Source organism: Schistocerca gregaria, chromosome 1 (assembly GCF_023897955.1).
Source record: "Schistocerca gregaria isolate iqSchGreg1 chromosome 1, iqSchGreg1.2, whole genome shotgun sequence".
Taxonomy (NCBI): Eukaryota; Metazoa; Arthropoda; class Insecta; order Orthoptera; family Acrididae; genus Schistocerca; species Schistocerca gregaria.
Window position 1 is genome coordinate 821671478 of NC_064920.1, and position 144179 is coordinate 821815656.

The 144179-nt window shown below is 39.9% G+C and overlaps 1 protein-coding gene across 2 annotated transcripts; it reads right to left on the reverse strand.

The window, feature by feature from the left end:
- Positions 1 to 10934: 10934 nt before the first annotated feature.
- Positions 10935 to 94757, reverse strand: LOC126271222 (argininosuccinate lyase). 2 transcript variants are annotated; one of them, XM_049974134.1, is made up of 13 exons: positions 94665 to 94757; positions 93220 to 93333; positions 79297 to 79383; positions 69891 to 69974; positions 57436 to 57567; positions 51790 to 51890; positions 36889 to 37082; positions 26740 to 26939; positions 24635 to 24778; positions 12472 to 12552; positions 12254 to 12360; positions 11605 to 11821; positions 10935 to 11274 (listed from the first exon to the last, which is right to left on the reverse strand). In XM_049974134.1, exons 1-12 carry the CDS (start codon positions 94674 to 94676, stop codon positions 11641 to 11643), a joined length of 1437 nt encoding a protein of 478 aa, XP_049830091.1. In that variant the 5' UTR covers positions 94677 to 94757; the 3' UTR covers positions 10935 to 11274; positions 11605 to 11640. The 2 variants fall into 2 exon arrangements, with proteins under 2 accessions (XP_049830091.1, XP_049830090.1); XM_049974133.1 differs by lacking the exon at positions 10935 to 11274 and having other exon boundaries at positions 11431 to 11821.
- Positions 94758 to 144179: the final 49422 nt, after the last annotated feature.

Sequence of the window (144179 nt, forward strand, 5' to 3'; positions counted from 1 at the left end):
ATTTGAACCAACTGTGTAGCCCTGCTACTGATCCCCCTTCACGTCACTTCAGGCATATGGATTTCATCAGCCAATATCCAACGGACATACGTTTTATCAGAGGCACAGATAACATCATAATAGACTACATGTCACTCATTAATACTATTACGAGCCTGTTTGATCCCACGTAGCTCGTGCGACTACAAACTACTAATCTGGAGGTACACTTGCTAGCAACTAGCAACTCCACCTCTCTCTACATTCAACCATGCCCTTTCCCTGGGATCACACAACCACAACCACTCGTACCCCATCCCCTTTGACAGGCCATTTTCTCTTTGCTGTGTGTAGACTTATCATACCATAATTACCTTGTATCATATCACCCAGTTATTATGACTGGGAAAGTGTCATGGGGCAGGAAATATTTTTGTAGCACTACATTGGGTTTCTTATTACAGGCTCCCACATCATAACTGTTGGACTGCCAATCTGGTTTTGCATCAAGCTGTTCACCTTGTTCTCTCAGTGATAAATCGACTGTTCCCCAGGTTTGTGATCATGGCTGCCCTATGGCGGGTTGTACTTCAGCTCCAACAGTACATCAGGGACATTGAAGGGTCTTGCGTACCAAGTTATTGGCCTTTCAGCATGTGTTCTAGCTCAGCATCAATGGTGACATTGTGCATCTTGTTGCAGCCTTCTCTCTGTGTTACTCAATAGGCAGCACCACAGGTGACAACCTCTCTTTGGCCCACATCATAGAGCCCATGGGAATGTGTTCATGTTGGTTTCATGGGACTCACCCAAAATTTTTACTGGTTGTTGGTTGTTGACCATATGTTACCCACTGTCCTTTGACATCAACCATACCTACGATTCAGTCCCTCTCCAAAATTTATACTGTTGAAGTATTGCCTTATGTGCTAGTGACATCTAACGGTACAAAGTTTGAGTCTCAGACCTTCCACGATTTCTGTGCCCATTTAGTCATTCACCACATGTCTGCTTATTCTTTTCTCCCCCAATCTAATGGCAAGACAGAACATCTCGTCTGCATGTTCAAGTTTAATGAAGAAGTATGTAGTGGATCCTCCATAGTTGATGCCTTGTCAGGCTTCTTGAGTTCCTACAGGTTTATATCAGTGAAGGATCTAAGTCTGGACAAGATGCTCCATGGTCACTAGCCAAGCACCCTCTTGCATGTGTTCAAACTGCCTCACCAAAGACAGTCGGCACATCTGTCATCACAGTTCACTTATGGCTCCACGGTCTGCGCTCAGGGGCTCATCTGCTGATCAAAGCAGATTATGGCCACAGTCTGCAGCTGCCAAGGCTGCTGCCTCTGTATGGTGTGCACCAGAGATAGGCAGTGGTGGCAACTATGACCAGCTGTGCTCTCACACTATGGTGATGGCAGCAGGTCTGCTGCAACTGTTGTGCCTATTCCCTCAGCACTTGTTCCAGCCTTGCAATGCACCTCTGCTGCTTGGGCAGACCTGCTCCACCTCCTGCATCTACTCTGGGCTCAAGCCCCCAGGCATCTGCTACCAGGCCTTCCTACGATGCTTCCCTGCCACTGGCTATGCCGCTGCCATCTGGGGTGGTGCCTTTAGGTCCTTCAACACCAGTGTCCCCGGCACCCCTGACTGAGCAGCCATCACCCTCATCATTGGCACGGTTCCACCACATTGAGAAACCAGACACTGATATGCAACCAATACCCGTGCCACTGGTCCTCTTATGGTTCTTTGAGGGGGAGAGAATGCTGTGTGTGTCCACAATCACATGATTTCTGCCCCCCACTCGCCGATCCTGGCCTGGAATCTTCTTCTGTTGCCATTTTATTGGCCATGGATGTTTCAGCATTTACCCCAATGCCAACATCAGCAGAGCACCTTTCCCTAGGGGGGATGGGTTTTGTAACATTGTACGTAATACTTGGATATGTGCTAGAGCACCAGGCCGCCAGTGTGCTATACTCTGAATATTCCGCCAATGCCATCTGTGTGGGCTAGCCTATAGAGGCCACCTTCAGTGGGCCACATGACTTGAGCAGAATGCTCAGCATCTGCTGCTTCCTCTAACAGAGCCCCCCTCTTTATAAGCACAGTACAGCAAGCACTTGCTCTCATATACTGTTCATGCTTATTGTTAGCAACTGCCTTTATCAGTACCTTTGTTGTTTCTATGTTTGTGTCTATGTTCTCAATTGTTGTTAACTTGTGTGTGGAAGAACAATAAACTTCAGTTCATTGTGGCCATGCTGTGGTTTGTGTCCTACAGTATGGTAACAACTACAATGAAAAAACTTGAAGCATAGTCTCTCTAGAACTGAAAATCTTGAAGGGCCTTAGCTACAGGTCTTGGTGAGCAGAGAGGGTGGGTCAACTCCAGTTTTATAAAGCTTTCATTTGATCCTGTCCCATCAAAAGCATCTGGTAATGGATTGCCAAGAGATTTGCTCACCACCACTTGCCAGCCACTATGATGAAGACTAGCCCAGATTTGAAGTAGCATGGAATGATGTACCTATATTAGTCAATCATCCACAGTTCAGATCAGTGCCCAGTCATTGTTGCTACCAGGAGTGGCAGCTCTGTGTACTAAATGTTATGCCCTTTATATCATCAAATCAACTACAAATTTAATCACTTATTCTTCTTTTGTACATGCACAATAAATAAAATTTCATTATTTGCTATCCTTCTTGATGTTGCAGATTTAATGGCCAGAGGTGTAAGTTACTATATGTGATGCAGTACTACATGGAATTTTAAGTCCACAGGACTGGAGGAGACATATTTGTTCAGAGTATTCTCCATCTGCTCTAACATTGTGAGTGCACTTAAATCTAAACAATGTGTGAAACCATGAGACAAATATGTTCAGAACATCCCAAACTACCTTCTCTGCTTGCAAAGGTTGGTGGATGTGTCATTTTGCTGGGAACTAGGTCATATGAGAATTCATGCACAATAAATTAGCTGATGTTGCAGCCAAACAAGCATCTACTTAAATGCCCATGGGTCAATATGTCATCTGCCTACATGCTATATCCTCAATGTTGAGCTACAACCCCATGCATTGGTAAAAATGTGAGAAGCTGGATGTGACAAAAAACAAATAGCACCTGACAAAAATAGTGACTTACCAGTGGCACTCCTCCATTTAGTCACTACTGAAAGATGAAGTCATTCTCCACTCATCTATGTATAAAGCACTTTTCCTATGATTGATGGCTTGCTGCTCTGGTTAGGACTCTGCTATTGAACATATTTTGTATTCACACAAGAAGGCAGGTCCTAGTTTACCAAATAATCTGTCCACCATTTTCCTAGTGATATGGTGGTGATATGAAATGTCTGACTTGCTACCTAAATTATTGAGATTGGTTTTAATGTGTAATCAGAGTGGTTTTTTTTTTTTTTTTTTTTTTTTTTTTTTTTTTTTTTTTTTTTTTGTGAGTGATCGGCCATCCTCATTTCCCTGAGTTATTATTTTAGCCATTATTCTATAGTCTCATTAGGGTTTTAACAGCATTTTCGAAATATGCTCCTCTTAGAGTGTAGTTCAATGAAAGAAGGAAGGACAAAGATATTAAGGGCAAGATGAGAGTACACTAACATAAATCACTTAAGAATGAGATAGCTATGAATGCAGGAAAACAAATGCAAATTTCTGCAGGAAAAATGTGAAGAAATCAATGTTCCATGCTGAATGGCATGACTGTTGTCCCCAACATTAGTGATCTTGTTCTTGGGTGTGTGGCACTGGCCCCAACAGAGGACTGCTGCAGTGTGACATGTGACCACAGTCAGTGCTGCCAGTAGAGAGTTTGGAGAGTGACAATGAGTGACACAAGTTGCTGGAAAGACACCAAGAAATGTAGTTCTGTGGGAAGCCAAGTCTAAGACCCTCACTGAGGCAGCTTGCCCACCAACAATGGATGGACATAGACAGCACAGATGGCACTACCATGTGGACAAGAACCTGTTGGAGGAGGTGCCGTATTCCCTGGTTGGAGACACAGCATTGCAGGATGGTGAAGGAAGATTTCAGAGCATGTTGTAAGGAGCACATCCACAGTGTTTCTGAGTTAATGTTGGAATGCTGGTGCTCTTGTGTTCAAGCTGGGTCACAGTGCTACGTGCAGGGCATTAAATGAAGTCAACTGTAGGTCACTCCAGTCAGAAGTTTTATGCACTGAGTGATGGCTTGTGGTTGTTGCACATGAGACTATGCAAGGTAAATATTGTGTATTGCATGTGGGGTGTGATATGGTGAATATTGCGTTCTAAAGGAAGCTGGTTCCTCTCAGTATGCAGTGTGCACATGATTGTCCAAAGGTTAAACATACAAAGGAAAGTTGCTACTTACCATATAGTGGAGATGCTGAGTTGCACATAGGCACCATAAATAGAGTTTCACAAATAAAGCTTCTGGCCAGTAAGGCCTTTGTCAACAATAGAGGACAGACACACACACACACACTAATGCAAATGCAACTCACACACACAACTGCAGTCTGAGGCAACTGAGACCACACTGCAAACTGTGGCACCAGTGCATGATGAGAGTGGCTACTGGGTGGGAGTATGGAGGAGGCTGGGGTGGGGAGGGGGAAGGATATAATGGTAGGGGTGGTGAACAGTGAAGTGCTGCAGGTTAGATGGCGGGCAGGGGAGAGGTGGGGAGAGGATGGGGGGAAATACCAGAAAAGGAGAGAACTAAAAAGACTGGGTACGATGGTGGAAACAAGTGGACCATCCTGTTGCTGAGCATGCTGCAAAACATGACATCCTTCATTTCAATAGTTGCATCACAGCCTGTGCCATATGGATCCTTCCTACAAATACCAGGTTTCTGAATTCTCAGGTGGGAACTTTCCCTGCAATAGATCCTGCGTTCCTGTATCCCTCCTGGCCTCAGTTTCATTAGTCACTTTCCTCAGCCATCCAGCCCCCTCCCTGTTCCCATTCCAGCAATACGCAGCCGTCTTTCCAACATCACATCCAGTCTTTTTACTTCTCTCCTTTTCCGCTATTTACCCCCCATGCCCTCCCCTCCTTTCCCCTGCCCTCCATCTAACCTGTAGGACTTCACTGTCCGACACCCCTACCATACTATCCCAACCTCAGCCTCCTCCTTACCCCCAGCCAGTCGCCACTCCCATCATGCACTGGTGCTCCTTCTTGCAGTGTGGTTTCAGTTGCCTGGGACTACAGTTGTGTGTGTGTGTGTGTGTGTGTGTGTGTGTGTGTGTGTGTGTGTGTGTGTGTGTGTTTGTGTGTGTGTGTGTGTTTGTGTGTGTCCTCTATTGTTGATGAAGGCCTTAGTGGCCAAAAGCTTTATTTGTGACAGTCTTTTTGTTGTGCCTATCTGTGACTCAGCACCTCCACTATATCACTATATGGTGAGTAGCTACTTACTTCCTTTTTCACAATACTGTCACATTCCATCCTGGATTTTCCATTGCTTGATTCAAAGGTTAAATGTAATTTATAAGCCTCTTACAAATGAGGATCTGTTCTGTACTTTGTGATTTTTTTGTAGATTCAGTACAGGTATTATTGAATCTATGATTCATGTTGTCTAGTGTGAATTGCTCTATTCTCATATATGAATGAATTTATATATATGTTACTGGTGTACTGATTAGGAAGATGCAATTGTGGGTATCTGAGCAGTATATCAGTAGTTATTCTCTTGGTGGTTGGGGATGGCTAGTAGTAACCAAGTAAGAAGTAAGGTATTTGTTGATGTAATAAGTTACTTTTGTCATGACTATTGAATGCTGAAGTCTGTATATTTTAAAATGTTATGTTGTTATTTGGGTTGTCTGTGTGGGGCCAGACTAAATGTCCGGCATTGATTATCATGATTATTTCAGTATGATATCTTGTGTTGTTCAAGCACTTTCAAAGTTTATTCATGCCTCAAGAAATCTCTATACAACACTCTTTTCTGTCTTGTTAAATTGGTATTTGCATTATAAATAAAGTTATAATAACAATATTGAGACCCACTCCACCTAAATCTCACACTACAACAAGAAATGATCATCAGAAGTACTGATTCACAGATATTAAAATCAAGGTCTTCAACATTAAGAATACAAAGAGAATTGGAAATTCCACTTTCAAATTCAGATATGGTATGGTTCAAATGGTTCGAATGGCTCTGAGCACTATGGGACTTAACTTCTGAGGTCATCACTCCCCTAGAACTTAGAACTACTTAAACCTAACTAACCTAAGAACATCACACATATCCATGCCCGAGGCAGGATTCGAACCTGCGACTGTAGTGGTCGCGCGGTTCCAGACTGTAGTGCCTAGAACCGCTCGGCCACTCCGACGGCATGGCAGAGGTGGTATGAATAGGTGTGAAGAGTACATTGAAGACCTATATGAAAGGGACGACTTGTTTGATGATATGTTGGAAGAATAAATTGAAGTTGATATGGAAGATATAGGGGATCCAATGTTACAGTTAGAGATCAGTAGAGCTTTTGAAAACTTGTCACCATGTAAGGTAGAAGGGATAGATAACACTCCTTTGGGATTTCTGAAATCATTGCTGGAAGTGGCTTCCAAATGGCTATCAGGATTAATGTGCAGAATCTATGAAACTAGCAACATACCATCATGTGTTTGGAAAAATATCATCTACACAGTCATGTAGATAGCAAGAGCGAGTAAATGCAAGTACCCAACAGTCAGCTTAACAACTTCTGCATGAAATTGCTGACTGGTGTAATATACAGAAGAATGGAGAAGAAAATTTAGGTGCTATTAGATCACAATCAGCCTGCCTTTCAAAAAGGTAAATGCACCAGGGATGCTGTGCTTAATAATGGATGGTGTAGGGTAAGACAGATGATGCAACAGAACCAAGAAGGAACACTGAGAATGGAAAACCAGAGTGAAGTGCTCAAATGAAAAACTTGTAAGGCAGAGATGTAGTCTTTGGCCTCACTGTTCAGTCTATACTTTTAAGCAGCAATTATGGAAAGAAGAGAGAGGCTCAAGAGTGGAATTAATATTATGGGTGAAAGGGTATCAATGGTAAGATTCATTGATGACATTGCTGTCTCAACTGAAAGTGAAGATGCATTGATGAATGTGTTGAATGGTGTGAACATGCTAATGAGTACAGAATATAGATTGAGAATGAACTAAAAAAAGGGAGTCAAAGGAAAGAGGAGCAGTAGAAACGAAATTAGTCATAAATTTAACATTGAAACTGGTGTCCATGAAGAAAATTAAATTAAGGAATTCTGCTACTTTGGACGCAAAATAACAAATGATGGGCAAAATAAGGGTACATAAAAGCAGACTAGTACAGGCAAAGAAGGCTTTCCTGGCCAAAAGAAGTATATTAGTATCAAACATAGGCCTTCATCTGTAGAAGAAATTCCTGAGGAGTGCCAAAATCAGCCATCTGGAGTATGGAAACTGAGTAAATAAATATCCAGGATGGTACACATGGTTAATAATATTGTAAATCACAAGAAACTCCTGATAAATTATCCTTGTGAAACTTGTTCTGCAAAAATTATAACCTGAAAAGCAAGAGAATAACAAGAGAAAATGTAGCATAGTAACACTTGCACAATTACTACATGTGTGTGTGTGTGTGTGTGTGTGTGTGTGTGTGTGTGTGTGTGTGAGTGTGTGTGAATGTGTCTAAAAACCAAAAACCACTTGCAATTACGACATAATGGCTAGAAACAACTACCACAGCTCCTGTTTGATAGACCATTAAAGACACTTCATAAATAAAAGAAGAGAAACATGTATGTCAAAAAATAGAGTGCCTTTCATTTAGTTGCAAAGATGGAACATACCTCCATGGATGTAGACTATGGTCATAATGTTTTCTTTTTACAATGTACATGGCTACAAAGAACAATCAAAGACATTTTAATATCACACTAAGCATTTGAATACTTTTCAGTAGTTTTTCCTAGTGCTGGTAAAGTTTAATGAAAGTCATACTCAATAAGGTCCCATACTACATTCTTTTATGATGTCACAACTGAATGCTTTATGCACTGACTTTCTCATGCTCAAGTGAGTTTCAATTAAATTTTTATGTACTGCATGGTATGTGTTGTTTTTGTAGTATCTTTCTGATACTGGTTGCACACTGCTAAGAATATGTGACGTCAAAAATTATAAATTAAAAGTACCGTATTGTAGACTATTCTACAATATTAATTAATTTTGTTTTCTGGTTTTCAGCTTGCAAGGCCATCATTAGTTAGTGAAATGAATTAGCACTATAAAACAGCCACAATATTGTGCTTCTCATTTATAATTATGAATTTTTTCTATCAAGAAGCGATTAAAGAGTCAGATAACATTTTCATAGTCTTCAACTGTAGCTATATATTTTCTTGTAAAGCCTGATGCCATGGTTCTTCCACACAATCCTTGCTTTAATTAAATGATTTCAGCTCCTGTTTCAGGAATGGGGTGAACTTACTGGTTTGACTAAACTTGTAGATGTTTACCTCTTTTTTTTAATCCCTCATTATTTGATTATCATTGTTTCCACAACCATATCATCATAACTTATTATAGTGTCCATTTATACACCCTCTGAGTTGTCAGTTATGTTTTCCTTAAACAATACCATAATGATCTATTTCTGAAGTATTTGTTCTGGAGAGACATTACAGAAAGCATAAGTTTCACTGATACTTACAACATTTGAATTTCTTCAGTACACTGCAGGGTTACAAAAATATCATGCCCACAGTCATGCCATTATTGGAGAGAGCTAATCCTAGTCAGATGAGGGTTTCCTTGGGGTTAATACTTACTTTTGTGGATGGGATGGTGACTGTCCAAAGGCTCCAATCATAGCTTTTAGTGTATCCTTGATAGCTAACACTGAATAAAACATTTCTCATACAAATTAAGTTTCTACTACAATGGAACTAAGTTCATAGTCTGATGATTCCTGCATGAATTGAGAGATGAGTAGCATAGATATTAATGGCAGTAGTGTTCAGAAACAGCTAAATTTAGTGAATCTGAACAATGTCCATAACCCAGTACAGTCTCTGCCAGTTTCTACATGGAATGTGTGACTGATTTGTCTGCCATAAGAACCATAATATACCATAACTCCTAAAACTGAAAATTGTGTTCAGTAGCTGAACGAAAGCACAGGTGACATCAGTCTCAATGAAGTAGCAGAAGTGATCTACAAAACTGCAGTCCTCTAACATTTACTTCCATCTGCTATAGAATATTAGAACATGTTCTCAGCTCAAAAGCGATGTGGTATTTTGACCAGAATGGTCTCCATTAAGACAACTAACATTAATTTTGAAAACATGGATCACGCAAATCACAACTCACACTTTTCTCACACATCTTAAAAAGCAATGGATGTGGAAATTAGGAAGATATAATATTTCTTGGCATAAAAAAATGAGTCATTACCAATGCCTGTAACTGTGTAATCATATGGGGTCTCAAAACATAAATACTAATTGACAAAGTACTGTATTTTCAGGAGTCCCGTGGGTAAATGTCTTGGTACTATTTCTGCAGCCTATATGTTGTAAATTAGTAATTAATGATGCAGCAACCTGTATCAACCCTCAGACTTCTGCAGATGATGCAATAATCTGTACCATAATAAAGTCATATCTCAAAAATGCCACAAAAATGATCAGTTACTTATTGATAAAATTTAAAAGGAGTTGCAAGACTAGCAAGTTGCTTTAAATGTTCAGAAATGTAAAATTGGGTACTTCACGTGATGCTGAAATGTAGTATCCTGTAACTAAAATCACATTGAGCTACAACTGGATGCAGTCAATGCACGCAAATACTTTGGTGCTACAATACGTGGAATATGAAATGGAATGATCATGTAGGCTCAGTCTTGGGCAAGGTAGTATCAGACTTTGATGCATTGGTAGTATACTGAGAAAATGCAGTCAATAAACAAAGGAGATTGACTACAAAACTCTTGTGTGTCACATTGTAGAATACTGCTGAATTGCTGAAGTGTGTACAACTAACAGGGGATAATGAAGATACACAATGAAGAGAATCGCAAATGGTAAGAGGTTTGTTTGATCTATGTAAATGCTGAAAAATCAGAACTGATGACATCTGCAGATAGACACCAACAACCACACTAAAATCTACTTAAAATGCTCCAACCGCAGTTATGAAAGGAATCTAGGATTTTACTAAATATCTTTACATATAATTCACATGGGCACAAATTGATTACAGTGTACACAGAGGCATTTAAGCTGTCATTAATCCCAGAATTCGTACACAAATGGAATAGAGTGAGATCCTAGTATATGGTGCAACACTAAGTTACCTCTGCAATGTACTTAACAGTGGTCTGCAGAAAAAGGAAGCAGACCCAGATATTGTAATGCTATCTTTTGTTTGTACTGTTTCTTCAGGTCTTAAACAGGCAGTCTGGAGTCATCTGTGGTTGTGTCCATCCTGTCTGCAGATTAGTATGGCCTCTCTCTGAAATGATCTCTTGCTTGTAACTGAGTGTGAAGGTTTTAAATATTTTTTGTTGCATATTTTAATTTACTCTCTGCTGCGCCAGACAGAGTGAAATTAAATAATGAGTAGTGGAGATCATTTTTATCTGTTATACTAATGCTGTTTCAAATTTATGAATGAATGTGAATAGTGAATAGTTAATGACGACCCTCGTAAGTGAATAAATGTAATGTGAAGCTTTTCTATCATATATTAGTTTTGCAAAAGTTGATGCTCTTTGTCATTCAGTTTTGGTCAAGATTGGTCATTAAGTTACTGTGATGGGTTTTGTAGGAGTCTTTATATTGAGATGGATTCATTTAATGCCTAATAACACTGGTGTACTAAATTACATGAAGAAAGATGGGCAAGAAAGGTGTCAGTTGCTGTATCAGTTTTATGCACTTGCAGTTTAATATGAATATGGACTCTTTCTTTATGTTTAGATGGGACTGGAACACTAAACAACAATTTTTTCTGAATGTAGAACATTCATAGAATGTTATTCAATAGGACTTAACTCCACAATCTCCATAGAATAAAAATCTCTTACAACAGTCTTAATAATGACTCAGAACAACATAAAATTTTCAGAGAAGCAAATCACACCACATACCTCCTTGAATGTGTTAATGTTGTCTAATACATAATGAATATCTCTATCTAGTACAAAGATGAGAAACAAAGCCCCATTTGATATGTTCTTATGTTCTTTTCCTCTGTGAATGTCATATCAGGATGTGACTTGTAACTGGAAAGAAATTATATTGATCTATATTAGCATTTTGTTTTCATCAGAACTTTCAGTACTTTCACTACATCTGCATTCACATACAAATTTTGTCACTTCAGAAGGTACTGACAAATGCTGTTGAATGCAACATAGTGAAGACAGGTTTCTGTTATATGTGAATTGATTGTATTTTTATTCTCATTTATTCACTTACTAAATTTCTCATTTATTCACTTATTAAATACATAATATATCATTCAGATTAGCGCAAAAGAAAAGTGTACATGGGACCTTAAAAATAGTAATACAATATCCTTTTTAATGATGTATTTTATAATTATGGCTCACCAATTTATGTCAGTGATGGTTTATAGTGGCAATGCCTTAGTTTGAAGAAACAGGCATCTCCATTTTAGAAAACTGCAGTTTTTCCTTCTCTACCCATTCTTTCAATGTTCTAATTTGAAGCAGAATGCTGTCACTGCAGGTTCCACCAGTGCTTCTGTATTGTTCAACACTGTTAGTGTAATCCCATATCTTCTCAATATCATCACTAAATTTAGAGCTGTAACATGGTATTCAGATGTAAATAATAGGCTTTAGATTACTGAAATATATGACACATTTTGAAGAATGAGCACCCATTAATTTTACAGAAATAAAGTGAAACAGAATTTTAGAATAAGTAAATATCATAAGTAATAAATACATAATGAAAGTGATTTTCTAATGCACATTTACTACATTTAGATTGAACTTCTGCTTCGAAACTGCAGTATGAAAAATGGAGCTGAAATACAATGCTAACTACTGAGGCTAAAGCTGAGGAGAGATGATTATGGAATATTTCAAAGATGCATTGATAAGAAGAAGAGAAGGTGATGGGAAGAAAGTCGAGGAAATCAGAAGGAAGTTTTAGAGGATCCTAATACGTATCAGAGTGAGAGACCAACTGATCACTCATCTGTTAGTATGTGAACTTGCACATTTTACTTACCTTATCAGCTGAAGTTCATTTACGGTGAGATCCGTTATCTGTTTCTTCTGTTTTTCAGCTGTGGCAACAACTTCACCAACGATATGATGTGCTTCACGGAAAGGAACCTATAAGTCACATCAACTCAGTGAGCCATGTAAGACAAAATTATAACTTGAAGATTGAGGATAAGTATTTAATTCCAAGGGTACTTTCTTAGCAGCTACTTGTAGTCTTACCCCTTTCCGCACTAGGTAATATGCAACGTCAGTGGCTAGAAGGTTTGGTGTTAGAGCTGACAGGCAGACTTCTTTATTTACCTGTAATTTATAAGATTTATATATAGCTTTCCATTTTCTACTCTTTTATCAGTGATGATGTAATTCTGTTTCATTTTTATCAATGACTAGTGACAAGGGGTTCAAAGGGCAACAAAACTGTGAAGGCCTATAAAAAAATTGATAAATTGTCTTAACAAAATACCTGCTGTTGGTAAGTAAATATTACACAAATGTAAAAAAAGTTAAGCAATTGTTGCAACAATATACCCAGTTTTTTCTGTCAATAACAATAATGCAAATCAAACAGTTTATTTATTTTTATGGAGGAATAGGAGCATGCATGGCTCATTGCAGTTTCCTGCTATGTTATTTCATGCAGTTTTTAAATAAACTATTGGGACTTCATTTGTTTGTTTTCTAATGATACCATCTAAAGCTGTAATTTGCATAAAAACTGTTGTTAATGTACCACACATTACAGCATTTTCGTATCATTAACAACAAGTGAAACAATACAGTTGCACATCTTGATGATTCTTTATATTATATGGAAACAATGTATGTATATCAGATACTTAAAAAAGTAATTTTTGTGTAATAACAATTGTAAGGAAGTTCTGGCAGAATGTGAACACTTTAGGAGTACAGGTGACCACTCACCAAAAAGTGGTGGGGTTTTGTTGGATGGGTGTGGGAGAGGAGGAGAGTGGTTGGAGGCAGGAAGAGGGATTGGGGTTGGGTAGCTAGAGCCTCAGAGGAAAATACCTGTTTTTCTGGCAAGGAATGGATGCATGGGTGTGGAAGGAAGTGGCGAGCTATGCACTGTGAAAGTGATGTGGAGATGTGAATTGGGAGGCAGTGATTGGACAGAGGAACAGAATACTATTGGGTGGAGGATAGTGGAACAGTGGGCTTATAGAAATTGAGGCCATGAGGGCTGTGAGAGCGAAGGATATATTGCAAGTCCCATCTGCTGGTGGTGTAGGGAAGGATCCACATGGTCGAGGTTCCCATTGGATAATGGAAAACCACTTCAGGATGGTTGGGACGAGTATAGGATAGAATGTTCATCGTTTCAGGGCATGATGATAATCAAAGCCATTACAAAGGATATGGTTCATGTTTTTCACTATACCAGCCTTTTTATGGGCTGTATAGAGGAAACCTTCCTAGCCTCTCAAAACACCAAAGTTTTTGTCTGGATCAGGTTCATTGATGATATCTTCATGATCTAGACTCAGGACCAAGATGCCCTATCCTCATTCCTTCACAACATGAACACATTTTCTTCCATCCACTTCACCTGCTCCTCCTCATCCCAAATGCCACCTTCCTGCACATTGACCCCATACAGTCAGAGAGAGTCCCTTTAGTCAGCCAAAGTGCCAGTAGTGCTAGTGTTGTTTTCAATACAGTCCAGAGACAAGTGTGCTGTTTTCTACAAGAAGTGGCTAGCAACCACAGTTTAGTAAACTATCAGTCACCTTTAGTGAATTAGCAGTCTAGTTAAAAGTTGATTAACACTCTACAGTAAACTGATTTCTTAGAATGGATAGGATGTGTGACTGCTGTGTACGGACACAGGAGGAGCTGGCCACTGTTTGCGAACAGCTGAACGTATTGATGGCCGCGGTCAGCCGTCTTCAGGCTGCTGACACGGAGTGTAGTGGCAGTGGGGAGTCTGGTGCGTCGCATGGTACACCATAGGTGTTACATGCTTCACCCGCTGTCCCTGCTGTCTAGACATCTTCGCAAGTACCGGGCACGGTTGGGCCACCCTCTCCCCAAGGGGAGTGGCGGGTTCAGCGGAGTTCACGGCACACGAGGCGGAGGGTCAATGTGGAGGCTGGCCGGGTGGCATCGCTCACTCTGCCTGTGAGTGGACATGTGGCCACTCCTTCAGCAAGGTCTGAGCAGGCACACGAGGGGAGGGGTTTATTAGTTATTGGGATCTCCAACGTTAGGCGAGTGATGAAGCCCCTTAAGGAAATAGCGGAAAGGTTGGTGAAGAAGGCCAGTGTTCACTCTGTCTGCTTGCTGGGGGGTCTCATCCGAGATGTGGGGGAGGCCCTGCTGGCAGCGATAGAGAACACTGAGTGCACCCGATTGCAAATTGTTGCTCATGTTGGCACCAGTGACTCCTGCCATCTGCATTCAGAGGTCATCCTCAGTTCATACAGGTGGAAAGCCTCGCTTGTGGGGTGGAATCAGAGCTAACTATTTGTAGTATCGTTCCCAGAACCGATCGCAGTCCTCTGGTTTGGAACCGGAACCGAGTGGATGGCTTAAACCAGAGGCTCAGACAATTCTGTGGAGATCTGGAGTGCTAATTTCTCAACCTCCACTATCGGAGTACGTGTGGAGTGCACATGTGTGTTTTTTTAGGTTAGAGAATACCCTCCCTAGGCCCGACAAGATGACTCCTGAGACTCGGCAAAGTAGGAGTAAGCAAAATGTAACAGGGAATAGCAATATTAATGTGCTAATAGTGCCTGAGTCGAAACAAGGCCCCCGGAGTAGACAACATTCCATTAATACTACTGACGGCCTTGGGACAACCAGTCCTGACAAAACTCTACCAGCTGGTGAGCAAGATGTATGAGACAGGCGAAATACCCTCAGACTTCAAGAAGAATATAATAATTCCAATCCCAAAGAAAGCAGGTGCTGACAGATGTGAAAATTACCGAACTATCAGTTTAATAAGCCACGGATGCAAAATACTAACGCGAATTCTTTACAGACGAATGGAAAAACTGGTAGATGCAGACCTCGGGGAGGATCAGTTTGGATTCCGTCGAAATGTTGGAACACGTGAGGCAATACTGACCTTATGACTTATCTTAGAGGAAAGATTGAGAAAGGGCAAACCTACGTTTCTAGCATTTGTAGACTTAGAGAAAGCTTTTGACAATGTTGACTGGAATACTCTCTTTCAAATTCTGAAGGTAGCAGGGGTAAAATACAGGGAGCGAAAGGCTATTTACAATTTGTACAGAAACCAGATGGCAGTTATAAGGGTCGAGGGACCAGAAAGGGAAGCAGTGGTTGGGAAGGGAGTGAGACAGGGCTGTAGCCTCTCCCCGATGTTATTCAATCTGTATATTGAGCAAGCAGTAAAGGAAACAAAAGAAAAATTTGGAGTAGGTATTAAAATTCATGGAGACGAAGTAAAAACTTTGAGGTTCGCCGATGACATTGTAATTCTGTCAGAGACAGCAAAGGACTTGGAAGAGCAGTTGAACGGAATGGACAGTGTCTTGAAAGGAGGATATAAGATGAACATTAACAAAAGCAAAACGAGGATAATGGAATGTAGTCAAATTAAATCGGGTGATGCTGAGGGAATTAGATTAGGAAATGAGACACTTAAAGTAGTAAAGGAGTTTTGCTATTTAGGAAGTAAAATAACTGATGATGGTCGAAGTAGAGAGGATATAAAATGTAGACTGGCAATGGCAAGGAAAGCGTTTCTGAAGAAGAGAAATTTGTTAACATCGAACATAGATTTATGTATCAGGAAGTCGTTTCTGAAAGTATTTGTTTGGAGTGTAGCCATGTATGGAAGTGAAACATGGACGATAACTAGTTTGGACAAGAAGAGAATAGAAGCTTTCGAAATGTGGTGCTACAGAAGAATACTGAAGATAAGGTGGATAGATCACGTAACTAATGAGGAGGTATTGAATAGGATTGGGGAGAAGAGAAGTTTGTGGCATAACTTGACTAGAAGAAGGGATCGGTTGGTAGGACATGTTTTGAGGCATCAAGGGATCACAAATTTAGCATTGGAGGGCAGCGTGGAGGGTAAAAATCGTAGAGGGAGACCGAGAGATGAGTACACTAAGCAGATTCAGAAGGATGTAGGTTGCAGTAGGTACTGGGAGATGAAGCAGCTTGCACAGGATAGAGTAGCATGGAGAGCTGCATCAAACCAGTCTCAGGACTGAAGACAACAACAATAGTAAACTGCAGGAGCATCTATAGAAAGGTCCCAGATCTGCTCTCATTAATAAATGGTCACAACGCCCATATAGTACTAGGGACAGAAAGTTGGCTGAAACCAGACATAAACAGTAATGAAATCCTAAACTCAGATTGGAATGTATACCACAGAGACAGGCTGGACAGTGAAGGGGGAGGAGTGTTTATAGCGATAAGAAGTGCAATAGTATCGCAGGAAATTGACGGAGATTGTAAATGCGAAATAATTTGGGTGAAGGTCACAGTTAAAGCAGGCTCAGACATGGTAGTTGGATGTTGCTATAGGGCCCCTGGCTCAGCAGCTGTTGTGGCTGAGCACCTGTAGGATAATTTGGATAATATTTCGAATAGATTTCCCCACCATGTTATTGTTCTGGGTGGAGATTTTAATTTGCCGGATATAGACTGGGAGACTCAAACATTCATAACAGATGGCAGGGATAAAGAATGCAATTGAAATTTTTTAAAGTGCTTTAGCTGAAAACTAGCTTGAGCAGTTAAACAGAGAAGCCACTCTTGGTGATAACGTAGTGGACCTCCTGATGACAAACATACCCGAACTATTTGAAACAATTAACGCTGATCAGGGAATCAGCGATCATAAAGCGGTTATAGCATCAGTGATTTCAGCCATAAATAGAAATATTAAAAAAGGTAGGAAGATTCTTCTGTTTAGCAAAACTGACAAAAAGCAGATTACACAGTACATGACGGCTCAACACAAAAGTTTTGTTTCAAGTACAGATAGTGTTGAGCATCAGTGGACAAAGTTCAAAACCATCGAACAATATGTGTTAGATGAGTATGTGCCAAGCAAGATCGTAAGAGATGGAAAAAAGCCACCGTGGTACAAAAACCGAGTTAGGAAAGTGCTGTGGAAGCAAATGGAACTTCACAGCAAATATAAACATAGCCAAAGCTTTGCAGACAAACAAAAATTTCATGAAGCGAAATGTAGTGTGAGGAGGGCTATGCGTGAGGTGTTCAATGAATTCGAAAGTAAAGTTCTATGTACTGACTTGGCAGAAAATCCTAAGAAATTTTGGTGTTATGTCAAAGCGGTAGGTGGCTCAAAACAAAATGTCCAGACACTCTGTGACCAAAAGGGTACTGAAACAGAGAATGACAGACTAAAGGCCGAAATACTAAATGTCTTTTTCCAAAGCTGTTTCACAGAGGAAGACTGCGCTGTAGTTCCTTCTCTAGATTGTCGCACAGATGACAAAATGGTAGATATTGAAATAGACGACAGAGGGATAGAGAAACAATTAAAATCGTTCAAAAGAGGAAAGGCCGCTGGACCCGATGGGATACCAGTTCTATTTTACACAGAGTACGTGAAGGAATTTGCCCCTCTTCTTGCAGCGGTGTACTGTACGTCTCTAGAAGAGCATAGCATTCCAAAGGATTGGAGAAAAGGGCACAGGTCATCCCCGTTTTCAAGAAGGGATGTCGAACAGATGTGCAGAACTATACACCTATATCTCTAACGTCGATCAGTTGTAGAATTTTGGAACACATATTATGTTCGAGTATAATGACTTTTCTGGAGACTAGAAATCTACTCTGCAGGAATCAGCATGGGCTTTGAAAAAGACGGTCGTGTGAAACCCAGCTCGTGCTATTCATCCACGAGACTCAGAGAGCCATAGACAGTGGTTCACAGGTGGATGCCGTGTTTCTTGACTTCCGCAAGGCATTCGATACAGTTCCCCACAGTCGTTTAGTGAACAAAGTAAGAGCATATGGACTATCAGGCCAATTGTGTGAGTTCCTAGATAACAGAACGCAGCATGTCATTCTCAATGGAGAGAAGTCTTCTGAAGCAAGAGTGATTTCAAGTGTGCCACAGGGGAGTGTCATAGGACCGTTGCTAATCACAATATACATAAATGACCTTGTGAATGAGATAAGAAGTTTACTGAGGCTTTTTGCAGATGATGCTGTGGTGTATAGAGAGGTTGTAAGAATGGAAAATTGTACTGAAATGCAAGAGGACCTGCAGCGAATAGGCGCATGGTGCAGGGAATGACAATTGAATCTCAATGTAGACAAGTGTAATGTGCTGCGAATACATAGAAAGATACTTCCCTTATCATTTAGCTACAAAATAGCAGGTCAGCAACTGGAAGCAGTTAATTCCATAAATTATCTGGGAGTACACATTAGGAGTGATTTAAAATGGAATGATCATATAAAGTTGATCGTCGATAAAGCAGATGCCAGACTGAGATTCATTGGAAGAATCCTAAGCAAATGCAATCTGAAAACAAAGGAAGTAGGTTACAGTACGCTTGTTCGCCCACTGCTTGAATACTGCTCAACAGTGTGGGATCCGTATCAGATAGGGTTGATAGAAGAGATAGAGAAGATCCAACGGAGAGCAGCGTGCTTCGTTACAGGATCATTTAGTAATCACGAAAGCGTTACGGAGATGATAGATAAACTCCATTGGAAGACTCTGCAAGAGAGATGCTAAGTAGCTCAGTACAGTCATTTGTTAATGTTTTGAGAACATACCTTCACCAAGGAGTCAAGCAGTATATTGCTCCTTCCTACTTATATCTTGTGAAGAGACCATGAGGATAAAATCAAAGAGATTAGAGCCCACACAGAAGCATACCGACAATCCTTCTTTCCACGAACAATTCGAGACTGGAATAGAAGGGAGAACCGATAGAGGTACTGAAGGTACCCTCCGCCACACACTGTCAGGTGGCTTCTGGAGAATGGATGTAGATGTAGACGTAGATGTAGATATGTACATATTAAATGCACTAGCCACCAAGAGTACCTCTGTTTTGACAGCTGTCATCCCTTCCCAACTAAAAAATCCCTTCCTTACAGCCTATCCCTATATGGTCAGTGTATCTGCAGTGTTGAGAACACGCTTGCCCAATATGATTAAGGTCTCACAAGGGCCTTCACAGACAGGCACTACCCCAAAATCTAGTCTGGAAACAGATTTTCTGTACCCTATCCTCACACACTCTAATCCTGCTGACCCTCAATAATCAGCCCCAAACGATCACTCCCCTCATGACTCAGTATCACCCTGGACTGAAAAAACTGTACCATATGCTTTGTGAGGGCTTTGACTATCATACCTTAAAATCTAAATCTGCATCTACATCTACATCCACACTTTGCAAGCCACCTGACGGTGTGTGGCGGAGGGTACCTTGAGTACCTCTATCGGTTCTCCCTTCTATTTCAGTCTCATATTGTTTGTGGAAAGAAAGATTGATGGTATGCTTCTGTGTGGGCTCTAATCTTTCGTATTTTATCCTCATGGCCTCTTTGCGAGATATACATAGGAGGGAGCAATATACTGCTTGACTCCTCAGTGAAGGTATGTCCTCAAAACTTCAACAAATGACTGTACTGAGCTACTGAGCATCTCTCTTGCAGAGTCTTCCAATGGAGTTTATCTATCATCTCCATAACGTTTTTACGATTACTAAATGATCCTGTAACTAAGCGCGCTGCTCTCCGTTGGATCTTCTCTATCTCTTCTATCAACACTATCTGGTATGGATCCCACACCAGTGAGCAGTATTCAAGCAGTGGGCACACAATTGTATTGTAACCTACTTTCTTTGTTTTCAGACTGCATTTCCTTAGTCTGGCATCTGCTTTTCCGATGATTAATTTTATATGGTCATTCCATTTTAAATCACTCCTTATGCCTACTCCCAGATAATTTATGGAATTAACTGCTTCCATTTGCTGACCTGCTATATTGTAGCTAAATGATAAAGGATCTTTCATTCTACGTATTCGCAGCACATTACACTTGTCTACATTGAGATTCAATTGCTATTCCCTGCACCATGCGTCAATTCGCTGCAGATCCTCGTGCATTTCAGTACAATTTTCCATTTTTGCAACCTCTCGATATACCACAGCATCATCCGCAAAAGGCCTCAGTGAACTTCCGATGTCATCCACAAGGTCATTTATGTATTGTGAATAGCAACGGTCCTACGACACTCCCCTGCGGCACACCTCTAATCACTGTTACTTCAGAAGACTTCTCTCCATTGAGAATGACATGCTGCATTCTGTTATATAGGCTCTCTTCAATCCAATTACACAATTGGTCTGAAAGTCCATATGCTCTTACTTTGTTCATTAAACAACTGTGTGGAACTGTATCAAACACCTTGCAGAAGTCAAGAAACACGGCATCTACCTGAGAACCTGTGTCTATGGCCCTCTGAATCTCGTGGATGAATAGTGCAAGCTGGGTTTCACATGATTGTCTTTTTTGAAACCCATGCTGATTCCTACAGAGTAGATTTCTAGTTTCCAGCAAAGTCATTATACTCAAACATAATACGTGTTCAAAATTCTACAACTGATCAACGTTAGAGATATAGGTCTATAGTTCTGCAGTCACATCTGTTCGACGTCCCTTCTTGAAAATGGGGATGACCTGAGCCCTTTTCCAATCTGTTGGAATGTTATGCTCTTCTAGAGACCTACAGTAGACTGCTGTGTAAAATCTAACTGGTATCCCATCAGGTCCATGTGCCTTTCCTCTTTTGAGTGATTTTAATTGTTTTTCTATCTCTCTGTCTTCTATTTTGATAGCTACCATTTCGCCATCTGTGTGACAATATAGAGAAGGAACTACAGTGCAGTCTTCCTCTGTGAAACAGCTTTGGAAAAAGACATTTAGTATTTCGGCATTTAGTCTGTCATCCTCTGTTTCAGTTCCATTTTGGTCACGGAGAGTCTGGACATTTTGTTTTGATCCACCTAGCACTTTGACATAAGGCCAAAACTTCTTAGGATTTTCTACCAAGTCAGTACATAGAACTTTACTTTCGAATTCTTTGAACACCTCTCGCATAGCCCTCCTCACACTACATTTCGCTTCAAGAAATTTTTGTTTGTCTGTAAGGCTTTGGATATGTTTATGTTTTCTGTGAAGTTCCATTTGCTTCTTTAGCAGTTCTCCTAACTCAGTTGTTGCATCACAGTGGCTCTTTTCCATCTCTTACAATCTTGCTTGGCACACACTCATGTAATGCATATTGTATGATGGTTCTGAACTTTGTCCACTGATCCTCAACACTATCTGTACTTGAGATAAAACTCTTGTGTTGAGCCATCATGTACTCTGAAATCTGCTTTTTGTCACTTTTGCTAAACAGAAAAATCTTCCTACCTTTTTTAATATTTCTATTTATGCATGAAATCACTGATGCTATAACCACTTTATGATCGCCGATTCCCTGATCGGCGTTAACTGTTTCAAATAGTTCAGGTCTGTTTGTCACCAGGAGGTCTACTATGTTATCACCAAGAGTTGCTTCTCTGTTTAACTGCTCAAGGTAGTTTTCAGATAAAGCACTTTAAAAAATTTCACTGGGTTCTTTGTCCCTGCCACCCATTATAATGTTTCAGTCTCCCAGTCTATATCTGGTAAATTAAAATCTCCACCCAAAACTATAACATGGTCAGGAAATCTACTCAAAATATTTTCCAAATTTTCCTCCAGGTGCTCTGCCACAACAGCTGCTGAGCTGGGGGTCTATAGAGACATCCAATTACCATGCTTGAGGCTGCTTTAACTGTGACCTTCAACCAAATTATTTCACGTTTCAGATCTCCTTCAATTTCCTTCAATACTATTCCACTTTTTATCACTTTAAACACGCCTCCCCCTTCACTGTCCAGCCTTCCTCTGCAGTATACATTCCAATCTGAGTTTAGACTTTCATTACTGTTTACATCTGGTTTCAGACAATTTTCCGTCGCTAGTACTATGAAGGCGTTGTGACCATTTATTAATGACAGCAGTTCTGGAACTTTTCTATAGATGCTCCTGCAGTTTACTATTACCACATTAATATTGTCAATCCCTGTTGCATTTTGCCTACTGCTATCTTGTAGCGTCTCTGGAGGCATCTTGTAGAACCTAGGTAGGAAATTCTCTAACCTAAAAAACCCACATGTGTGCTCCACGAGTACTCTGCTAGCCTTGGAACCACTTCCTGTGCATGGTGCATGCCTGACCTATTCAGGGAGGCCCTACATTTCTCCACCCAATAGCAGAGGGCGAGAAATTTGCGGCCCAGATCTCCGCAGAATCGTCTGAGCCTTCCACTTGGCTCCAAACCAGAGGACCGCGATCTGTTCTGGAAACAACACTTCAAATAGTTAGCTCAGATTCCACCCTGCGAGCAAGGATTTCCGCCTTCACCAACTCCACCAACCCCCCATATGAACTGAGGATGACCTCTGAACCCAGATGGTAGGAGCCATTGGTACCAACACGAGCAACAATTTGCAGTCAGGTGCACCCAGTACTCTCTATCAGTGCCAGCAAGGCCTCCTCCACATCTCGGATCAGACCCCCTGACAAGCAGACAGAGTGAACACTGGCCTTCTTCCCCGACCTTTCTGCTATTTCCCTAGGGGGCTCCATCAGCTGCCTAACATTGGAGCTCCCCATGTGCCTGCTTGGACCTTGCTGAAGGAGTGGCCACATGTCCACTCACAGGCAGAGCGGGCAATGCCACACGGCCAGCCTCCGTACTGACCCTCCTCCTTGTGCGACGCGAACGCCATTGAACCCGCCACTCCTCTTGGGGAGACGGTGGCCCAACTGTGCCTGGTACCTGCGAAGATGTCTCGAAAGCAGGGACCGTGGGTGAAGTGAGGAACACCTGGGGTGTACCATGTGACGCACTAGACTCCCCACTGCCACTACGAGGCAGCAGCCTGAAGTCGGCTGACCGTGGCCATCAGCATGTTCAGCTGTTCGCGAACAGAGGCCAGCTCCTCCTGCATCTGTACACAGCAGTCACACATCCTATCCATCCTAAGAAATCAGTTTACTGTAGAGAGTTAATAAACTTTTAACTAGACTGATAATTCACTAAAGGCGGCTGATTGTTGACTAAACTGTGGTTACTAGACACTTCTTGTTAAAAACAATCAAAATAAGCACTAACTGTCTCTGGACTGTATTTAAAACAAACACGAAATATATGGAACCTTATTGCTAGTACTCGAAAATTAAAGCTTCCGAAAAGCAAAAACGTACGGAAAAAGATGTGCCAGGTAAGAAAAACACAGTTAATACTTAAATTTATGTAGCTTGCTGCACAGGAGATGTGAAGTGGATGGCAGTTATGACGACACTCAGCTGAGGGATGTCCTCTCCAAGATCCTTCCCCTCTTGCCTAATGCGGTGTTCTGTCACCCCCCTCCCTACAAAACATCCTAGTCAATCTCATGCAACTCCCATTCCCAATCCCTCACCAGAGGGGTCATATATGCCTACCTGTAGAAGACTCAGGTGCAAGACCTGCCCAATCCACACACCCAGTACTTCCCACACCAGTCCTGCCATAGGCTTATCCTACTCTATCAGAATAAATGACCACAGCTGACCTGTGACCAAGGACAAAGTTGACCACCTTATGGTACAAAATGCAACTGAGCTCAAAATGATCAATTTCAGTAGATCCTTACAAATTGGGCCATTTGGATCCATCCCTCTACCACCACCTTTGTTGGTGCAAATATCTCCTTCATTCCCATAATCATCTGGCCTCCATCTCTGTTAACCCACTGTCTCCACGCCCTCCACCCAACAGTCTTCCCTTCCTTTGTCCTGTCACCCCCTACCCCCTGCCTAGAAATTCTGTTTCATAACTTTCTAAATTAATTTCCTTTTTGTCCCTGTCATCTCTGTCCTTTATTTAATCATACTTATTCAGTTTTAGGTCAGTGTTGCATTTTTAACTCAACAGATATTCTACTCCTGATGTCTGTGGTTATGGTAGGTGTGCTTTTGGCAGTTCCTGAATAAAGCAAAGCATTATGAGTCATTAATATTACTTATTGTAGTTTCAGTTGCTACCATATTACATTAATTTTGATCAATATAATTACGTTAAACGCGGGTTAGTAGATCTTGTAGCAGCCATGTGAGGAAGGAGTTAAAAATTGATTTCAAACTACGGTATAGAGAGTGGCATTTTTTTACTTGTAGTATAAATTTTTCTCTATTTTAAAAGTAGGGAAGTTAAAGTTTGTTAATAATTTGTTCTTATATACATACTGTAAGCATAAGACTAATAGAAAAAAATAGTCAAATGTTATAATAGCTACATACCTCCATTGTTTCCACAATCCCCATAGTTATCTTTAAAATCATTTCCATATTGTTATATGTTTCGAACATAGCTCTTTTGTCTTCCTGAAGGTCTTTATTATAGGTTGAAGGCAGACCTTTGAGGACCATCATAAAACCAGAAAACTGAAACAGTATCAGACCAGTAACAAATATGCATTTATAAAGTATAAGATGTGTCAGCAATGTGTATATACATGTTGTGTTGTTTTTTTTTTTTTTTTCACAAGTATATTTCTTATGTAATGCTATGCAAGTCGCGTAACTGTATTAATCATAGCCTTCTTTGTTAATTTCAGAGTTACATATTTGTCTGAAATGGTCTTTCTACAACTGATACCAGTTACCATAATTTGCAACACAGGTTTCGATATGTGTAGACTCTAGCATAAACTTATTCTGTACTTCTTGGCTGTGTGTTAATTCAAGAGGGACTGCAAATTTTTGGGTTGGGAGCAGTATTTGTAACCTGGCATAGAGATATTTTAGAAACTACATATTTGTTTGTAAAACTATTATAAAACTATTAGGTTGAAAATTACTAGGTCTCTATGTGCAAGCAATAATTTGGTTTACATAATAAGTCATTAATAAATTGGAAAAGGTTACAGAACTACTTTGCATCTTTACACTGGGTATTAACTATTTATGAGTGCAACTGCCATATATGAAATTATATTGCATCACACAAATTCTTAATGAGTGACTTAATTTCTTAATGAAGTGTGTCATTGAATTGAGGCAACAAAAGTATGGGAATTAAGTTGGTGTAACAGTGCAGAAGGCAGCAACTATTTTGCATACTTCATTTTGGTACTTCAGTACTGATTACTTGCTAACTTGATCAGTTTCAGGAAAATTAAAACATGTTTCTTTAAAGTCGGAAGTCTTAGTTCTCTAATGGTAGGTGTCAATATGTCCAAAATTACTGTATAGCTCAGTCAGAATCTATCATTACACACCGTTATGAGAGGTTCAATTATTAATTTCTTTTACTTAATAATGTTTTGATAAAACTAAACATATTACTGTAATCAGCATTGTGAAAATTATCCTCTGAATAATAAATTAGCATGGAACTTGCTCAGAAAAATATTTTGATAGATTAAGAGCAGATGCAAATATTCAAGCTTCCTCTGTTTTAAAGTGGTGTTCAGTTTTATTGACGGATTATTTAGGGTACATAATTAATACAATTGCGATGAACAAGATATGTTTATTTCTGCTTTTGTAAAGTGGGATATCTGGGTTCAAGTCCTGGTCTTGTGCAAATTTTCACCTTTTGCTATTGATATATTTCAGTGCTCAAATGCTGCTAATGTTATTAAAATATTTCAATGAGAAGTTAGTACTGTTTCTATGTTTCATGGTAACAACACTTAGGAAAAGTTTTTTGATAGTAAATCAGAGACAAAAAGACCATTACACTTGGTCTGTATCTGTCTGAAAGCAGATCACATGCAGATGTTTTATCACATTTATCTTTACAATACATACTGTGAGAAATCCATAAAAAATAAGCTATTTCATGTTTCACAAGCTCTTTTCTGCTGACACATATATTTATCATGCCATATGAATAAGGAATATGTCAGTTTCATCTCAAAGATTATACCATAGAGTGAGAAGTAAAGCCATTTGTTGAAGGAAATAGAACTGTCATATAGGGAGGATAAGTCAAAAGAAAGTGCAATAAATAGAATCAAAGGATGAACCTAAGTAGGAAGGAAAAAGAAATAAATATTGAACAGACATTAAGAAACCATAGCGTAATAGCGCATAATACTCGTATTTTAATAAACTTAACAGTGTTGCCATAAATTTTCACATTTTATGATAATACATAATTTGCATTTATGTTACAAACTGATAAGTAGCACTAGGGGCTCCGCAATATTAAAAATTGATTAAAAATGTAATTACACCAAAGTTAAAAGTGGTTTTTATTAATTGTAAACTCTCAGTAACAAGACTGTCAATATGCATTTATCCACTAAAAGGCACAATTTCTTCACTGCAAGCATTTACTTTCAACAAATGGCAGGGACTCTATACAACAAATTTTAATACCACATTACTTTACTCACATGTCCAAAAATGCATCCAGATTTCCCTCTAATGAGTTCAAGGCTATCTGGATTCTTCTTCTGTGGCATTAGACTGCTCCCTGTTGCATAAGCATCACTTAATTTTACAAATGCAAATTCTTCACTGCTGTATATTATGAGATCTTCAGCTAGACGACTTAGATGAATGGCTGTTAATGTTGACCAGAATAAGAATTCAGCTGTTTGAAATGAAAAATAAGAGAAATATGTTAATCCCAGATCACTATTGTTTCTTCATATACTCTTTTATTAAATGAGAAACTTTCTTGGTTCAAAGACCTGTCATTTGCATCCTTTTTTGTATTTGTATTTGTTGCAACTTTTATGCAAAATTTTTTGTCCACATTTCAAATATGTTATTACATACAACTGATTACTCACTATCATTAGTGCTCATCTCTGTAGTCACCAGATGGAACATATACAGTGAGCTGAATGAGAACTGTGACCTACCAGACAGCTCATATTTTTAAAACAAATAAAATTTAATTTTACATTGAGGAATCTCCATTTACCCACAACAAAAAGACACTTAAATAGTTTCTACCTTAAAATCTTAAAGCAAAGCCAAATAAAATGTTAAAGGGCTGAAATTCAGAGGAAGAGGGAACCATGCAAGCCACAAAATTTTATGAAAATAATTATATCTGCTATGTTATTAAGAAAAGTGAGATTATTGTGTAACAGGAGGAAGATGAATAGCTGCAGTGCAAGTTACCATTTTTATGAACAGTACTACAACAGCTGTGTTATTGGGAAAAATGAGATTCTTGTGCTAGAGGAGCAAGATAAGTTGAAGTAGGTTCATTGAACAGAATGCTGATGGAATTGACAAAAATATGTCACTGTTACCATTATGGAGTTATGCAGTGTTTACTCATAAAAAACGTATTCATATTCTGTGTGGTACCTATTGATAATAATATTATTCATGGTTGTATATGTATCTGTCCCTGGTGCAACATTTCAGGTCTTTCATCAGGAAACAACTGTTGAAAGTGAACAGGTATTTGTTAATAAATAATTTAGATGAAATGGTTATGACAAGAATAGATTGCTACTCCCTGTAAAGATGACAGCTGTGGGTTCACTTTAGACAGCCAGAGACAGTTGTCATGTGTGACTGAATTGTGCCTGCTTGTGTCAGTATGTATGTGTTTTTCTTTCTTTTCTGAAGAAGCCTTTGGCCAAAAGATAAGTGTGTAACCATCTTTTTGTTATGCCTATTTGCAACCCAATGTGTCATGTTTATGGTGAGTTGATATTACAGCCTGAACTTTCCATAGTTTAATCTAAACTAAAAGTTTTCTGACCATCCCAGATATATTTCACAACAACTGCAACCATGCGGGTTGTCTGTTGTAACCTCATTAGCTGTTCTAGCCATTTTCCTTGTTAAAATTTGGGTCTAAGATGTCTGTTGTCTATTATGGTTAAATGACCAACAACTCATCCTGTACTGTTCTGATAACAAAGTTTATAAATTGTGTAAGATTTGCAAGCATTAACTAATTTTCCCCACAACTGATTTTTACCCAGTCATATTTGAAAAATTGACATTTGACATGACCACATACTTCATATGCATAACCTTTCACATACTTAACTTTAAACAGTAGCCAACAACTTAGGTCTATAGTTTTGGATTTGGGGCCATGTATTAAAAAAAAAGTAAAAAAAAACGCTTCTTTTAATATTTATTCTGCAAACATATGTAATCAATTTTTATAATGTTGCAATTGTATTTAGCCATGATGTGTTGATCATTATGTTATGTTTTGTATTTATGTATTTGTATATTCCTGTCTCCTGCCATGGGCCTAAATAGCCTATTAATATGCAATAAATGATGGGTGGTGGTAGTGGTGATGATAATGATGATAAATAGAAATGAACTGAGTGATAATTCACTGGAAACTCTTGGTCCTGTGTGTAAATGGTGTTAGTTAGCTTCACATTCTGTGGATCATTTGCATGATAAATTCTAATGTGTGGAACAAATCGCCTAGTATTCACATCACATATTATTTTGTAAATATTCCTACATGCTGATCACTTACAAAGTGTGTGTATGTGGGAGGGAGGTTATGTGTGTGGGTGGAGGAGGATGGGTGGGTGTGGGTTTGGATCTAGGTGTCGATTTAATCAAAAAGGAGGCATAAAGATGTGTGTTGTTAATTCCTACCTACTACATGTTACAATAATAGAAATTCTTGAGTGAAACAAAAGTTGTCAAGGAGAAACTCTTTCAGTTTATTTCAAATTTTGTCTTCCTCTCTGTCACACAGTTTATATCACTGGGTAAGTGATCAAAAATTTTGCTTGCAGCATTGTGTACCCTTTTTTGTGCTAAAGGCATCCTTAGTATGGCATAATAAATGTAATTTTTTCTACTGGTGTTGTAGTTAAGTCCATCATAGTACATTTTGAACTGCAGTGGATTATTTGCAACAAACCTCGTGATGAAATAAGTATACTGTGAATCAGTAATTAAAATGCCTAGTTCTTTAAACAGATGTCTACAAGATAACATGTGTGAGCACCAAGTTTTATTTTTACAGCACACTCATGAGCAGTTAAGACTTTCTGTCTTAAAGATGAATTACCCTGAAAATATGCAAAATGTGCCAACTCACTGATTTGTCTCTCTTAAACATTGCAATGATTCGACGTGCAAATATGGCTGAAGTAAATTGTTTTAGGAGTTCCAAAATATTCTTTTTCCTGTTTAAATTTTCATCAATATGGACATTTAAGAATTTTGAAGTTTTCACGCTATTTAGTGTTTCTCACTGTACATTACACTTACTATTGGTGTATTATTTCTAGATGTGGGAAACTGAATATGTGAGACCATTCACAGAAAACTATACAGTGACACTGTTAAGAAGATTGTTTTCCATTTCTTGCATTGCTGTATGTGTGCTTGGATTGTTACAGCACTAATGTCATCTACAAAAAGAGCTAATTCTGCTCATTGTATATTAATGAAACATCATGTACATATATAAAGAAAACTTGTGGATCCAAGATAAAACCTCAAGGAACCCCACACATCATTTATTCACAATCAGGATAAAGTCTCCAGATTACATTGGTTGAATTAGTAAGTGCAACTGACTAGACTGTTTTGGTTAGATATGAATTTATTCATTGGTTGGCTATACAATCAGTCCCATAAAACCTCAGTTTATCTAGGAGAATATTATGTTTCACACAGTCAAAGGCCTTATATAAGTCACAGAAAATAACAACCATTCCTATTTTCTTATTTAATTCATGGGAAATTTGGTTAGTGAACATGTAAATGGTATTCTCAGTAGAGAAATTCTTCTGAAATTCAAATTGTGATTTACTGAAGATATTATTGTTGCTCACGTGAGATACTGCTGTACAATACATCACATTCTCAATTTTTTTGGAAAATATTATCAGCAGTGAAACAGGTCAGTAGTTATTGATGTCTTTCCTACCACCTTTCTTACATAGGGGTTTAACAATAAAAAATTTCAGACTCTTTGAAAAAAATGCCTTGAGCTAGTGATTCATAACACATTTCAGACAAGACAGTGTTTATTACATAAGAACAAATCTTTAGTGCTCTATGAAAAATACCATCAAATACTGGTGGGCTTTTGTTTTTTTTAAGAATATATAATTGCCCTAATTTCACAAGAAGATGTTGGTGATGAATGATTCACATGATGAATTTTATGATAGTTAAGTTTTCAACATGCTTCTGTGATTTTTCTGTTGAACTAGGTCCCTATATTTTCTATTATATTTAAGAAATGATTAGTAAATATATTTACTGCTTGTGACTCATCACTTAAAACCCTTCCATTCAATTGAATAGATTTCTGACATAGTGTGAATTATCCTCGATTTTTTAATAACTTTTGTTAGTGATTTTTAGTAGTAAATGAAACCAAAAACACCAACCAGTAGTAACAAAAGGTGGTTTTCTTCCATTTTTGACCATGGTTTTGATAGATGTAAGCCCATCTTCTTTAGAAATACATGTAATTAAAATTTGGAGTAGTGTTTGTAGTATGTAACTACTGCAGGATCTCTACTTGCTCTTGCCACCAGATACATTTCCTTTTTCCTTTCACAAGGTACTTTAGATCCTGTAGTGATCCACGAGTTTTTACATAGCTGTTTAATGTACTTTCTGATTACTTATGCAAAGAGCTATTTTCAAATATTGTTATGAATTTATCATGGAATAGATTAAATTTTATGTCTGCATTTAGTTTATCATAAATTTAATTCCATGACATCTGTTGTAAACAGCTCTTGAAAATATTTGTTCTGGAGTCATTAGTTATTCTAAGTGGCTTCCATTGAGGATTATCAACACTGTTAGGCAGTCAGGCAATAGTAGATGATGAGACAGATGCAGCAAAAGGAAAATAACCACTTTTGTGACATTTACGAGTTCCTAACCAGGAGCAAATTTTATTATATCATCTGTGTGCTTTAATAGTTTAGTTTCTTAAATTTCAGCGTGTAAATTTAATATCTAATAGCCAAAGTTCTCGCATTTTTGTTTGCGTCAGAAAGTAAACCAATTTTGTGACATATTACAAGTTCCTAATCAGGGGCAAATTATTTAGTTTCACCTGAGTGCTTCGGTAGTTAGGTTTTTGACTATCAGCATATTAATAGACACAGTTAATGTATTTTCATCAAGGTCTACAGCAGAGTTGAGCAACATGTGCTGATAGTCCGTTTATCTGCATAGTTTAATTTTCCACAGTCTTTAGTATGGACAGGGACTGCGATTGTTTTGTGCAGCTGCAAGCTGAGTTGGTGACACTTCACTCTCAACTTTAGGCTCTGATGGTTTCTGTTACACAGCATGAGGCTGGAGTGGATGGGAACCACTGTTTTGGGCCAGCCGCAGGAATCCAACGGACGTCCAGCACATCCGAGTCCTCCAATCGGTCCTCACCAGTGGCCAACCCAGTTACTGCTCGCACTGAAGCTGACCCCTCACCTGTGGTCGAGTGGGAGGTCACCCCAGGGCAAAGCAGGTGGTGAAAGACTTTCCAGGTGGCCAAACATAAGGGCTCCCCAGTTTGTCTGACAACCAGGTTCCAGGTGCTGTCTGTGGCTGACACCATCGCTGAGCCAGATGCTGTAACTTGTCCTGTTTCAGAGGAAACCATTCAGCCTGCAAGATCCACACAGTCACAGAGGGTGGGATTATTGGTAGTTCGGAGCTCCAATGTTAGGCACCTTATGGTGCCCCTTAGGGTCTTGACTGAAAATTAGGCTAAGAAAACCAATGCGCACTTTGTGTGCATACTGGGTGGAGTCATTCCAGATGTGCAAAGGATCCTCCCGGATGCCATGGAGAGTACATGGTGCAGTCAACTCAGGTGGCTGCTCACGTCAGTACCAATTATGTGTGTCACATTGGATCAGAAGAGATTCTCTCTGGTTTCAAGCAGCTAACAGAAGTGGTAAATGCTGCCACTCTTGCTTGCAAGATGAAAGCAGAGCTGACCATTTGCAGCATAGCCCTCAGGACGGATTGTGGACCTCTGGTACAGAGCCAAGTCCAGGGTCTGAATCAGAGGCTTAAACAGTTCTGCAACCATGTGGGCTGCAGATTCCTTGACTTGCGCCAGATGGTGGGTGGGGTTTGGGTTCCGCTGAATATGTCAGGTGTCCACTATACGCAGGAGGAGCTACATGGGTAGCAGGGGCTGTGTGGCATGGAGTGGGCGGTTTTTTAGGTTAGAGAGTCTCTGGAAAACACAAGAAGGGCTTCAGTCACAAAGGGTGCAAACTCAACACAGAAAGAACGTAGATACAGGAAACATTGGTATAACAGTTGTAAACTGTCGTAGCTGTGTTGGGAAAGTACCAGAGCTCCAAGAGCTAATAGAAAGCACTGATGCTGAAATCGTTATAGGCACTGAAAGCTGGCTAAAGCTGGATATAAGCTCAGCTGAAATTTTTACAAAGGACCTTAGAGTGTTCCGAAAGGATAGGCTAAACTCTGTTGACAGTGGGGTGTTTGTTGCTATTAGAAGTAGTTTAACTTGTTGCAAAATTGAAGTAGATACTTCCTGCGAGTTATTATGGGCAGAGGTCATTGTTGGCAACTGGAATAAAAAAAATAATTGGATCTTTTTACCGACCTCCCAATTCAAATGATACAGTTGCTGAAAGGTTCAAAGAAAACTTGAGTTTGATTTCAAACACGTACCCAACTCATACGATATAGTTGGTGGTGACTTTAATTTACCCTCAATATGTTGGTGAAAACACATGTTTAATTCTGGAGGTAGGCCTATGCATAAAATATCATCAAAAATTGTGTAAACGCATTCTCTGAAAATTATTTCAAGCAGTTAGTTCATGAGCCTACGCGAATAGTAAATGGTTCTCAAAACACACTTGACCTCTTAGCAATAAATCATCCTAAGTTAATAATGAACATCAAAACCGATCCAGGTATTAGTGAAGACAGGGTTGTTGTAGCAAGACTGAACGTTGTAGGCCTAATCCCCAATTCCTCGAAAAATAAGCAAAAAATATACCTATTAAAAAGTGAGATAGAAATTCACTTGACACCTTGCTGAGAGACAATCTCCACTCATTCCAAATTAATAACGTAAGTATAGATCAGATGTGGCTTAAATTCAAAGAAATAGTATCGTCTGCAATTGAGATATTTATACAAAATAAATTAACAGATGACAGAGCTGATCCTTCTCGATACACTGTTGCAGAAACAACGAAACAAACATGCCAAATTTAAGTAGATACAAAATCTGAAGATTGGAAATCTTTAACAGAAGCTCAGAATTTAGCGTGGACTTCAGTGCAAGATGCTTATAGCATTTTCCAGAACAAAACTTTGTCTCGAAACCTGGCAGAAAGTCCAAAGAGATTCTGGTCATATGTGAAGTATGTTAGCGGCAAGAAACAATCAATGCCTTCTCTGCATGATAGCAATGGAGATACTATTGAAGACAGCACTTCCAAACCAGAGTTACAAAACACAGCCTTCTGAAATGCCTTCACAAAAGAAGACTAAGTAAATATTCCAGAATTCGAATTGAGAACAGTTGCCAACATGAGTGATGTAGAACTAAATATCCTTGGAGTAGTGAAGCAACTTAAATCACTAAATAAAAGCAAGTCTTCTGGTCCAGACTGTATACCAATTAGGTTCCTTTCAGACTATGCTGATTTATTTGCTTCATACTTAACAATCATATACAACTGTTCGCTCGACAAAAGAACTGTATCAAAAGACTGGAAAGTAGCACAGGTCACACCAATATTCAAGAAAGGTAGTAGGAATAATGTCGATATGCAGAAGGATTTTGGAACATATATTGTGTTCAAACATTATGAATTACCTCGAAGAAAACGGTCTATTGACACACAGTCAACGTGGGCTTAGAACACATCATTTTTGTGAAACACAACTAGCTCTTTATTCACATGAAGTGTTGAGAGCTATTGACAAGTGATTTCAGATCAATTCCATATTTCTGGATTTCTGGAAAGCTTTTGACATTGCAGCACACAAGCGGCTCATATTGAAACTCCATGCTTATGGAATATCATCTCAGTTATGTAACTGGACTTGTGAATTTCCTGTTAGAGAGGTCACAGATCGTAGTAATTGACAGAAAGTCATCAAGTAAAACAGAAGTGATTCCTGGCATTCCCCATGGTAGTGTTATAGGCCCTTTGCTGTTCCTTATCTATATAAAAGATTTGGGACACAATTTGAGCAGCTGTCTTCAGTTGTTTGCCAATGACGCTGTCATTTATTGACTAATAAAGTCATCAGAAGATCAAAACAAACTGCAGAACAATTTAGAAAAATATCTGAATGGTGCAAAAAGTGGCAGTTAACCCTAAATATTGAAAAGTGTGAGCTCATCCACATGAGTGCTAAAAGGAACTCATTAAACTTCAGTTCCACAATAAATCAGTCTAATCTAAAAGCCGTGAATTCAACTAAGTACCTAGATATTTTAATTATGAACAACTTAAATTAGAAGGAACACATAGAAAATATTGTGGGGTTAGGCTAACCAAAGACTGTATTTTATTGGAAGAACACTTAGAAAATGTAACGGACCTACTAAGGAGACTGCATACACTACACTTGTCCATCCTCTTTTAGAATACTGCTGTGCAGTGTGGGATTCTTACCAGATAGGACTGATGGAGTACATCGAAAAAGTTCAAAGAAAGGCAGCACATTTTGTATTATTGCGAAATATGGGAGTGTTGCAGAAATGAAGGTGGTTCGATGAACCCTCTGCCAAGAGCTTAAATGTGATTTGCAGAGTATCGATGTAGTCTGGCATATTACAGCAAAGTATTCTTTTACTTTATTTTTGAATATCTGGAGATTTGGAGTTTCTTTTGGGATTAGCTTCTGAAACTAAAGTAAGTACTGTGTTTATTCAACAAAATTAAGATAAGACTGTTAGGTAAAGTAATCTTACTGCTTGATAAAATAAATAAATAAATAAAGATAATCACACATAGCCTATTCAGTTCTGTGAAATGTAGTCCTATGGGTATTTGTTGATGATAAAAAAAGTTTTTTCACTTTAATTGTGATTTGCAGAACCACAATACAGAATACAAAAATAATGTCAAAAAGATAGTGTGTTCTTGACTAAGTTGCAGAATTGGGATTCTGTATTGTATTTCATTGTATTTCAAATCTCTTAAACAGGTTCCCATCAGATACAAAAAGGAAAACAGGAGACCATTAATATCATGAGGAAATTTGAAAAACTAGGTTATCAGGCATGCGTTTTACAGATTACCTAATTGTAGTGATTGAAGCACTGAAGGTTTCTTGTAATTGTCTGACAAGTAAAATCATTCATTATAAACAAGCGTGTAGCTAAGTCACCATTTTGTAAATATGAAAATGCCTGTATGAATACTAAGTAAGTATCGTTAAAAGAAAAGCTAAAGGCCTTTATTCTATAAAATTATGCAAGTGCAGCCCTATTTAAAAAATCTCTTTTGATTGTTTTTTTTTTATAATAACTAAATCATGCATCAGACAGATTTAGTAGAAATGTTGATGAAAGGTACTAAAATGACAAACCAGGTGGGTAGAAGGTCTGCACCACAAGTCTAATGACTCAGAAGATGGCTGGATGATTGTCAGACAAAATTTTGAATATCATTGCAGTTCCATATTTTTATAAAAGCCACAGCATGACATGGAAACACAAAGATACTGCTATTTAGCACAATTGATAAAACGGCAGATGTCAAAGAATCAATCGTCATGTTAATTTGGTTATGTTAAATTTAGCCTGTACATGAACTAGTAATATATAGCAATATAGTTATTTTTATTATCAGTACAGTTTATATACTTAATTCATAATAGCTGCTCTTCTTTGTTAATGTAGGTTTTAACTCTGCCCATATCCTTAATGGTTTTTGCTCGGTGTTACAGTTTACAGAGTAGAATGATTGACTCACTGGCATCTTATTCTGGCAGATTATTGAAAAGCAATTAGTTGTGAAATTTTTGTGTGCTCATTTTATCACTTATATCCCCAGGACATGGAAAAATAATTAGTAAACACTTGAAGTAACTCTACAAGCTGTATAGTTGAATAGAACAAAGCTAATAATTTAGTAGTCTAGATAGAAAGTAGCACCAAAAGTGAAATTCATGAAGAACTTTATTTTAAGAACTTTATTTTTATTTTAAGAACTTCATTAAAAAAACGATGCAACTGATCATTAGTTAAACATAAGTTCTTGGAATACAGAAACCAAAATGTAAGATTGCCACCTATCTGCTTTTAAATGTGTGTAGAAGAAAGCCTAAAAAGAAAGTTGTTGCTCACATAATTTAAAACTGTGAAAGAGAATCCAGACATTCAGACTGTGAGATGTAAACACAATGAAAGGTCAGGAACAGGGATTTTCAGAATATTGTGAATGTTACAAAGAAAAAAAAGACATGATATGTTTGGACACTGATGCATTAGGTAGTGCTTATTCAACCTTTTTTCCAGGTCATTCTCACTCCCCTGTTAAGATCTAAAGCACAGTGTTTATAACATGCTTTATTGACAACTTGAAAGAAAAACAATTACTTACCAACAAAATCACGATCTGAAACAGCATGCATGCTGTTCTGTGATATTTTCATAAATCCCAAATTCTTCGCTAATTTTCCGCGATCTATGTCAAAAGGATTTCCTGCTAAAGCACCACTACCCAAGGGCATTACACTTGTGCTTTCAAATAACTGACATAATCTATCATAATCTGATACCAGACTCCAGGTGTGGCTATTATAAGAAAGGAAAAACGTTACTGTAAATGAGAAGCAGCTCATTTTAGGAACAAATATTACTTACTATTGTCTGCAACTCAAATTGCCACTTATTAATTTTATTTAACATTCAAGAAGAGCATACATTCTTATGTTAATTGCTAATGTTATGTGGAATTTTATGATTCATTTCGAGTTTACCCTATTTTCAAATAGTCAGGAAATGCTTGCAAGACATTAGTTTGAAAGCACGAGAACTGTTTATTCTTCTTTGAATGAAGTAATGAAACTAATAACATCTCTAGATGTCATCAACAATAGCATTACAGAGATCATACTTTTTTTACAGTATTTTCATACAATCATTATACATCTAAAACAGAAAAGTTAAAATCCTACAGTCTTGCATAATCTTGTTCATAAGGCAAGTAGTGACCAATATTGCACTAAAGAGCTGTTCAACTTGCTACTTAAAATTCCTTGAATACATGCAAATGCTTTGATTTAAAATTCAGGATTTTAGAAAGTTTGAAAACTTATACAATCTTAAACATTTAATGTAAGAGTATCGATTTGTTTTTTAAACTAATTATTTTTCAGAAGTAATAATTTTTGATCCACTGAACTTTTTGGTTCCTACTGTTAATGTGCAAAATTTTAATTAATTCACTCCATACACTACTAAGTACTTATTCTGCACAAGAGCTTCGCTGTAAGATTCCCTACTGATAAACCATAAGACTCATTGCCTTCTCCACAGCAGTTATATTGACCTTAGATATGTCTGCTGCCCAAATCCATAGCATAATGTCATAGTTCAGAGCTATAAAAATTGTCCACCATTAAACAGAGCTGATGCTTGACTTACAATAATGTTGAACGTCTATCTAGCAAGTAATTCTAATACATAGTACTGAGGTAATAGTGCTCCTCACTGAAGACTACAGGCAGGTACTATGGTTTTGTTAGGTGTGAGCGTAAAATCAACAGGTAAAGCATGGGAACTGTGGTGTCATCGCCAGACACCACACTTGCTAGGTGGTAGCCTTTCAATCGGCCGCAGTCCGTTAGTATACGTTGGACCCACGTGTCGCCACTATCAGTGATTGCAGACTGAGCGCCGCCACACGGTCTAGAGAGACTTCCTAGCAGTCGCCCTAGTTGTACAACCAACTTTGCTAGCGATGGTTCACTGACAATATACGCTCTCATTTGCCGAGACGATAGTTTAGCATAGCCTTCAGCTACGTCATTTGCTACGACCTAGCAAGATGCCATATTCAGTTACCATTGATACTGTGAATCATGTACTGTCAAGACCGATGTTCATCATTAATGGATTAATGTTAAGTATTCCACTAGCTACGTCCATTTTTCTAAATTCTAATTTCCTTGTCCTGTTCCAGACCTCACGCCAGCCTGGGTGAGCTAAAGTACGTGCCTTTCGGCCTCCTCTAGTAACACGGTGTTGGCTCTCCTGCCAACCACAACAGGAACAATGTAACAAATGACTTGTAAACGCTAAATATTTCCTTTATTGGAATGTTAACAGACAGAGTTAATTGCAAAATGCATTTACAGAAGTAAGTTGCCATGAACATGTCTATGAACAAAAACTCTAAACCTAGTCAATCCAGTAAACCCAATCACTCATGAAGGAGTTGGGAGTACACACAAGGGGTGCCTGCCATCCATATATGGGGAATTAGTTTACACAGTCTGTAAGGACAACATGAGTAATGTTGTTAATGTTCTTGAGACATGGCAAATGGTGCTAATCCAACACAGTGATCAAGGAAAAATACAAATAAAACTAAATGATCTATAAGTGTATCTAATCCAACACAGTGATCAAAGCAGAATAGAACTGCACATAAATGAACTTGAGGTACTGTACATGAAGCTAATCTAACACGGTTGGAGATTTCTGTCATTAATGCCTGCACATGTGGTGCTGCAATGGTTTTCAAACCTTGACACACTTTCTATAATGTAATGGATGCTGCAAAGCAGATACTCCATGTTCAGAACATGAGACTGCAAGATAGGTGCAGTTTATTTTTTCCCTGAAGTATGGTACCAATTTTGCCTACTAGATCTCCATAGGTGTCATGGGAGCTTGCAATGCTTTTTGCTTTATAGACACACAAAACCAACTCCACATTGATGTCTTCATGTGTCATGCAACTATCTGGTAGTTTTACAGTAAGCCATTAAGCTCTGGCGATGAAATAACTTGAACACAAACTTAGCACCAAAGGAACATTAAATCACTGCACTCATCATGTGGACAGCTCAGCATCAGTGTGGTATGTGCTGTGAATTGGGGATGCTTCCTGTAACATTCTTTAGTGAAACACCATCCATAGTGGTCAAAGAAGTGTGTGGCAGAGAAAACTCTTGTCCTTGGATGCATACAGTTCATGCTGAAGTTTTTTGCCAGGCAAAGTGTCATCTGCTACAGCACAAGATCATCTGCTAGAGTAGACAGGTGAAAGGCATGAATGCATAGTCATGCATCATCACAAGGTGAGAAGGTGAGCTCAAGTTGCAGGATGCAGGGCTGCTTCTGGTGTTGATTGATGGACTGCTGGGGCAGCAGTGTAGTGCTGGTGGGGCCAGGGCCATTGCTGATGGTAGAGGCAGTGGTGTGTTATGCAGCGGTCTCTGGGGCATCACAGTGTGAGCTCATCATGTGGGTAACGCCCCAACACTCCAGTGTGCGGGTGGGGCGTGCTAAAGGGTGTGGTGGAGTGCTGGAGGTTGGACAGGTCGCACACAGCAGGCAGTGTACCATGTGGCTCAAAGAGGTGCATAAAGCACAGTGTTCTGTGCCAGCACTATAGACACCTGTTGTTGCTGCTTCTTGCTTGTTGACCAGGTAACATGTTGGACCAGGTAACATGTCGTGGTGGCAGCATGTGCCAACTTCGTGGTGGTGGTGGAAACAGATGCCTTAGAGTTAAACAGTGTTGACACCTTGTGATTCAGGCAAGGCACCAGATGATGAGCTCAGCATCCAGGGTGAGGCAGTTATGTCATGGGTTGCTCCGCTGGGGAAGGCAGTGGTGTGAATGAAAGGGCAGCCTTTGTTCTTGAGACCTGGGTCATCAGCATCAGTAGTGCACAAGGACTGGAGAAGCTGAGTGTATGCATCAGTTTCAATTGATTGATGGATACTGTGGTGGCATCACCGTGGAGACATAGAGAAAAATGCCTGGCTGGCACCCCCCCCCCCCCCCCCCCCTGTGAGCATGCAAGTATGATGGAGGTCCTAAGCACAAAGGATTTCTGCTTGACATGGCAGTGTGGGAATACTGGTGCAGACATGCCATGCAGTCATGCAGCTGCTGTATGGAGGCCGGGATTTAGGTAATGGCTGGCAGGGGCTGCCTGAGATGATGAGTTGCTGTCCATACATGACTTTGGTGATGCATGCACCAAAATTGGTTTTGTGGGCCACCTGTAAGCCTAGGAGATCTAACAGCAGGACAGAAGAACAAATTACTAATTGACAGTTAAGTGCAGCTTTTAGGGTCCTGTGGAATCTCTCAATCATGCTGTTAGTGGCAGGGTGGTAACTGATCGTGAAATGGATGAGTGTACCAGAAGCTTTGATTAGTGTTTTAAACAGGAAAGATGTGATTTGTCAGGCAGTGGTCCACATTCACATGGCAAGGGCACCCTAAAATGCAAGGCTCAGGTGTCCAGGGAAGCCTTGGCCACTGTATCTGGAACTATGTCAGCCAGCAGCACAGCTTCCGGCTACCTAGTGAATCTATTGATGATTGTGAGATGTACTGGTTTGATGATGGAAGGGGTCCTACAATTTGAACACGGACATGGGAAAAATGATAGGCCACTGTAGGTGGGAGAATCAACTGGGGCATGCACATGACACCTAACTTGGAGCACTGGCATGGAGTCATGTGCAGGCCCAGTTGGTGCAGTCCAATTGGATACCAGGACAGACTAAATGATCCGGCACAAGGACAGTGGTGGCACAGATGCTGGAGTGGGACAGACCATGGAGGTGTTCAAATGCCACCTTGCAGAATTCAGGTAGGAGGTGAGGGTCAGTGTGCTCTGCGGAGTTGCCCGGGGAGTCAGAATTTGCATGAAAGTTGCACCATGTGTATAAGTCAGTACAGGGAACTGTGTTTGATATGAGGGTGAGGCTTTTGTTTAACTCATCATGCAGTCTTAACAGCTTGGTATCAGGTGTCTGGGTAGAGGCCAGGACAGTCTAGTTGAGGGCAGTGAGGAGGGGACAGGACTGTCTGAGGCAGTCAGTGACAATATTCTCAATGCCTGCCATGTGCCATTTGTCAGTTGTGAACTGGGCTATGTGTTACTATTGATGGAACTGCCTGTGGCAAATCTGTGTGCCTTCCTCTTAATAAAAGACTGTTATAAGGAGGTGGCAGTCAGTGAAGAGCTTGAAGGGGCATCCTTTGACCTAGGGGTTAAAGGGCTTTACTGCCTCATACATGGCAAGGAGCTCACAGTCATACACTGCCCACCTCTGCTGAAGCATAAAGTGCTTTATGGAAAAGAATGTGTGCAGCTGCCAGGAACATTCAATGCATTGTTGAGGACAGCACGTAGGGCAGACTGGCTGGCATCAATAATGATTGCGAATGGGGCTGTTGGAAGGAAGTGGGTAAGGAGGGGAACATGCAGGAGGTCACATTTCATTTATTCAAAACTCTGTCATTTGCATCCTCCATGGAATAGACCTACTACCTTTCTGTGCCCCCCTGGAGTGTAGCAGTAGGTGTTGCTTGCACACTTGCAGCATTTCAGGTGTTGCTGGAAAATTTTTTCCATCCCATGGAACTTGTGGGGTTCTTTGACCTTCTCATCCATCAGATGGGAGTCCATGGATGATATCCTAAGTCCAAGAACATCAATCTCCAGAACACTAATGACATACTTCTCCCAGTTGATGATAACTCCTGCCTCTTGGAGGCAGAAAACCACATCCTGGAGATGTCGGCAGTCCTCTACAAGATCACAAGAGTAAATGAGTATAGCATCCAGTTAGGCAGGCGAAACAACCTGAGACACCGTGTAGGACATTGTGAAGAAGCATTGTCAGGTCTGAATGGTGTTGCACAGTCTGAAGAGCATAAATGCACTTTTGGAAAGACTAAAGTTGATGATTATTGTCATACATTTTCAATAAATTGCCAGCAACCACCAAAAACTTGGTTTTAGATAAAGTACATTTTAAACAAAGTTTGAAAGACTTTTTGATAGGTAACACCTGCTCTTAACAGGGAATGTTAGACAAGCTTAAGTAAAAATGTCTGTTAGTTCCCAGTTTTGGCAGCACTTGGTCACAACAGTGAAGATTAAATATTTTTGCCACACACAGTCTGAGCTGTCATGTCACAGTTCACGCGGCTACCCCCGTCGGAGGTTTGAGTCCTCCCTCGAGCATGGGTGTGTGTGTTGCCCGTAGCATAAGTTTAAGTTAAATTAAGTAGTGTGTAAGCTTAGGGACCTATGATCTCAGCAATTTGGTCCCATAAGACCATACCACAAGTTTCCAATTAGGTATTTTGTGTATGTAAAATTTATTAAAAGTGCATAATGATGTTTCATTCTGACAGTGTATTAATTCTGTAAATATGAGCAGTTCATGTTTATTGTAATGTATTCACATATCTTGACAATCTCCTGACAAATAGTCACGGAAGTGAGTGTTATATTCTGATGTTCTATGTTTTTTATGTTATACTTTCTGACTTCTTCCACACCCATGAGAATCATCTTGCTTTGACTCTGTGGAATGAATCTAAACACTAATCTAATCTATTCTTCTACACATCCTTCAGGGAGACTGGAATCTATGTAAAAGCTATTGCAGAGTCTATCTTGCTGAAGATGGTTGCATCTGACAGGTTGCTGCTTATGTGGCAGAAGCTGGTACAGCAGCAGAAATCTGTGGTGCCCATTATCATTGCAATGTAGTACAATAGTGTATCTCCCATTGGGCACTGGAGTGGTGGGTAAGTAGAGAAAATTCAGCAAGAAGGTCATCAAAGTGGCCGAAATATGATAACTGCTTATGGTGAAATGGGTAGCGGTGCAGGATCCACAAGGAATGGAACAGTGGGGCATGCTATCAATGATACAGCAATTTGCCAGGTTGAAGAGGCCATAGTGGGTGACAAAGTCGGCATGAAGGATAGGATCCACAACATTGATAACAGTAAAGGTCTGCCAAGGCTGAGGTTGATAGACAAGGTATGGGAACAGTAGGGTGCAATTATGCAGTCATTCGCCATGGACGAGGGGGAAAGGGGCCAGAGGAGGCTAACAATTTGGGGTCACAGATGATGATATTGGATCCAGTGTGAAGTAGGTAGGCTGTCGGAGAGGAGGAGTTCCAATGATCATGCACAAATAGGTGTTGACAAATAGCAAGCAGCTGTGTGCACCTACTGCCAGCTGCTGCTGGTGTTTAGAGAGCATCACATGGTGCCCAGCAGTTTGCAGCATCACTGCCAAAACACTTGTGACATCAGAAAAAATCACCAGCATCCGAAAGTCCCAGATGCCACTTGGTGGTTGGGGAGGCATTTGCCCACATAGACGTGTGCACATTGGTGGTCATAGGTGTTATGGGACAGGAACGAACATGGTGCAGAGGTGAAAGGAGAGGTGTGCACACTTTAGGATGGAGGTGAGTTGGTGTGGAGAGTTCTTGGGTGCTGATATGGGCTGTAGGTGCAGGAGACTGTGAGAAAGTACACTGTGACACTGTATGATGGTGGTTATGATTTGGAGGTTGAGGGACTCAAAGACCCTGTTGACCATGGTGGCTAATGCCATGTGGACTGCAGTGGACAGATGTGTGAGCCAATTTGCAAGAATCAGCATTTCAGGAATAATATTAAGCTCAGAAATTGCACCTACAAGGGCCACATGTCTGACCAGTCTCCTGATGAAAATAGGGAGCTTATGCACTGAATGTCTGATGTAACTATCCAAGCTACCAGCCTATATTTCAGGGCACTGAATCTACTGGACTGTAGTGGGCTTTCAGTGATGTTGTGCACCTCTGTGGTGACCAAAGGCTCAAGTTGGGGAAATGTTATGGCGAAATGTGTGGAGTCACTGGTAATTGAGGAACCTGTGAATATTGCCTCCATGGAAGCAAGCAACAGGCAGTGAAAGGTGGCAAATGGATGGTGGTGCAACAAGTTGACAGTGTGGGAGGGAGGGTATGTATTACTGGCTGGAGCCAAACTTAAAGGTAGCTGTAAGCCAGTATTGGATTCACCCTGTGACATGATGCTTCAGTTGCTGTGTTAGTATTGGAACAATGGAATAGTGTGCTGTGCTACATATGCAGTGCAGGTGTGATGAGTACTAGCTAGGTTCTGAAGGAAAATGACATTAGCAGTCACTCGTTGCAGCTGACTGAGGTCTTGAGCTGAAGTTCACTGGGGTCACCAGTGTGGGAATAGTGTTCCTCACTCACTACAACAGGAAATCTTTGGATTTGCTAAATGTGAAGGGTAAAACAGATAGGCAAAGCATGGGAACAATGTAACAAAAGACATCCAAATACTAAACACTTCCCTTATTCGAACATTTAAAATGGTAAGTTGCCATAAAGATGTTTGTGAACAAAACCTTCATAGAGTCAGTCTGGTAGTCCCCACATTTTGGCAATAAGTTTCCAAATTTTTTTAATAAAGAACATGGGAAACATCATTAACATTCTTGAGGTATGGCAAATGTAACTAATCTAACATGAAGATCAAGCAAATACGCAAATACAAATAAATGAACTTGGAGGTACCATAAAGAGTTTCTAATTTAACACAATGATGAGAGCAAAATACAATTGCAAGCAAATGAATTTGACGTATCATAGATGAAGTTAATCTAACACACTTGGGGATTTAAGTCTTTAAGGGCAACAAGCATGGCACAGCAGTGGTTTGTGGATAGTTTAGAAACAGATGTGGATCTTGTGGCATTAACTATGATGGGTGCCATAAAAGTGGCTACTCCAGGACATGAGACTGTGAGGCAAGTGCTGAATGGTGTTTCCCTGAAGTATGGTATCAGTTTCACCTGCTGTTTCTCCATAGGTATCACAGGAGCCTGCAATACTGTTTGCCTTATAGATACACATCAAGGACATCTTCATGTATCATGCACCTAACTGACAACAGATGGCAGGTCATTAAGATGTGATAATGAAATAAATTGCATGAACATAAACTTAAGATTAAAGCAACATTAAATCACTCCACTCATTTTGTGGACAGCTCAGCATTAGCATGGGAAGTTCCATGAGTTGGAGACACTTCCTATAGCATCCTTTAAGGAAAAATCCCACATTCTGTGGCAGAGATGCACAGGGCAGAGACAGTTCTTGTGTTTGAATGCATACAGTTTGTGATCAGGTTTTCTGCCAGGAGACATGTTGTCTGCTGCAGTGAGAGATCATCTGCTAGAGCAGATGGATGGCAGGCATGAACACATAGCAGTGCTTCACCACAGTAGTTTATACATAATGTGGAAGTATTAGTCCTTGGTTCTGTAATCATTTAACTATCATTGTAGTGACAAATAAAAATTCATTTCTGTACATTCTAAAGCTACAGGCAATGATTTATGTGCGTAAACTAAGAGGTCATATAACTTGTGACCCCACCTAAGAACTTTTGTGCCTTCCCATGAATGTCATTGTTGGCAAATGGTAGAAATATTCACAAAGACAATGAACAATGACAGCACGCTATTCCATGCTGTCGCCAACCAAATTACCAAACTTTGTGACAGTGTAAACGTCCTGGAGCTTGCTGTGCTGTCAAATATGAACATGGTGCTCATACAATACAACAACAATGTTGTGATGCCCACATATCACAGCACAGAGTACATTTTTGCAAAGACAGGAAAAGATTTTAAGCCAACTTAAAGACTTTATCTGCTCACAGAAATACTCCAGTGTTAAAATCATGTGTAACAACTAGTGAACAACAGAGTCTTGATCACAGCTCAAAGCAATCAGATATCCATCTGTCAGTTCCAGCATCTGTCAACACCACACCTGCACACTCGCAATTATGTTCACCACCATTTATGTCCACCTGGCCACAAACGTGGTTCACAGTAATAGAGAATATATTCCTGCAGGAACTAGTCGTTAACAACCACAAAAATCCACCATTTGGACCAACAAACCACATTATTTGTGTTGGACATTATAGTGCAACTGCTGCCAGATGGAGGTCAAAACAAACTGAAGGACAAGCTGATATCCCCCTGTGCGAAATCTGCCAATCTTAGAGCCAGACAAGTACTATAACCAGAGAAATGTGATGACAAGACCTCATCAGAGTTCTGGTAACATCTATGTAACTTCGTGAATAGCTCTACTGCCTTCAACAATTTTTACTACACATTTGACTGCAAAAACGTTCGAGCAAGTAGGGATGGTATTGGTGATATATGATAATAAGTCACCCAAAACATTACTGCAGGGCTCTGGTAGGCTCTATGAAATGCTCAAGTCATTTGCAACAATTGCCATGACATCAGCAGATTGCTGCTAGCCGAGCTCACCTGGAGCAACAAGTCTACACTACACAGCCATCACATCACAAGATCTGTTGAGTTTTCAACAGAATCGAAAGCTTAAGAATCACAGTGGATGCACTGACAACACCAATGCATATACAGCAGCAATGACAAGGTGATAAAAGTTGAATTGTGGACCAATAGAAGAGCTCCCATGGCTTATGCTGGTACCATAAATATTTTGACCAACATGGTGTCAAATTGTGCCTCACTGTGCAGTTATTAAATAGCCATTGCATCCACAGTAGTAGTGGATAGTCTAAACTCTGTCATCAAAAGCCACCTCAATACACCCATTCAACTTTAACAAAAAGACTTCTATGTGTCAGACAAGCGTACAAGTAAAACATTACTCATAGACACTAACTTTGACATCAGCATGCCAGTCAGCCACACACAAAACAATAAACAAGATGTTCAGGTATGGTTAAAGGTAATCAACAACTCTCTGATCAACACTTACGGACACCAGGTATTTGCCTTGGATGTTGGTTTCTTCAGCCCTTCACACAGTCATGTGTAGCCATTGATGTCTCTGAACCTATTTTAGGCACCAATTTTCTTGCTGATTTTGCTAACAGGTAATGTGCAGGGGACTCAGTTACTAAATTCAGTTGGCAACAGTGGAGTTTCAGGACTAAGGCCATCCTGTTTAAATCATGTTACAGAGAATCGACAACACATTCACCTCTGATACACACAGCACAACTACAACACAGAAGCCATCTGAGGACCATTCAATGAAACGATCTACAGACTTGTGAGTATAGATTCACCAAAATGGCATCAAGGAAAATACATTTCACATCTGTTTTACACCTGGACAACCCATCTCATTACCTGCATACAGAACTGCACATGAAAGATAGACAGAGTTGAAAGCAACGTTTGAGAGTCCTAGATGGTTATCTGATGTCCAACATACAGGACTTTATAAGCTAGCTGGCAAAAGGGTTTTTAGTGTCACCAACTGTAAAAAAGTGTATAGCCGGATACCAGTAGTGATTAGTGACATTTTGAAGATTGTGGTATTTATCCCATTTTGCTTATTTGAAGTAATATTCATGCCTTTTGGCCTCAAAAACATTGTTCAGACATTGCAACATTTTGTGGATGAGGTACCCAAATGACTTACATTTTGTTTTGCTCACCTGGATGAGGCTTTTGTGTTCTCCTCTGGTGCATGAACAATACCTGTACAAAGTATACCAGCAGCCTGTTTACCACAAAACAGTACTAAATGAAACAAATACATCACTGAGAAGACTCAAGTCACCTTCCTGGTCCATGCTGTTTGAGCCAACAGTGTGCACTCATTGACTGAGAAGTTTCCAATGCTACAATCTCCGCTAAGGCCAGTGGATTACCAGCAGCTGAGACATTTCCTGGAGATTGTAAATTTTTAACAATGTCACCTATTGGGAACAGAACCTGTACAAGCACTGCTTATGGATCGCTGGATGCAGGCATGTTAAGATGGCACCCAGAATGGCATTTCATGACCTCCAGGTGTTCCTAAGGCAGGCAGTATTACTTGGTCACCCTGTATCTTATGCATACTTGGGTATAGTCATCAATGCTAGTCAGTTGGCATTCAGTGCAGCACTCAACCAACACTGGGACCCACTCAAGTTTTTCTTTAAGAAGTTGGAGCCAGCACAACAGAAGTGCATGCAAATGAGATACAGCTGTTAGCAATCTATAAGGCTGTCAGATACTTCCAACCTCAAATACATGCTCAGCCGGTGACTATTGCTACACATCACAAACTCATTACTTAATCAATCAAGAACATTAGTGGCAAGTCACTACATGAAAGGGGCTGAAAATTTTATGGCCAACTACCTTTCTCATATCTGTGGTGTGAATGGAGAATATCGACTACAGAGAACTCACTGTAGAGCAGACCATGGATCTGCAGTTACAGCAGTTGTTGAATGAGATGTCTAAAAGCCTACATCTTGACCACATTGGCTGGCCGGGGTAGCTGAGTGGTTTTAGGTGCTACAGGTTTCCCCCCCCCCCCCCCCCCCCCCCCCCCCACATTCCTGTGCCCAACTTTCAGTTGACACTATATTGTGACATCTCTTGTAGTAAACCATGCCTATACATTTAGTATAAGTTCCACAAGACAACTTTCACCAGCATCCACTAACTACCATATCTCATGGCCTATACTATGATCAAATTGCTTACAGACCACTTTTTGTGGCCTTCCATGCAGAAAAATGAAAATGCAGTCCTGTGTCCTGAGCCAAAAGAGAATGTGGGTCACCTCATATACAAGATGAGTCACTAACTATTGCCACCTAGAATAACTCCTAAAGTACGATAGGAGCTGCAAAATTCGCAGGACAGATGTTGCATGAGACAATGGGGACCATAATATAATGTTGGTTTTTTGTTGCTAGGTTGGGTCATGTCTGAGATATGAAGGTCAACTAGGTTTTTTTTTTAAATGGGATGCTATAGTTTTGTACTTACTTTCTGATAGTGTCCATCGAGACAAATCCAATTATGTTTAACAGTAAGGTCTTTGAAAGTCAATGAATGTCAAAAAGGTGGCACAAACATCCATTTGCAGAAGGTGCTTGAAGTGATAGCCATTGGTATCGATGCGGTGTTGCAGTCTTCTTATCATGATCTGAGTGGTATTTCTTATTACTTTGGCACTTATCGAAGCACATGCTCTGATAATGCTCTTTTGTATATTATGCAAATAGCAAATATTAGCCGAGTATGGTGTATCCATATAATGTACCATTGGCATGTAAACACCATTCAATGGTTTCACAATACAACCCTAATAGGAACAGTAAGACTAGTATCATCAAATCAAGTGAATATGAATGATGTATTCCTTCAAAGAACTAGTCAATATGCTTCTCATTTATGGAGAAGGCCAACGACATTCAGTGAGTGCTAGTGACTTAGACACTGAAAGATATCCTCAACATACTCACACTAAAAGTCATACATTTAAATTTTAAATATGTGTATGATAAATTGGGAACAACTGAATCTTTAGCACATCAGAAACATATCCAGCAAAGGAAAGTTACTGACAAGGAAACAGAAACAGGTACTTTTGCCACTATGGTTCGAGATCCTTGTGTTAGTTTGCATCAAATTGCAAGGGAATCTGGCATGAGCCAGAGCAGTGTTGTTCATGTTCTGCCTCACTATAAATACCATCCTTATCATATCAGTCTCCACCAAGAATTGACTGGTATGGATTGTATGCATTGCATTGAATTCTGCTGATGGGCTCAACATCAGATTCAGAGGGATGACACATTTATTAATTTGATTTTATTTACTGATGAGGCTACCTTCATGAACCAGGGAAATGTTAATTTGCATAACATGCATTACTGGGCAACTGAAAATCCATGTTGGCTCTGGCAAGTTGCACATACCAAAAGCCGTGGCCGGTGAATGTATGGTGTGGGATGCTGGAGAACATAAATTAGAGTCTGCTATTTCATCAAAGGAAATCTTAATGGTAGCAAGTACACCACATTCCTGCAAGAAACATTAGGTCTGTTATTGGAAGAAATACCTTTAGGAACAAGGAACAGAATGTGGAGTCAACACATGACAATGAAAATATGGTAACCATTAAATAATTTTGCATTATACCTCCATAGAACTGAACATACTTTCTAGTTTCAGAATGTAAAATGTGGACTGCAGACTTTAGGGAGACTGTAAGAAGTTTACTAGCATATTCAAAAGTTATGAGAGAGAACACTACTCTCATTCTTTTTGCTGTTTTCATGGCTGATTTCCCTTTAAATCTTATTTTATATGTAGTCCAATATTTATAATATAAGTTGATACAATTTACACTGAAGTGTCAAAGAAGCTAATATAAGAATGTATATACAAATAAAGAGATATGTAAACAGCACAGTGGTGTGGTCAGCAAACCTATGTAAGATGACAAGTGTCTGGCACAGTTCGTAGATCGATTACTGCTGCTACAATGGCAGGTTATCAAGATTTAAGTGAGTTTGAATGTGCTGCTATAGTCAGCGCATGAGTGATGTCACCTATCATCTCCAAGGTAGTGATCAAGTGGTGATTTTCCCAAACAACCATTTCACATGTGTAACATGAATATCAGGAATCCAGTGAAACATAAAATCTTCAACATCACTGCAGCTTCAAAAAGATCCTGTAGGAATTGGACCAACAATGACTGAAGAGAATCATTCAACATGACAGAAGTGCTGCCCTTCCACAAATTGCTGCAGCTTTCAGTGTTGGGCCATCAACAAATGTCAGTGTGTGAACCATTCAATGAAACATCATCGATATGGGCCTTTGGAGAGAAAAGCCAAGTCATGTACCCATAATGACTGTACGGCACAAAGCTTTACACCTTGCGTGGGCCCGTAAACACTGACATTGGACTGATGTTGACTGGAAACATGTTGCCTGGTCAGATGAGTCTCATTTCAAATTGTATCAAGCAGATAGATGTGCATGGGTATGGAGACAACCTTATGAATTCATGCACCCTACATGTCAGCAGGGCACTGTTCAAGCTGATGGAGGCTCTGTAATGCTGTGGAGTGTGTGCCGTTGGAGTGGTATGGGACCCCTGATAGGTCTAGATATGATTCTGACAGGTGAAATGTATGTAAGTATCCTGTGTGATCACCTGCATCCATTCATGTCCATTGTGTATTCTGACGGACTTGAGCAATTCCAGCAGGACAATGCAACACTCCTCACATACAGAATTGCTACAGAGTGGTTCCAGGAACAGTCTTCTGAGTTAAAACACTTCCACTGGCCACAAAACTCTTCAGACATGAACATTATTGAGCATATCAGGGGCGCCTTGCAACATGCTGTTCAGAAGAGATCTCCACATCCTCAGACTCATATGGATTTGTGGACAGCCCTGCAGGATTCACAGTGTCAGTTCCCTCCAGCACTACTTCAGACATTAGTGGAGTCCATGACACATCATGTTGTGACACTTATGTGTGCTCGCAGGGGCCCTAATGATATTAGGCGTGTGTAGCAGTTTCTTTGGCTCCTCAGTGTATTTTCTATTGCTAATGCTGTAAATGGAAGCTGCAGATAAATGACCTTACCTTAGTAACCAGTGACTCCAACGAATTGCTTGAGCTCTTTGGAGATGAGTATATCCTGGCATAATAACATTAATATCGTCTTGTGCTTTCTTAATAAAAGTCTGAAACATAATTACACAATCATTTCCAATAAAAATACTTGTTGACTTACTAATGGTGATTTCCAATATTTTGAAGGCTAAACTTTGAGTAAGTTACTGTAAGCCACCTAAGTGCACCAATACTTTAAGGTCTGTTTGATAGGCAAGTTGTTGTGTTGTTGCTGTGGTCTTCAGTCCTGAGACTGGTTTGATGCATCTCTCCATGCTACTCCATCCTGTGCAAGCTTCTTCATCTCCCAGTACCTACTGCAAACTACATCCTTTTGAATCTACTTAGTGTAATCATCTCTTGGTCTCCCTCTACGATTTTTACCCTCCACACTGCCTTCCAATACTGAATTGGTGATCCCTTGATGCCTCACAACATATCCTACCAACCGATCCTATCTTCTAGTCAAATTGTGCCACAAATTTCTCTTCTCCCATAGCAAAACACTTTTACTACTTTAAGTGTCTCATTTCCTAATCTAATTCCCTCAGCATCACCCAACATAATTCGACTACATTCCGTTATCCTTGTTTTGCTTTTGTTGATGTTCATCTTGTACCCTCCTATCAAGACACTCTCCCTTCCGTTCAACTGTTCTCCCAAGTCCTTTGCTGTCTCTAACAGAATTACAATGTCATCGGCGAACCTCAAAGTTTTTATTTCTGCTCCATGGATTTTAATGCCCACTCTGAATTTTTCTTTTGTTTCCTTTACTGCTTGTTCAATATACAGATTGAATAACATCAGGGATAGGCTACAACCCTTTCTCACTCCCTTCCCTACCACTGCTTCCCTTTCATGTCTCTCAACTCTTATAACTGCCATCTGGTTTCTGTACAAATTGTAAATAGCCTTTCACTCCTTGTATTTTACCTCTGCCACCTTCAGAATTTGAAAGAGAGTATTCCAGTCAACATTGTCAAAAGCTTTCTCTAAGTCTACAAATGCTAGAAATGTAGGTTTGCCTTTCCATAATCTATCTTCTAAGATAAGTTGTAAGATCAGTATTGCCTCATGTGTTCCAACATTTCTGTGGAATCCAAACTGATCTTCCCTGAGGTCGGCTTCTACCAGTTTTTCCATTCATCTGTAAATAATTCTCGTTGGTATTTTGCAACTGTGACTTATTAAACTGATAATTTGGTAATTTTCACACCTGCTTTCTTTGGGAATGGAATTATTATATTCTTCTTGAAGTCTGAGGGTATTTCGCCTGTCTCATACATCTTGCTCACCAGATGGTAGCGTTTTGTCAGGACTGGCTCTCCCAAGGCCGTCAGTAGTTCTAATGGAATGTTGTCTACTCCCGGGGCCTTCTTTCGACTCAGCTCTTTCAGTGCTCTGTTGACCTCTTCACGCAGTATCATATCTCCCCTTTCATCTTCATCTACATCCTCTTCCATTTCCATAATATTGTCCTAGAGTACATCGCCCTTGTATAGACCCTCTATATACTCCTTCCACCTTTCTGCTTTACCTTCTTTGCTTAGAACTGGGTTTCCATCTGAGGTCTTGATATTCATACAAGTGGCTCTCTTTTCTCCAAAGGACTCTTTTATTTTCCTGCAGGCAGTACCTATCTTACCCCTAGTATATATGCCTCTACATCCTTAGATTTGTCCTCTAGCCATCCCTGCTTAGCCATTTTCCACTTTTCGTCGATCTCATTTTTGAGACGTCTGTATTCGTTTTTGCCTGCTTCATTTACTACATTTTTATATTTTCTCCTTTCATCAATTAAATTCAATATTTCTTCTGTTACCCAAGGATTTCCACTAGCCCTTGTCTTTTTACCAACTTGATCCTCTGTCTCCTTGACTACTTCATCCCTCAAAGATACCCATTCTTCTTGAACTGTATTTCTTTTCCCCATTCCTGTCAATTGTTCCCTTATGCTCTCCCTGAAACTCTGTGCAACCTCTGGTTTAGTCAGTTTACCCAGGTCCCATCTCCTTAAATTCCCACCTTTTTGCAGTTTCTTAAGTTTTACTCTACAGTTCATAACCAATAGATTGTGGTCAGAGTCCACATCTGCCCCTGGAAATGTTCTACAATTTAAAACCTTGTTTCTAAATCGGGGTCTTACTATTATATAATCTATCTGTAACCTTCCAGAATCTCAGGCCTCTTCCATGTATACAACCTTCTTTCATAATTCTTGAACCAAGTGTTAGTTATGATTAAGTTATGCTCTGTGCAGGCGGCTTCCTCTGTCATTTCTTACCCCCATTCCATATTCACCTACTACATTTCCTTCTCTTCCTTTTTCTACTACTGAATTCCAGTACCCCATGACTATTAAGTTTTCATCTCCCTTTATTATCTGAATAATCTCAATCTCTTCGTGATCTGCAGAGCTAGTTGGCATATAAACTTGTACTACTGTGTGTTTTCACTATGCTGTACGTAGTAGCTTACCCACACTCCTATTTTTTTATTTATTATTTAACCTACTCCAGCATTAACCCTATTTGATTTTGAATTTATAACCCTGTATTCACCTGACCAAAAGTCTTGTTCCTCCTGCCACTGAACTTCACTAATCCCGACAATATCTAACTTTAACCTATCCATTTCCCATTTTTAAATTTTCTAACCTACCTGCCCAATTAAGGGATCTGACATTCCACGCTCTGATCTGTAGAACGCTACTTTTCTTTCTCCTTATAATGACGTCCTCCTGAGTAGTCCCTGCCTGGAGATCCAAATGGGGGACCATTTTACTGCTGGAATATTTTACCCAAAAGGATGCCATCATCATTTAACCATACAGTAAAGCTGCATGCCCATGAGAAAAATTACAGTTGTAATTTCCCCTTGTTTTTAGCAGTTCACAGTACCAGCAGAGCCAGGCCATTTTGGTTAGTGTTACAAGGCCAGATCAGTCAATCATCCAGACTGTTGCCCCTGCAACTATTGAAAAGGCTGCTGCCCCTATTCAGGAACCACACGTTTGTCTGGCCTCGCAACAGATACCCCTCCATTGTGGTTGCACCAATGGTATGGTTATCTGCATTGCTGAGGCATGAAGCCTCCCCATCAACAGCAAGGTCCATGGTTCATGGGGGAGTGGAGAGTGGGGGGGGGGGGGGGGGGGGGGGGGGGGGGGAAGGGCTAAGCAAGTAGCCATTTGAAATGAATCTGAGTGAATAACATGTAGGCCCTGCTTACAGATAAGTTTCACTTTCATCAACATCTCTCATTAAGAATTATGGGTTGTCTGAATAAATTTTCTCCCTACAGTGGAACATGCATTGAACTGAAACCTACTGGTAGATTAAAACTATGTGCTGGACCAGGACTCAAAAATGGGACCTTTGCCTTTCATAGTGGAGTGCTTTGCAAACTGAGCTATCCAACCACAACTCTGAATCTGGTCTCACAGCTTCACTTCTGCTCGTATCTCATCTGGTGAAGTTTTGCAGGTAGGAGATGAGTCAATAGGAGATGTAAAGTTGTAAAGGCAGTTCATGGGTTGTGCTTGCTCACAAAAGCCAAAGGCCCACAGTTCAAGTCCAGAACCAGCACATAATTGTAATTTGCCAGAAAGTTTCAAATCAGTGTACACTCAGCAGCAGAGTGAAAATTCTTTCAGGAAGCAATACCCCAGACCATGGTTAAGCCACATCTCAGCAATATATTTTCTTCCAGCAGTGCTAATCCCACAGGGTATGCAGGAGAACTCCTGTGAAGTTTGGAAGCTATAAGTTATACTGGTGGAAGTAAAGCTGTGAGCGCAGTTCATGAGTCATGCTTGGAAAGCTCAGTCAGTAGAATACTTGTCTATGAAAGGCAAAGGCCCCAGTTCAAGTCCTAGACCAATGCACAATTTTAATCTGTCAGCAAGTTCAGTTATGGATTATCTCTCAAAGTTCTAAAATGATGTTAAAAAATTAGTCAAAGTATTTCAGCTTTTTAGAAACACACAACTCTGTGTTATTATAGTGTGTGTGTGTGTGTGTGTGTGTGTATTTTGAAGAGAGAGAGAGAGAGAGAGAGAGTAAATAAATGATGCTGTTGATCATAGTGTTTCACATTACCCACTGAAAGCTTTTACATCAGATCATACATATTTGTGACTAAGATTACACTTCTAGTGATAAAGGATTTGATATTAATATTCTGACAGTTATCGAAATATATTGTAACTGAAACTGTACTTTAGAGTGATCCATCTGCAGAGTACTTGGAATTGTCTTTAATAGATGTCAGTATATAAATATGTTTAAATAATGTTTATATTTGGTACCCAGAATCTGAAGTAATCTACCCTAATACCTTCAAACTCAGTATCTAGAAGCCAGATTTAACACTAATAGGATATTGGGAAACTAAATTTTGCTTACAAAAAATTTATAAGTATAATATTAGTGTCTGAGTATACAAATTCATATCAGATAAAAATAAAAGGGCACACCAACTATATGTAAATGAAGACAGCACAAATGTCAGTGATAAAGACTTGTTTTTCTGGCAGAAGAGTGCAACAGGGAAATGCTAAAAGTGTTACTTGGCATGCATTCAAAGAAACATGCTCACAGAAACCTGCTTAAGGGATTCTAAGATCTGGCTGTCAAGGTGGAAGTTAAAAATATACTTCATCCTCCTAAACATCAATCCCATAGTGGTTGTAGAGATAAAATTAGAGTAATTACAGCTTGCACAACTGCATTATACATTCTCCCACACTCCGTACATTAATGTAATTGGATGCATTATTAACATACTGTACAATGAGAAGTACCTTCAGCCACACATGTTCTATGGCGATTCATAGATTAAAGATATAGATGTAGATGTATAAGTAGATAAAGGTGAAAGAACATTGAATAGATGAATAAAAATTTGAGTAGCCTATGGGTTGTTACTTTGCAGAATCTAAAAACCTACATATATGAACCATCACTAATGAAGGCTGTTCATTTCCATTTCCATGTTCATTTAAAATATGGTTTCATAGTCTGTTGGAATTGTCCAACAGCTTTCGAGGCTTTCAGAAGTTAAAGGAAAGCTATTGTGGCAGAAATGATAGATGATAGTCATCTAAGCTACTATTCAAAATACTGAAAGTGCTACCACTGTCATGGATTTCTAGTATGGAGGTTTTAATGTACATTAAAAATAATGTATAAATTGAAAAAAGAAATTATATGGTAAAGACATGTGGCATATTCAGTCAAAATATTAGACTATGGCCGAACTTGCTTTAGAGACCATCTATTACAAAATTACACCAGTAAAGTAAATTTCACATGTGAATCAAATTGTACAAAAAATTCTTAGAAAATAATACATACAATGTAATTTAATAAATACAAAGGCCATTGTAGATTAGTCACAGTATATGTTCAACACACTACAACTATCCTGCTAGTGATTAAACTCTATATTTCAGTCAACAGTCCAGTATTATGCAATAAAATGTACTACATATAATTCAATAAGCAAAACAAATAAATAAAATGATAAACTTTTTGTCATTATGAACTGCAATAAGATTAATGGAAGGTACTTATGAAGAACAATCATAACAAAGAAAGGCACATCCAAACTTACCTGTACAAGTTCATGAAATATTTGACGGAGGTTTTGAATATGAGACAGAAGCCAGAGTTTCATGTCCGTGGCTACTTGATCATTTCGGCTTCTTCCAGTGTGGAGTTTGGATGCAGGTTCACCAATAAGTTCCTGAATGTTTAACAGCATTTGTTACAATGGCATCAATAATTTAAAAAAAGAACACTGGCACAAAAATTGCTGAACCAAGTGAAAGTAGTTGTGATGTGAAAGTATGACCAATGACTTATTACAGCAAAATGACAAACTCTTCTATCAGACCCACCATAACATTCCAGAAAGGGTGACCTGCAATGCAACAGAGAAAACAGTAATGAATGACATTCAAAAAGATATGGCCTTAGATGCAGAAGAAGAAGACAGGAAGGAAATTGTAGGTGTCAGTTATCCTCACAACTTTGTGTGGTTTGTCCAGAGTTTGGAAAAGACAGGACAGAATCGAAGATTTTCTGAGTGAAACTAACATACTATAAAAGCAGAATGTTTTACATCAGTCAGCAGGACTAATGCAACACCAAAATTCACAACACACTAGTTCTTGACAACTATTCATAGATGACAATGCTAAAACACGCAAAACTGTGCTCAGAGATACAAACTTGCAGGGAACTGGAAAACTACATTTGGTGTGTTTCTCTTTCTAAGCTAATGCATTTATTGCAGTTCTGTATGTCTGTAATTTTTTTGTGCCTAAGGAGTCATGATAGCTTGTGGTCAGAAAATTTGGGCCTGTGGTTCTTTCACAATACAATGTCAAGGAGATAAATTTAGGTAACTATGAGATTTATTCAATATCAGGGCATAGCCAAGATTTTAGTAACAATTAGGAATTTTTTCATGGAAAGAACAATTAATGAACTGCTCTTTCACATTAAGGCTAAATGCAGCTGAAAACAGTAGGGGATTACATGGCTAGTAACTAAGTAACTCCAAAATCAGGCCCAGAGGACCACACAGTGCCAACTACCCAGTGTCGTCCTCTAACATTTGATATCATTTGGATTTGATTTGGATGGGCATGGAGTCAGAACACAATTCTCATAGCCTTTGTCATCTTTCTGGACACTTGAGTCACAGTTTCTCATTCTATTATCTTCTCCTCAATACACCTTGCTAGCCTGAGTGCACCTTGTTCCCGACCTCCCACCAGAGAAAAATCCTTAACAATTCTGGATTTAAACTTGGGTCCTATTCATTGCAGTTCGACATACTGATCACTCATGTTCAGAGACAGATTTATAGCTAATAAGTCAAAAATGTGTGGCACCAGGTCTTATTTAGCACTGGATGTACACAACAGATTTCCATAAATGGGAAAGAATGAACATCAATCACAGACTCAAACACCTTTTGAACATGCAGTCATGAAGCCTATGACACTATTCATCACAGGCAAAAGGAATGTGACACCAGATAATTTTCTCACATTCTTGTCCCTGCCCAAAATATTGAAGAGTAAAGATATAAACCTAGAGGATACAGTAAACCATTTGAGAAGAGATATACCAATGTCACTAATAATGTCAAAGGCACCACCATTTGGTTGACTGTTAGTGGGTATAAATGTTTTCTGCCATTGTGAGGTAGTAATAATTGAATTTGGTAGCCAATGATGAAAGCTTCATTATTTCTGTCAGAGCTATTAGGTTAGTGAATAAGTTTGTAGTCATTTTGTTTTTGCATGTCAATATTATGGCTGTTACGGGTTTGTTTATCAATCATCATTTTTTATTTTTAGTTCACTGTTGCTATTTGTGAGTTTACATATTGTCTTTTTGTCATTTGAAGATGTGTGTGGAACTGAGTTCAATAGAGGGGTGAAAGCAGCAGAAGTGGACAGTAAAATTTGTGCTGTGTATGAGGATTATGCCAAAGGACAGAAGTTGGCATGAAAATAGTTTTCTCATTTTAAGGGGATAATTTTGACATTAGTGACTCTCCACATTTGGGAAGACTTTTGGAGTTTGATGAACATTATTTACAAGCATTAATCCACAATGATCCATATCATTATACATGAGAACTGGCAAATGTAATGAACTGTGATCATTCCACTATTGTGTGACATTTGAATGCAAAGGGCTAGGCTCAAAAACTGGGTGTATGGGTATTACACACTCTAAGCCAAAATCAGCAGATGGCCATATGTGAATCTCTGCTCATCAACTGACTCATGAACAACAGTGCTCATTCCTATCTTGTATCATTATTGGTAATGAGAAATGGTGTCTTTAAGCTATCATAAGGAAAAGAAAGGAATGATTGAACCCAGACAAAGCAGCAAGCCCTTTCCACACAAAGACTAGTACATGCCCACAAGAGATAATGTTATTGAACATATAACATGTCAGCCTCAGTTGCAAATAGAAACCAATCTTTACCTAGGTTACAGCAAAAATAATTTGGCCTTCTTACGAAGCTTTTGACACTAAACTATTGCGTGCCAAGGTTTGGCCATGTCAAGTATAAAACTATAGCAGAATAGTACCCAGTCATATATCAAAATTACTTAGCTGAAGAGAAACAGCAGGCCCCACTGCACTGACGAGGTCAGTATCCTGCGAGAGCTTTGCCAGAATTAATTGCAGTGAACAACTATGTACCGAGCCTCCACAGATGGTCATGTGCATGCACATGTGGAAATATAGATGCATAAACAGTAGCTACCTTTATGTTAGGAATTGGATTAATAAAATCATATAAACTGTTAATGGAATAATCTGTAACCGAACTTGCTTCTGAGGAGAACGAGCGCCCTATAAATGGATTTGGAGCCTGTAAGAAAGACTAGCTATACTTCAGCAAAATTATTCCTCAGCTGTGGATACATTACTATTTGACTAAAGAAAGTGGAGTCAGGCATCGACAACTACAAAGGCACCGTAACATCAGGGCTGGTGAAACTGTAATAACTTCAAGTTGAACAAATATATTTCAAGGAAGACGCAATACATGAAAGTCACAGATCAAGTAAACAGAGTAAGACGTGTATACACTTTAACAGTCAAATCATAACTGAGTCCAGCTGGCTGGCCGCTTAGGTGGCACTGCAGCTGCATGGTTGGCAGACAGTGCTGCATGTAGAGGATGCACGTAACTGTGCGGCGGCACTTTGAAAGATCGGTGAGTCACAACACTTTTCCCCCCTTGGAATTTTTTGCACAGGTCTTGATGGAGGTGGATTGCTAATGTCCGTAGGTGTTGTTTGACTGGCCATAAAGTCTCAAGGAAGAGGCTTCCCATACGGACAGAAGTGTCCCCGATGATAACGGGTCTAGATTACAGGAGATGTGGGATCGAATCTGCTGGGGCCCCGTGCACCAATCTACCATTGTGACAAGTACGGTTGTTATAACAGGAGACATGGGCGATGTGTCCGCATCCATAGGAGAAGGAGGGGAGTAGAGTTACTCCGACAGATGATGGTCATCTGGTCCCTGCATGGGCACGTCTCCTGGTGGCGTCAGTTCTTGTGCTGGCTCCGATATGAGGGTGAGAGAACTGTGTTGTGAGTAATGAGAGATTCCTGTAGCCCAAGCATCAGGTAGAGCCGAAGGTGGTGTAGCGGCATTCGGAACAGGCGTTGCTGGTACATGAGGCCGAAGTTGGTCCGAATGACGCACTGCAACACCCGTGTCCATCTGGATTTCATACAGGCGTCGGCCATGGTGTCGTAAGATGCAGCCAGGACTTCACTATGGCCACCTGCCATATCCCCATACCCATACAAGGTCATCAGCGGTGAACTGGCCAAGTGAAGGCACTCACGGCCTTGAGGTGGAAGGCCTCAGAAGATGAAGTAGTGTGCGGGGCTGTTGGCCATGTAAGAGCTCAGCTGGGCTGTGGTCGCCCATGAGAGTGAAACAGTAAGAAGCCAGAAATAGCAGAAGCACATCAGCAGCAGCAGAAGAGGTCAGGAGTTTCCTCATCTGATCCTTAAATGTGCAGACCAGTTATTCAGCCTCACCGTTTGACTGTGGATGGAACGGAGGGGCCGTGACATGCATGACGCCATGACAGGCACAAAAATCCACAAACTCGGTAGAGGCAAATTGCGGACCATTATCAGTAAAAAGAGTGGAGGAAAGGCCTTCCAAAGAGAAAATGTGAGCTGGAGCATTGGTGGTTGCCGCAGTGGTAGGTGACGTGCAACGGACAATGAAAGGAAAGTTAGAGTAGGGGCCCATAACGAGAAGCCAATAAGTACCTGAAAAAGGTCCCGCAAACTCAGCATGAATATGCTCCCAAGGCTTCTCAGGTGAAGGCCACAGTGACAAAGATGACTTCAGGGTGGTGGCCTATGACGCACAAGGGCTGCAGGCAGCGTCCATGTGTGCGATTTCTGAGTCGATTCCGGGCCAGTACACATGACGGTGCGCCAGAGATTTTGTGCGAGAGACACCCCAGTGCCCTTGGTGAAGGAGGCACAAGACCGAAGCATGCAATGACACAGGTACCACAACACACAGCAAAGCATTTTCAGTGGAAAGGAGGATAACACCATCCTTAGCCGTGTGGCGGTAATGCAAAGTGTAGTAGTTCCGCAACGGATCAGAAGTCTTAGCGGACGGATGATATGGCCAACCCTTCTGAATGCAGTGTAAAACCCTGCAGAGGGTAGGGTCAGAACCCGTAGCAGCTGCCAGCTGGTCCCTGGTGACGGGGAACCCATCCACAACCCACTGCTAACAACATCCAGGTGGAAACACAAAAGTTTGTCCCTATTGAATGCCAGATCAGAACCCAAGGGAAGGTGAGACAGTGCATCAGCATTCACATGCTGAGCTGTCGGCCAGAAATGAATCTCATAATTGAAGACAAGTAAAGAGCTCAATGCTGGAGGCGGTGTGCAGCCTTGTCGGGAAGTGATGTTGATGGATGAAGCAAGGAAACAAATGGTTTGTGATCCATAACAAGATGAAAATTGGATCCATAGAGAAAAACACCAAACTTATGAAGAGCATAAATAATGGCCAAACCTTCTTTTTCAATTTGAGAATACTTATGCTGGGCATCTGTGAGCGTTTTGGAGGCATAAGCAATGGGTTGTTCAGAACCGTCAGAAGAACGGTGCACAAGGACTGCACCGACCCCGTATTGAGAGGCGTCCGTGGCAAGAACAAGATGTTGGCAGGTCGATAAGTAGCCAGGCATGGGGCCTGTTTCAGCATAGTCTTCAATTTCTGGAAAGCCGCATTGCATGACATGGACCAGTGAAAAGGCATGTTTTTATGCAACAGCCAATGCAACGGCTGAGCCACCAAAGCAGCAGACAGTAAAAACTTGTGAGAGTATGCTATTTTCCCCCAAGAAGGCCTGCAGTTCCTTAACAGATAAAGGGCAAGGAAGGGCATTGATTGCAACAACAGTTTACTGAAGTGGACGAATACCATCCCAAGAGAGTAGAAACCCCAAATAGGTTTACACTTAAGACCGGCAGTCTGTAAGACATGAAAAAGTGTGCAGAGATTTTGAAGATGTTCATCAGTGGTGGAGCCAGTGACAACAATGTTGTCCTGGTAATTGATACACCCAGGGACAGTGAGCAATATGCCTGAGCTGGCGAGGCGTGCGCATCGCTGCCGTTGCGCGCTACGCTAACTCGGCCGTTGAGAGCTCGTGAAGAGGTTTCTGTGCTGTGGGAGCCGCGCAGAGCAAATTGTCGTGCGTTGTTTTGACAACGCGTGCAGATTGTCGTGTTTCGCGCCTCACAGCATGGGAAAGAAGGGTGCGCAGAGGAAACCTGCCGCTACGAAGGGTCCTTCGGTTGCGCAACTCACTAAGTCTGCCGACCATGCAAGGAACTCCAGAGAAGACGAGTCGCGGCCTGTCCCCCCTTTATACATCAAGTGTAAAGGTGGGTGGACAGCGCTGTTCGACACCATGACGAACTGCGCACGGAACGAAGTGGTCTACGAGTCTGTCGATACAGACTCGCTGATCTGCGTTCGAGCCGCAAACGTGGCCGACCACAGGGCGATCAAGGTCGCAGTGGCCGACCACATCGTCGACGCGCCGCCGGCGCGTGAGAAGGCACCTTCCGCAGGAAGGATGAAGACGACCAAGGCACTCCTCAGGGGGCTACCTTGGTGCTGTGACGAGGCAGCGGTCCGGGAAGGGCTGCTGCGAGCCGGGTTTGGTGGTGTAACCGCAAGGCTGCACAACCGGACCAACAAGAAGAGGGCGCCGCTCTATGCCGTGACCGTGCATACGGTCGACGGCGGGAGCGACATCTTCGACTTGCGGAAGCTGCTGGGCTTCCCGGTGACGTCAGAGGCTCTCCCGACCGCCATGGACCCCCAGCCCCAGTGCTTCAGGTGCCAGGGCGAGGGCCATGTTGCGAAGTATTGCCGCAACGCGGTGCGGTGCGTCAAGTGCTCAGGGGAGCACGACAGCCGCGCCTGCGACCGCGGCAGCAACGTTCTGCCGACCTGTGTCCGGTGTGGCGGCCCGCACGTCGCCAGCTGGCGCGGCTGTGCTGCTTTTACAAGCCGCAGCCGTGTCGGGGGCGGCGAGGCGGCCGCGGCCGCACCGACGCAGCGGAAGAAGCGAAGACGACGTCAGAAACGGCGTAGGGCGCAGAACAGCCCGGCGCAGCAGAGGGACGGCGCAGCAGCAGCAGCTCCACCTGCCAGGGGCAGGGAAGACCGCTTGGAAACGGGCGGCCAGGACGCCGCCCGCGCTCCCGAGAAGATACGTGACCTCGAACTCGGCACCGCCGTGAAGGAGGCCACTGCAGCCCTCAGAGCCGTCATTGCGACAGAGAGGGCTGCCTTCGCAGCCGCCGTGGCTGCAGAGAAAGAAGAGGCCTTAAGGCAGCTGCGTGCAGTCTTCGCCCGAGGCCCCGGCGCAGTAGTACCAGCGAACACTCCTGCGACCTCGCAGAAGGACGTCCGCGTGCCTGAGCCAGCGGTTGCCCCAGCAGCACCGCAGGTGAAAGGTGCTAAGAAGAAAACCGCAGCCCCAGCTGAACTGGTGGCAACGCCGACCGCTCTGGGAGCGGGCCCCGCAAGGGATCGAGAAGCCGAAAGGGCAGCCTTCATCGCCAAGATGCGACCGAACGGCAACACTTCCTCGGACGCTGAACTGTCGCAGCTCTTCGATCAAACGGAGCTCCTTGCAGCTGCATTGGAAAAGGGCTGCGGTGTGCAGTAGAGGAGGACGCTGAATGGTAGCCGATCACTGTCGTTCTGCACCAGCCTGATGAAGCTGCACCAAGTCACCGACGACAAGGCGCAGCAGAGGGCCTAACAGCAACGCATGCGTTGCCGCGCCGAACTCTTATGTTACAGGGAGGAAGCCACTGCAGCCGGCCCAGGGGACTACAAGCGAACCCAGCCGCAGCACTCGGACTGACCCAGCTAACGGACATGCAGCACATAGGTAACGATGCATGATACCTCACGCTAACCGACCTCACCTTGCATGCTCTATCGCAGCAAGCAAGCCGCTACTGCCCTTACTACCCGTCCTACTGTCGCAGAGGTTTTTTTTTCCCTTGGCTCTGGCCTTGGCACTTTTTTTCCCTCTGCCCTTACAACCGCTACCCTTCAATCGCTTTCGACCACTTCTATCTCCTGATGGACCATGTAAATGAGTAATCTTACCCAGACACATGGACAACATCACAGCCTGCATCCTGTGACGCCTGATTCAAAACTAACATGCTTACGGAGGTGACAGTAGAACTTTTGGTTTGGTCACCACGTTGATGCGGGCGTGGAGGGGCCCCATCCTATATTAAAGTGAGCAATAATTTTTACAAGAATCGCTGAAAGAGAGCAGGGGCGCTGGCAACCCCGAATGGCAATCGTTGGTATTGATAGATGCTGAAAGGTGTGTTAAGGACCAGAAACTGCCAGGAAGCAGTGTCGAGAGGAAGTTGATGATAAGCTCCTGACAGGTCAAGTGTAGAAAAATACTGGCCCCCAGCAAGTTTAGTGAACAATTCTTCAGGTTGAGGTATAGGGTAAGTGTCGATAACGCATTGAGCATTTACAGTGACTTTGAAATCACCACAGAGATGAATAACACCATATGGCTTAGCAATGACAATGACAGGAGAGGACCACTCACTGGAAGTGACAGGAAGCAAGACCCCTGAAGCAGTGAGACAATCCAGCTCCTGTTTGACCTGATCACGAAGGGCCACAGGAATGGGCCGAGCCCAAAAAAACTTAGGCCGAGCAGTGGGTTTGAGCGCAATATGAGCTTCAAAGTCATTTGCATGGCCTAACCCAGGAGAAAAAAGGGATGAAAATGTCATCGACAAGGAATCCAATTGAGCATAAGGAATTCCATCAGAGATGATACTGACAGAGTCATTTATGGAGAACCCAAAAACATGAAAGGCATCGAAACCAAAAAGATTCTCTGCATTACTATGGTCGACCACAAATATGGGAACAGTGCAAATGGCAGATTTGTAAGATACCTCAGCATCAAATTGTCCCAAGAGAGAAATCTTCTGTTTATTGTAAGTCTGTAATTGCCTAGTGACAGGTGACAGGATTGGAGAACCCAACTGAAGATACGTCTGATAATTGATGATAGTGGCAGCACAATGGCAGCAAAAAAAAAGTATCCACCTGCATGCGAACATCTCAGCCAAGTATTTGGACAGTGAGGAGTAACTTCCCTGAAAGGGAAGAAGTACAGTTGACAGACAAAACAGAATCAGAATTAGCGTCATGGTCATGAACATCACGTATGCAGTCGGATTTGCAAACGGATGACACATTACCTTTTTTTTTTTTTTTGCATTTGTGACACACGGCCCAATGTTGTGGACAATCTTCTCGTGAATGTTTCATAAAACACGGTGGACATGAAGGAAGTTGCTGTGATTTTTGCTGCAGTTTCTTAGAGGTTTGTTTACGGTGAGGCCAAGGCTGAGCTTGGGAGCATACTGCAGCCACATCGGCTGGCAGGGACACGCCACACACTTCGTCAACATCACACAGAGGTTGTATTTTCCCATGCCTCTATTTGCACTCCAGCGGTGTGAGAAATTAAAAAAAAAAAAAAAAAAAAAAAAGAGCGAGTTGGATTTGCCAACTGAGGGGCACGTTGCGTAACTTCTTTGTCGGGCACCGATAGGGTAATAGCATCCTGTACCATGGAATTGGCATAGGAGTCTTTGTGAACTTCAGTAACAAATCGACACTTTCTACTAAGGCCATAATGTTCAGCAGCCCAAGCATGATAGGACTGATTCGGTTGTTTTTGACAACGATAAAAGGCAACACGAGAGGCTACCACATGTGTTTGCTTTTGAAAATACACGGACAGAAGTGAGCACATTTCAGCAAAGGACAAAGATGCAGGATCTTTCAAAGGAGCCAATTGTGACAACAACTGATACATTTGAGGTGAAATCCGTGAAACGAACAGAGACTTACATGTTTGTTCATCTGCGACATGAAATGTCAAGAAGTGCTGTCGAAGACGTTTTTCATAATCAGACCAGTCTTCTGCCATCTTGTCGTAAGGAGGGAAAGTAGGTAGAGACAATGACGAGAGATGCCCTGCATTTGATGCCACAACGAAATCATGAATCGCATTTGTGAGAAGCATTTGCTGTTCTATGAGACCTTGCAATAGTTGCTCTAAAGTAGCCGTGGAAACACATGGGTCAACAATGGAAAAGAAAAATCCCATCCTCCTCTCCAATTGTAATAACTTCAAGTTCAACAAATATATTTCAAGGAAGATGCAATACATGAAAGTCACAGATCAAGTTAACAGAGTAAGACGTGTATACACTTTAACAGTTAAATCATAACTGAGTCCAAGTCCTGTGGCTGCTGGCTGGCTGGCTGCATAGGTGGTGCTGCTGCTGCATGGCTGGCAGACAGCGCCGCATGTAGATGACGTCCGTAACTGCACGGCATCACTTTGAAAGATTGGCGAGTCACAACAGAAACAAAGGTTGAAAACCTTCAAAAAAGTTCTTATTTCTCAATTGTAACTGGTCATTAAGTAGGTTTTCTTTATCAAGCAACAAGTGTTTAAAGATTTGCAACTCCTCAAGGATCTCAAGCCTAGTGCATTTAACCTCACAATTTAATAGCTCTGTGTTTGGTGGATTTGGAGCATGGCCCAACTGAAAAAGGTGCTCAGCAAAAGTTGAGCCATGCATGCCATCACCACTTTTTGTGGGTATATGTTCTTTATATCTAGCTGAGAGGGCTCTCCCTGTCTGGCAGATGTAATAACCTGGGCAATCACTACAGGTAATGTAATCAAAATTGAGGAATAATTTTGCTGAAGAATAGCTAGTCTTTCTTACGGGCTCTAAATCCATTTATAGGGTTCTCGTTCTCCTCAGAAGTAAGTTCGGTTACAGATTATTCCATTAACAGTTTATATGATTTTATTAATCCAATTCCTAACATAAAGGTAGCTACTGTTTATGCATCTATATTTCCACATGTGCATGCGCATGACCATCTGCGGTGCTCGGTACATAGTTGTTCACTGCAATTAGTTCTGGCGAAGCTCTCGCAGGATACTGTCATCGTCAGTGCAGTGGGGCCTGCTGTTTCTCTTCAGCTAAGTAATTTTGATATATGACTGGGTACTATTCTGCTATAGTTTTATACTTGACATGGCCAAACCTTGGCATGCAATAGTTTAGTGCCAATAGCTTCTGAAGAAGGCCAAATTATTTTTGCTGAAACTTATATAAAGTCTGGTTTCTATTTGCAACTAAGGCCGACATGTTATATGTTTAATTATCACAACCGTTAAAAGATGTTCGAACAGTTATGGTGTGGTGTACTACAAATTACTTCCCCGAGGTGTAAGCATCACTTCTGACACTTACTGTCAAAAAATGAGACATCTTGCAGATGCAATGCAAGAACAACAACCAGGAAGACTGTGTGAAGTGATGCTACTCCACAATAATGCCCACCTGCATCCTGCTAGGCTGACACAAAACTAACATGTAAAAGTTGGGTTGGGAAGTCATTCCACATCTACTTTACTTACCTGATCTTTCACCCTCATATTTTCACCTTATCCTCTGTCTATCAAACAGTCTTCAAGGAACTTCCTTTCAGGATGAAAATGCACTCCAAATATGGCTTGATGAGTTCTTCAACTCAAAAGTGATTTATACAGTTGTGGAATCAAACAGTTACTTACCCCACCATTGTAAATGGTGAAGGTGAATATATTTTATTGATGACTTAAGTCTCTGTTATGTCTACCTATTGTGTTTATTAATATGTAAAAATGCTATGAACTATGCACCAACCCAATGTTTTCTAGGAGCTCCATTTCATTTTGGCCGATGCTGTTGTTTGTTCTTTGCTTAATGTCCTTCAAAATTATTTTTGCCTATTCTGAGAATAGTTTTTATGTTTATGATTGTATGTTCCATTTTTAGTAACAGCTTGGAGGATTTTGCAATACTGATGGTAAGAGATTACAGTTTGTGGTCTGGATTAAGTAGAGCACATTATTTCTAGCACATACTTTAATCCCAGGAGCCACTCATCATTTGCCCTTGCTTCTTTTCAATACTACCCTCTTACGTTATAGGGGGGAAATGTCAAAGTGCCTTAGAGATACATTTAAGAACAAGTTAAAATTTTACTCAAAACTGTCTGCCTTATAAAAATACACAGTTTGCCATATTGTACTGTTAACATTTTACTATCATTGTCAGTTAAATCGTTTACTTTTCATTTCACAGATAAATAACTGTAGGTTCTTGGATCTAAAAAGTAATTGTGACTGACTCTTACACTGTGTCCTTAATCCCTGTTAGGAAATTTCATCATGGGGAGTAATCCAAAACTGAACATCAACAACTTGAAGTGCTCTCTATCAGTATTATCTTGCAGAAAAGCAACATTAAAGTCTTCACAAACAACCATTCTCTGTTTCAGTCTCAATATTCTTATTAAAACAATCTCTAGCATCTTTATAAAGCTTCAGATACTTCGAGCTGGTGTGCTGTAAATTGTCAGTACTTGAGCTTGTGTGTTTTCCATTCCATTATTGCAGCTCAGCTTTCAAAGAACTGTTCAACACAATATTCATTTACCTGAAGAGCTTGGCACGTAACTACATATTCTGCATATAACTTTTTTTGTATATAGTAACTCTAGCTTTATTCTTACTAGATATACAACAATATGATATCCATAAAGATATGTATCCACCAAGATAAATTTGTTCAGTTTCAATTGTTCTGGCGCATAGTTCTGATATGCACACAAAGTTTCCTGACGTTAGATCTGTCATTCTCTTTTCCTTTATGGATATGAGACATTTATCCTGTTTTGGTGGAAGACTGAAAATGTTAATTTGTCTGTCCTAGAGTTTAAACTTTTCACTTTTTACCATTTTTCTACTTAGTTGAGAGTATTCTGCACTTAGTTTTACATGAATATAAAGTACTTTAAACCTGATAATCTTACCTTCAGCCTCCTTTCAATAGCTGTATGAATGTCTTCATCTGAGCTCTTTATTGTAAACCTATTTTCTTGCCATTCTTTACATATCTGTAAGGAAAAGTATAAATAGAAACATAATTTGAATGGAGTACTGGAAGTAAAAACCTGTCCATGAAATGAAACTGGAGATATCACTCAGTAATTAGTATAAGATTCATATTGTTTTATATTTTATGTTTTTTCATACACAAAATCAATTACATCAATCAAAATATTGTACTGCCTTGAAATTCTCTTATGCACCAGAGTAGTAAGTACTTTCCAGTGGAGAATACTGTACAGAATGTCTTCCATTAAGAACAACATTTACATTTTGTCTTCTCCAACTGCATTTTGATCTCAGAGTATTGACAATGAGGCCCTGCTCCATATCAAGTAATAAGTTAAGAGGACCCAACTCAAAGTGTTATACACAACCACTGCTTACCCCATGATTATCATCATGTTAGAGTCATCCATTGTTCCTATATATCAGGAAATAATATCAGTAAATATGATTCTAGTAATCCAAAATAATGTGTTAAACTAAACTGATATCTTATGTTACAGTCACACTATTTCCATAAACTGTTCATTTCTCTGTTTATGTGCAGCTATCTGTCCGGTCTTCCTCACTGTTGCTGTTGTTGTTGTGGTCGTCAGTCCTGAGACTGGTCTTATGCAGCTCTCCATGCTACTCTATCCTGTGCAAGCTTCTTCATCTCCCAGTACTTATTGCAGCCTACATCCTTCTGAATCTGCTTAGTGTATTGATCTCTTGGTCTCCCTCTACGATTTTTACCCTCCACACTGCCCTCCAATGCTAAATTTGTGATCCCTTGATGCCTCAGGACATGTCCTACCAACTGATCCCTTCTTCTAGTCAAGTTGTGCCACAAACTTCTCTTCCCTCCAATCCTATTTAATACCTCCTCATTAGTTACGTGATCTACCCACCTAATCTTCAACATTCTTCTGTAGCACCATATTTCCAAAGCTTCTATTCTCTTCCTGTCCAGACTATTTATTGTTCATGTTTCACTTCCATACATGGCTACACTCCATACAAACACTTTCAGGAACGACTTCCTGACAAATCTATACTCGATGTTAACAAATTTCTCTTCTTCAGAAACGCTTTCCTTGCCATTGCCAGTCTACATTTTATATCCTCTCTACTTTGACCATCATCCGTTATTTTGCTCCCCAAATAGCAAAGCTCCTTTACTACTTTAAGTGTCTCATTTGCTAATCTAATTCCCTCAGCATCGCCTGACTTAATTTGACTACATTCCATTATCCTCGTTTTGCTTTTGTTGATGTTCATCTTATATCCTCCGTTCAAGACACTGTCCATTCCGTTCAACTGCTCTTCCAAGTCCTTTGCTGTCTCTGACAGAATTACAATGTCATCGGCAAACCACAAAGTTTTTATTTCTTCTCCCTGGATTCTAATCCTACTCCAAATTTTTCTTTTGTTTCCTTTACTGCTTGTTCATTATACAGATTGAATAACATCGAGGAGAGGCTACAACCCTGTCTCATTCCCTTCCCAACCACTGCTTCCCTTTCATGCCCCTTGACTCTTATAACTGCCATCTGATTTCTGTACAAATTGTAAATAGTCTTTCGCTCCCTGTATTTTACCCCTGCCACCTTTAGAATTTGAAAGAGAGTATTCCAGTCAACATCGTCAAAAGCTTTCTCTAATTCCACAAATGCTAGAAATGTAGGTTTGCCTTTCCTTAATCTAGCTTCTAAGATAAGTCGTAATGTCAGTATTGCCTCACGTGTTCCAACATTTCTACGGAATCCCAACTGATCTTCCCCGAGGTCGGCTTCTACCAGTTTTTCCATTCGTCTGTAAATAATTCACGTTCGTATTTTGCAGCTGTGACTTATTAAAATGATAATTTGGTAATTTTCACATCTGTCAACACTTGCTTTGTTTGGGAATGGAATTATTATATTCTTCTTGAAGTCTGAGGGTGTTTCGCCTGTGTCATACATCTTGCTCACCCGATGGTAGCGTTTTGTCAGGACTGGCTCTCCCAAGGCCGTCAGTAGTTCTAATGGAATGTTGTCTACTCCCGGGGGCTTGTTTCGACTAAGCTCATTCAGTGCTCTGTCAAACTCTTCACGCAGTATCATATCTCCCATTTCATCTTCATCTACAACCTCTTCCATTTCCTTAATATTGCCCTAGAGTACATCACCCTTGTATAGACCCTGTATATATTCCTTCCACCTTTCTGCTTTCCCCTCTTTGCTCATAACTGGGTTTCCATCTGAGCTCTTGATATTCATACAAGTGGCTCTCTTTTCTCCAAAGGTCTCCTTAATTTTCCTGTAGGCTGTATCTGCCTTACCCTTAGTGAGATAAGCCTCTACATCCTTAGATTTGTCCTCTAGCCATGCCTGCTTAGCCATTTTGCACTTCGTGTCGATCCTGCTTCATTTACTGCATTTTTATATTTTCTCCTATCATCAATTAAATTCAGTATTTCTTCTGTTACCCAAGGATTTCTACTAGTCCTTGTCTTTTTACCTACTTGATCCTCTGCTGCCTTCACTACTTCATCCCTCAGAGCTACCCATTCGTCTTCTACTGTATTTCTTTCCCCCATTCCTGTCAATTGTTCCCTTATGCTTTCCCTGAAACTCTGTACAACCTCTGGTTTAGTCAGTTTATCCAGGTCCCATCCCCTTAAATTCCCACCTTTTTGCTATTTCTTCAGTTTTAATTTACAGTTCATAAGCAATAGATTGTGGTCATAGTCCACATCTGCCCCTGGAAATGTCCCACAATTTAAAACCTGGGCCCTAAATCTCTGTCTTACCATTATATAATCTATCTGATACCTTTTGGTATCTCCAGGATTTCTTACATACAGTATTATGCTGTGCCACATTCTCTGCAAACATTCATCTAATTGTATGTAAATGTCTGTTGTGCAACATTGTGTTTCTTGCTAGAACAGTCCACAGGTGTACTGGCGGTCCATAGTGTCCACCAAGCACAATATTTCAGCGATCAGACATGTTGCCATAGGTGCACTCACAAACTAAGCTCCTGAGGGCGAGTGGCCGTATTAAATCCCCTACCTTGCGAGGCGTTATCTCCGTGGTCTGCATCTGCGCGTCAGTGGTCTCTGAGATGCTGGCGTCAGCGTCTGTAGTGGCGCCAGTGTAATTGCATCATCTTTTTAAAAAAAAAATGCTCAGCAAAGGAAACAAACAGGTGACTAAGGCGGACGAGTCAGTTACACCAATGCCACCACGCATGCCAATGCCAGCGCCTCAGCGACCACTGACGCGCAGGCACGGACTGCAGAGAGAATGCCTCGTGAGGGGAGAGGATTTAATATGGCTGCCCACCCTCAGGAGCTCAGTTCCTCAGTGCACCTGTCGATGGTGACATGTCTGATAGCCAAAATATTGTGCCCGCTGGACACTATCAACTGGCAGTACACCCTTGGACTGTTCGAGCAAGAAATACGCTGGCAGAAACTGAGGAATCACATTGCCTTTCTTAATTGTTGTCCATGCTGTCCACTGACTCACACACACTTACTCACACATCTGTTCACAGTTACAACAACAAAGCAAATCTTCAGACATTTGAAAAAGATCAGGAAATGTATTAACAAAGAGAATCTGAAACAACTTTTCTGGTCTGTGATAACCACCAACGTCTTTTTCTTGTTCTGTCTTAGTAATTTATTGTTAATGTAATGCTATCTACAACTATGACATGTAGAAATGTGGGAGACATGTTTAGCAGAAATTATTTTTTCTGATGTATATGAGCCTCTTACAGTCACATATGTCATATTGTTTGCTCACATGAAAACATTCTCACCACACCAATGACAGTTTAACAATTAAAAAAATAAAGTGATATAACATGCCCTCTTTGAATCATGTGCAGAAAACTGAATGTTCTGAATCTGTCCATTTATGTATTTATGCTCTGTGTATGGAGTAATACTGCAACTTGTCAAGGAAAATGTTTCTCCATAAATGCAAAGTTAAGAATCCATAAGAAAGTTTTGGTATTGTAAGACACTAGGCAGCACAAAGTGAATACTTTCCAAATCAGTAGTAAATTACCAATATCAATGAAGTACTATCTGAAAGACTCTGCATAAATATTCAGTCATATCTTAATAAAATTTAAAAGTGGTACAAAGATTGGCAACATGCTTTACATGTTCAGAAATGTAAAATTGTGCCCTTCATAAAATGAGAAAACATAGTACCCTATGACTATAACATCAGTGAATCACAGTTGTAATTGGCCAACTCTTACAAATATCTGGAAGTAATACTTTGCAGGGGTATGAAATGGAAAGATCACATAGGCTCAGTTGTGGGTAAAGCCGGTGGCAGACTTGGATTTACTGGTATAATACTGTCGAAGTGCAATCAGTCTACAAAGGAGATTGCTTACAAACTACTTGTGCAATGGTTCTTGAATATTGCTCAAATGTGTTGGACCCGTACCAAATAGGATTAACAGGGGATATTGAATGTATATGGAAAAGCACAGCACATGTTCACAGGTTTGTTTGATTCATGGGGGAGTGTCATAGAGATATTGAAGGAACTGAATTGGAAGACTATTGAAGATAGACATAAACTATCCTAAGGAATTCTGTTAACAAAATTTTGGTATCCAGCTTTAAATGATGCTTCTAGGAATATACTACAACCCTTATGTATGACTCACATAGGGATCGTGAGGAAAAGATTAGAATAATTACTGCATGCATAAGAGCATTCAAGCTGGACTCCACATGTAAATGGAATGGGAAGAAACCCTAATAATTGGTAGAATGGGATGTACTCTCTGCCATCCACCTCATGGTGGTTTGCAGAGTATAGATGTAGATATATATACAGGGCTTTCCACATAAAACCAATATGCCTCATGTACCAGTTAATCATCTTTAATCAAATCTCTTGCCAAGTGGCCTGGATGGCCATGAACAATAATCCCAGCATCTCTTATAAACAGGTAATTACATTTTTTTTTACGTTACTATCATCTATTCTTTTTTGATTAGTTCATATCAGGTGTGAGATACACGGTTTTATATGGAATGTCCACATACAACTGGTGTGTGTGTGTGTGTGTGTGTGTGTGTGTGTGTGTGTGTGTGTGTGCGCTCACATGCATGCGCGCATGAGTACCTGTTGCAATTGATGTGTGGTTTTTATACAATATGCAATGCTGGTCATTGCAGCACCATTAAGATGGCTTGTAACAAATGTCAAATTGGCACAAAGTGTACTATGATCATGGATATGTAAATGATTAGTATTTCATTGCAACAACATAAAGAATGTAGGAGTAATGCCATCAACATTCTGTGTAGGAGAAAAGATAGTTCAAACAGGGGAAAATCGTGGATTCAATAATGACAGAATTACGTAAAGGCCAGATTGGTACTTGGCATATAGACGGGATGCTGACTCACAGACGGGCACAACAAAAAGACTGCTAAACATGTGAGCATTTGGCCAAATGGCCTTCTTCTAACATAGAAAACACATAAAGTATTCGTGCAAGCACAGCTCACACACACGACTGTTGTTTCTGACCACCAATGCTGAACTACAAACTCGTAGTCTTTTTGTTGTGCCTGTCTGTGAGTCAGCAACAAAAAGACTGCTAAACATGTGAGCATTTGGCCAAATGGCCTTCTTCTAACATAGAAAACACATAAAGTATTCGTGCAAGCACAGCTCACACACACGACTGTTGTTTCTGACCACCAATGCTGAACTACAAACTCGTAGTCTTTTTGTTGTGCCTGTCTGTGAGTCAGCAACAAAAAGACTGCTAAACATGTGAGCATTTGGCCAAATGGCCTTCTTCTAACATAGAAAACACATAAAGTATTCGTGCAAGCACAGCTCACACACACGACTGTTGTTTCTGACCTCCAATGCTGAACTACAAACTCGTAGTCTTTTTGTTGTGCCTGTCTGTGAGTCAGCATCTCCTCTGTATGCCAAATAGCAATCTGGCATTTTCATAATATTGTTATTTGTGAGAATATTGTGTCATACCTCATGTACGAAGGAGAAGTTTCTGTCATCATTTATCAGAATTTGGCAGCATCAGGACTGTTGTTTACAGCAACTGCTGTTTGTCATCAAATTACAACAAATCACAGTACAATCATCTTTGGTTCACATAGCTGGTAATTTCTATAGCAGACATTACATTTATGACATGATAAGACCAAGGGTTACCCAATCTTCAAGACTGTCATGATACTATCTTTCAACAAGATAATACAAGACTGCATATTTCCAATGTTATCACGACTTTCCGCAGCACAGCAATTGTTCAACCATTGCCCTTGCATGCACATTACCCAGATGGTTTACACACTGAAAATGTCCAGTCATGGGTTGCCAAGCGACTGGCATGCCATCTCTTACCAGCCACTATGATTGATGATCCCTAGCATAGATTTGAAGCAGCATGGAATGATGTAACCAAATCCATCATTCCAGGTCAGTTTACCTCAGTTCCCAGTTTTGTTAGAGCCACTGCTGCAGAGGTGGCAGCATGGTGTACCAAATTTTACACCTACAAATTTAATCAAGTATTCTTCCTACTACACTGTGTATTCATGTTAAGTAAAATTTAGTTATTTTCTATACTGTCTTGTGTAGCAATTTTGATGGCCAGCAGTATATACTCAAAGATCTTAGCAGTTAATCATTTCTTTAAATTTTTGCATTGAAGTTAGATTGTGTATGTCATAGAATAAGTGAAATGTTTAACTCTTAGGGAAAAATTAAATATTTCACTAAGTCAGTAATCCCTTGAACATGATGATGTAACAAATTTCTGAAAGCTCAAGTTTCTACTCTAACCTGACTAATTCCAAATATGGGAAATGCCAATTTCAATTTTTTATGGTTCTGCATTCTGCATCTTGTATGCACTGCCACCTCTGGCAGCAGTGGCTCTCTGTATCTCTGATAACTGTATTTTGTTGTAAATGATCAGATAAAGATTCTTAATATTTGACAAGCACAGAAGTAAATGAATATTTCTTGATGTAAAGTTATGTCCTACATATTGTTATTAGAAAGGGTTGTATAGCTAACAGCATTATTCAAAGATTCCAAGACTTAGCAAGCGGGAAAGTGCCGGCAGACAGGCACATGAACAAAACACACAAACACAGTGTGTTTTGTTCATGTGTGTTTTGTTCATGTGCCTGTCTGCCGGCACTTTCCCGCTTGGTAAGTCTTGGAATCTTTGTTTTTAATACATTTTTCCCATGTGGAAGTTTCTTTCTATTTTATTTATAACAGCATTATTCTGTAGAGAGACTAAAAAGATTTTCTTCTTCATATTTTGTTCCTGTTTGTCCTTTGTGTTTCTTGCTAGTACTTTCTTTCTTTCTTTTCAGCACTCTCTCTGTCTCTTTTCTCTGGTCACACACCTACATGTCATAAATACAATCTATCTCAAAAGAATCTAACTTGCTCACATTGTCCGCTTTCGTAGTATAGCGGTAATGTTATCGCCTACAATGTAGGGTGCCCAGGTTTGATTCCTAGCAGAGGACTGGGTGTTGCGTGTCCTTTATCACCATTTTCATCAGCATTGACTTGCAAGTCATCAATGTGGTGTCAACTAAAGAGGACTTGCAATACAGTGGCCATAATCCCATGAATGGGGTCTCCTGGCCAACAATGCCATATGATCACTTTTCTTTTTTTCTTTCCCCTCACAGTTTCAAGAAACTATTTGTTTGCCATATTAGTGTGCAAGTGTCTCTTTATCTTGAATTGGTTCCTTGGCATCTGAATGGTTTCATCTAAGCTGTCAACTCAGATGCAGTGGATGAGCAATTTACTATAGATCTGTTCTTGCACCCCACCAGAAGGCAAAATGAGCTCAGGTCCTATACAGCCCCACAGACAGTAACAAACAGAAGTTTCCTGAGGGGTGGAAAGAATAAAACCAAAAATGTGTAGTCTCAAACATGTCCAACTTTGAAAGAAACCACTATTAATATAGCATACTTGGTAAATACACAAATTTGTAGGACCAATCTTGTTTCAGTTGTGTCAAATCTCCTACAAACATTTTTATGGCAGAGCACAAGAATACATCTGTAGGAAACTGCAGATTCACTGTCCATGAGTTGATGGAATTTGGTGAATCTGGTCACAATGCAAGGGCCCAGTCTAAGATCAGAAAAGAGGCATGCACTAATAGGCCACACAAATACTTCCTTAAGGTGCATTTACACCTGTGCACCTTGCAAACTAGTTGCCTTGCAGCTGCAACTTTCCCCACATAGAAGTTTAGGCATCCAGCATGAAGACAGGTATGAGTGGAATCATTCACACCCACATCTGATGGAAAAGTCCTCCAACTAACACGTGTGCCTCTACTTGTGTAAGGGCAAGAACAGTGACATTGTGACCAGGCGCTAGATGCACAGGTGTAAACACAGCTTTAGCAATGGAATCAGTCTCATTAATTTTGTGTGAAGGTAGTAGATATCCATACAGAACTTTGCTCAGGGCTATTAATACGTAATACCAATGAGCACAAAATCTCCGCGTTATCCACTAAATACCTCCATACATCCCATTAAAAATTCTGAATCTGTGAACCACTGTATCGTTACGAAAGAAATCACCACATTTTTCCAAACTTCTCTTAAATCACAGGGAACTTAAATATTTTGATAAAACAGTTTGAGTGTAAAAGATAGTTTTCAAATGGCACCTCAGTACTAAATCACATTTTCATAAACACATAGTAAGTGTCTCAAAGGAAGGGGTACACGTCTACACAATTTTTTAATCTGATACCTACGGTCAGTAGAAGTTTTAGCTCTGTAATGATGATGATGATGATGATAATGAACAACAACAACAACAATAATAATAATAATAATAATAATAACAATAATGAAACAAAAGTTAATTTCTACATACTTACCAACTAAAAAACATTAGGTGCCTAATATAAAAATAAATAAACAAAACAATAATCTCTCAGAAACAATCTCCACAACAATATACTGGTTTATATTTTAATCACTTGAAACAATATTACAATTTAAAATGGTACTGGTAAGTCCTTAACACTATGTTAAACAGAGCACTAGGAGAAAAATACGAAAATTTTAGTAGCTAACATACATTCTGTACAGGGTGATGTGACAAAGGAAACAAATATATTTATGGCTGAAATTAATTCAGGGGTAATGTACAAATATAAGCACCTACTCACTAAAATCTCTAAACTGAGATGAAAAGAATAAAACCAGAATAAGGTAAGATTAAATGATAATTATTTTATGCCTGAGTAAATGGTCATAGTAAATTCATTGGTTACCTCTTGCAGTCCTTTTTTAATCTGGGCTTCTTCATCAGCAGATATTAACCCTGCATGTCTTAATGCTTCTGCATATGCCATGCTTCCCTGTAATAAATTGTATTTTATTGATATTCTTCATTTTAAAAATTGTAATAATTTTCCATTACATTTTAAATACTTGATTTACTTTTTCACAATTAAGTGAGCTAAATCACATAAAAGTCTATGAATTACATACTCACATTCCTTTGACAAAAATACAGATGATTGCAGATGAAAGAGGAACAGTGGAAGGAGATGTGAATGAGATATAACACCAAATCCAAACATTTCCTTGTATCACAAATGGTGGGATAGGATATGAAAGTACAAATACTGTATTTTGTAATGAACCATGATATAGCAGATGAATATAAATCATTTGCAAATATTATAGTAAGCTGTTTTAACCATTTTATGCAGCAAATAAAGGGAATGTACAGTGTTGGAAACCATGTTAAAAATTGATGACAGAGTGCATGAACTGTTCAATAAGTTGTTACCTTTACACATGCCATTATTTATACTCTACCAAAGACTTTCCTTACAAAGCTTATATCACCATATGGCTTTCTTCCATCCTATTCCTTGTGTCATCTGTTCTTTGTTGCTGACTAATGTTTCAGATATGATTTTATCATTCTTATTGCATATTTAAATTTTTCCTTGTGTTTTCCATTTCACTTTTATCCTTACAACACAATCTTCAAACCTATTATCCTCCTGGCCAGGCTCTGCTAGCCTCTGCCCCACATCCACCCTGCCTCATGACCCTAAATTCACTCATTCTACACTCACACCCTTGTCTCCACAGTATCATCCTTCCTCTTTAATTGCCAAACCTCCCTTTTGAGTCCTCCGCATCACTGTGTACTGTATACAACTATCCCTGCATGTGGACAGCATAAGTTAACCAATGTAACATTCCTGTGCCTTGCATCTGTTATATGTTCCTCTCAGCTGTCAGTCAACCTTTCTAACCGCTTACTCCTACTCACTGTCTCCTTACACACATAATCCACTCCACGTGACAAAACCTCTCACCTCATTCGAGCTGCAGTGCTGGTGAAATGTAGTCACTTATTACAAATGGCTGAGCAAGTATGTATGTTTACATTGCTGCGTGCCTGTGTACTTCACAGCACAAGATGGATTTGCTTGAAAGTTGTTGAATTGGACACTGTTTTCTTAACTGAAGTTATTCATTTTCCTTTGAGTAACATTACAGAGTATCTTACCATTGGTTTCAAAAATTGAAAAAATATGTACCTTTTTCTATGCATTTACAGCTTTAATTGTAGCTTTTACAGGTTTGTAACATTTGTGTAGTTTTGGTTATCTACATCACTTTTATGAGGCTTATTCAGAATAATGAGCAGCTTTATAAATTTGTTTCAGTGTGGAGAACATCATTTGTTAAAGAGAGACACTTTATGCGTATTATTACTGCACCCTCTTTTGATGACATTCAGGAATGTTTCTCTGCCATGTGCAATAGCCATATCAACTAGGAAAATACATCAATATTCAGCAATTGTTTTATCATCATCCAGTGTATGAAACCAAACCTTTACTTTAAATCAGTCCTCCTTTTTTGTGTTAGTCACAACTAGTATTCTGTTTATATCTAATCTAAACTGAGATTTCTTTTACAAGCAATAGTTTTGGTTGGTCAACTTCAGGAGTTGCTCAACAGCATAAGATGATCACATAGGGATGTGACTGATGCACCATGTCTCACGTTGTTGGACAACATGTTGGATGACCTACATCTAAATGTCTTGCACAAGTAATTTCTATAAACAATCGATGTGACAAGTGCACTGTCCATTAAATCTCTGCAATATCACTTTGTCTATGTATAACAGAATATAATTTCAAAGTAACATAAATAGGTGGATTTAGATGTAGACAATTATTGTAGGCACAATATAGTTTCGATAATATAAACAAAGTTCCAGGCCATATAGGTCAAAGAGTACTACACTGAAAATCTCTCTAAGTGCTGTACTTCAATAATAGACTTGCCAACATACAAGGCAGTACTTATAACAGTATAAATGCGCCCAATGGTGGATGCTTTAACAGTCATTGTAAGCAGTTAAAAATTGACTAATAACAGTTAAAATAATGGAAAGTCTAGGGTGAAATAATAACAGTATGGAAAGGATTAATTGCTACTCATCACATACAGTAGATGTTGGTTCAACACCTCCTCTATGTGGTGAGTAGCAATCTGTCTTTTACATATTGTTGTATTGATACGAAATAGTAGAAATAACTGTGAAGTCACTGCATGTGGAGAGTTCAATATTGATTTCATCGTGACATAGTACTGGTCAAGATCACCTAAAGTTCCTGATGTCTAGCTTTGGTTTGCTCCCCACAGTAATATTCTCTGCAAGAATAAGAGGACACAGGACAGCAGCAAGTGATCATCTGTTTCTAAATCCAACAGTCTTTCATTAAATAAATATGAACCCTGTAATAAAAGGTTTATCAGCCCAGATTGGTGAAATGGTAACAATAGATGTTTGGTTTAAATGTTCATTTATTAGGCTTTCAGCATGTTTACCATGCAATTGGCTTTGTCCATTGAAGTTATACATGCACATGTACTGTTAAATGAAATACCTGCAGATTTTAAGGCATTCACAAATTGATGTTTTTTACTTTATATGAAAAACATATAAATCCTAATACATCCATTTTCTTTTATTTTTACTTTTTTGCTTCAAGAGAATCATTGTATCCCGTGGGCTGGTATCTGTCATAAAAACGTTCAGAGTATAAAAAATCCAAGCACCACCAGCGACGTACGAAGTAACATATGTCACACTCATCTTCTTTATTGTGAATATCATTAGGAAAAGTAACTTCGTTGTCTCGTAAATACATCACGATCTGCCGATAATTTCAGGGGAAGCAAGCAAATGAAAGCATTTTGTCGAGAGCTGGAGCTTGCAATTGCTTATGGATCGAGGCGTATATTTTACTAATTTCATTGTTTCTAGATGTAATTTCCGCTTGCTATACGGTGCAAATGGGACAATTTTGTAATGGCCAAATTTAACTTTTCATCTGTCATTAAAGGCTGCCCTTGGTCTAGGGGATGTCGTCACGATAGCTCAGCTTGTTCGGTCAGAGGGTTAGCTGCCCTTTGTAATAAAGAAACTCAGTGAATGAAAACTTATATTTTGCATAACTCATTACATATCTGTCATGTTTTCATATATCTAATTACATAACTACCCATAAATGATATAAATATAATAGAGGGAAACATTCCACATGTGAGAAATATATATATATATAAACAAAGATGCTGTGACTTACCGAACGAGAAAGCGCTGATAGATAGACACAATAAAAAACACGCAAACACACAAACAAATTTCAAGCTTTCGCAACCCAAGGTTGCTTCATCAGAAAAGAGGGAAGAAGAGGGAAAGACGAAAGGATGTGGGTTTTAAGGGAGAGGGTAAGGAGTCATTCCAATCCTGGGAGTGGAAAGACTTACCTTAGGGGGAAAAAAGGACAGGTATACACTTGCACACACACACATATCCATCTGCACATATACAGACACAGGCATGGAATTGAGCATAAATGACTTCTCTGTTTTCCTCACTGGAACATATGAAATAGCAACGAACAATACAAAGGAACTCATGATTTCTCTTAAGAAAAGATTGCTTGAGTTCAGAAACACAAATGTGATCTTTTTTCAGTGACACATCGCCATGACCTACCAAACTGGTCCTGTGTAAATAAAGAGGTACAAAAAGCAAACAAAGACGTTCAAAATATCTGCAGACAGTTTAGAAATGCAACATTCATGGATATAAGTGAACTTGGAAGAAGATTCCCCAATCTCAACAGAGTGGGAAATAAAGTCATTATTTGCAAGATTTTAGAAATACGGTAGTAGGTCAAAAACTACACCTGAAGCAGGATATCTCGGTAGCCATACCTCTCAATGACAAATGTGTTGTGTCTAATTCTACAAATAAGAAGTGTGTGGTAACAGAAGTGACATCTCTCAAGGCTGGAATTGAACCATTTATCTCTGTACCAGATGAGACCGAAAATCATCAAATAGAAACAGACAATGAGACTGAGCAAGCTTAGAAAATCTGCGAAAATGATGGGGTGCAAGAAACCAACAGAAGCACCACTAAAGAGGCAGCCATATGGCTGAACATCCCAGAAGCAGAAATTTTTAGGCGTGTGGTTTCAACATTATTTTAAATGGCAGACACATACCGGTATAACAAAAACGAATATAACTACAGCCTACGCTTACTTGCTCACAAAGCAAGCTTCCACACTGTTAGAATTGTATACTTTGCCCAGTTCCACAGTATTCTACAGTATGGAATTATATTCTGCAGTGCCACAGCTACTAGCTCAGTAATCTTCCACACCCAAAAAAGAGCTGTACGAGCAATGCACCATACAAACCAAACTGACTCATGTAGGCAGCTCTTTCAAAAACCTTCCATCCTCTTTTCTCCATATTTTTATTCTATAAAATAGTAAATATGTGAGGAAAAACATCAAAGAGATAAATAAAGACTGTAATGTACATGAACATAATACCAGGCAAAAAGACAAACTCCATGTTCAGTCGTTACAGACAACAACCTATAAAACCTCCAGTACAAATAGCTCAATACAAGTATACAATAGTCTGCCACATAATATTAAAGTTATTTCTTCATTTTCTCTGTTTCACAAATCCCCAAGGGCATTCTTATTAGATCACTGCTTCTATTCGGTGGTAGAATTCGTAAACCGTGTGAAGTACAACAGACATGAAGCAAGAAGTGTGTGTGTGTGGGCGCGCACACACACACATGTGTCATGCAAATGACATTCGACAATCTGTACAGATTTACTGGATGAATAAATAAATTGACAAAAAAAAAAAAAATTCTTCTTTTGTCAAGAATGTTTGTAAACTCTTTACATTTTGTAAACTCTTTGAAATATTGTTAGTACTGCAGAATGTAGAGAGTGGTGGACATGTCTCAGATCAAATAGAAAGTATTTTTATGTTTGGCAATAGCAATGTGAATTTGTATTTTAAAGTGGAGACTGTAAAGACAGTGTGACATAGAAAAGTGGGATGGAATAAAAAAAAGTCGTATAAACAGAAATTACTTCATTAGTTATCATGTCAACTGGAACCCACAAAGCTAAGAAACTTCATCCTGAAGAATCTACTCCTAGACACAACAAACTGCAGCCAACAATGAGAAAATGAGGATAAGTAACAAAATTATTTGTACATCTTACTCCTCACAATGCGTTTGAAACAAAGCAATTAATCTTTTTCAAGAGACTGAAATACTACTGGTGATGTGTAGGAGGGTAAGATTACACAATGCTGTGTTGTTCTACTTGCATAGACCAGTGTGTTCATTCCTTCCAGATGCTCAGTCCAAGTTTCAGCTTTTTACTGCCATCGTGTGATTCTTGAGAGTGCCATCAGTTAAATTGTGTTTTTGTTGTGAGTTACAAAAATGGAACAGCAGAATTCCAACTATGTTATGCAGTCAAGTATTGTGCTAAACTAGGAGAATCCGTGAGTGTGACCTTTGAATACTTGAAACATGCCTATGGGGAATATTCCTTATCAAGAGCACAAGTTTTTTGCTGGTTCAAATCATTTCTGGAAGGCCGAGAACACATTGAAGTGCTGGGTGGGTGAATTGGGTAAGTTTTGCACCTGGTTCTTCCAAAAGGATATGACCCTTGTGGCAAGGGGTTGGGATTGGGAGTGGCAAGGGCTGGACTAGGATGTTGTGGAGGTTGGGTGGGTGACAGAACACCAATTGAGGAGACGTGGGAAGTATCTCAGGTAGGCCATCCCTCATTTCATCCCTCATCATGCCCTCCAATGAGGGACATCCTACCAAGTTACTTCCCACCCCTCCTAAATTGGTGTTCTATTGCCCACCAACCTTCACAATATCCTAGGCCATCCATACCCCACTCACAGTCCCAGCCCCTTGCCAACCCAGCACTTCCTATTCCAGTCCAGTCACAGGTTTATGCTGCCCCATCAGGGACTGGGAAAGCTGCCATGTCATTTACCAGCTCTGCTGCAATCATTGTGCAACTTTTTATATTGGTATAACTACCAACCAGTTGTCCACCTAGATGAATGGGCACTGCCAGACTGTGGCCAGGAGCAAAGTGGACCATCCTGTGGAACAGAATGCAGCTGAATATATCACACTTGATTTCAATGGCTGTTCACTATCTGAGGCAGCTGAATCCTTTCCTCCACCACCAAATTTTCTGAATTGCACAGATGGGAGTTATCCTTACAACATATTATGCATTCCCATAATTATCCCAGCCTCAACCTACAGTAACATACCCTCCCCACACTCTCCACACAATAGTTTTCACCCTCTTTATACTATCATCTCCTTCCTACTCTCATCTACCACCCCTCTGCCAATGCATCCCTCCTGTCCTTCTCCATTCCTCTCCTTTCTTTGGTCTTTTTCTCCCCACCTCCCTACCTCACAACCTGCTGACGCTGCATCTGTTGGCAGCCTAGTCCCTGCACACTACACAGCATTTCTCTCTTTCCTGACCCATACTACTTTCCCTTCCCCTTACCTTTCCCCTTCCCCACCCCTTCCAGATTGCTGCTTGCATCCCACATGATCTAACATTCCGGCCCAAGGGCTGGAGTTGGCAGTTGTGTGTGTGTGTGTGTGTGTGTGTGTGTGTGTGTGTGTGTGTGTGTGTGTGAGAGAGAGAGAGAGAGAGAGAGAGAGAGGTGTGCTTGTGCTTGCTTATTATGTGTGTGTGTGTGTGTGTGTGTGTGTGTGTGTGTGTGTGTGTGTGTGTGTGTGTCTTTTACTGATGAAGGCTGTAGCCTAAAGCTATATACGAGTGTCTTTTAATTGTACCTGTCTCCAACTTCCCATGTCATCTTTATGGTAAGCAACAATCTGTGTTTTCCTAAATTGTTGATATTTCTGCCAGAAGCTTCCATCATTTGAAGGGAAGTGAACAGTTTTACAGGATGAAAACTGGGAAGAAGTTTACCAAGGGCACACAATATACGAGAAATTTAATTCTTACCAAAAATAGTTTTATCATATTATGAATCCAGTTATTCTTTACTGAAGATCAGGGACAATTGAAGTAGATGCTGAGAGGAAGAGAGTATTTCAGAATGTCGTTTTTTGTTGTCGTCTTGTCCTCAGATCCAAGTTTTCATTTTTTCCTGCATTTCTGTTATTGAATCACAATTCATGTCTGGAGATGCATGTAGTAGCTTAGCAGAGCAATCCTGGCATGAGACAAGCAGCCACATACATTAAACAAAATAGAGGGTGGAGGGCATGGCTGGGCCTCGTGAAATTTGCATCTCTAACAATTTTCATTTTCGTGCCTCTGATGTTCCCCTCTCAAAATGTGAGACAGAGATGAAGTAGTTGTGCACCAATGTTTACTATCTTCTGCTGTTTTGCATCAGTGGAGTGTTTTGATACTTTAGGTGCTTCTTGAATTTGCCTTTCTGAGAAGCTTCACAGGGCTTTCTACTGTACTCACTTCAATTTGTCAATGAAGTCTGTTGTTTCTCATACCCATCCATCTGAATTTGTAACCAATACTGATGGGACCTATACTGTACATCTTTGCCTTCTCAAAAATCTTGGTGTTTGATATGAAGTCATCCCATTTCATGTTCATAATTTATCTAAGCTTCTGTTGATTGAATCACTCTAGTTTCTTAAGATTACAGTGATAACAAAGTCCTGTGTTTGCAGTCATAGAGCAAGGTAAAAACATCAACTGTTTGACACTCTATCACTTTGGTGCAAAGTGTCAGTTCTTTATTCAGGAGGACTCAATGTAGGAGACATCCAAAAGCAACATGTTTGGCAGGCACCGTGTTCTTCACATTCTTTACTGATGAGTGGTTAGTCAATAATATACTTCCTAGACAGAAGAAGTGATCTGCTTGTTCCAGAGGTACACTGTACATAGAGATATTGAAATCTGCCAAGGCAGTTCTATGAGCTGTGCTAGTACTTTTGGTTTTTGGATGTTGATGGTCAGACCAAACTGTTTATATGCAAAATAGAAACAATTTACTGACAGTTGCAGCTCTGTGGGTGTGTGAATTGGAGAAGCAGCATCAGCATCAACAGTGTATTGTAGTTCAGTTACCTGAGTGAGACTTGTGAACCTTTTAGAATGCAGTCTGGGCTGATTAAATAGCCCACCATCAAACCAGTATTTAGGTTCCACTATTGCATTGTTTACAGATGATGTCTCACAAAGCATGAAGACATGAAACAAACATGATAAGGCAAATTTCATTCAGCTGTATGATGACAGCAGCAGTGGGGTAATGTCAAATTCAAATCAGTAGCCACTATGTTCTTCCCACCAGTTTCTGAAACCACAGGGAGAAAAAAAGTCAACTGGAAGCAGACCTGTTGGAATTACTTAGACATTTGTTACATACTCAACCTGGAGAAATAAATTTTTACAAATCAAATGTCAAAGTTATATCAAATTCACAAGGTCCCTGAAAACAAGCAATTCTCCTGGTTATGATTTAATCAGCAAAGATACTAACTCAGTTCATTATCCATTAAATACCTAGGAACTTCGCAGCTAGAACCTCACTGGAACCTCATTGTGTGTGTCCAACTGAGTGTACTTTATTTTTCAAAATCTCTCTCTCCTTGTGATCACTTTCACTCAGTACTGTCCTATGCATAATCTTCTGGAGAAATGCATCTAGGGTCGAAAAACATGTATCCCACAGAATTATGCTGTAGAAATATTATATGATGTTGATAACCAAACATCTGCCAGAAGCCTCTTCAGGTATCTTGGGACTCTTAGACTTACATGCCAATATATGTGCTCCCTAATAATGTTAGTGATTAATATCAAAAGTGGTCTTGAGGTGAACTGAGAAATTCATAACAGTAACACCAGAAATAAAAATAATTTCCATGTTAACTAGGCTTGCCTATTTACACTTCAGACAGCAGTTTTATATTCTGTTGCAGAGTGATGGAGGTGTATTTCTTCATTAACAGTTTGTTTGTGTTTAACCAGTTGGCAGCTTGGAGTTTGTACCAGTGATTATGTTATGGATTTCATTAGCACATTGATTTGAACCCATTAGGATATACTGGTGTTACAGCAAAAATTACTGGTAGACCTTCCTGAATGTTTTGGGGCAGATCACTGATAAATATAACAAACAGAAGTGGACCTAGTGTTGAACCTTATGGAAACCTTGGTTTTATGACTTGCTCCTATGACTGTATACTCCAAACACTTCTTGAAGTGATTTCAATTATTTGCACTATTTCAGAGAGATTTGATCTGTTGATTACAACTCTTTGTACTATGTCTGAGAGATATTATCCAAACCATTTCATTTTTACCTAACTCTATACTCCATTAATTTCTCCATAAGTAATTCATGGTTGTTGAGACTGCAGGCCTTTGTGAGGTCAAAGACTACTCCTATTATATGGTTTCTGTCACTGAGAGCAAAATGAATATAGGGCACCATTTATTGATCTCCCTTTTACAAAGGCAAATTGGTCAGGGCTCAATAGATTGTTGCTTTCCAGGAACATAATAATATGGTCATATACTGCTTTCTCAAGAACCTTAGAATGATTGATTGGATTGAAATGAGTCTGCAGTTATCACATCACTCCTTTCACATTTTTTAACTTTAGGAACCACTTTTGTGATCTTGAAAATTTTTAAGGACTGGCTCAACAGCAAGGAGCAGTTTATTATGTCTGTTAGGAGGTAAGACACATAATGGCAATATTTGTATGGGAAGGTAATTGGATATATCATCACAGCTGCTTGAGTATAAGTTTGATTTCTCCATTATAGTACTGCAAATTTTGCCTAGTGTGACTGGTCCAAGAAACAGTTTTTTAATACATAACTTTAGGTATGACCAGAGAGAGGCCACAGGACCACCAGTTACAGAAGAAATTTTGTTATTCATGTTTATAATGTGGTTATTAAATATTTCACATATTTATTTTGGGTCAGAGCTAACACAGTCTCCATTCTTAATGTAACTTGGTGAATGACACTTGCTTTTCTTCCCATCTGTCTCATTAGTAACTTCCCAAATGGCTTTATATTTATTCCTTGAAATTGTTATAAATTGCTTGTTGTGTACTTTCTTAGCTTCACAAATAACCTTACAGAGAATTTCTTTATTTAGTCTGAAACAGGCATAAAATAACATATCTGTTCTGCAAACAGTTGTTTTGTTTTATTATTTTTGTGAAGATTTATATTCCTAAAGTTGAACATTTGTTACTATATTTTTTTTCATTGGTGCTGCATAGGTGTAAACCTGATTGGAAAAGCTACATCCTAACACTATCACAGAGAACCATCAATGTATCTGCCTTGCTGTCAACACCACAGGCACTCCAGTCAGCATTTTGTACCAAATCTGTGAAAGTTGCTACATTATTTTTGTTGCCCACTGATGTTTGTTTGCATACATTTTGTAATGTTTCTGCTTGTTTGACACAGCCATATTCAATATGAAACAATTATTGTTAGGTAAAAATATTGTTTAATGTGCACAATGATGATATGTTGGTTTAACACACACACACAAAAAAAAATCATTCAGTAGCAGATGAATTTGTAGTTATTATTCTTGTAAGTGTATGGTTCATGTTTTCTGTGCAATAGTATTTTAACACATTCACTAGTTTCTGGCAAGCTGGTGACTCTTTTAAATGTCTGTTTTAATGCCTCTAAATAGCAAAATACAAGGTTATTTTGAGCTGTAGAGTTTTCCTTATATCTTTGTTAATGTCACCTACAATTTTAATTTTTAATTTATTTAGACAACTGCAATACCAATGCATTAAGTTCAATGATAACTATTATTTCAGAATGGTTTTGAATGTTATCAACTCAAATAATAGCAATTATGGTTTGTGAAGCCGTCTTTTTGAGGAACATTCTGTTGATGACCAGGAGTGGATAATAAAAATGTAGGTTAGTTTTGAATGTAAATTGATATTGCACTGAATGTGATGTTTTGTTCTGCAGTATCTATCATCTAAAAAGTAGTCATAATGAACACAAAGTCACTTCCGAGCCTTTCACTCAAAATGCTGCAAATTTCGGTTTACTTGACATGGAAATTCAGAAAAAGATACATTTTACAGGTACAAATTCTACACTCGGTCCATAAGGTGCAGAAACGTATTGGTGTAAGCAAACCCTTTGCACTACTTTTAAATTACTCACTTCTAAAATGCCCACCCACAGACTAATTTAGTTTACCAGTCAAGAATACACTGTCATCTGTGTTAGTATATATTAATTAATGTTCTGCTACTGCTGCAATATCAATACATGTAATGTCGACAGCAGCACTTACTGCTTTGGTTACTATCCTTCTGCTTTTGTACACCTCAAAGTGCTGAACTAGCATTATTTGTAATGTTGTTGTACTAGAAAATAGAGTTCCAACCAAAAATGTAATTTGTAAGAGCATGTATAAATGTTAAACATTATAAATATTGAATTAAAAGTCAATTAGTAAATGACAAGCAGAAAATCTTCATTAAAACAAAAGCTGTCTCAAGTCTGAAGATTGCTTTGAACAATATAGTACTTCTCTAGACAAGATTTGATTGATCATATGCCCTTTTCTTTATCTATATTTACACTTACACTTTGTGCACCAACATGAAATTAAGGTATCTTCTGGTTCCAATCACATATAGGTCATGGGAAGAAAGACTGCTTAAATGGTCTTGCACATGCTGAAATTAGTCTAATTTTGTCTTTGTGATCCCTGCAGGAATGATACATAGGACGATATGGTATACTCCTAGGTTACTACTTAAAACTGGTTCTTGAAGCTTTGCAAGTAGGCTTTCACAGAATAGTTGGCATCTGTCTAAAAGTGTCTGCCAGTTCAGTTTTTCAGCATCTCCATGATGTTCTGCCATGAGTCAAACAAATCTGCAACAGTCATACTGCCATTCCTTGTAACTGTTTAATAAACTGTGCTAGTGATTCCTCTTACAGGTGCCACATATTTTAGGATGGATTGTGCGAATGTTTCATAAGATATCTCACTTAAGGGCCAATTGTATTTCCCTAGTATCCCATCAATGAACCAAGTCTATCACCAACTTAAATTATAATTGAGTTTACATGATTGTTCTATTTCATTTTCCCACAAATTGTTACACCAAGGTATTTGTATGAGCTGTTCAATTAAATTGTGGCTCATTTATATTTTAGTTATAGGATATAACTTTTTCCATTATGTGAAGTGCACAATTTTACATGTTTGGATATTTAAAGGAAGCTGGAAATCTTCGCCTCACTTTAAAATCTTGTCATAATCTGTCCCAATACTGTGCAGCTTCTCTCAGAACTTAGTTCATTATAGATAACTGCAGTACCTTGTCTTCATGTCATATGACAGTCAGCACAATCAGCCAGTTACTGAGGGACTTGCCCTTTCAAGAAGAATCTATTTCATGGTGTAATTTATTTTTACTCATAAAAAACATCGGTAAACACAAATCCAGTATTAACTGTCAGAAAATTTCTAGGACCTATCATGCATGACAGATTTATAGCCTGACACCCATGGAACCAGTAACTGTTATGATCCAGAGGCAGCATCTTTGATATTAATCAAAATTTCCACTGTAAGGAATTGCCCTGATTCTGTGAATCGTCTTGTCAAGAAGGCAGAGGAGGAGATAAAAGTTTCGTGATACTCTTTTGGACTTGGGTTGGGAGGTTGCCCCTAAAGGTGGAAGAATCATCAATGGTCAACAGAATGATAATTCATTGCAGGAAAGAGATATAATTTGTTTGCACAGAAAAGTGACCTGAAACCAGAAAAGCCATGAGATGCCACATGAAACTGATCAGAAGATTCACAATTAACCCCCCTCCCAGAAGAAAATGGAATTAAGAAATAAATTCAAAAATTTGCATGTGTTTTACGTTCGAGACATCATTGAATCAGGTCGGTTAATTGAGAGCTTAAAGTGACTTAGGCTACCATCCAATTATCAAATTTAACTTTTTGCCCTTTCTTTTGTCAATATGTTCCTTAATTTCAGGAACAGAAAGCACTGATCACAAAATCAATAGAACTTGTCCTTTTCTTGAAAAGAACAAGAGAAAGAAAACCTTTTTGGTCTCTTACAGATGTCCCCAATGATATTGTGCAATGGCAAAAAATCCTAGCCAGTCATCCAGATTTAGATTCTACATGATTTCCATAAATTACCAAAGAGAAAAATCACGTAAGTTCAATTGTAGTTAAAGCAGGAGACAGGCTTGGTTCATTGGTAGGGTACTAGGAAAATATTGTTGGTCCACAAAGGAGATACATTACATGAGTCTTTTGCAGCCCATCCTAAAATATGTGGGACCTGTAACAAGTGACATTAACAAGATATATTGAATGTATACAAGGGATGACTGCCTGTCACAGGTTTGTTTGATTCAAGGCAAAGCATCATGGAAATGCTGAAAAACTGAACTGGCAGATGCCTATAGATAGATGCAAACTATCCCGCAAAAGCATACTTGCAATGTCTCGCAAACCAGTTGCCAGAATTATTTCTCTGGAAGGAGCTGGTGCTCTGCCTCTAATGATAGGTGTTAAACACAAATGTTCCTTTCATGAACATACATATCCCAATATCACATGATACCCCACTTATAATACACAAGATTATGTTGATGATATAGGCTGAAACTGCCCAAGAGCTATTAATCACACAACCAGTGGTGTATCTTCCCAAATATTAGTATTCAGACAAGATTTCTGTTCTCCTTTAATTACACTTTCTAACTTACTTTAATATCTTCATGCCACATTTTCTGGTCACAGTCAATGGATGTATTTAGTTTTTCAAGAAGAGGGTCTGCTGGTCTTGAAAACCTTCCTCCCCAAAGCTTCACTGTAACATCCTGAAATGAACATATCATAATTTATAATTTTTCTTATATGCACAAGATGTTAGGGTGCATACTCTACAATAATATATATACTTATGTGTATACCTAGTAAAGCTTGTGGGGAATAACTGTTGGTTCAGTTAATCAAAACACATTTGCATAACATGTATTTACTGGTTCACAAGCATTTTAAAATAGTGTCAGCTTAATAGATGAATAATCATCTACATTAAACATGTGATGTTAGTTTGGTTTAGGGCACATAACAGAGTGGTCAAAAGAAAGAATCACTTATGAACTATGATGTTCCATATGAACTAAGAGACTTGAAGCTAAAATTACATTAAATAATGTACGCAATGTGTAATCCATTAATTAAACTGATTGAACAGTGGGCCTCACAAAAATTTCTGAACTGGCTACTAAATATACAATAATTTGTAAATTAGTTACAAAATTATATAGTTTATGAATTTAAACAGTTAATTTAAGCTTAGCACACAAAATGAATTAAAAACTGTATCATTTACTACATTATGACCCCTTTTAAAAGTTAATTGAAAATCAATAACAGCTATAACACTAACAATAGGATGATAAATTAACAATTCCAAATATTCACCACTTTCAAATGCTAGTGTTCTTATGGTCTAAGGAATAAAATTAATAAAACAACATTATAAGAACAGAGTTAAAGAATCATATCTGTTCTAAATATGAGAGTCAGCTCTGTACAATGCTGCATAAGGTATGATCAAACAGAGAAAATTGACTGTAGCAATAAGTTTAATAATATGACACATACATCAAGGTACAACAAGTTAGCTCCGTTGTTATATTTCTCAGTTACAAGATGTGGAGGACAAAAGTGTGCTGACTTAACGTTACAAAATCAAGTCTGACAAGTGCGCAATAATATATGAAAAACAACATGCAAAGTCAAAACCAGTACCAATATCTGCAGCAAGGAGCTCAGCATAATGATTTAAATCAAATCATTCATTCTTTTCAATTTGATTTTATGAGCTAGAATAAGTAGTGTATCTCCAATTGTAATTCCCAGCATTGTGCTGTTTTTTAGTTGGTCAAACAATCCATGTTCCTGCACCACCTTCATATTTCCAACATAAAGTACCAAGAAAATAGTACAGTAAGAAAATTTGATTGTAAACTCATCACAATTTTCAAATGGCATGTAATCTTCATAAAATGTTGTGGTTTTTTCTGTTTCTTACATTTCAACAAAATTAATTATATTTTAATTGTATTTTCCATGCATGTTTTCATTCTAGAACAGAAATCTTAGACTGATACTCAATAACATTAGTGTTGTCTCCACCCACCTGCTTCTCCATTTTGACAAGACTGTGGACTGCAGCTTCTTGTGTCTCTGGTAGTTGAATGAATGTTACGTAATATATGTGCTGACATGGATGATGACCTTTGTGATATCCACCCTGCCTCAGTAAATATACATAGTCCTGCAACATCTGAGTTTCTAAGTGTGAACCAGGAAGAGCTCTTTTCTTACTATTAGTGTAATATAAAATAAAAATGTCAACAAAAATATAGGAGTGCACAACATTCTTCTTCTCTTTTAGCTGTGGTACAAAAAATTTTATATCATATACTCAATCTCTACTTCAGCATGTTTTTCGTGTTCACTGTAGTACATATAATTTAAATGTGATAGCATGTGAAAGATTAATAAGCCAAAGGACTGAATGGTACACCATTAAAAGGCCACTTTGAACAATATGCAAAACAAATATTGGTTACTGAGATGCAAGTGTGGCTCTATTTTTTAATCCATTCAAAGATGATGAAGAATTTTTAAAATTTCTTTCTAATGATGTTACTGCAGCTACCTACCTATTGTTCAAAATTAACTGTCTTTGTAAACTACATTGCAAAATTTAACAAATATGACAGGATGTGACAGCAGATTGTTAGTTAATATTAATTTTGGGACAGCTGTGGAGTCTCCCTTGGACCTCAAAATAAATTTTGGTTCTTGAAATTACACAAGTATTTTGTTGCTTTCATTCAATCATATGTTGTACTCTGTACATCAGATTATCAGAAAGTACTCTCAGTTCTGTGGAGTTAATCAAGACATTATAAACCTCTTATGAATGATAAAGGTGAATTCTATAGCTACATCTGGCATCTGGCTCTACGCTCTGGAGAGATACTGCTGGGACCACCATCATCTCCCAACCCCCCCCCCCCCCCTCCCCCACCTCACCCCCCTCCGCAAACCTGTACTTCACCCCCTTTGACTGAAAATGTTAGCTAGAGCCATATAACAGACATTATGGCTTTACACTCAATCACACTTGACAAACATTATTTTTCCTTTCATCATTCCATTATGTAAAGCCCATTATGAAAAAGAAACTTCAGGTATGAAGAACAAGTGAAGCACAACTTAACAAAATGAATCATCTGTAAGAAACATCATTAATAATTAATAATTTTTGCACAGTTATAAACTATTTGAGCATTCTCTGATTAAATTTAACATAGAAAAAGTATCAGGAATATTGTGATTTGAAAAAAGATGTCTCCTCAGTATGGATTTTCAATAGACAGGATCACCACTAATTTCAATGAGTATGGAGAAAGTATGCAATGAAAGAAAAGATATTATTACTGTTCTTGATATAGAAATGTATTTGATACTCTACAAAGTTGAAAACTGTGATAATAATATGAGAAAGTAATGTACCAAGAACTCTAATTAGTAAAATCCAAATCCCTTACATATACTCCAAATGCTGTATCTAAACAAGTGTATTCAAAGCAGTTCAAGAGAAAACAATTAGGCAGCATATGGTCCGAACTTTTATTCAGTTCAGCCATAGATGAAGTAATGCAGAGAGTTAATAGACTCAACAATTTTGAGTTTAAAGCTGTCTCTGTAGCAAGTATAGAGTGATATTGAGTGAAAATAAAAATAGAGTTAAACAGAAACTTAAGGTGTGCACTGCTGTGGACATACATTTTGATTTATAGGTAAACTACTAAAAATAGTTTTCTGACTGATAAACTGGTGGGATGTGAATAGTAAGATGACATTATAAGGGTAAAGCCTTAGGCAAAAGCATTACTTCCAATATCTTCATGGAGCAGCAACAAAAACTATACTTGCCAGAAGAATAACTATTAGAGTCCAAGAATATTGTAGTTTTAACATAATGCATGAAGATCTCCTTTTGCAAATGCAACATTCCTCAAAATCTAAACAAGTTTTCTTCCAGAGATTATCTGTTCCAATCATAGTGAACACCATAAAATGTGCACAAAACCAGTTGATTATCATATTACTCTCCATAGCTTGAGAGGAAAAGAGTGACTAAAATAGTGATAGCTAGTTGTATACAGTGGCCAAAATAAAAGTCATAACATAAATAAAAATAGTTCTCTAAGCAAAAAATGTATATTTCAACCTAGAACACAATGAATTCATAAATAACAGTACCACAAGCAAACCCAACAAGGAGAAAGATTGTTCTTAGCACCAAAGTATGTTGGTAGTTGATATGAGAAACTGTAACTTCCACAGGAAATGAATATTATTATTCCTGCAAGTTATGAAAAGAGTAACTACCTTGTCTAAGAAAAACAGGCAGAAGGAGAGGACAACCAAAGTTCGATATAACAGATGACATTCAAAGGAAGTTCCTGCAATATAAAAAACACAGTGACAGACCAAAGATGAATGCAATGAACCTCCATAACATAATTTTTAAATAACTTAACAAAACCTATTTATGACAGTTCAGTGTCATATTCACTTCCAGCCTTGATTATAAAAAGCATTAGACAGTAACCATTTTAGTCTTAAAAATCTTTAGTATAAATTTCACTAATGTATGCCAGAAAACTTTGTGTAATCAAAAAAAGTGATATCTGCTAAGCTATATTTAAGTCACTGACTGCCTGTTATGGTTCCCACATCTTTCTGTCTTCAGAGCCTTCTTTTCCTTTTGATTCCTGTTTATTTATTTTTGTTGGTGGTCGTTCAGTATCCATTCTTATTTTAAACAGCTGTGCACACAAAGGAGAATGCACATCTTTGTAATCCCAGTGATTCAATAGATTCCTATATAGTAGCATTCTGTTCATTTACTGAAACTATGAAACAGTCATAAGCTTTGAAAACTGCAGTATTATGTATTCCAACACTTTTATGATAAATAGGATGTACCGTATCATAAGTAACTATTCTAATTTGATATTGAGGACTGTGTTGCATACACTGTGTCAATGAAAAGCAAATGCAAATTTTTCTTTCATCTCATCCATTGCAGCAAAATTAAAATTGGTTGCCTGTGTGTAGCAATTAAATTAATAATAAAATTCTTGTTTTGCCTATGCTTTCATTAAATATTATACACATATGTATAATTGTAATGCAAAATAATAATGGATATGCTCAAACTATAATTTTCACTGTAGATGCACGGCAGAAAGCTATCAAGCATGCTCTGAGAGAAAAATCGAGAAACGGCAGTGACTAGCATAGTGGAACCTGGAGCGGAAACACACCATGTCATAGACACCAATCTTCAGATGAACACAATACAGGATAATGACTTTATAGTATGTATAGCGGGTTCAAATGACATAGCTAAAAATGAAGCCGATACCTGCATTAAAACGCTACAGAACTTTCTAGAAGTGAATAAATCTAGGAACACAATAGTAGTCACTGTGCCTCATAGACATGGCCTAAATTACAGATCGTGTGTTAATAAAGAAATGAGAAAAACTAACATCAAAATTAAGAAACTGTGTGCTGAACACTCAAAGTGCGATGTACTGGACGTAAGTAAACTACATCGAAACCTACACACCAAACAGGGAATGCACATTAATTACGATGGAAAAAGTGTTATGTGCGATCACATCAGTGAAATAATTAAAGAAAGACTATTACGAAATAGATCTGTCTATCAGCTTCCTGAAAGACTTACAGGCAAAAATGAGGAAAGCAAATTCGACAAGAACGAAGAAAGCAGGAAAGAGGAGACATCAGAAGAACCACAAAGGACTGCAGCAGCTACACCTGTAAGAGTTAATTTAAGATCAAGGTGGAATATGCCCAAGAAGGAGGATTTTTTTTATCCCCCTCTGAGAAAAGAAAAAACTTAGCATCACCAAACAATTTAAAGATAGCATCAGCAAACAAGTTAAAGATACACCATAAAACTTGCAAAGGAATCCATCAGCAAATTGTAGTAAATAAGGTAAAGTCTGAACCTCTTCACCAATGTGTAAAAAAATTTAACAAAAAAATTCTTGATCTAAAAGTATACATCCATAATGTACAAGGGCTAAAAACCAAACTTAATGAATTAGAAATTTTGTTATCAGGTGCAAGTGAACTGTCAGATACACAGATATTATGTGTTAATGAATATTTCATGAGGTCTTTTAAAATAGAAAGTGTTGTGATACCAAATTATAAACTTGTAGGTCACTTCTCAAGAACATCTTACAAAGGTGGAGGTAGTTGCATATTTGTAAAAGACAACATTACTGCTACACCTCTTGATATTTGCAATTCGTATAGTATTGAAAAAGATATAGAACTGTCAGGTGTACAGCTTACAGATCTAAATGTTTATATGATAGCACTATACAGGTCAGCCTCTGGTAACATAGGGACTTTCTACAAAAATCTAGCACCAGTAATAGAAAATCTAAGTAAAAGAAAATCATATAGTGTTCTAATATGTGGTGACTATAATATAGATTTTCTCTCAGAAAACTCTAGCCATCTAAGCACTAAAAATTTTGTGAAGAACTACAACCTAGACCTAATGGTTAACACTCGAACCAGGGTAACAAATCACAGTACCACTTGTCTGGATCAAGTAGCAAGCAATATAAATTGTACTGTATCCTCTGTCAAACTAGGATTTTCAGACCACAATGCATTAATTATGCAGGTCTGGTTGCAAAATAACAGTCACGAACACAATAAAATCACTGTACAAAGGAGAAACTTCAATAAAACCCACATGCATACTTTCCTCTTTGATATACAAAATGAAAACTGGCAAAATGTATATGAGGCTCAAACAGTAGACAGCAAATATGAAGCATTCTTGGATATTTTCTGTTATTATTTTAATTGCCACTTACAAACAAAATGTATCAACAAAGATAGGAAACCCTCCACCTGGATCACCCCAGGAATCATTAGATCATCACAAAGAAAAAGAGAACTTTTTTACATAAGCAAATCCAAACTTGGCAGTAGCGAAGCACTTAAGTCATACTTTACTCTATATAAAAAGATATTAAGGAACGTAGTAAATGCAGCCAAAAAGCTATAGAATGATAACTGCCTCAAATTGTCATCAAATAAAAGCAAAAGCATGTGGCAACTTATTAATATGAATACTAATAGAGGAAAACAACTACAAAGTGATATTAGCTTAAAAATAAATGGAAAATAAGTCTGCAGTGGAAAAGAAACAGCAGAGGAATTCAATAACTACTTTACAGAAACAGTAGAAAACCTCGCTAACCATCTTAAAAATAGCTGTCCCTTACAACTAGAACCAAACTTATGCTCTGAGACTCTATTTTTAAGGCCTACATCTGAAATAGAAATAGAAAAGACACTTCACAGCAAAATTTAAAAAAATCATCTGCTCGACAAGATCAAATTCCATTCTTCCTCCTTCATAATTGCAGTAACTTTATCAGTAAACCCCAAGCCCACATAATATTTCCTGGTATGCTCAAAATTGCAAAAATTATACCTGTCCACAAAAAAAGAAAGCAAAGAGGATCCCAGTAATTATCGACCCATTGCACTGCTTTCAACTTTTAGTAAAGTATTTGAATATATAATGGCCACAAGAATCATGTCCTTTCTAGACAAAGAAAATATCCTGTCACCTGCTCAGTTAGGCTTCCAAAGTAAGAAAGCTACAACTGCGCAATACAAGAATTTCTAGATCATGCACTGGAGCTTGTGGACAAAAAACTCCCAGCCATAGATATCTTCCTAGATCTAACAAAGGCATTCGACATGGTTAATCATAGTATACTTTTGCGAAAGATGCATTCCTATGGAATAAGAGGAAATGCCTATGACTGGTTTAAAAGCTATCTGGAAGATCGACAGCAGTATGTCGAATTAAATGAAACTAAGATCTCAGGTACAGCTAGCACTGTACATTCCTCCAAACATACCATAAAGCAAGGCGTTCCCCAAGGCTCCGTCCTGGGCCCCTTGCTGATCTTACTTTACATAAATGACCTTCCTCAGAGCCTACCAGACGCAAAACCCTTTTGCTTGCTGATGACACCTCTATACTCATATCTGCGCTCAAACAAATTCTCCAATCTAATATAGATAGGACCACAGATCAAATAAGTCGATGGCTTTAAAGTAACAGACTGCTGCTTAATGCAAAAAAGACAATTGGAATAACCTTCCACATGGCCCAAAACAGAAATCCATTACTACCAACTGTATCACTGGAAAAGAGTAATGTTAAACTTGAAAATGAAATAAAATTTTTGGGGGTCACTATTACTGATGCGCTCACATGGAAAAGGCACATTGATGTTACCAGCACAAAACTTAGTAAAGTATGCTTCAGGATTAAATCAATAAGGAATGCCACTAACACAAGTACCCTAACCACAATGTACCATGCACTCTTTCACTCTGTACTTAACTACAGAATCATCTTCTGGGGCCAAGATTCAGAATCAATTAAGATATTCAAACTGCAGAAGAAGATAGTCAGAACAATTATGTTCAAAAAACAAAGAGACACTTGTAAACCATTATTTAAGAAACTAAATATTTTGCCCCTCCCAAGCCAATACATACTAGAATTATTATTCTTTACCAAAAAAAGTATCAACAAAATTAGCAAAAATATGGATTACCACGATTATGACACAAGATCAAAAACCTCTCTAAGAATACTTACCCACTCAACAAAATTTTACAGTGATGGTGTCAAGTGTCTGGGAATAAAATTATATAATCATCTTCCAACTTTTATACAAGAAATCCAAGAAATAAATAAATTCAAACAGACAGTGAAGTCTCTTTTAATAAAAGACTGCTTTTATACCATCCAGGAATATTTGGAATCAAAATTACTTAGTGTATGATAATGTATCAAAGCTGAATGTTGTTAAGTCAATTTTGTCACATCATGTAACAATTCTCTGTAAAGCTGTAACTTTAAGTAACATAATTTTGTAGGTAATGTAAAATAATCATTCTTCTGTGTTCTTGTTTACTGTTTTAGACTCCTGTAAACTGCATATTTGTATTGACTTATCCCATATCAGTTGTACAAGCCATTGTACTGATTTGATCTACGGGACAAATAATAAATAAATAAATAAATGAAATTGTAAATGTTTAGCAAAGTATCGAATGTCACTCTGAACAGTGGTCAAAGGATGAATGAATAAATAAACAAATCATTTTAAAACCCATGTTACACCAGGTAAGCACATAACTACACAAATGTAAATAGATGCATTTGCTAATTGTACATGTGTTAGTGAAAGGGGGAAAAAAGCTCGAATTTAACAATAATAAATACAACTTTTGTTCATCTACTTGTACATATAAATCCATACTGTGAAAACCACTGTGAAGCAGATGACAGAGGATACTTCACATTGTACATCATATTAGCATTTCTTACCATTCCGTTTGTGTATGGAGCATCAGAAGAATAACTGTTTAAATGTCTCTCTGCTTTCTATAATTAATGTAATCTACAAAATATTATAGGTTTCTGTTAGTAGTGTTTGCCAGATCATTAATACACAACATGAACAGCAAGGATCCCATCACACTTACCTGGATGTACCTGAAATCACCAATACATCTACCAATGGCTCTCCATCCTAGGTACAAACATACTTTTTTCTTCTTATCAAGAAATCCTCAGTCCAGTCACAAACTTAGTTTGATATCATTATAGCCATTCTTTTGTGACAGTGTTGGTGTAGTTCTCAGTCAAATGCTTTTTGAAAGTCAATAAATACTACATCCATTTAAATGCCTTAATTGATGACATTCAACATGTCATGTAAGAAAACGATACATGGGGTTTCACATCATTGTTGTTGGCTCCACACTGATGGGCATGGCTGATATCACTCTCTTTGAAGTATCCCATTGTGTTTGATCTCAAAATATTTTCTAAGATAGAATAACAGATGGATGTCACTAATATTGGATGGTAATTTCATGGATTAATTTTGCTACACATATTGTAGACAACGGTGACTTGTGCTTTCTTTTAGCAACTGGCCACTATTGTTGTGGTTGAGGGAGGGGCTAACTAAGCTGTAAATTCTGCATAAAATTGGCAGGAATTCCATCAGGCAGTGGGGCTTTGTTTAATGTTAGTGATTTCAGCTGTTCCTGAATGCAAATGTCACTAATATCTATATCACTCAATTCTGCAGCAGTGTGGTACCTTGAACCTACTTTTGTTAACAGAATACAACATTTCTGCTTTTGGTGTCCTGCAATTAATGTCAGTTTCTGTGTCATCAGTGAGTGTCTGGAAACTATTGTATCTTTTGGGTGTTATGGAAGCTGTTTCAAAAAGATTCTCCTACAGCAGATATTGAAGGCTTCACACATTACCATTTTGACAGCCAAGCACATTTTATTTAACGGTTGTTTATCCATAACTTTATGCTTTAATTTATACCTATGGTGCAGTAGATGCCACTTTCTTATAAGCTTCTTTTACAGAGACTATCAACCACGTAGGGTCCTTCCCATCATGAACAGCTCTTCTAGGTACATTTATATCCAGCAATTAGTTAGCTAGTAGTAGTGTTTAGTTGTAGTACTCTTCTAAGTTTTAACTACAATTCCTCTATATCCTCCTCCACTGAGCTAAATGTTTCAAGTTCCTCCTTCAGATATTACACTACCACCTCTTTATCTAGTTTACAGAACATGTAAATCATTCTAGTTTTCTTTCCACTCCATCATTGGCTGATTGATATGGCAACAAGTTTTCATTGTTATATTAAAAATAATACAGTCATGGTTTCAAAGTTATTATTATTTAAAAATTTTCAGAGCATCTAAAAGCTAGTGACCATCAACTGCTGATACTAAGCAATTCAAAGGTACTCCATTCAGACAAAAAGGCAAAAAAGTTGAACATACTAGAAGACGTGGGAACTGTATACACCTGTGTGAACATAGTGGGACTCTTCTTAATGATCAGTTGGTTAGCAAGTATCAGACATTTTATGATTTAATGATATCTGTCATAATGTACCTCCATTTGCTTAGCACTATTATTCCAGTAATTTATTCTATTGTTGTGTTCTTGTTTTCCCATTTAAGACCTATCCAGCATGTATCACTGGTCCTGGAATTTCTACTTTCCATTTTTTTGTACAGTGTATGAGGTGTTTTAATCCCATGACCACCATGTAGGCACTTAAATGTTAGGTTTTTATTGCACTGTATGGACATTTGCCATCACTGAGTGTATGTTTAACAGTGTAGTGTCATAGCATTAGTTTTATTGGAATTTTACAATTGATTTATTTATTTAATTGTTTACAAATGTTGCTCTTGTAGCCATGCTTGATGGTTAACTTTTAATACCCCGCCCATTCTATTTATGTAGTATGTACAGTAAGCATCTTTGTGTTGCATGTGATCTGGATGGTCAACATAACCTGTTCAATAATTATAATTGTAATCTGTTTTATTTCTTCTTATTAAGTATAGCGTAATCAGTTCCATGTTAGCCTTCTCATGCCTTGTTTAGTAAGTCTAATGCTGCTGCTTGTTTGATAGCTCAGCTGTTTGGCATCCATGCCAACATGTACGTGTGGCTCTTTGGCTCTATGCTGTGCTTTGCATGTTGTTATAAGAGTTTAAAGGCATTTGTAATTCTTCATTTGTTTTCTTTATTAGTTTGTCAGACATCATTTCCCTTGTGGCTGTGGATTGATTTCTAAAATATTCTGTCTATGTTCCTACAGCTTCCTTTAGTTACTCTGTCAACCACATTTTCATCTAGACAGTATTATCTGCATGTGGTGATATAGAGCTTTGGTAGCCAGTGGAATTAACTTCATTTGATGGCACTATGTGAGTGTTGTTTGCAGTTTTAATTAAATTTTTGGCTTAGCTTATAGCTATACCTTATAATGTTTGTAGGATAGTGATTCAGTTATACTTCTTTCTCGTTTTGGTAATCTGATGATGCATAACCACAGTGAAATGCATTATTTTTAAATGAAAATAACTTTGCAAATGTGACTGTTCTATTTTTAATATAATGTAGATCTTCCAGCTCTTTTTAATTTCTCATTCTGTTTTGGTACCAGTTGTTCCTTCAACTGCATTATGGTCACCGATACCGTTTCAGTATAGAGAGGTCAGGTCTATTTGTTGCCATTAAACCTAATATATGTCTACCATGAGGAGTTTTCAGAGAATGTATTTAGTATTGCCTAACTGGATGTCTTATCATGCTCATAACTTATAAAACTGGAATTATCAAACCATGGAAAATCCAGGATGGAATGTAACAATATTATGAGAAGGGAAGTTGCTACTCACCATATAGCAGAGATGCTGTGTCACAGATAGGCACAACAAAAAGATTTTCACACTTAAAGCTTTCGGCCATTGGCCTTTGTCAAAAATAGACACACATACACACACACACACACACACACTGTGGGGCGGCGAAGAGGTTGTCGAATGAGTTGTTTGAATGTTCATTTCACGTAACAGACTATTGCCGATGCAACATATGTGGGACGGCGAAGAAGTCGTTGTTTAATGTTGAATGAAAGTTGAACATTGCCACCTTAAATCACGCGAGCCTGGCAACTAATTTGGTGGCCAGTCAGAAAGCGAAGGGAAACTTACTGACCTTAGTTCCCAGTCTGCACGGCCACATTCTTGTACAGCCCAGCTAAACGAAAAATATCCATAGTTCTTCACGGGATTAGGGCTGCTTCAATAAAATTTAAAGTTCCAAACAAGATTTTATTATCTTAAAGGCTCACACAAATTACTCGAAACTTCTGAAAATGTTAAAGACATTAAATATTGTTAATTCAGCCAATCGTTTAATAGTTCAGAGGCGACTTCTACAGCAAGTTCCTCCCGAATAGTTCATTACTCTAACTAACGGTGCTCTACTAATAGTTCGCAATAATGTTAAAAAAAAAAAAGATTAATGCTCGCCTTAAAAGTGGAGTTAGTCACCACTTGCCACGCGGAATTATACTTCACACGGACGGCACAATAACAGTTTGTTACCGAAGTCTAAACGATCCAGGACGGTGTACAGTCCTCGCGATTTTCAATGTCCGTTTACATTGCTAAGTACGCGCATGTCACAGCCCGCTATGACGTCACCCGAGGCGAGGCGCGATCGGACGTTAAGCTCGCGTGGACTAGGCGTTGGTCTAATGCGGAGTGAGCTTCCTACTGCCTCTGCCGCTCTTTTTATATAGCTCCGGCGCGTACCGCCAAGAGAGCATCTGTTCTTTCCGTTCCTATGCAGATGCCTGCAGCCTCCAAATGATCGCTATCTCAGGCACATAATCTTAAATATCACATTTAATAATAGCTTTACAAACTTCTCAATTTTTGTATACATACATCTGAGCAGTACAGAAGCACGTAGAAAATCTCAGCCCGCTAAAATTAAAACTTTACTCTCTAGAATTTTTACAATGGAACCAACGGTAGATTGTTACCTCTGAACCATAGCTTTATCAAGACTTGTATCAGCTGTTAATTATGCTACAAGACTAAAACTTGGTGTAGCTTTGTTAATTGTCCTATCTGATCATTGGTCTTAAAGAATTTGTTTTATCATTAAAATTTAAAGTACTTAATCTATAATGCTTATGTACATTTTACTCACAAAAGTAGTTTTTACTAAATTACTAAAAAACTAGAAGAGGTAACTGATTGTGGTATTTCCATTATTATTATTAGGGTGAACTGAAGCATCCTACCAATTTTCAATATTGTAGCTCTATTATTTCGCGCCTCTGATTTTTCCGAAAAACGCGGATTCTGGAGTCAATTTTAGTTTTATGGTTTTGGAAACCAGCACCACTCATTAATGACTTCTTACTGCACCTTCTCACCAAATTTTGGCTTCCTAGCGTCATTATTTAGCGCCTCCTATTTTTCTTTCAAAACGTGAATTTTACGTAAACTACTAATTTTATAACATTAAGATTTGTTACCTGAAACATTATTACGTAGAACTATACTTTAACAAAGTTTTACACACAAATCTTAATTTTTACTTTTATGTTAAATGTGGTGCAATACTATATGCAGGCGCGTTACGATGACGTGACGCTACTAGCAGTGAACCAGGGTAAGTCCCGTGCACTCGCTCGCCTCTGTATCTTATACATGATACAGCGCTTGCTTTGCTTCATCACCCCCTTTTTAATTTTCGTGAAAATCTATTTTTGAACAAAATTAAATTTCTAAAAGAACAAACAAGCGATGGATTACTTTAGTATACCTCTTTCAACTTAAGTTGCTTCTTCTTAGGAAATTCCTTATTACTACATACACAAAATAACCATACTCATATACACATAGAAAACCTAGTACAGAAGACATTCACAAATTATTTACATACATTTACATGGAAATATAAATTTTTCAATGGTTACAAAATAGTTATTTTTTTTTTTTTTTAAAAAAAAATCAGTCTCTTCCTGAAAAAGAAAATACACACGACTTTTATCACTGCAACGCACTCACATTTTTCTTTTACTATAATACTCGGCACTGTGGTGGGTGTCCTATTGTAACACTCATTTAATTTCACTGATTGACAAAATTGTGGGAGGAAATTGTATTCACTGTGGTTTGCGTCTCTACTTCCAATCTCCCTACCACTTGTTGTCAGTCATTCATGCAGCCTGCATGTCCCTGAGAAACAGACAATACAGTCTAAGTTTCTGTTTTCAACTTATATCTAAGGTAGGACAAAGTACATTTTATAGTTTATATTCTGGCACTATTTTACTAATTGTGAAGTTGTCAGAAAGACATTTAGCACTAAGTCGTATCTGATACAATAGCTCCTACTTTCTTCTTTCATAAATAATCTTTTAGGTTCCTAAATAGTGAAAATTCTTTTAGCAAATTAATATATTAAGATCTTGCTTTAACTTAGAAAATTGAGTAACCTTTTAGTTTTAATGTACTCTGGCTTAATTATCGTATGGATTAGTTCATCAAAGAAGTCATTTGCTGACCAGCACTTTGCTTTATTGTATGAATTACTAAAGAAATTAGTTATTTTCAGTATACCGATTCCAAATTTCTGCATTTTCCAATATTTGTGTGTTTCTGTTGTCTGTTTAACTATTTATTTGCCTCAAGCAAGATTCAGCGTTTTTCACCATTTCACGAGACGTGAGGGAATTATTCTTTAATCCTACATCATTTACTTCAATTTACTTACTTCACTTCTTCACCTAAATCATTTTCTCCCTTTTCTTCCAGATTCAAAATACTTCATTTCTCCACTTCTTTCTCCCTTTTCCTTTTGTCAGCCTATTGACGTCCTGTTTCTATATATTTGGTGCGATCCTCACACCACTTCCACACATCTCCATTTATTTAATTCTAAAACGCCATTGCTTGCCTCTATGAGCATTACCTTCTTACACTGTTTTCCTTCAGACAACCTTATTTCTAGCAACATACTACCTTCTGCATAATCTCATGGATTATTCATATTCATACCGTACTTCGTATACTGCAAAGTGTCTCTCTTAGTTGTAGTTTCTAACCCTTTACAATTACATGAAATATTTTAATTTATTTATTTTAGCCATGTTTGCCTCTTATTGGTACTCAGACTTTTGTTTTGCCATTCACTAGGTAGATCCTTACTAAGAATACTTAAAACCTAATAGCATATATACAACATGAAGACATATGTGATTCTTACCTGTTATGATAGACCAGAAGAAGGGAATGAAACTTGAAAAGGAAATAAAGTTTCACCCAGCTGGGACTGCGCGGTACGCCAAACCGTGTATCCGCCAAATAGTGGCAGACTCCCTACAGTAATTAATTACTGTTAATTTTAAATTCCTTTAGATCCACAATATTTCTTAGACCTAGTTCTCTCTTACTCTTTGGATATTCCAAACGATAGGCATTTGCATGAGGTTTACTTACTATTCTAAATGGTCCATGATATACATGCATAAACTTTTTTGTTTCTGCAGAAATTTTCTTTGATTTTTCTTTTGTTTTGACCAGCACTAGCTCACCAATTTTAAAACTAGTGGGGGAAGCCCTTGCATCATGCCTCTTTTTCCTATCTAAAGCTCTTTTGCGTATATTTGCCCTGGCCTGTGCTTTCTTCTCATCCAAATTTTCCTGCAAGTATCCTTTATTCTTTATTACTCTAATAGGCAGTTCCCAAGTTTCATTACTACCGCCTATATGACTTCCTATAAAAGACTCTCTTATCACTTTAGAGTCAGGTAAAGTTAAAATTAAGTTGTTCTGATCAAAATTGATCTTTCCCTGGTACTTTGATAAGAAATCAGTACCAATCAACATATCAACACTTAAGCCTAGCACAATCAAACAAGGATGATCTATTACTACGTCATTTATACCAATGGGTATCAAAGCTTCGTGTTGAACTGGTCTAGAGACTTTTCCAGTAGCACCTATAATCTTTAAGCCACTTACTTTCATAACTGTTAACTTCTCTTTATTGGGTATGGTGTCAAAAAATGTTTGTGATAAAGCACTTGCTTCACTGCCACTGTCAAGCAGACAACGCACAGTGACTCCTGATATGTTTACTTTGATAACAGGGTGAGTTATTTTACATTGAACAGGTTGCTCACACACCTTGTCTAATAAATCTCGTTCTATGTTCTTCCAGCTAAAGTAATTCTGATCAGTTGCAATTACATTTACATTTACATCCTGGGGCTCATCATGCTCTATAATCTTAGCTGCTTTCTCTAATCTGTCCACTAACTTTAAATCGAAGCATCTGACGACTTTTTCTACTTTTGTTTGCTGCACATCAGCCAAACTATCCTCTACCTCTGAGCAACTGCGTCCCTGCGCAATATTGCTGTTCATAAGAATGTCGTCACCTTCAACCATTTGTGGCACGTTTACACAGCTACTAGATTCTTTCACCTCGTTACTATTTCTACCCCCTTCATTCATCATTTCCTCCTCTCTAAAGTTTTGCAGTACTGATTCTACTTCTGCTACTTCTACTTCAGCTTTTAGATTGCCATTTTCATCGAAGATGTAAGCTTTTACTTCATCATTATTCCCATCAGACTCAAACCCATTATCTATTTCTTCCCCATTATCTACCTTGAGTTCCTGTTCTTCCTTGACCCATTTTTCTAGTGTATCCAAAATACTATCCACTATTTTGTGAGAGTGGCTTAACACATCACTGGTATTATCTGTATTTATTTCGTCATCCATGTTGTTTGTCTGTGTATGTTGGCTGATTGTCTGTGTTTCCGTTACTGGCTGTGTTACTGTTACCGCCTGGTGAGCGCCAGTTTCCTCATAGACGGGATTTAGTTTCCCACACGCGGCCTGTTGTGTTCATCTGTGACACCACTAGATATAGTAGCATCATGACTCCCTTCTTGTCTTAATGGCATAGTATTTACTTCTCCACTTTCGTCATAGTAGTTGTTACGAAAGCGTGGTGAGTATCTACCCCCTCTTCCTCTGCCACGGCTTTGGTTTCGATAGTTTGTTTTGGTGTGCCTAACTTCCATATTTCTAACGTTCACGTTTCCATTATTTTGTACGTGATTGTTAGAAGATTTGTTATTCTGCTGCACCTGCTCCTCAGCAGCAGCTACTCTTTCCACTCTTTCCAGATATTCAATAAATTTGTCTATATTATCTCTAGGGGCGGAAATGATCCTCTTCTGCCAGTACCACGGCAGCTTACCTTCTAAACCCATAATGATCATATCTGGCTTCATCTTTTCTGTCAAATGTGACAGTCTTGAAACCCACTTCCTAGCGAAATCCTTTACTGATTCACGCCCTGGGAAAAACTTCTTACCACTCCAGAATTCCCTTAACACATCATTTTGTTTGTTATGTGACCAGTATTCGTTGAGAAATGCAGACTTAAATTCAGATAAAGTTTTACATTTGATCATTACATCCGCTGACCATCGCAAAGCATCACCTGACAAATGACTTCTTATAAATGAAATTTTTTCTCTTTCTGACCAAGTGTTGGGGAGAACATCCTCAAAGTCATTCCAAAATTCAAGAGGGTGAATGTACTTATCAGGATCAAAGCGCAAAAACTGTCGACACCCTATAAAAGCGGCGTCAACTGAAGTCACATGCTGTACAGTAGAATGACTAGAATTAACAGAGGTTACTCTATTTTCTAGGTTAGCAATGTTAGTATTTAATTCCTCTACTTGTGACTCTACTGCTTCTATCCTGGCAGAACATCTTTGTTCCACTGCACCACGAATTTCGGTACAGGTTTCTTTTACTTTCTCAATGTTTTTCTGACAAGTATCTACTTTAATTTGTACCTCTTTAACTTTGTCAGAGCAAAGTTTGGACTCGTTGCTCAATCTTTCGGACAACCTCACTTCCAAAAGTTCATCTGCCTCTTGATAATTTTTTTGAATTTGATCTATTTCACATTTGAAAGTACTATGCATTTTAGTTAACTGTTGCCCTACTTTTACTTGAATGTCATGATGAATAGCATCTATCTTATAATTCAAACTATTCCATTTTGATTGCAGTTCTTCTTTTAGTTCTTTATTACTATCCTCAATTTTAGCCTCAATTTTATTTTCCAACCCTTTATTACTAACCTCAATTTTATTCTCCAACTCTTTATTACTATTTTCAATTTTAGCCTCAATTTTATTTTGGTTTGATTCGAGTTTGGCAAACAGTATTTGCATCCAATCCGGAGCTTCTACCTTGATACTTTGTATCTCTTGACTTGACTGAGCTGGAGATATATTGAGCTCAGTTTCACTACCTGACAAAGTTAGCAACTCTACTGGCTCCCTTTTGACTTCTATTTCACTTATTGATTGCATCCCTGCACTCTCATTTAAATTAAAGTCATAATTTACTGGTGACAAATTACGTTCTAGTTCAATATTTGAGGGATTAATGGAACCATCCTCATTAAACTCAATTCCTGATCCTGAGGATTCTTGGTCAGAGACCGGTTCCCTTCTGAAATGTACACTACTTTCCATATCTTTTAGTTTGTTAGCAGCAGTTAATAAATATTTTAAAAGTCTTTGACTTAACTTAAATGCTTGATTTCGACGAATGATGTCGTCGCGGTGTACCAGCAATCGTGATGCGACGCGTCGCGACGTATTGAAGGCAGCAACAGCAGCTGTAGCGTCGAGTACCGCCACAGGAATCGCCTACTGCAATAGCTCCAGGGGGGGGGCAGCAAGGCACCGTTGACCGCTCGGCGCAGCCGGCAGCTGTCTCGCAGATCAGCGCAGCTCCGTGATGACGCTTCAGTATAGAGAGGTCAGGTCTATTTGTTGCCATTAAACCTAATATATGTCTACCATGAGGAGTTTTCAGAGAATGTATTTAGTATTGCCTAACTGGATGTCTTATCATGCTCATAACTTATAAAACTGGAATTATCAAACCATGGAAAATCCAGGATGGAATGTAACAATATTATGAGAAGGGAAGTTGCTACTCACCATATAGCAGAGATGCTGTGTCACAGATAGGCACAACAAAAAGATTTTCACACTTAAAGCTTTCGGCCATTGGCCTTTGTCAAAAATAGACACACATACACACACACACACACACACACTGTGGGGCGGCGAAGAGGTTGTCGAATGAGTTGTTTGAATGTTCATTTCACGTAACAGACTATTGCCGATGCAACATATGTGGGACGGCGAAGAAGTCGTTGTTTAATGTTGAATGAAAGTTGAACATTGCCACCTTAAATCACGCGAGCCTGGCAACTAATTTGGTGGCCAGTCAGAAAGCGAAGGGAAACTTACTGACCTTAGTTCCCAGTCTGCACGGCCACATTCTTGTACAGCCCAGCTAAACGAAAAATATCCATAGTTCTTCACGGGATTAGGGCTGCTTCAATAAAATTTAAAGTTCCAAACAAGATTTTATTATCTTAAAGGCTCACACAAATTACTCGAAACTTCTGAAAATGCTAAAGACATTAAATATTGTTAATTCAGCCAATCGTTTAATAGTTCAGAGGCGACTTCTACAGCAAGTTCCTCCCGAATAGTTCATTACTCTAACTAACGGTGCTCTACTAATAGTTCGCAATAATGTTAAAAAAAAAAAAGATTAATGCTCGCCTTAAAAGTGGAGTTAGTCACCACTTGCCACGCGGAATTATACTTCACACGGACGGCACAATAACAGTTTGTTACCGAAGTCTAAACGATCCAGGACGGTGTACAGTCCTCGCGATTTTCAATGTCCGTTTACATTGCTAAGTACGCGCATGTCACAGCCCGCTATGACGTCACCCGAGGCGAGGCGCGATCGGACGTTAAGCTCGCGTGGACTAGGCGTTGGTCTAATGCGGAGTGAGCTTCCTACTGCCTCTGCCGCTCTTTTTATATAGCTCCGGCGCGTACCGCCAAGAGAGCATCTGTTCTTTCCGTTCCTATGCAGATGCCTGCAGCCTCCAAATGATCGCTATCTCAGGCACATAATCTTAAATATCACATTTAATAATAGCTTTACAAACTTCTCAATTTTTGTATACATACATCTGAGCAGTACAGAAGCACGTAGAAAATCTCAGCCCGCTAAAATTAAAACTTTACTCTCTAGAATTTTTACAATGGAACCAACGGTAGATTGTTACCTCTGAACCATAGCTTTATCAAGACTTGTATCAGCTGTTAATTATGCTACAAGACTAAAACTTGGTGTAGCTTTGTTAATTGTCCTATCTGATCATTGGTCTTAAAGAATTTGTTTTATCATTAAAATTTAAAGTACTTAATCTATAATGCTTATGTACATTTTACTCACAAAAGTAGTTTTTACTAAATTACTAAAAAACTAGAAGAGGTAACTGATTGTGGTATTTCCATTATTATTATTAGGGTGAACTGAAGCATCCTACCAATTTTCAATATTGTAGCTCTATTATTTCGCGCCTCTGATTTTTCCGAAAAACGCGGATTCTGGAGTCAATTTTAGTTTTATGGTTTTGGAAACCAGCACCACTCATTAATGACTTCTTACTGCACCTTCTCACCAAATTTTGGCTTCCTAGCGTCATTATTTAGCGCCTCCTATTTTTCTTTCAAAACGTGAATTTTACGTAAACTACTAATTTTATAACATTAAGATTTGTTACCTGAAACATTATTACGTAGAACTATACTTTAACAAAGTTTTACACACAAATCTTAATTTTTACTTTTATGTTAAATGTGGTGCAATACTATATGCAGGCGCGTTACGATGACGTGACGCTACTAGCAGTGAACCAGGGTAAGTCCCGTGCACTCGCTCGCCTCTGTATCTTATACATGATACAGCGCTTGCTTTGCTTCAACACACACACACACACAAATGCAACACATACGCAACTGCAATGTGTATACGTATGTCTATTGTTGACAAAGGCCATTGGCTGAAAGCTTCAAGTGTGAAAATCTTTTTGTTGTTCCTATCTGCGACTCAGTGTCTCTGCTATATGGTGAGTAGCAACTTTTCTTCCCATAAAACTGGAATATGCCATTTATTATTGATTGATTGATTGAATTCTCGTCTAAAGATGAGAGAATTATTGGGGAATATAGTTTTGTATTAGTGGGCTAAAGTTACCTCTAAAGATTTTGGTAACATTTGGGATGAGGCCAGTGATCAATAGAAATCATGAGTTTATACCTGCTCTTAATACCACATCTCACCCAAACAATCTCAAATGCAGCTTCAATTTTTATCTTGGGGAAAATCTTGAGTTTCTTGTCTTGCAATGAATATACCATCTCTGTTGCCCATTAGCATATCCTTTTGATAAACAGTAACACTGACTAGAAAAACTTGACTGCTGTCAATTTTAGGTTTTAGCCAGCTATCTGTAACAGATATATGATATATGAGTTCCACTGCTTTTTAGGGGTGCTTTAGACTCTAACAGTTTATTTGGAATGCTTCAGCATTTTATCACTAGACTTTTAGTTATCTCTTACTTGGTTCTCATATCTGCGGGTCTGCAACAGTGATGTTGCAGTATGGCCCCTACTAGAAGGTTGGGGAGCTATGCTTCCAGTTGTCAGGATGATGCAGCTACTCTCTTGTCCAAGTGCTGTGTTTTCAATGGTGGTCAGCAAGGTTGGGAACCAGATAGCAAGACACCATTAGCTGAAGAATACTCTTTATTTAACACCAAATTCCCTAATATATTACCAAGATGGATGAGCACTCCCTTTCTACTGGCGCATTCAGACATTAAACTCCAGTTTATGCAAAAGAGGATCATGTATCACACATGGTCTAGAGGCAGCACAGTAGCTTGGTACAACTGGTGCATCCAGGCACTGAGATGGTGGTTGGTCCTCATTATCCCCACAGCTCTTATGGTGCTTCTAGGTGTTGGTCATAGTACTGGGAAGCAGATTAGTGGCAGGGCAGTACAGCCAGCCCTGAAATCTGGATTTTGGCCTACAAGTAGTGGACTATGATGAACAGCGGCTATTCGGTGGATGCTAGAGGGTCAAGCATAACACCAACTCTCTGGTTATGGTCACTGTCTGCAACATACTTGGCAGCTGTATGAATGTATATGTGTATAGTTCCTAAGTGATGGTTTGCTTAACTGCTAGTGATGGTAGAGTCATGCAATAAAGTCACTCAGTACCACCATGCATATTGTTAAGGCAGTGCTGCCGGCTGATGAGCTGCTCTGGCATTGTCATTAGCTATGAAGTAAGCCGTACTTTCGTGCCACAACAGGCCTTATACAAAAACGTTAAGAACCCACACAAATGTCACTATCTGGATTGGATTGAGAGTTGTATAAACTAGGTATTCCTTGTGTACACCCCTACAACCCGAAAGCAGTCAGCTACCTTGGTATCAGCCTCTGATGAGTAGTGTACCCCCAACCCCAACCCACTTAGGGGGGATCATCCAGTGGGGTGATTATACAGCATCCAGTTATCCTTGCTGCACATTTTGACAGCTCCATTTAGAGCATTCTGCAGCGTAAGTATTTAGGGGAGTGCTTACTTTGAGTTTAAATTATCAACCAGTTGTCACTGAGTGGTACCAGCAGGGGCTATATTGACACATTAGTTGCAGAGGTTGTCTCCATTGCAATGATGAATTATTAGAAGGGATAAAATGTTCAACAGCTTGACTTTGGGATCAGGCAATGGGAAAACTCCATAGTATTCATTATGAATGTCGACGTCTTGAGAAAGAAGAGATGGATGTAGTAGTTGTGTAATAGGGTCAGTGAGAGAATCTTGATGGAAAAATTAATAAGAACGAAAATACAGAAAACACACAGTTGCCCAATATGGCAGGCATTCTGTTACAAAAATTGCTTTCCAAGTGGCATTGTCGGAGAAAGACACTGAGTGGTATTCATTGTTAAAGAATATGGCCATACTTTTTGCAGTTCTCTCTCTCCCCCCCTCCTCCCATCCTCCACCCTCTCCCCCCCCTCCCCCACAATCCACACACACACACACACACACACACACACACACACACACACACACACACACACATTGAGAGGTTGTTCCCCTGGTGCTACCTGTAATTGCTAATCTGAGGAGTCCTCCATTTTGTTTTCATCAAGACAGAGAATCTGTGTTGGATGAAGGTTTGCTTTCAGAGATACAAGAACAGACCAAATGAGTGTTGTACCTGTGTGGTCTGAGGCTTTCTGTTTTATCTTCTTCATAAATTGCTCTACACAGAGGATGAAGTTCATTTTGTTGCTGGACTGCAGAGTGCACTTATTTCTTTCCTTGGAATAATGGTAGCATTGCAGTTTATGCTGCATTATTTCCATCATTGGTGCTGTGGTAAGAAGTGTTGTGTCTTTTACTTGAGTGCACATAAACTGATCAAAATACATTTTTGTAGCCTACCATTTTTTTACAGTGTAGTCTGTGGATATGAAATTACTCTTCAAAAACAGAAACAGTTTCATAGAAAGATATTTGACATGAAGTGGACTGAGATACCAGAGGAGGAAAACCTGTGAGCTAGGTTACCAACAATGTGGTCATTTGGGAAGCCCACATCTTGGATGCAGCTCATAATTTTCTGGTGAAAAAGGGATAATGTGCCATATCAGACATACAGAGAATTATTGCAGGAAAACAATGGCACCTTTGATGTGAACATTCTTCAATTATGTTTGCATTTCTAACTTTCTAACAATGTGAAAGCTGATGGTGTTAACACTAGCTGAGCACATTCAGACTGTCCTGATATCAGGAGAGTAGAGCACCTGTGTTATCACAGAGGATCTCAACTGACACCACCCAGACAGGCCCACATTGGAAATTACCATGAAACTGGCTCTGTCACAGACAAACTGAAAGCTGGACAACTGAAAAAGACTATGGATGAAGCAACATAAACTACTGTTCTGGCATCATTCAGTAAGGGTCCAGATCACACTACATGCCACATCTCTCTGGAAATTAGGGTCAGTTATAAATCAGTAATGAGAACTTTGATCATACCTAAATGGCACCATTACAGATTGCAAATTTTAAAACACTTCACCAAGGATGACCCAGATCATTGGTTTACAGAATGGGTGACACACATGCTGGATATAAATGACCATTTCCTCCATGATTTAGATCTACTGTTTAGAGGCAAAACTAATTTCTCTGTGGACAGAGAGGACAGGAGACAGTGTCACTGATATAGTCAGAGGTTGACTCTCACTGGATTCATGGGAAGTTATTGGCACATTGAAAGAAATGGTTTGGTATGGCATATAGGATACTCATTTTGGTGAGTCCTTCTTCTTTCATAGTACAATCGCAAGAGTTCATTATCAGGAGTTGTTCAATGAAGATTGCACCTGTCTAAAGATCGGACATTTCCCACCCTGTTATGGGTTAGCTGTCCAGTCATATCTGGAAAGCTATTTCCCTGGAAATGCATAGGTCATGGAAGTCTGGTAGAATGGCTGCCATACTGTATTTCTCAGATTAAATCCATAAAATTTTTGTGGGGATGTATGAAAGCCATTGTGTATGCACTGAATATCAGAAACCTTGTATACCTCAAGGATTTGGTTGTTGATACTTGTGCTTGCATTCCAGTACATGTGTTTGTTTAAGTCCATGAGGAGTGGGTGCAGCACATCTTGTGGTCTTTATGTGTTATCACCAGCAGTTGTCTTGTTGTATAAAAAATTTGTTGTTACTCAAGAATGAATAATTCTATGTTAAAATGAAAGACATTATTATTTTTCATGTGTACTTCTCTGTTTGCCTAATATGTTACATGATCACCTTTCCATTTGAAAATGGCAAATTGCATCCACAATGGAGGCTTCAAGACTGGCTGCCATTTTGATAACATAACTTCACAGGATTTGCCCCTCTCCCATTTTGTTGATTTTAAATTTATGTTTATCCAACCGTTTTCGTTTTAGAAGTAAAGTTCTACACCTTAGGACTACCCTGTATTGCCTCACTGTGCAGCATCGCTTTTCTATTCATGACTTGTTTCTACTGGGCTAATGCTACAGATGCAGTAAATATTGTAGGCTCTTAATCTTTGTTGATCTCTTTTACTTTAATATATGGTATGTACATCATTATTTTCAGCCCCATGTATTCAATTTTCTTTGGAGAAAATTGTACAATCTCCAATATGGAATGGAGTGCACATGACCATATCCTGACTGAATCTGAGTGAGTTCTGTCTTTATGTAGTGTGCAGGAACTCGATATTCCCCCAGTTCCTCACTTTTGAACAGGTTGTTTTTCTGGATAGAACTTTTTTCTGTGAGGCATTTACCATTATGTAACCATTCATTGATTTTAATGTTTCTACTATGTCTTTCAGTACCTTCTGTACATGAAAGGAAGACACTTTTTCAAGGGTCCCATCTTTTCATTTTATAAAAATAAATATTATTTTGAAAATGATCCATACTTTGCTACTATTATTACTCGCATCTTGTCTTAGGATATGTGGCTGACATTTGTTTCATCATTTTTACGGCTTTTTGCCAACACTAGTAGCTAGTGCTGTCAAAGGTTCATCCTCCATTGCTGGTAGTGGATTGAAGTCAGGTCTACTGCCAGAGATTATATGTATGTCACACAGTCTGAGGGTTTTTCCCTGGTCATTACCAGTATGGTTCTCCCAGTGCTACCTGAAATGGCCTTTTGCAGCAGCAGCAGACTCCAGGATCCATTTACCTTGAAGATTTCTTCTTTCTTATTGAAACTATTGTCATCTTCAGGAACAAATGAGCATGATAGCACTCTTCTTCAGAGTGAGAACCTGATTCAGCAACCACTCTGAAAATGATCTTTTTCATACTTCAGAGTTTTTCAACATGACTTGCTAATACTTTCAGAAATTGTTTATGATTCTGCTTTACTTTCTACAGATTGTGACTTTTCGTAAGTTGTTAGTCTGATAATTTTACAAGGGCATATATGGCTTTGCTTTTAATGAAGGAGCTGATATGGGCATCACAGTTCCAGTTGCCAGTGTTCATGTTGACTGATGTCAATTGTTTTTATATTACACAATCTCTCAGCTTTTTTGTAAAAGGCTGCAGCAGTCTCTTCAAAACATTGTCACAGTAGAGTGATGTGTGCGACAACATGGAATTCCTTCCTGGGGGAGTCCAATGGTAAATAGAGTGCCCATTTAAAGAGTCTGCTTTGATTCCTTCATAGTTGCTGCAGGTTGATAGGTGTAGTGTTCCCCCATATGACTGCCGTCTCTTCCAGTACTGGCCATGTGAGTATCTTCAGGAGCACGATTTCCATGTACTCTCTTACTGACGACTCAGCACTGTATACAGAAAGTGAGAAGCTCCATGTAGGCTATTATTTTTATGTGGTCAGTTGATGCAGCTCATACTATGCCACAGACAATTTCTGCAACTGTCCTAACCTGCAATTGTTGTTGTTGAGGCATCAAGAGATCACCAACAACGTGAAAAGGACTCTCCAAAATTTGTTTTGTGCAGTTTCACGAGAAAAGGCGCTTGGTCAATTTTTCTTTGCCAAGAACACTGTTACAGGAAGTAAATATCTCGATATGCTTGAGAATTTTCTTTTCCCACAGTTGGTGACTGATTCGAAGGACTTCATTTGCCAACAATATGGAGCAGTGCCTCATTGGCATCTGGAAGTGCGGGAATTATTAAACAAAAAGATTTCTGAACGATGGATCGGTCGCATTCGACCAAAAGATTCAGCCTTACATTGCTGACCTCCAAGGTCACCGGACCTGACTGTATGTGTTTATTTCTTGTGGGGGCTGTTTATGTGCCTCTGTTACCAACATCAATGAATGAACACAAACATCGCATAACAGCAGCTGTGGAAGCAGTGACTCAAGACATGCTCGCTGTAGTGTGGAAACATTTAGAATACCGCATTGACATATGCCATACATCTCAAGGGGGCATACTGAACACCTATGAAAAGGTAGAAAAAAACTTTTTGAGCTTCCTGTTCATCAAAAAACAAATTTCATTGTATATGTTTATTAGTTTCCGAAATATAGACGTGCCAAATAGGATGATTATTTTCGATACACCCTATATTACGATGCTCGGAAGCTCAATTGGGAATCGGTGGACGGAAGACGAATTTCTTTTCGCGGAATGCTGTTGAAATAATTTAGATAACCGGCATTTGAAGTTAAATGCAGAACGATTCTGCTTCCACCAACTTAAATTTCGCGTAAGGATCGCGAAGTTGAGACAAGAAAAATTAGGGCTTTTATACAGGCAGATAGATTGTTTTGAAAGTCTCTTCGGGTTTGCTGCCGGATTCTAAAATCAACTTGACTCGATATTTCGGCGATCCAACTGTTCGCCATCTTCAGCAAATGCTGCTTCTGCTGATGAGTCCCGTTGAGAGCTGACGCAAGATTGCAATTCGACGCCCTATATAGGCCACCGTTCAGTATACGGCGCATGCTTTGCCCATCACGTTTTCTGCGTTCCAAAACAGGGAGGTGGCGCCGCCCTTAGTGAAACACTGCTGGCAACGATATATCGTAAGCAAGGCCGCCGCACCGAAGAACGTTCAGTTTTGATGCGATATAATACAGAATTCCACGTTTTACTAAGAGGAAACCCATTGTCTCTGTTGATTAAATTATCAGCCAACCTAATTTCAATCGCCTCTTTATAGACACTATTCCAAAAACCGGAAATGTTGGCAATCACAACAGTTTCCTCAAATTTCATTTTGTGTCCCTCATTTAGGCAGTGTTCCGCTACGGCCGATTTTTCCGGCTGTTGTAGCCTCGTGTGACGGCGATGTTCCACACACCTGTCATTCAGTGTGCGAATAGAACGGCCAACGTAAGCTTTCCCACATTGACACGGGATTTTGTACAACTCCTTCACAGAGCCGAGCAGAGCCCTAATCTTAGAAGGTGGACGGAACACACTTTAAATGTTAAAATTCCTTAAAATTCGTCCAATCTTAAACGACAAGCCTCCAGCATAAGGAAGAAAGGCCACAGATCTATGTTCCTCTTCGTACACCTCCGGAGATGGTCCAAATTCCATAGCCCGACGAATCTGTCCTAACGACGCCACTACGTTGGTGTGGTGGATGACAGCTCTTAGGGTGCAGGTACCGATCTGTGTGTGTCGGCTTTCGGTGAACACTGTGTCCCAAAGTTCCATCTGGTTTTTTATAAATCATTACGCCTAAAAATGGAAGCATCCCATCATTTTCAACCTCCGTAGTAAATTTGATACAGGGATGAAGACAGTTGAAGAGGTCCAAAAATCTGTTTAGAGCATCAAGTTCATGCGGCCAGACGATGAAGGTATCGTCCACGTATCTCCAGAAGCGCGTTGGTTGCAAATCTGAAGTCCTCATTGCCTTGGTCTCGAAGTCCTCCATAAATAAATTGGCGACTATGGGTGACAAAGGACTACCCATAGCCACTGCAATCTTGCGTCAGTTCTCAGCGGGACTCATCAGCAGAAGCAGCATTTCCTGAAGATGGCGAACAGTTGGATCGCCGAAATATCGAGTCAAGTTGATTTTAGGATCCGGCAGCAAACCCGAAGAGACTTTCAAGACTTATTACGCCAGGAAAGCCTACGTAATCACAGATAGATAGTTATTTTGCCCTCGTTCTATTTGCGAAAGGAACAGGATAGGAAGTGACCAGTAATGGTGAAAGGGTAGCCTCAGCCATTTCCCATATGGTGGCTTGCAGAATGTGTACGTATATTTAGTTTGTGTGTGTGTGTGTGAGAGAGAGAGAGAGACAGATCGTGTATATGTCTGAACACAGTTCACAGCTTCTAACAATAAGAGCCGCACTTGCGTACAAAACGAATGTAGGCCATTTTTGTGCGACACACTGTTCGTACTGAAAAGGGAAAGGCCTCTGACACGGCCAGCCGGTTCGGTTCGTATTTGGCGGGTCGCTAGAGCGCAACATAAAATGAAAGGCTCTTGAGATATTTTGGCTCAACAATCCCACATTTTTAGCTGGTCCTCCCTGCGTTAACTGACGCGCAACAGACTCAGAATTGACGGGTTCGACAGGTAACTAGAAACCCAGCTTTTTCAGCGACATATATGGGGTCCACAAACGCATATTTTTTTTAGAAGTCGAGGAAAGAATATTTGACTACCGCTTATGTGCCAAATAAGGTAAGAACAGTTCAACGATAGTATCGCTGGTACAGCGACCAAGGCGTATGGCTACGGAGCTGATAACCTGTGTTCGATTTCCACTCGTATTCTGCAGTTCTTTCTATCTGTATTTTTTTCCGTCTTCAAGTTGGCAGATGTAAGAGGGTTACAAGGGTAAGTAAATAAACAGAGAATAATGATAAAGTAGGTGAATAAATTTCTCAAACGACTTGCCTTAGCAAGGAATTAAAAATTTAATCCTGGTCGATTTACAATGTCTCTTTCATTCACTCTGTTACGTGTGCTCAATTTCGTTCGAACAACTAGATGGATGGTATTTGTCACGTACACATTCGGAGTAACTATATCGCGGCACCAGTAACAAAATGGTTCAAATGGCTCTTAGCACTATGGGACTTAACATCTGTGGTCATCAGTCCCCTAGAACTTAGAACTACTTAAACCTAACTAACCTAAGGACATCACACACATCCATGCCCGAGGCAGGATTCGAACCTGCGACCGTAGCAGTCGCGCGGGCACCAGTAACATCTAACGAATGTAATCTTCGCGCAACTACAGCGTTCCTTCCGAAAATTCAGAGAAAAACAAACTTGGTTTACATTTTAAAGTATTTATTTTTCGGGAATTATTTTGTTGACTACCGTGCGTAGGATGACATTGCCTGAAATATAAATTGTGAAAGTTTATCATTAATTATGCCGTGAATCGTTACTGCACCCGCTTGGCTGCAAAATTCCTGCAGGATTTCCAGGAGCAGATTATAATTTTGAAGCGGTGAAACAGAGTTTTTAACTTGACGATAAAAATAAACTACACACAGCCAGCACGCAAGTGTGCAGTTCGGCGGTATTACTTCTACCGTGTAAGTTGGTTGATTCTCGTCATAAACATGGTATCACATGTGACGTGTTTATTTGTTGACCCCTAGAATCCAGTACACACACACAAAAAAAAGAAGGTTCAAATGGCTCTTAGCACTATAGGACTTAATATCTGTGGTCATCAGTACCCTAGAACGTAGAATTACTTAAACCTAACTAACCTAAGGACATCACTCACATCCATGCCAGAGGCAGGATTCGAGCCTGCGACCGTAGAGGTCGCGGGGTTCCAGACTGTAACGCCTAGAACCGATCGGCCTCTCCGGCCGGCGAAACAAGTATCAGACAAATTTTGTTATCAGCAACATATGGTTTTAAAATGTGCACAATATATTTTTATAAAGTGAATTCGTCGATTTCACAGGTTTGGAGCTAGTTACATAGAAATTTTTGGTGGGTCGATTAAAATATTGACCTCTTCTGTACCCAGAGGACCAAATTAATCATTGCTTTCTTATATGCACGGGAAAACTTTAGACATCAATATTCCAGACGCTGTGATGGAATAGTGCACTGTTTACGAATGCATTATTTTGTGCACACCACCGCCTGCGACAGGGCCTGGTTTTCTTCTCTTATCCGATAAGGTGTGTCAAGTGCTTGTCTGCGCAGCAATCTTACTCGAAGTGCTTGCATACAACGAGGCTTAAAATTTTAATTCTTTACTAATCCAAGTCGATTGTAAAATCTGCCTACTGTATTATTATTCCTTATTGATTTACATACTATCCCTACTATTCCTACCAGTTTCGATGCAGAAAAAAATTAAAATGAAAAAAAAAAGTTGCAGGGTGCAACAGGGAATCGAATGCAGATTCTGTGTTTCCCAACCTGATGCCTTAGTCGCTACGCCTGCGATATTTTTGTATAGCAGCACCTTCATTACTGGTAAGCTAGCGGCAGTCGAAAAGATTTATGCCCTCGATTTTAAGGAAAATATGTCTCTGCGGGCACTATATATGTTGATGAGACATGCTCAGTTTTCGATTAACTGTCGATCCCGTCGATTCTGATTCGACTGCGCGTTATGAACTTGAGGGGCAGTTTTCTCAAAACCGCAGGATACTGAGCAAAAGTAGTAGAGTCTTTCATATTAAGTTGTAAACAAACGACCCCCAAATGTGAGCCGAACTGGTTGGCAGTGTATAAGGCCTTTCTATCGTGAGTGCAGCTGTTGCCAGGTCACTGTGCGTCTGGACGGGAAAGGCCGGCCAGGGAACAAGCCGTTTATCATTTACTGGGCCTACAAGGAGAGGGCCCGTAGCCTCTAGCGGTCAGACACTATCTTGTTGACCTAATGGCAGGAGCAGGAAAGCGCTGACAGAGCATGAGTAATATCGGCCGGTACAACTTCCTCCTCAAGATAGAAGTAGCTGTTGACAGCGGCAGTTCAGGCAACTGACTACTGCCTGTGACGTGCAGCCATGCCGCTACCGTTGCCGCTGTATTTTACTTCGTACTTTGCAAGCCGTAGCACCGTGTGGTGGAATGCACACAGATCGTCACTGTCATCTGCTCCATGTATCTATATCCACTTCTGTCAGAGGAGCGTGAGCGGGAAGAAAGAATGGTCGTATGTTCCCGATAAGATAAAGTTGTGTAATTGGACCAGCAAGGTCGTTACGCTATATGTGTGTATTACGAACTTCGAAACATTCGCTCTCGGAATGTTAAGAGTAGATCCTTTAGTGATCAACAACGGCTCCTTGTATCATAAGAGTTTTGGTGTTAAATTTAAGTGAAGACACGTTTGACAGAGCCGGCCGGTGTGACCGAGCGGTTCTAGACGCTACAGTCTGGAACCGCGCGACCGCTACGGTCGCAGGTTCGAATCCTGCCTCGGGCATGGATGTGTGTGATATCCGTAGGTTAGTTAGGTTTAAGTAGTTCTAAGTTCTAGGGGACAGATGACCTCAGAAGTTAAGTCCCATAGTGCTCAGAGCTGTTTGAACGTTTGACAGAAAAGCTATCTATAAGAACCTTATATAGCAAATATCTTCACTTCTCTGTCTCTTCTTTGGTTCGTTAAAATAAAATCCCAATATACACGTTCGTAACTGAATCGAAAACTCGAAACAGCGTGTAGGCTTCTAAGCTGAGAACTACTAAAAACACACTGGTAGATAAAAGGTTCCAGAAAATGTATATTATATAACCCGAGAAAATTCTGGTCCTATCTAAAATGGCTAAGCCTTTCCTCCAGTCACTCGTTGACCAGTCTGGTGTCGCAGTAGAGCCGTATTTTTCAATTTCAAGTTTAAGAAATCGTTCACGCAGGAGAATCGTACAGAGTCCCGTCTATATCTATATCCGAATCCCGCTCCAGCTACTGCCGGGTCTGGGTGCTGACGAGTCCTCTCCATTTGGCTCGGTCCTCCAACGACTTTTCTTCCTCCGCTTGCTGCCAGGTCACACCTCTCCTTTCAACAGATATTCTCACTCCCATTTTCCACCGTGTTCTTGGGCGCCCTCTAGGTCTTTTCCCATCCATCTTTAGTTCTTCCATAATTTTGGGGAGTCTCTGCCCATGCATCCTCTTAACATGCCCATACCATCTTAATCTCTTTCTTTCAATTTCTTCTCTCATACTTTCTTGTTTGAGGTCCTTTCTAATCTCTTCATTCCTTACTGTGTCCATTCTTGTTTTTCCCTTAACTGCTCTGAGAAATTTCATTTCCCCTGCTTGCAGTCTGCTCCAGTCCCTTTCTGTCATTGTCCATGTTTCTCCACCATAGGTGACAATAGGGATGTAATAATTCTTATACATAAGGAGTTTTGCTCTTTCTGAAACCTCATTATTCCAAATAAGATGTTTTATTGTTTGGTAGACATTGCCTCCCTTCTGTAAGCTCCTATTAATTTCGTTAGTTATTCTTCCATCCCTAGATATTTCACGCCCTAAATAAGTGAAACTTTCTACCACTTTGAGGGGTTCTCCTTAATGGCAGCGACGGCGGAGAAGGAAGACTTCGGAACGGCGTAGCTGGCATATGAGGCAACCCTACTTTCTGGGGATTAAATGAGAAGGGAACCACTGCCTTGTGGTGGAGGATAAACTCCAAAGGCTAAGGGAGACAACCCTAACAGAAAATCCATCCTTGCGTTAGGCCTAGCAAGCCAGTAGGAAAGTCTTCATATATTGCTTTCAAAACAGAGTCTCGTATGGCGACGTAATACTGAACACCCCTGGCATAGAGAAATAATTGAAAGAGTTGAAAAAAAAAAAAAAAATAAGACGCCAAGTCCGCACCCAATCCCAGTTCGGTTCTACAAACAGTACTCTGCGCAGTTGGCTCCCTACTTAGCTTGCATTTATCGCGAAACCTCTCGCCTAGCGCAAAGTCCGCTTTTCCGACATAATAACCTGTTAACTATGGATGAAGGGCAATAGGCAAGTTCTATATTCCTAGATTTCCGAAAAGCATTTAACACGTTGCTTCACCGCAAAGTGTTAACGAAGGTACGAGCATCTGGAATAGGTTGCCAGATATGTAAGTGGCTCCAAGACTTTCTAAGTAATAGAAGCCAGCATGTTGTCATCGACGGCGAGTGTTGATCAGAGACAAGGATGCCGACAGGAGTGCCACAGGGAAGAGTGTCATGTCATGTGGCTAGGGCCTCCCCTCGGGTAGACCGTTCTCCAGGTGCAGGTTTTTCGAGCTGACACTGATTAGCGAGCTGATTAGGACAACACAATACCCAGTCCCTGAACGGAGAAAATCTCCTACCCAGCCGGGCATCGAACCCGGGCCTTTCGGATTGACATTCTATCGCGCTTACTCCGGGCGGACACAGGGAAGGGTGATAGGGTTGCAGTTATTTTCTATACACGTAAATGATCTGGCGGACAAGGTGGGTACCAGTCTGCGGTTGTTTGCTGATCATGCTGTAGTGTAGGGGATGGTGTCGAAGTTGAGTGTCTATAGGGCAATGCAGGATGACTTAAACAAAATTTGTTCAAAATGGTTCCAATGGCTCTGAGCACTATGGGACTTAACATCTGAGGTCATCAGTCCCCTAGAACTTAGAACTACTTAAACCTAACTAACCTAAGGAAATCAGACACATCCATGCCCGAGGCAGGATTAGAACCTGCGGCCGTAGCAGTAGCGCGATTCCGGACTGAAGCGCCTAGAACCTCTCGGCCACCGCGGCCGGCGCAAAAATTTGTAATTGGTGTGATGAAAGACATCTGGCTCTAATTGTAGAATAGTGTCAGTTAGTGTGGATGAGTAGGAAAAATAAACCCGTATGTTCGGATAAAGCATTAGTACTTTCCCGCTTGACACAGTTACGTCGTTTAAATATCTGGGCGTAACGCGGTAAGTGGTATGAAATGGAACGAGCGTTTGAAGCTTGTGATTTGGAAGGTTAATGGTCGTGTTCGGTTTCTACATCTACATCTACATGGTTACTCTGCAATTCACACTTAAGTGCCTGGTAAAGAGTTCATCGAACCATTTTCATACTACTTCTCTACCATTCCACTCTCGAATGGCGCGTGGGAGGAAGGAACATCTAAATCTTTCCGTTTGAGCTCTGATTTCTGTTATTTTATTATGATGATCATTTCTCCCTACGTAGGTGGGTGCAAACAAAATATATACGCATTCGGAAGAGAAAGTTGGTGATTGAAATTTCGTAAATAGATCTCGCCGCAAAGAAAACTGCCTTTGTTTCTGTGACTGCCATCCCAACTCGCGTATCATATCATTGCGCAATAATACGAAACGAGCTGCCCTTCTTTGCACTTTTTCGATGTCCTCCGTCAAGCCTTCCTGGTAAGGATCCCATACCGAGCAGCAATACTGCAGCAGAGGACTGACAAGTGTAATGTAGGCTGTCTTTTTAGTGGGTTTGTCGCATCTTCTAAGTGTTCTGCCGTCTTTGTTTCGCCTTCCCCACAATATTATCGATGTGGTCTTTCCAATTTAAGTTACTCGACATTGTAATTCCTAGGTATTTAGTCGAATTGACAGCCCTTAGATTTGTGCCTATACCCAAAATTTATCGGATTCCTTTTACTACCCATGTGGATGACCTCGCACTTTTCTTTGTTTAGTGCCAATTGCCACTTTTCGGGCCGTAAAGAAATTCTCTCTATATCATGTTGTAATTGGAATTGATCGTCTGATGAGTTTACTAGACGGTAAATTACAGCATCATCTCAAACAATCTTACGGGGCTTCTTAGATTATCACCTAGAACATTTATGTAAATCAGGAACAGCAGATGGCCTATGGCACTACCTTGAGCAACGCCAGATATCTCATCTGTTTTACTCGATGATTTACCATCTATTACTACGAACTGTGACCTCTCTGAGAGGAAATCACGAATCCAGTCACACAACCGAGACGATACTCGGTATGCACGCAGTTTGATTAATAGCCGCTTGTGAGGAACGGTATCAAACGCCTTCTGTTAATCTAGGAATATGGAATCTATCTGAGATCCTTTGTCGACAGCACTCATTACTTCATGGGAATAAAGAACTAGCTGTGTTGCACAAGAACGAAATTTTCTGAATCCGTGTTGGTTATGTGTCAATAAGTCACTTTCTTCAAGGTGATTCATAATGTTGGAGTACAGTACATGCTCCAAAATCCTACTGCAAATTGAGGTCAGTGATGTGGGTCTGTAATTCAATGGATTACTCCTATTTCCTTTCTTTAATGTTGGTGTGGCCTGTGCTACATTCCAGTCTTTAAGAAACTTTAGGAAAGTTTGCGTTATCTGTAAAGGAGAACACAAATAGAACGCTAGTGCGACCTACAATATCCTTGAATATTGGGATCCGCATCAGGTCGGGTTAAAGGAAGACATCGAAGCAATTCAGAAGTGGACTGCTAGATTTGTCACCGGTAGGTTCGAACAACACACGAGTATTACGGAGATGCTCCGGGAACGCAAACGGCAATCCCTGAAGGGAAGGCAACATTCTTTTGAAGAACGCTATTGAGAAATTTTAGAAAACTGGCATGAAGCTGAAGGCAGAACGATTCTATTGCTGTCAATATAAATTCTGCGTAAGGACCGCGAAGTAAGTAAGTCTCGTTTGGTAGCAAACAGACAGTCGTTTTTCTCTCCCTGTATTTGCGAGTGGAACAGGAAAGATGGCGACTAGCAATGGTAGGGAAACGCTCCGCTATGCACCGTGCGGTGGCTCGCTGAGTGTGTATGTAGATGTAGGTCTCCTTGTGTATCCTAATATCTAGCGTGTTAGCTTCCGATACAGGAAAGTAACCAAGCGTCCGTTCGTCAAACTTTGCTGGTGATAAATGATTGAAGTGTATGCGATTTATATATCAACTGCTTGGAGACTGTGTGACATTTCGGCCACATCACACACACCTTTATTTTATTTACGTAACTGGTAAAAGCAAATTATGAGAAGCTTTACTGTGAACTAGTAGACGTAAATGCATTAGCCCAGCCAAACGAGCGTTCTCAAAGGGGACGATTTCACCAGCTGGGCAGGACCATCGGACGTTTAATGTAGGGTGCCTGATTCCTGCCCACGACATGAAAATCTGGCATCCAAGAAGAAAGACCGTAACAGTCCTACGTTCGAAAGCAAAATCAGTCACATATCCAGAATTTGCGTTCTGGAGAGGAGTATGCGCAGATTTGAATCTTCCTGGGAGATTAAAATTGTGTGCCGGACCAGGACTAACTCTGGACTTCGGCGAGGTACTAGCCCTCGAAGGGCAAAGTCCCATGGCTTAGCACTGTCTACGCAATATCCTTCCTGCTAGGAGTGTTGGTCCTGCAAGGTATGCAGGAGAGATTCTGCGAAGCTTGGACGAGACACTGCCGGCCGGTGTGGCCGAGCGGTTCTAGGCGCTACAGTCTGTAACAGCGCGTCCGCTACGGTCGCAGGTTCAAATTCTGCCTCGGGCATGGATGTGTGTGGTGTCCTTAGGTTACGTTTAAGTAGTTCTAAGTTCTAGGGGACTGATGACCTCAGCAGTTAAGTCCCATAGTGCTCAGAGCCATTTCAACCATTTGATGAGACACTAACAGAAACAACGAAAAAAAGCATTTAAGATTGAAAAGCACGCAAAATCCCCAAGAATGGCGAAGTTTTAAAGAAGCACGAAATTCAGCACTATCACCAATGTCAAAAGCTTTTGGCAGTTACCACAAAGAAACTCTGTCTCGAAATCTGCAGAAAACCCAACGAGATTTTCGTCATATAGCATATTAGTGACAAGATTCAGTCAATACATTCACATACTCATAACAATGGTAATGTTACTACGCCACTAAAGCAGAGTGACTAAGCACGGTTCTTCCAAATTCCTTCACCAAAGAAGTCGAAGTAAATATTCCAGAATTCGAATCAAGAACAACTGCCAACATGAGTAACTTAGACGTAGATATTCTCGGTCCAGCGAAGCAGCTTAAATCAATTAAAAAAGGCAAAGCCTCCATTCCGGGTTGTACACCAGTAACGTTCTTGTCACAGCATGCTAATATCATATCTCCTTATTTAGCTGTCATATATAACATCTCGCTACTCAAAAGGTCCATACCTGAAGACTGGAAAGTTGCACAGGTCAGACCAACACTCTAGAGAGGAAATAGGAGTAATCCGCTGAATTACAGGCCCATAGCACCAACGCACCGACCTGCAGTAGGATTTTGGAACATATGCTGTGTTCGAACATTATGACTTACCTCGAAAAAAAAAACTATTTATTTACATACAATCAGCACGGATTCAGGAAATATCGTTCTTGTTAAACACAACTAGCTCTTTATTCACATGAAGTAATGAAATGAAAATGAGCGTTTGGCCGGGAGGCCCCTGACGGGGCAGGTCCGGCCGCGTTGGTGCAGGTCTTATTACATTCGACGTCACAGTGGGCGACCTGCGCGCCGGATGGGGATGAAATGGTTATGAAGACAACACAACACGTAGTCCCTGAGCAAAGAAAATCCCGGCCCAGCCGGGAATCGAACCCGGGCCCGCAGGAGGGCAATCCAAACGCTGACCACTTTTTTTTTTTTTTTTTTTAGTCTCATTTTGTTCGTTGCTTCTGCTCGGGGCGGACGTCGTAGGACATCCGTTGAAGGTCGTTGTTGATCGATTAATTCAGTTTTTTTTATTACAGAGGGCAGCTATCCCTCTGACCGAACACGCTGAGCTACCGTGCCGGCACCACTCAGCTATCAGAGCGGACCGCATGAAGTAATGAATTCACAGTACCTGACGGAAAGCTGTCGAGTAAAACAGAAATAATCTCTGGCGTTTCCCAAAGAAATGTTATAGGCCCTCTGCTGTTCCTGGTTATGTAAATGATTTAGGAGACAATCTGAACAGCCACGATTCAGAAAACAATCTGAGCAGCAATTTTAGATTGTTTGCAGGTTATGGTGCCGTTTACCGTGTTGTAAAGTCATCAGGTAATCAACATCAATGGTGAAATTGTTTAGAAAACATATCTGTATGACGGGAAAAATGGTAACTGGCTTTAAATAATGAAAAGTGTTACGTCATCCACATAAGTATTAAAAGGAATCCGCTAAGTTTCAGTTACACGATAAATAATAATGTCGTGTGGCTAAGGCCTCCCGTCGGGTAGACCGTTCGCCTGGTGCAGGTCTTTCGAGTTGACGCCACTTCGGCGACCGGCGCGTCGATGGGGATGAAATTATGATGATTAGGAAAACACAACACCCAGTCCCTGAACGGAGAAAATCTCCGACCCAGCCGGGAATCGAACCCGGGACCTTAGGATTGACATTCCGTCACGCTGACCACTTTTTTTATTATTATTATTTTTTTTCACCAGGAACAGGGTAAATGAACAAAAGATCTTTATTGGTACAAACTTAAATACAAGAAAAATGCCATCCTTCCGGCGAAAATAACACAAGACATGATACTCGTACTAGGTGAGCAAGTTTTTTAGTATGAACAAGGTGTAGGAAAAAAAACTAGTAATACTGATGGAAGCTAAGAGGTGTAAAGCAATTTATAGTGGAGTGAGGGAAAAACCAGTGTTTATCAGGTGTAGTGCATAAAAGGAGGCGCGTGTCCATGCGCCTACTCCACTATGGGTTACAATGTAGAAAGCAGCGCGAGGGGTCTCAGATGTCAACAGGCGGGGCGGGAGTGCTGTCGGCGTGTGGTACCATCCAACTGAGTGGGGGTGACGTAAAGATCGCGTGTAGGTAATTAGCGAAGAAGGCGCGGTAGCGCGGTCGCTGTTCGACTTCACTGTGGGCGGTTTGTAAGTACTGCCAGAAATCAAGGTGTGATTTGTCGCCATCATTATAAAAGGAGGTGATGGTCCATCCCTTGACCCATACAATCGCATGATTTTTTGTGGCGGGGAAATAAGTATTCTCACGATGGATAAAAGTCCATGGGTCAATCAAGTCCGGCGGAACACGGAGGTAACAGGCAACGAACTGTCGGGCAAGTTTCCAGACGTCACTGGTGGCAGCACAAGTCAGTTGATGGACATCGTCATCCATGAGGTGGCAGATGGAGCAGAGTGGAGAGTCCTTTAGTCCGATGGCGTGAAGACGATGATTTGTGGCGAATTTTTCATTTGCGACCTGGTACCATGTTGCCCGGACGTTGGAGGGAAGAAAAGGCTGGTGGATGTGACGCCAAACCGTGGGCCACCGCGTGGACGGATGTCGCAGTTCGATATTGTTGCTGGATATGGAACGAAGGAATGGGGTGTAAAAATCTTTAGGTCGAGGAGAACGCGTGGTCGGTAAGTGTGTGTGAGCATAACTGAAGTCGACGATGAAATCAGAAATGTGCGTCAGATGGTGCTTGATGTGTCCGACTGGTACTGGTGGTGTTATGGTCGCGGGCACAAGAATTTCCAGCAAGCTACGCGTAAGGGAGGTGCCCCCGTGCCACTGCTTATGCATGGTGTACATGTACAAGGACGCCGCGCGGAGCCGCACATTGACGAGACCGAGGCCACCCGCTCGCGGCGGAAGGGTGAGCGCGTCGTAGCGGACCTTAAAGAGCGTACCGGCCGTAAGGAAGTATCCGAAGGCAGCCTGGAGGCTGCGTCCAATAGTTGATGGTAGCAGGAGGACCTGTGCAATGTGGACCATTCTGGACGCCATATGTTGATTGAGGTATTGGACACGTTGTAAAGAATCGAGTCGTCGGAGAAGATTTTGTCGCACCGTCGTGCGGATGGTTTGGAGCGCACGCCGAAAATTGATGGCAGCGGAGCGGCGCACGGTGGAGGTGAAAATGATACCAAGGTATCGTAGTTTCTGTACACACGGGAGAGGTGCTAAGTCGTCGTGTGAGAGGCCGCGTCCAATGGGCATCGCCGCGGATTTAGTCACATTCATGTTACTGCCCGCTGCAGTGCCGTACGTTGATATCAAATCAAGTATCGTGTGTGTTTCACTCCGTGAGCGGATCAAGAGGAGGAGGTCGTCCGCATACGCACGACATCGAAAACTGTGCTGTCGCAAAGTGAGACCAGAAAGGTGGCTCGTCAGACTCCCGATGAGTGGCTCCAGGCTGATGGCATAGAGTAGGGTCGAAAGTGGGCAGCCTTGCCGTACGGAACGTCAGATCGCCACTGGTCCCGCCACACGGCCATTAACCTGAATCAGCGATTCGGCGGTGCCGTACAGGCGCCGGATTACGTCGATAAAGGCTGGTGGAAAACCCATGCGGTTCATCACTGAGAACAGAAAAGGATGCCGCACTTTGTCGAATATAAATTAAGAGGACCTGAAGGAAGAACTAATGAGCTAATTGGCTATCTTCACAACACAAACTGAGTAAGTCGACAACGCGTTGCCCCGCCTCTGATCCTAATGCAAGCTGTTATTCGGCTAGATATTGATTGATAGAGTTGTTGGTTGTCCTGAGGGTCATAGTGTAAAATTGTGTCTGATTAGCGCGAAATCCTCAAAATCCCGAGATGGTTGGAGGGCCGTGCCTATAATGCCCCAGACGTCCTCACTTGGGGAGAGATCTGGCGACATTCCTAGCCAAGCTACGATTTTACAAGAACGATGACAAGCAGTAGAACATCTCGGCGTGCGCGGGTCTGCATTAGCTTGCCAAAATGTAAGCCAAGGATGGCTTGCCGTGAAGAGCGATAAAACGGAGCGTAGAATATCGTCGACGTAGCGCTGTGCTCCTCCCCCCCATGAACCATGGACCTTGCCGTTGGTGGAGAGGCTTGTGTGCCTCAGCGATACAGATACCCGTACCGTAGGTGCAACCACATAGCAGGGGTATCTGTTGAGAGGCCAGACAAACGTGTGGTTCCTGAAGAGGGGCAGCAGCCTTTTCAGTAGTTGCACGGGCAACAGTCTGGATGACTGACTGATCTGGCCTTGTAACACTAACCAAAACGGCCTTGCTGTGCTGGTACTGCGAACGGTTGAAAGCAAGGGGAAACTACAGCCGTAATTTTTCCCGAGGGCATGTAGCTCTACTGTATGGTTAATGATGATGGCGTCCTCTTGGGTAAAATATTCCGGAGGTAAAATAGTGTCCCATTCGGATCTCCGGGCGGGGACTACTCAGGAGGACGTCGTTATCAGGAGAAAGAAAACTGTTGTTCTACGGATCGGAGCGTGGAATGTCAGATCCCTTAATCGGGCAGGAAGGTTAGAAAATTTAAAAAGGGAAATGGATAGGTTAAAGTTAGATATAGTGGGAATTAGTGAAGTTCGGTGGCAGGAGGAGCAAGACTTCTGGTTAGGTGCATACAGAGCTATAAATACAAAATCAAATATGAGTAATGCAGGACTTGGTTTAATAATGAATAAAAAGATAGGAATGCGGGTAAGCTACTGCAAACAGCATAGTGAACGCATTATTGCAGCCAAGGTAGATACGAAGCCCATGCCTCCTACAGTAGTACAAGTTTATATGCCAACTAGCTCTGCAGATGACGAAGAAATTGAAAAAATGTATGATGAAATAAAAGAAATTATTCAGATAGAGAAGGGAGACGAAAATTTGATAGTCATGGGTGACTGGAATTCAGTAGTAGGAAAAGGGAGAGAAGGAAACGTAGTAGGTGAATATGGACTGGGGCAAAGAAATGAAAGAGAAAGGCGCCTGGTAGAATTTTGCACAGAGCGTAACTTAATCATAGCTAACACTTGGTTCAAGAATCATAAAGAAGGTTGTATACATGGAAGAAGCCGGGAGGTACTGACAGCTTTCAGACAGGTTCTATAATCGTAAGACAGAGATTTAGGAACCAGGTTTTAAATTGTAAGACAGTTCCAGGGGCAGATGTGGACTCTGACCACAATCTATTGGTTATGAACTGTAGATTAAAACTGAAGAAACTGCAAAAAAGTGGGAATTTAAGGAGATGGGACCTGGATAAACTGGCTAAACCAGAGGTGGTATAGAGTTTCAGGGAGAGCATAAGAGAACAATTGACAGGAACGGGGGAAAGAAATACAGTAGAAGAAGAATGGGTACCTTTGAGGGATGAAGTAGTGAAGGCAGCAGAGGATCAAGTAGGTAAAAAAACGAGGTCTCGTATAAATCCTTGGGTAACAGAAGAAATATGGAATTTATTTGCTGAAAGGAGAAAATATAAAAATGCAGTAAATGAAGCGGGCAAAAAGGAATACAAACGTCTCAAAAATGAGATCGATAGGAAGTGCAAAATGGCTAAGCAGGGATGGCTAGACAACAAATGTAAGGATGTAGAGGCATATATTACTAGGGGTAAGATAGGTACTGCCTGCAGGAAAATTAAAGAGACCTTTGGAGAAAAGAGAGCCGCTTTTATGAATATCAAGAGCTCAGATGGAAACCCAGAAGGGAAGGCAGAAGGGAAAGCAGAAAGGTGGAAGGAGTATATAGAGGGCGTATTCAAGGGCGATGTACTTGAGGATAATATTATGGAAATGGAAGAGGATGTAGATGAAGATGAAATGGGAGACATGATACTGCGTGAAGAGTTTGTCAGAGCACTGAAAGACCTGAGTCGAAACAAGGCCCCAGGAGTAGATAACATTCCATTACAACTACTGACAGCCTTGGGAGAGCCAGTCCTGACAAAACTCTACCATCTGGTGAGCAAGATGTATATGAGACAGGCGAAATTCCCTCAGACTTCAAGAAGAATATAATAATTCCATTCCCAAAGAAAGCAGGTGTTGACAGATGTGAAAATAACCAAATTATCAGTTTAAATCACCGGCTATGCCAGACTGTCCAATCCCAAAGAAAGCAGGTGTTGACAGATGTGAAAATTACGGAACTATCAGTTTAATAAGTCAAGGCTGCAAAATACTAACGCGAATTCTTTACAGACGAATGGAAAAACTAGTAGAAGCCGACCTCGGGAAAGATCAGTTTGGATTCCGTAGAAATATGGGAACACGTGAGGCAATACTGACCCTACGACTTATCTTAGAAGATAGATTAAGGAAAGACAAACCTACGTTTCTAGCACTTGTAGACTTAGAGAAAGCTTTTGACAATGTTGACTGGAATACGCTCTTTCAAATTCTGAAGGTGGCAGGGGTAAAATACAGGCAGCGAAAGACTATTTACAATTTGTTCAGAAACCAAATGGCAGTTATAAGAGTTGAGGGACATGATAGGGAAGCAGTGGTTGGGAAGGGAGTGGGACAGAGTTGTAACCTATCCCTGATGTTATTCAATCTGGATATTGAGCAAGTAGTAAAGGAAACAAAAGAAAAATTCGGCGTAGGTATTAAAATCCATGGAGAAGAAATAAAAACTTTGAGGTTCGCCGATGACATTGTAACTCTGTCAGAGACAGCAAAGGACTTGCAAGAGCAATTGAACGGAATGGATAGCGTCTTGGAAGGAGGATATAAGATGAACATCAACAAAAGCAAAACGAGGATCATGGAATGTAGTCGAATTAAGTTGGGAGATGCTGAGGGAATTAGATTAGGAAATGAGGCACTTAAAGTAGTAAAGGAGTTTTGCTATTTGGGGAGCAAAATAACTGATGATGGTCGAAGTAGAGAGGATGTAAAATGCAGACTGGCAATGGCAAGGAAAGCGTTTCTGAAGAAGTGAAATTTGTTAACATCGAGTATAGATATGTGTCAGGAAGTCGTTCTGAAAGTATTTGTATGGAGTGTAGCCATGTATGGAAGTGAAACATGGACGATAAATAGTTTGGACAAGAAGAGAATAGAAGCTTTCGAAATGTGGTACTACAGAAGAATACTGAAGATTAGATGGATAGGCCATATAACCAATGAGGAGGTATTGAATAGGATTGAGGAGAAGAGGAGTTTGTGGCACAACTTGACTAGAAGAAGTGATCGATTGGTAGGACATGTTCTGAGGCATCAAGGGATCACCAATTTAGCAATGGAAGGCAGCGTGGAGGCTAAAAATCGTAGAGGGAGACCAAGAGATGACTACACTAAACAGATTCAGAAGGATGTAGGTTGCAGTAGGTTCTGGGACATGAAGAAGCTTGCACAGGACAGAGTAGCATGGAGAGCTGCATCAAACCAGTCTCAGGACTGAAGACCACAACAACAACAACACCCTCGCTGTGCTGTAAGGGTGGTGCGGATGACAACCAAAAGCGGTCCTGTAATGAAAAGTACGAGGGGTGTATGAAAAGTCCGTGCAAAGCCCGGCTCCACCGGCGTGTATCGAGGTCATGTTTAGTTAGTAGCATCTTTGGAAAGAACGCACACCAAGTTGAAGCTATATTGGTCTGTTTCTTTGCGTTTAGTATTTGCGTGTATCAAGGAAGTGGAGTGATTGTCAAAAAATGGACGAAAAAGAAGTTTGTGTGATGATTAAACATTACTTTATGAATGGCAAAACGCCTCAGGAGACTAAATAGAAGCTTGATAAACATTACAGTGACTCTGCACCTCCGATTAGGACATTTTATAAGTGGTTTCAAAATTTTCGGAGAGGCCATATGGGCACAAGTGACGCTGAACGTTTTGGACGCCCTGTGGAGGTTACGACTCCAAAAATCATTGATAAAAACCATGATAAGGTGATGGACGACAGAAGAGTTACGGTGCGTGAGATTGCTAGTGCTGTTAGCACCTCAAATGAATGGGTACATAATACTTTACATAAACATTTGGACATGAGAAAGCTATCCGCAAGGTGGCTTCTGAGATTGCTCACTCTTGACCAAAAACAGAATCGTGTGAAGTGTTGCAAGGATGGTTTACAGCTGCTCAGGAAGAATCCGCAGGATTTCAAGAGTCGTTTCGTCACTGTGGATGAAACATGGATACGTTACTATACTCCTGAGACCAAACAACAATCTAAACAATGGGTTACCAATGGAGAATCTGCACCAAAAAGGGCGAATACCATTCCTTCGGCCGGAAAGGTTATGGCGACTGTCTTTTGGGATTCGCGAGGGATAATCCTCATCGACTATCTGGAAAAGGTTAAAACTATTACAGGTGCATATTATTCATCGGTAATGGATCGTTTGAAAACCGAGCTGCAAGAAAGCGCTGGCTATTAGACCTCAAAGAAATCCTTTTCCATCACGACAGTGCACCAGCACACACTTCAGCAGCTGTGGTCGCAATATTATTGAAAATAGGATTCCAACTCGTTTCACATCTCCCCTATTCTCCAGACTTGGCTCCCTTGGACTACTGTTTGTTCTCCAATTTGAAGAAATGGCTGGTGGGACAATGATTTCATTCAAACGAGGAGGTGATTTGCAGGACGTAATATCTATTTTGTAGACTTGGACAATTTCTATTATTCGGAAGGGATCAACAAATTAGAACAGCTTTGGACGAAGTCTATAAGGAGACTATGTCAAAAAATGAGAAAGGTTAACCCCAAACACATAAGTGGTTTTTATTTTTGTACGGACTTTTCAAACGTCCCTCGTAAGGCGCCCCCAAGGTCATCAAACCTGGTTGCCGGGTCGTAAGGCGAGCGCCCGTCGGGTTGATTTTCCAATACTGTCCAGGGAGTTTTGCAGACGATTTTGATGTTCGCTGGGGCTCGGTTCGAAGTGGTAATCATCACTGAAGTCCATTCCATTCCAATCAATGAGATTCCAGCCCGAAGACGACCCGGATAGCGGTCGGACGCCAACCTGGCCGTAATCGGCCCGACAACCAGGAGTTATGATCTGGGGGGCCTTTTTGCTTTTTATAGCAAGAACCGTTTGATTGTCACGTGCAGCGCCTTACAGCCCAGTGGTACTTCGACGACATTCTACACCCCCTTTTGTTGCCCTTCATGGCAGGCTATGCTGGGCTTACGTTTCAGCAAGATAATGCCCGCCCACACACGGCAAGAGTTTCTCCTGCTTGTATTCGTGCTTGCCAAACGCTGCTCTGGATCTATCACCAACTGAGAACATTTGGAGCACTATGGGCGTGTCTCTCCGATCTACTCGGGATTTTGACGATCTAACGCGCCAATTGGTCGGAATTTGGTACGATATCCCTCAGGAGGACATCTAACAACTTGATCAATCAGTGCTAAGTCGAGTTACTACTTATATAAAGGTCAGAAGTGGACCAACGCGTCATTGACTTGCTCGATTTTTGGAAGTCTTTCTCTTAAAGAAAGCATCCAATTTTTGTGAAATTGTAATCATTTGTTTGTCTGTCCATGTTCATCATGCCTGCCGATTTACGTCCTATTCGGATTTCGGATAAAACCTTCGTGTTGCGTCTTTTTTTTATTTATTTATTTTTCTCGTAGAGAGTACATTAATCGCTTCAAAAGGCATTTCTAAAAAAAGAATCATAGTCAGGATTAGCAGTCTTCTCACATCGGGCTTTGCAGGATTAGTTAATGGAATCCAGCCCCATAAAACATATTATGCCAGTGGAAATACTAGTTCTGACTTCCAGCACCTGTTAGTAACGCTGAGGAGGCTCTCTAGACGATAAACCAAGTAGGAAAACTTGAAGCACACGAAAAAAATTGATAAAGTAACTGTGAGTAAAAGGATCAGTATGAAATGAGACGGATAATTTCAAGAAGTTTTTTGTAGAAGCTGAAAGTGTCACTTATGTGACGTCAGAACTAACTTTAGGCTGCGATGAACAAAGCAGTTTTCATTTAAAGCAGTCAATTTGGAATACGTCGATCGGTAGCAAATGATTTCGCGCTCGCGAAAAGCGCGGCGAGTTGAGCAGAATTACGCTGCCTGCTAAAATATGTGAAGGATCCAGAAGGCATGATCAGAGGTGAATGAAACTCAGTACACACACATACTGTTAGTGGGTATGTAAATGAATAGAACTGTAACTCTGTGTGACAGGTAAAATGATCACCAGAGTGCATTAGTGTCACTTGTGAAAAGTGCTGTTACCAGGCCTGGTACGATATATAACCGACTTGAATAGCGTCAGGTGTTGAGTGATCAGTGTGAAGGACATGGAGACGATATGTACTCTTTTAAGACAGCCTTATTAGACCCTGACTGAGTTTCAGAGGAGCCACACTGTGGGTATCCATTTGGCCAGCTGGTCCAATGGTGGGCTACCAAGTTAGCTGAGTGGTCAGCGTGACGGATTGCCGTCTTACGGGCCCGGATTCGATTCCCAGCTGGGTCGGGGATTTTCTCCGCTCAGGTACTGGGTGTTGTGCTGTCTTCATCATCATTTCATCCCCACCCTGCGCCCAGGTCACCCAATATGGCGTCGAATGTAATAAGACCTGCACCAATGCGGTCGGACCTGTCCCACAAGGGGCCTCCCGGCCAATGACGCTGGATTCGGCGAATTCATGCAAATACCTGGGTGTAACACTTTGTGGTAATATGAAATGGAATGATCACATAGATTCAGTTGTGGGCAAAGCAGGTGATAGTGTTCGGTTTATTGGTAGAATACTGGGGAAGTGCCATCTATTTATGAAGGAGATTGCTTACAAATCACTCGTGTGACCGGTTCTAGAACGCTGCTCAAGTGTGTGGGACCCGTACCAGATAGGACTCACAGGTTATATTGAAAATGTAAAAAGAAGGGCAGCACGAATGGTCACAGGTTTGTTTAATCCGTGGGGGAATGTCACAGAGATAATGAAAGAACTGAACTGGGAGACTTGAAGACAGACGTAAAACTACCCTGAGAAAATCCATTAACAAATTTTCAAGAATCGGCTTTAAATGATTACTCTAGGAATATTACAACCCCATGCGTATCGGTCACATAGGTATCGTGGGGATAAGATTAGAATAATTACTGCAAGCACAGAGGAATTCAAACAATAATTCTTCCCGCGCTCCATACGTGAATGAAACAGGAAGAAACCCTAATTACTGCTACAGTGGGATGTATCCTTTTCACTCGCAGAGTCACGATATTGAGATATCTGTTATGACAACTGAGTTGTGCGTTACACGGTACACAACAGCACCACCATAAAAAAATTAAGAGAATACCTTTTCGAGCCTGTGTCCTTATTTACAAGGATAGTTCAAAACTGAAAATGTCCTGTGTTGATGTTTCATCATTCAAAACAAAATTTAACTCTAAGACAACCAAGAAAATAAAAAATAATAGGAAGTTGTGCTTAAAACTTTGTTCCCAGTGAGCTTTATAAAGTAGGCAAACATACAAAAATAATAGTAGGGTTTACTTAAAACTATGTGCCTAGTAAGCTTTATAAAACAGGCCAAAAAATAAAAATATTCCCCTAACTGAGCATTAATTAATCATGATAAAAAGAAATTCCTGGAGAGAGTGTCCCAGAAGTTTAGGTAAGAGCTTTATGTACTTGAAACATCCTGACATTTTAAAAAAATTCGACAAAACAAAGACCAATGTCCTATAATTAAAGGCTTAACTGGTCCGGAGGACACTCAATTCTATGACAGCAACGACATCTCATTTTCACATAGGGGTAAGAAATGTGATCTCATTTCGGTTTGGATATAGATAGCACAAGTAAGGTGACACACATCATTTCACACCACATTGCCTAATTAGTTCTAAGTACTTTCCCTACTTCTAAAACACTCAGAACGAACGTCCCACTAACCAAACTACCTTGGACATACAACGAAAAACATAAAACTACCACAACTTCATGTCCTACTACACTGAACAGATTATAAAATCGCAAAACTATTATTGGCTGTCAATACCACCATCTTTATGACACTCGTCATCCTCTGGTACCTAGTCTACGACAGCAACCGGCTTCCTTCGTACAGATGCTGCCGCAAATCTGTTAGTGGTAAAGACACAAGCCACGTTACAGGAACACTGTGTCCATGAACACAGCCGACAATTAGTTCTGCAACCTCTCCTAGAACACGTACAGCAACTGCCGAAAACAAGCACACAAGAAAAACTCATTAGTCAGATACAACAAGGTAGTAAATATCTTCCTCGAAATCAGCTTGATTACTTTAACTAAGAAACATGAACACTACTTCAGTCAGGTTGACTATCTCAACTGTGCTGCCGCTACGGTCGCAGGTTCGAATCCTGTCTCGAGCATGGATGTGTGTGATGTCCGTAGGTTAGTTAGGTTTAAGTAGTTCTAAGTTCTGGGGGACTGATGACCTCAGATGTTAAGTCCCATAGTGCTCAGAGCCATTTGAACCATTTGAATCCTAGAAGTTATATATTGAAGGATAATAAAGGTGAAGAAATTGTAGGCTGCTTCTACACCGAGGAGATGCAAAAAAGCTCAGAATCGGGTGTTTTTCTCGTGGAGAGAGTCATAAGACGTCGGGGAAATAAAGCGCTAGTCAAATGGCTTGGTTTTCATGCTACACAAAACAGCTGGATTGATGCCGGCGATTTGCTATATAATGGGCGTGCATTGACCACAACCATCACAGTAGCGTAACATGCGTGCTAGGAGACGCATTAGAGGAGGTGGTTGTATTCTAGACAAACTACCGGTGGAGTTACACATCCTTAGGTATAACTACTGTGGACCCGGAACAAAGCTTCAGAAACGCTTGGCGCGAGGCGATAAGGGAGTTAATCTGCTCGACGATGTGTGTATGGAACACGACATTGCATACGCTGCAAATAAAGATGTATCAAGTTGTCATATTGCAGATAGGATTTTAGCTGATAAGGCTAAGGCGATACGGAGAAGAAAGGGCATTGGTATAGGTCAACGCATCGCAGCATTTGCAGTTGATAAAACAATGCGTGGAAAAATCAAGTTGGGTTTAAGAGTGACGAATTTGAAACGAGTTATGAACGCTGCACGTTAAGCACTAAAGAAGAAGAAGAACAAGAAGGGTTGCTTGAAGAACTGTCTCCTGTCAGCGATGTTTGCAGCTAAAAATGCACTGAATCAGAAAAATGCGGGAAGAAGAGGATTTCTTAAAGCACCTCGCGTTCTATCAATACCCAAGACATCCGGCGGTTTTATTCCTTTTCTCATCCCGGCATACATAGACATTGAACACACATAGACATATAATCCGTTAAAGGAAGCAGAAATCTGGGTAGAATGCCATCCAAAACATATTTTACAAACACAAAATCCGTTAAAGGACGCAGCAGTTTATGTAGAGTGCGGTCCAGATATAACATAGAGACATTGAACACAAAGACATTTAATACACAGACAGTCTGTTAAAGGAGGCAGCAGTCTGGGTAGAGTGCAGTGAAAACAGATATAACATAGAACCAGTGAACACATAGACATTGAACACACACGAAAATGGTTCAAATGGCTCTGAGCACTATGGGACTTAACATCTTAGGTCATCAGTCCCCTAGAACTTAGAACTACTTAAACTTAACTAACCTAAGGACATCACACACATCCATGCCCGAGGCAGGATTCGAACCTGCGACCGTAGCAATCCCGCGGTTCCGGACTGAAGCGCCTAGAACCACACGGCCACGACGGCCGGCATTGAACACACACACACACACACACATAAAATCTGTTTAATGACGCAGCAGTCTGTATAGAGTGCGCTCAAAAACAGATATAACACGCATACAAGGAGTTAAAGGATGCAGCAGTCAGTGGACGGTGGCTAAAAGAGTTATTTGAACACTGAAAATGTACTTACCAGGTAATTGAACTTCGTCTATTCG

Coding starts and splice junctions, on each gene's coding strand:
- LOC126271222 (XM_049974134.1), bottom strand. Junction 69,975..79,296: donor TTAAAAAAGGACTGCAAGAG/GTAACCAATGAA, acceptor TTTTCCTTACAG/ATATGTAAAGAATGGCAAGA. Junction 51,891..57,435: donor TATTTCATGAACTTGTACAG/GTAAGTTTGGAT, acceptor ATTATGTTTCAG/ACTTTTATTAAGAAAGCACA.